Here is a 140906-nt window from a genome sequence, read left to right on the forward strand (position 1 = left end):
CAATAAATGACAAAAAACTTCTGGAAAAGTCTTCTCACTGATGTCAAGTCAGAAGCAATTGAACGCAACCATGACAGGAAACATTTTTTTTATGTCAAAATAAAAGTCTGCTTTCCGTAATTTGTGGAAGAAGCATGTGGGGGGAAAAGTACATCAAATTTATGAATGAATCTGAATTTAATTTAAATAGCGCGTTAGTGAACACAATAACATATAATCAGTTATAAAATATTAATTGAAGACTATCTTGAGCATGTGTGTTACATCTTACAAAAAAGGTATTCTACACAAAAAAAACTCAACATAATTAATTGGCCTGATTTTTATTTTATTTTAGGGCCCTCGTTCATTCTGGGATGTACCACGTTAAAGGTGTAGGAGTCTCATATTGTTATTACTGTTGTATTAGTTTTAATACAAATACATATTATATGAAGGTCTATATATATGTGTGTGTGAAAAGTTTTTGTTATTAATTTTATGTTACAGCCCAAAAATATTATCTTCTTACTAAATGCGTCATTTTAAAAATATCAGTTTGTTTTAATTGTTCTTTTTTGTTATTGTTGCTGTTCAATAATTTATTTATTATTTTGTTCTTTTTTGCCTTTTTTTCTAATCAGCAGAGCAGATGTCAGTGCCAACTATTGAAATGTTGTGCTTTTATATTTTGTAGTGTTGTTACATGATCTTAATCTTCTAGTTTTGGAGGTTTCTAACAGGCACTGTTCAGACTTATTCAGATGATTCAGTTTTTAAAAGAAGGAAACACGTTTGGCAAGTCTATCCATATTTGTTGTTAAAGGTTTACAAGAGGTAAGTAGAATTACTGAACTGCAATTCCTAAACTGGAACTGAGCAATTTGCATGAAAATATTTTCGTTTTGTTTTCTAAAGGTTTATTTTGAAGCGTATTACAGGAAGTTGGTGTTCACATTGCGGTACTTTTGAGAGCTGGATGCGGCGGCAGCAGGATGCTCGGTCAGTGAATCACATGTCTGCACCGTCCCCGTTATCCGCTGGTATAAATAAGAGCAGCAGCGAGCCTGGGGCAGCTTCGGACGAGCTGGAGTCTCAGGAAACAAACAGAGGTGAGTCAGAGGAGCTTTGCTTTTTGCAGGTCGGTGTTTTTGTGTGCAGACTGTGGTGGTTACATTTTTATATAAGCTATAACATATTTAAACAAAACAGAACAGACCTCGTTTGCATTTTTGCAGGTTTTGCAGATAAAACGTCAGACTGTAAAAATCACTTCTAACTTATTAATTAAAACCATGTCGTGTTATACCCTTTCATGCGGTCGTGCTGACTGAAGGTGATTGCTGTTTAAATTGCTTACTCATGGGTGTGACCTCCATCTCTGGATCAAAACAACTGGATTAGGGGGTATGACGTCCCGCTGTGGTTTACTTCAATAACACGCTTCAGCATTTTACGCAGTGCTTGGTGCGTAAATAATAATAAAAACGTGAAACTAAATTATAAATCTGTAATCACATGCATGTTTGCAGGTTTTAAAATGTTAAACTATTAAAGCATTGCTGGATCTTTATCATTATTGTTACATTTTCTGGTTTATAAATAGAAATAGCCCTGACTCCTTCATGCCTATAGGACAGTTAAGTCCTATGGGTGAAGAAGTCCCCAAACACTTTAAATAATGAGGCCAGTGTCCCATTTTTGACAGATTAGTCCATTTTTTTCTTCTTATTTAAGCACCGGGAAAGTCATTAATGGGGGGACAGAAGCAAAAGGAGCAAATCCATCAGGCAAGATATTTTAGAAATACCTGGGTAATTTCACTGTCACTGTAACACTAGTTTAATAAAGAAATAGTAGAATAAAATGAAAGAAATTTAATTAAATCATTGCACAATATTAAACATTATAAGTGAAATGTGCGAATAGTTGTGCAGCAGTATACTGTAGGGCAACAACGTCATAAATACAAAGGTATGGTAGTGTAAGCTATTTTAGAGTATAAAGTGTAATTTGTATGAGATAAATGTTACAATAACAAAATGCAAAAAACAAAATTAGCAAGACATTTTGTATTTTTCTGATTTTATAAACATAAACTACAACATCAGACAAACACATTTGTTGTGTTCCCGATGCTTAAAGTGGCCGAGGTTTGCTTTAAAAATGAACAAAATTACTCTTCAGCAGCCAAGATCTCATTTCTCAGTACTAAATGTCTTTTAATAGTAATCTAAGTGTCAAATAAAATATTTACAATGGTAAATAAATACTTCCAGAAAATAAAGGTGACATGTGGGAGACTGAGCAGATGTTGATGTCATACTGGTAATGCTGAACTTTCTAGAGGAACATCTGGAGAGGAGGAGTGTTGGTATTTCAGTTGTGTAACCAGGATACTTGCAGCTGTTGTTCAGCAAATAACACAACTGGGCCCGTGCATTGTTAATACTTTTCATTTGCCTAACTTTCTCTCCATCTCTCTCTCACACTGTTTTTTCTGTGCTTTTCATGTCAGCATTGCTCATTCTTTCCCCTCACTGAATGTCTGGCCTTACTCATTAGTTTTTTCTCTCATTACAAAAGGCTGGATTGGAAATAGTGTTTACAAACCTTCTAATTCCGGGCATGCTCTAATTAAGCAAGACGTTTAGTATTATGTGGATGATGACCTCACTGTGTTTGCTGTATGTTTAAAAACGCAGAAAGTTCATATAAGCAGCAGAAAGTGGGACATTTTATCTGCTCCCAGGTGGACGTCCAGTCCAGCCCTGCTGGATTTAGAACATCTGATGACATTTTGCAGTTTTTGAAGGACTGAAAAAAATATCCAGGAAGGTTACATCAGTGCTGATTTAAGACTATACTGTGTACTGTAACAAGAACACAGACAATGGACACAAAAAATCTAAATTGAAACTCTTTTAAGATGGCATAAACCTTTTCTGATTAGTAATTATTAATTCGCTGTGGGCATTTAATCATATAGTGCAAGCAGACCCAAAAAGTTTCCAAAGATAGAGAGCTTTCATACTGATTCTGGGGAAGAGTGTGTAAGCTGATCTGCAGGTCATCTTAAATATTCTTATTTGACTGAACCCATGCAGAGTCAGGGGTATGAATGGCCCTCTTTCAGTGGGATGATTGAATACATTCAGTAGGAGAGGGTTGAATAAATAAAGGGAACAGGAAATATAAACATCAACTACCAAACAATGAAAAAGTTCTTGACGGTTTTTGGGATGTTGCAGCAGATTTGTATGCATACTGTACTCTGCTTGTTTCCATAGAAACAGGAGGAGATTGTGGGCGAGCGACTGCAAACAAAAACACACTGTAGAAGATGAGCAAGACGCTCCTAAGACCTGTGCTTTTATACTGGGTGTGCAAACGCTTTGCTTCACCTGAAGTACCTGGTGCTTGCAGTGTGTCTGCATGAAGACACACTCATTAAGAACAGAACTAGAGGGGTAAATGCGTCGTTGGCTGAATCTTAATTCCAGCAGTTTAGAAGAAAGAAAAAGATGTTCATCTTGTCTCAACATGACAGATTTGCCCATTCACAAATCTTGTGGAAGACATTGGCAATCCTCTACATCAGTGATTTTCTTGATTTTTGGAAACCAACGAATCCCTCTTTAAATGTTTTCACTATACTTTCCTATTAAACAATGTCTGCTTTTTATGTGATCAGTTAGCTCTTTAAGCCTGAAAGCATCTGTGTAGCTACCCTTTTGCTCAATCAAAACTCTAAATCAGGGTGAAGAGCTTCATAAGAGTCTTGAAAAATTCTTAGTCGTAATTCTGCCAAATCTGATCCACAGCAAAAGCTACGTCCGGTTTAATCACCATAGAAATGGGCAGCCTTTCCACTGTGTGCGCCAAGTTCTGCAAACAAAACAAAAATAGCCTTTAAAAAAAAGTCTTCTAAGTAGATTTTTTCCTTTCTGTTATGTTTTGTGTCAAGTAAGCATGCGCATTATCTAATGGTGTGTAATTGTGTAAGTGTGTAATTTTGGTTATTATGGATGGTTAAACACTGAGCTAATCCTGATAAAGACTAATCTCCAGAAGGCTCCAGAAAAACAGCAAAATGAATCAGCAAAGTTCAGCTAGACTGCTGCATGTGGCCATGTGTTTTTAGAGAAAATAAGGATTATTGCTGACTGCAGAAATAATCAGCAGAGATTAGACTCCCACATGGGAGAGATTATTTATGCTGCTTGGGGAAAAGCTGCACAGAGAGGAGAGAAGCCTGGTCCAACTGACTGGTGAACTTCTCTGTCTTTGTCCGTCTCATGTCAGCGTGAGTGGGGGGTCATACACCACAGACATCCTCTGCTGAATATGTCATTGTTGGGTGAACGGGCAGCTGACCAAGCACACGTCAGAGAAGAAATGGGTAAATAGAGAAAGAGCCTGCTGTTCTATTATATAATGCCTCTGAAAGGCACTTTGGTCATTGCCGCAGGAGAACGCTGATCTGAACTCAAAACATCCTTTAATGATTGAAACTGGGGACGAATAAGATGTTCATCAGTTTGAATTATTTAGTGTTATTGATTGGTTATTTTTAGCTGTTGCCATGTAAGGGCACAAAACCGCTGAGCAAACGTGATGATTTTTTACTGCGTAGCTCCCCACCTGCTTTTTCTCCAGCTTCCATCGCCCTCTGGTGGAGATAAGGAGTCTGTGCAATGACATTTTTCACAGTCCAGAGTCAGTTTGGACTGAAAGTGTGTTTGATTTACATTCCAGGTCTTTGGCATCATATTCACATCATTACCTGCTGGCCCTGCAAGAGTCAGAGAGGATGCTAATGATGATGATGATGATGAAGAGGAAAGGCTCGAAAGAGTCTTTGACCTTGGTGGCTCTTCTGGTGGCCTCAGCCAGCTGTATCCTTCCTCCGACAAAAGAAGATCTTAACCGTAAGTTTGCAGGGTGTGGAAAAAAGGGTTTAAAGGGCCAGTTCACACAAAAGGATTGATCTGATGACGTTAACAACTTGGTAGTTACGGAAGTAATGTTAGGGTTATCTAGATAAATAGCTTTTAATAGGGCAACAGATTTCTTTTCATGGTATTCCACTAATAGGAATCTTCCATTAGTGCTATAAAACTAAAGGTATTGAAGATGATGTCATTTTTTTCAAGCATATTTGTTAAAGTTGAGTCAAAGAGCAGCATAAAAGATTAAAAAAATAGTTAAAGGAAATATATAAACAAAAAAGGTGTTAACAATAACCAATAAAAGGCCCCTCAATTAGGCCTGGATATTTAGTATTCATGCAGATCTCCTTGTCTGTCAAATTTCTGTGATTTGTGCAATGCCAAGAGCTTGTAATATGCATGCATTACTGTTATGGAGGTCCGTGTTGTGTCTAGACACAGGGTAGTTGATATTCTATCTGCATGAGCACATTTGTGGTCTGTTAGTCTGCCCTTCAAATGTCTTTTGGTTCCTCCAGGGTGATAAAATACTCTGCAGCTGGGACTCTACAGACTCTGGAGTCTGTGGATGACAGACAGGGTGCTGAGGTTAATTTAATGACTAAATTCTAAATTCATTATTAAAAGATAATGCATAAATGTCCAGGTCTGTGTTACATTTGTGCTGTGATTCTACATACCGGACCGCTTAGGATATGTAGAATAAAATAATCGCCTGAGCAGAAGTTGACAGTGAGCAGAACAAACAGAACAGACGTCATGTAATATCAGTAACATTCAAGGCCATTTTATGGAAGTTAACATTTTCTGCGTGTTGTTTGTGGTTTACAGAGATTTCCATTCAGGGAGAAAAGTATCTGGACAGACAAATTGAAAATGCCATCAATGGAGTGAAGGAAATGAAGAGTGTGATGCAGAAATCTTCAGAGGAGCACAAGAGGTTTTTGGATGATCTGGAGAAAACCGAGCAGAAGAAAGAGGTAGCACTAATATTAAGCACTATATGTTTTAACAGTATCTTTGTTGGCGATGCTCTAGGGGAATAAGTGAAGTAAAGATGTCTAGTGATTTGGGTTTTTTGGGCCACAACACACAGAAAAGTAATTTTTTAATGTTCCAGAGGTTTAGACTTTGTTTTTAAATGTTTAACAGCGAGAAAGTGTTCTCTTTTTTTCACTTAAATCTGTCCGTGCTGCAGATAAGAACATATTTCCTGAGAGAATTTACTCTAAACTGACGATTCTCACATTTAACACAAAAGGACGAGATAATTATTACCAAAGATGGGGCCAGAATAAAGTTGGATGTTTTAATGTATAGGAAGCGATGCGTACAGCTCAGGAGATGGAGGCCAAGCTGGAGAAGGAGGAGGAGGTTTGTAACGAGACCATGAAGGCTCTGTGGGAGGAGTGCAAGCCTTGTCTGAAGAACACCTGTGTGAAATACTACTCCCGAACCTGCAGCAGCGGATCTGGACTGGTGGGACGTCAGGTCAGACACTAAAGGAGATACAACACTATGCATATTTCATCCTTTCGCCTTCATCATTCTTCTTCTCTCCCCTGAAATATTAAGCCATGAAAGACATTTTAAGTTTGATTCAAAATGATACCTGCTCCTTCGGTCTGCAGCTGGAGGAGGTTCTGAATAGAACATCTCCTTTCTCCATCTGGATCAATGGAGAGAAGATCGACATCCTGGAGCAAGAAGGACAACGGCAGAACAGAGAGTTCAAGAACCTGGAGGAAAAATACACAGAGATGGCCGACGGCGTGGACAACATATTCACAGATAGCATGAAGGTACAGTTTACCTTTGCTTGTTTATGTGCAGAATAAATCTTTAAGCACCACTTCCTCTTTGAACAAGTATACAGCAAACACACTCACTCACTACATCAGTACCAGCATCAGCTCGGTCTCTGTATTTGTTGTTTTCAGGTGGCCGATTATGTGCACTACAGCCCTCCTGTGATCTATTTGCCTAACTTCCTGTCGCCGTACGCTCGCCACGGCAGAAGCATCCGCTCTCTGTTCCACGATCCTTTCCACGGCTTCCAGAACTTGTTCTCCCCTATGATGGGAATGAGCCGGAACTTCTTCAGTTCCATGGGCTCCATGATGGACATGGACAGTGACACTGTTCCCAATGAGGGTCGGTTTTTCTGTCAGGTTCAATGTTTTTATTCAGAAACTATCTAGAGAGCTATCGGCTGCAGAATCACACATGCTGTAAACTCAAAAACCCCTCGTTTTAATGAAAGTAATGTGTGCTGAGAGCTTTTAAGTCTAACTACAGACTGTCTATAAAATGTGGACGTCGCTTGTGGACCCTTAAGTTGCATTCTTTGTAATGACCAGCAGGGGGGGTTCAACTCATCTGGTTGCAAAAGGTAGTCAGGGTATATAGAAGCCTTTAGTGACTATATATCCACCATTTACTTGATCTTTGATCTCAGTGAACAGGTTCGTGATCAGACTATAGTCTCAAGTAATAGCTTGAGACCATAAACATAAAATTGTATTAATGACATTAGAGTACCGTTTGGTCTGTGATTTTAGCATGTTGTTAGGCGTTTTTTGTCAAAATGATGATATAATTGAAAATGCATAATTAAGGTTTTGTGGCTATAACTTAGATGTAATATATACCTGTGCAGCTGTAAACGGCATTGCTGCATTGGCTGATAAATAACTTACTAGGTAATAATTGGTTTAACTTAAATAAAAAGCAAATCTCCTCTGGTTTCTGTGGAGTCACATGACCAATAGTGACGTTCAGACAAGAAAAATTTAATTCGTGTGCAGAGGCACATCACTGTTGGGTTTTATTTTCACATGAAACGTTCATAACGCGCGTTTGTGTCATTCACACAGATGGTAACGTAAATGAGGACGTGATCATCACCAAACCTTACGGTAACGGCAGGATGACCTGCAGAGAGATCCGTCGCAACTCAGCCGGCTGCTTCAAGTTCCGCGACGAGTGTCAGAAGTGCAAAGAAATCCAGCACATTGGTAAGATGGTGTCTCGTTCATTGACTAAAACCTTTTATTCCCCCTGTTAACATGGATACAGGAGTAAAAATAGTTAAGATGGAGCATATGGGAAATATTACCAAAATAAATTAAAATATCATCCTTCATTATTTAAAAAAAATTATATAAGAAGCCATTTAACAGCTATGAGGGCCTCTTCAAACTGCCTTTCATCCAAATTCGACTGGCAGGAAGCCAGGTTCTGAGACCTGAATAATGATCCAGGGATGTCTTGATTAGAGCAGCACAATTAATATTTATAGAGAGTGTAATTTAATCATGTGATCTCTTCCTTTGTGTCGATGATGCTATTGTTACTCTTCCATTAAACGGCAGGACAGAACTGGGCTCTGACACAAAAGCATCTATTTATAGACTCTTGGAAAATACAAAGAGCTTTGTTTTGTTTTTGCGCTCAGAGGGATCCATCAGCTAGTTGATTTGAACTAGCTATAAATTATAGTTTCAATTTTAAACAATGAAAAGCAGCTGGAACTCTTTGTTTCCCTGTTTTTCATTTTTAAATCAGTGGCATAATATCAAGGCTCTATGTACGGTTGTCCTAACTAAAATACTCCGGTCTGGACAGAAGTAACGGTCTGCAGTGTCTCTTATTCTTGTAATTCAGGTGTTTTTCAGTCCCATTGCTACATTGTATAAAGTAAAACAGTTAGTCATGCAGTCTGTGAATGAACGGCTCATTCTAAAGACCTCATTCAATGGAGTGTGGTGCTATTATTGGATGCCACTACTGCAACAAATCAGTTCGGGAAATGACTTTGCATTATTACCACCTACAGTTGATCATGGGAAATCTGGGGGGAAAGTGGAAGAGTTTAGGAACCAAAGCAACTCAGCCACAAAGTTATAGAACAGGGTCGCTAATTGCTGAGGCAAATAAGGCAGAGCTCCAATCCTCCTCTGGCATCAATATCAGCACATAAACTGTGCACCCGGAGCTTCGTAGCATGAATTTCCATGACCAAGCAGCTCCTTTAGGTGTTTGTCTATGTGGCGTATCTGAGATTGAGACCAACAAAACTTGAATGTACAGATGTAGGATCGCAGAGGATGAATAACCGTGACCTGTTAAGGAGTTTTACCACAACCAGCAGGTTGAACTTTTTGCCTTATGTTGAAATATGGTAGTAACTGTTGCAAAAGTGAGGGTAAGAAACGTCATGTAGCTCAATTGTTTGGACAAAATTAGCTACATGTATTTCAAACATTTAAAAGAATAAAGAATATATGGGCATTCAGCAAAAAAAAAAAAAAAAAAAAAAAATCCGATGCATTATTGTCTGAATATAAGTAACTCAAATTTATGCTCAAAAAGAAGCAGGAAGACATAAACTACCCCTCTTTCCTGTCTAATAAATGATAGCAATATTCATCCAACTTACCAGTGACCTACCACTGGCCCATATGCACATGCAAGTGCATTCATACCTACACATTATGTGCAGTCTTGCATATATATAATAGTCACAGCTGCTAAATATCAGCGGGTCTGCTTGCCTATAGCATAACTGCAGACTATTCTGAAATTGAAACATGTATGTGTGACAACGCTTTGGAGTTAATGCCTTAGAGATGACTCACTCCCCATCTTGTGTGTAGTACTTGTGAGGATAAGTTTGCCTTTCTTCCTCAATTACAGCAAGCACAGAGTAGTATTTTATTTCATTGTTTACTTTACTTTTAAAGGACTTTTTGGAAAGTAGTAGGTAGAAACAGATGTGCCAAACTAGGAGACCGCATTAGTGGTTGAATTTTTTTTTTAAAAAAGAGGGGGTGGGGTCAGCATTTATCTAATTCATTTAAGCCTGATGTAGCAGTTAAGTGATTTTCCAACTTTACTCAAGCTCCACGATGATGTTTTTCCCTCACAGACTGCTCTGGGAAGAAACCTCTGGAGGGCCCCCTGAAGGAGGAGCTGGAGGAGGCTCTGGCCTTGGCCGAGCGTTTCACCCAGCAGTACAACTCCCTCCTGAAGAGGTTCGAAGAGCAGATGCTCAACACCTCCTCCATCTTGGATTTGTTCAACCGTCAGTTTGGCTGGGTGTCTTCTCTCGCGAACAACACCAGCGACAGCATCTTCAGTGTTCAGGCGGTAAGCACTGTTGCTTCATTTGACCTTAATTTAAAATATGCAATATTATGGTTGTAATTTGTTATCTAGATATCGTTATGCTTTTCAACACTTCTATTTTTATCACCTGAAAAACTTGTGTTAGGTGTCTAAGTACCGGTATCTGCCCACAGCTATTACAAGACAAAGAAAAACACCAAATCCTGCAAAATTATCCAACTTCTGAAAGATCCAGAAACGATTTTTCTCTTTATCATCAGTCATTTTAATCATTTGTTTCAGCTGCAACTTACAGAAACCCCCTGAAAAGCTAAAACCCCCACCTCCTTATGCTACAGGTGATGTGCAAGGACTCCGAGAAGAAGGTTGATGGGGAGGAGGAGCCTGGAGAAACCAAAGTGAGCGTGAAGCTCTTCGACTCACCATCCATGAACTTCACCGTGCCGAGCGAAATCCCCTGGAACGACCCCAAGTTCTCTGAGGTGGTAGCTCAGGAAGCTCTGGATCGCTACAAGGAAACCAGTGTGTGAGTGTCAGAGAGGACTGCAGCAGGCTGAAAATCATCAATTAAAGGATTATTTAAAAATGTTAGGAAGAGGACTAGGATTCAAAAAGATTGATTTTATTCATTTCCTTTTTCCTAACCCAGCACTGCTACTTTGACTTGTTGTGACATTGATTTAATGCCCTCCGTGACAGTTAACAGCCTGTGGATAACAGTTCACAGATCAGTGATAGATTCTGATCTCCATCTCTGTTGTTTCTTCTTCCACAGTGTCGTCAAATAAGCTGGATTTACTCCTGAACCTGCATCGTCTTCTGACCACAGAATGTTCTGGATTCATCAAAACACACCTGAAACCCTGACGCTAACCCAATGTTCCTCTTCAAGTCCTGCCTTTGCAAACGACGCAGTTTAACCTCAGAGGTTTATATTGTTACATTAGTCCTGCTGTAAGAGAAGATATTTAGTAGATAACAGCTCCGCTCATGTGTATAGTACTTCCAACAAACGCACTTGTATTACAGGCAACATGGGGGGGGGGGCACTAGGCGACGTTTTTTTGTGCAGTTTTATTTTTGTGGAATTTGAAATGTATTCTTTTTGCATTCAGCCGCAGTCACACGTGATTAAAAAGATGGTACAATCTTTAATGGAAAAACAAAGTTTTGAATGGTTGCAAAGATTTGAAGAAAACTGGAGCACTGAAGTAACTTTAATGGCTTGATCATTACTTTTGCAGAGCTCAGATACTTCCTGTATAGAGTTGATGAAAGCGATTTATTGGCTTTAATTAAAATCGTCGACCAAAGCTGGGAAGTTCAGGATTGCTTTGAGCCGCTCAGTAAAACAACCTAGAAATGAAGCAATATGTAGAAACTGAATAAAACCTGCTCTAACCTATTCCACTTCCCTGTCTACTCTTATTCTGAGTTTGTGTTTTACTTATAAGAAATTGATCAACGGCTCCGGTGGACAGACTACAACAAACTACCTCACAGGTCAAAGTTGAACTAAACCAGATAATTAACAAAAAGTCTGCTTTTATATTTTTTGGAGTAACTGGGGTGGCGTAATGCTTCAGTGCTTAGCATTGTGTTCCTGTGGATGTAAGAGTGTGAATGGTTTCTGCGATAGGTTTGGTGTACCCCTCCTCTCCCTCTGTGACAGCTGGGATGGGCTGCACTCTCCATAACCCTGTTAGATAATCATCCATCTTACAGTCTTGCTGTGATCATACTTTATCGTCGGAAGTTTAAAACAAGTGACGCTGACCAAAATCAAAATTTCTTGTTAGGCAAATATATAAAAACGGCTACACTATGGAACCCATTTTCTTCCCAACACCATTAAACCATGGGGTGATAAATTTCAAGTAAATTAGCGTCTTACTCCACATAGACATGATTTCGTCACATACTCTCGACAGAATTGTCAGATGTACATCCCTGCTGGCTAACTGGGGAAGTCTACCAGCATGGTCATAAAGAGTTTGAGACGACTTGTTTGGTGACTGGGTGCATTTTCTTTTAACAATTTCCAGATAAATTAGTGAGTAAAGAGAGCAGTTTTTAAAATATTGTGCCGTTTTTTTATTTTTGTGTAAAAATCACACAGCTGCTAGTTGAATCTGCAGAGATACAGTACATCCATGCAGTTAAACATCTAGGGTTCCCACAGCCAAGAGAGAAGGAATTAAATAGAATATTCTTTCGCTGTTAGTCAGCAATTAATGCAAATTTACATATGAGTCCAAAAGTGTGTATCATATACAATATACAACACAGATCTGGGAGCGAATAGCATTCAAAATCCCATCAAAGACTTCATTACCGACTGATTGTTTCTGCCTGCCTGTATTGCCTTTTGGGTTAAAGGATGATGAGGGAGCTGTTGTGCTAGCAAAAATAAAATCAATCCCACTTGAAGGTGTCTAACAGGGTTTTAAATGGTACTAGTTCCAGGTCTGGAAACAACATGCGCACGCACGCACGCACGCGCACACACACACACACACACACACACACACACACACACACACACACACACACACACACACACACACACACACACACACACACACACACACACACACATTACATCATCGTCCTCAATAGCAGAAAAAAAAAAAGAAGGCGAGCCTTGATAAAACAAGGAAGAGAGGTCAGTCAGCCGCTGTGGAAACCTGAACGCCGTCGGGGGAAGTAAGGCTTTAGAAGAAGACTGATGCTTCACCAAAAAAAAAAAAAAACCAAACAACAACACAAGGATAAATCATTAATAAAAGAAAAATTCACTGACCAAAAACGGGGCATTTTATGACACTGGCACAAAAAAAACCAAAAAAAAAACAAAACAAAAACATGAGAAATAAAACAAGTGGTTCATCATTTTTTTCATCTTAAAGCATCTTTTTAAATACACGTGAAAGACAACATGCAGATTAAAAGTAAGCAAAGAGAGACAACAAATAAAAGAAATTGTGAGGGAACAAGAGGGGGGGGGGAAGGTGGGGATTCAGTTCAAAGTGCAGTTGGGACATTCAGGTCTCCCACTCTGTTGACTGGTCTCCTGTTAAGCTTCATCTACACCCACAGATTTCAGGTGAAACTGCCCTGATACAACACTGATCTGGAGTTTACTTCCCTCTGGAGCCAGGAGCCCGGGGAAGTTGACTGCTCATCAGTACCACCCCAAAAAAACACAACAAAAAGGCAAAAATACATCACAAACATACAGTAGATGAGGTTCTGGAAGAGCTACGATACAAAAACCAGAGTATACTGTTCACATGGTTGCTACTATCATCGGACAAACACTTAGGTATAGTTGGTCTGTGAGGATGTATCGCTCATTCTTGCATAGTGCTGACTGCCCGATTGGAAAACAGCTGTTTTGTTGTTGTTTTCTCTCTCTCTTTTTTTTTTTAAATCATCAAAAATCACTACCTGCTGCATCAGTTTGGATCTGTGCACATGTTTGCTGAAGAGAAATCACAGGCAAACTTCTCCCCAATCAGCAACAAATGTATTCTTCATAAACGCCGCTTCCTGCAATCAAACAGCTGGAATATCTTCAAACCCTTCATATGAACGTCTGTTCTTGACTCATAAAGGTGAAGTTAAAGTTTGGGAGAGAAAAAAAAAAAAGAAAAAAAAAGGAAACAAAACCCACAGCGTTAGAAAGAAAGCTGAAATGTCAAGCCAGAGCTAGGTTTGAAAGTAAATGAAGAAAACTTCAGGGAAAGAAAAGGTGGTGCATTTTTCTTCAAACACAGCCCGAGCGGAAGTGAAAGAGAAGAGTGAAAGTTCAGTCATTTGGCATAAAGTGAAACCCTTCAGTCACCACGATCCCAAAAAACAAAACACTGTAACACATAGAAAACAAAAAAAAACAAAAAACAGAAGACATGGCACTTTCACTCACTGCATCATGCCATCAACCACGCAAATGTTTACATGTAGACTTGAAGGGGGCGGTAAGAGAGGAAGGGTGGACTGAGTTCATGTCACAGGATGCGTCACCAAAAAAAAAAAAAAAAAAAAAAAAAAAAAAAAAAAAAAAGCCTTCACCGTGTTGGTTTAGTCATTAAGCCCCACACAAACACACAAAAGGTCCTGTCTGGAGATAGCCCAGTATGTTTCACAAATAGAGAGGCGACTACACCAAACTCCATTTAGAAAAAGACAAATTTATCCTTACTTGCTTATTGACCGATGTACCGACGGATGATTTGTGCTGTAGACTTCCTTCGGTCTTCATGTGTCCCATTGCAAGCCCATAAAATCTGTGTTCTTTGGATTATTTCACAATAATGGACAGCCATGGGTGCCACATGTTCAGCAGAACAGACCATTCATGAGGATTCAAAAACAAGAAATGCCTTCAGAGCACTACAGTAGTAGCACGGATCAAAAAGTGAAAAGAGGAAAAATGTAACCTTTTTTTATAAACCAGAAACTTCTAAGTTTTAGCATATAATGCTCACTTAAAGCACAATTTGCCCGTCTTTACTCTTCCATGTCAATTTCGGTGTAATAAACAAGACCCAACCTGTCGAGTTTGTGACATCAGACGATATTAGAAGGTCTAAAATCTTTATAGGTCGTCTCAGTTCACTTACACAAAAGACGAAAAGAAAACTGTCTCGCCCCCTTTTTAAATTTTCTGCAGGAGTTTGGTGCAGCCGAGTCAAGCATACTGGTGCCAGCCACCAGGAACACAAATGCACAAACAGTCACACAAACATGACAAATACACTCCGCGTTTCTCCTTCAGTCATTCAGAGAGTGATTTAATCAAGACACCAGCAGTTTTATCTTCAGAGCGAACTTGGAGCTGGAGCGCTCTGCCTCTCAGTTTGCCGTCATCCTCCTCACCTTCGCCTCTCTTTAGCAAAAAGTGAAAAGTGCCAGTTTCTAAGATCCCCTCCCACTGGTAAGACTGTGCCCTCAGGTCTGTCCGGTTTACGATTGAGCAGTGTGTGATTGAGCGTGACAGTTTTTAACGGAATGCCCTGAGGCAGGTTGAAGCCTCCGGGAAAAGCCGAGATTGATGGAAGGAAAAGGAGAGGAGGAAGGGAGGAGTCACAACGAGGGCCACAGCCTTGATTCAGATGAACTACAGTAGAGTTGCTCTCCATATGTAGGTTAAAGATGGGAAAAGGGTCTGAGCTGCTCCAGCTGGACTTCTAGAGATATCCTTTCTTCAAGCAGATCCTGGGAAAAGAAAACAGGTGTGAGCAAAGCGGGAGTTAAAAGGAGAACAAAGTCTGTTTGCTAAAACTAGAAAACACTACTAATGTCTTCCATACCTTCAGCTGCTGCTGGAGCTCACTGTTAAGTCGTGCCAAAACAGTGTTTGTCTCCTTGTTCCTTCTGATTGAAGCCTGAATCGCCTTTTTATCCTTTCCAACTGACCTGCAAACAGAGAAATATGCTTTTTCTAAAGTGCTGATAAACACAACGCCCTGTAAAGTGTCCCCAACCAAAGCAAGTTTCTCCACCTGGGAATGGAAGGCTGAGTGGCCAGGACGGCGGCTATGACGTTAGATTTCTGTGGACCGTGCTGCTCGTCCTCCGGCCTCAGCTCGTCTTCAGACTTCAACCTTCGACGTACAGGTTTGGGGGGAGGAGCCAGGGGGCCGGAGGAGCCTTTGGCTCCCTGACGGGACAACAAAGAGTTTACCTCACTTTCACACAGTCTAATAAACAAGTGTGCCTATGAATTTCAGATTGCCTCTTGATGTTCCACACAAACACAAAAAGTTTAAAAACCACTGGTCTTATTGAGTTTAAAGTTCAAAGACGTACAGAGTTGACTGTAGCTGAGGGTCTCTCATCAGCTTGGCCGTCACTCTTAACTGTTCTCAAGGGGCCGGCCCCCTCCGAAGGCTTGTCCCCCTGCGGACATAAACAAACAATGCATGTGAAAGTGAAAGTGTTTACTCAAATGTAACACAACAGCCACAGTTAAGAAATTAAAAGATGCAGATTGCAGATGGTTTGCAACAATAATATTTCATAAGAAGTCTAATATTTAATACTAGAAGACAAAAAAAACAAAAACAAAACAAAAAAACGGTAACATGGATGAAATCTGTCAATCAATGTGTGGGTTTAGAACATTATATAACAAAGGGAAGGAAAACTAAAATAAACAACCAATTGGGGATTTTGGGAAAGAGCAAAAGAAATACATTCAAAAATCAAAAGAATCAATACATTAATATCAACATATTATACACAAAGCCAGACTATAAATGCTATCTCTGAGAAGAACTGATGTTGTCTAGAGGAGCATCATTCTATTTCCAAACCCTGACCCTCCAGGATCGACCTACCTGTCCTGGCTCGATGTGTTTGTCCACCTCTGGTAGGCTTGAGGGCTGCTCAGAGGCTGCAAAGGCCTGAAACTGGCTGAAATCTGCAAAGTTGGGCTGCTGGGGAATCTGCTGTGGGGATGTGGTGGTGAGCACCGCCGCGCCTCCTGGTATACTCTCCGCCTCTACGCGATGCCCGGTGAGTGGTACTGATGTCTGGGGAGGGATGAAAGGGTGTCGTGACAGCTTTCGTAGTATCAAAATCACAAATAATGCCAATGACACATAAAATACTTTTCTTACTTGTGTGGGAAGCGGTCGTGGAGGCACAGCAGGAGGGTAAGCTATCGTAGAGGGTTGGGGTTGTCCTGTGGCAGACGTGGCAGCAAAGGTGCGATTCATGTCCAGAGATGAGGAGCGAGAGTGGGAGGGGTGGGGACGGGGTGGAGGGGGAGGCGGGGCTACCACCTTCAAAGCCTCTGGGGACGTACCCGACTGAGACCTGAGCACATTAATGTTTAAAGATTTACACACAGGATACAGTGCTTTATTTACAACACGATTCATCACAGTTCAGGTCTGGAGTTGATCATTGAACAGAGCTGCAACATGACCAACTGAGTAACAATGTGAGGAAGTAGAAAAACCCAAAAGCATCACTTTCAGTAATTGTCAGAAAGGACAGACAGAAAATGAACGAACCTCTGCCTTGTGATTGGCTCCTGGTCTGAGGTGAAAGAGTCTGAACTGCTGTAACCATCACCTTCATGAAAAGAAAAGAAAAAAACCCCACAAGCATACAAATCATGAGAAAATTAACAAAATGGTAGTTTTTTTTTTTTTTTTTTAATTCTTCCACAAAAAATTGGAATCTTAGTCTGGACTATCAGCAGCTGAACTGAGGTTATGAAGGCACCACCAAGGAAAGACAAATGTGAAATGGTACTAAGATAGTGCCTTTCTACCAAATGTAAGTATTTTCTATTGTATTCACCCAGTTACATGCCAATGGATGCATTTGGGGCAACTTGGGGTTCAGTACTTTGACATGTGGTATGGAGGAGCAGGGATTGGTAGACAACTGTCTCTACCACCTGAGCCACAGACACCTTCCAACATATAAGGGAAAAATACTTCCATTTTTATTTTTTTATTTATTTTTAGTCTTGATTTTTGTATGTTACTTTAAAGTATCAAGGGTTTTCTTTTGTCATTAAATCGACTGCTTGCCAGATTTCTATCTGTAATTTTGTTCTTAATGATGTAACCTATGGCTGGGCCATATCATACCGTTCACGGTAATACCAGTATAATGTTGGGCAACGATAAGAAAATGAAATATCGCGATAGAATATGGGTAAAACGCGCATGCGCAGTGCCTTTGTTTTCATACACACATGGCGTAAAAAGCATGGCGACGGCGGAGAATGAGAAGGGCGAAAGTGGATCATTGAATGAAACGGATGAACCAGAATTGGTTTGAAAAAATGCTGCAGCTTCAGTGGTGTGGAACTGGTTTAGCTTTCGTCCGTCAGATACACAACAAAGCACTATTTTTGGTAGAGCATGCTAGCGGGCCGTCGTTATTACCGTGTTTTTTGGAAAATACGGCACACTTAAAATCAATCCTTTGATTTTTCTGAAAATCGACAGTGCCCCTTATAATCCTGCGTGCCTTATGTATGAATTCTGGTTGTGTTTACTGACCTCGAAACGATTTTATGTCGTACACGGCGCTCAGCAATCTGTCAAATGTTTCAGTACGACTTTGCTAAGCTACAAACCCGCACCGATTGATGGATTGTTGAAGCATTACGACTATCGTAGGCAGGAGGCTCGCGTATTGTGTGTGTATAACCTCTTTTTAAGTTTTGTGGATATTATACATGGTTATGCTGAGGATATGTCGGCCAGTTTCCACTGGAAATGCCTTTTGGTTAAACTGTCAGCAAGGAATTTGCATTTGCACTGTTAAAGTTTTCTATAACTTTAATCCACATAAAAAACAGCTGCTTGTTTAAGTGAAAATACATTGCTGGGTTTTTTTGCACTAATAAAGTTGTGGAGTTGTAAAGTATTTTGTCTAGTGTCAATTATATCGTCATCGCAAATTTTCAAATGTATATCGTGATAAATATTTTTGATCATATCGCCCTGCTCTAGTCTGTCCTTAAAATAGAAAGTGGATTAAAATGGCTAAACAAATAAATAACTGCATCATGTGTCGGATGATGTTTTCGGAACACCGTAGTAAAGCTCCCTGCCATAGCAGCTCATCTTTTACTCACCTACAGTGTTGGCAGCTACAAACTTCATGGAGGCGGGTAATTTGGCTTCTTCAGACAGTTCTGGAGGTTTAGCCAGCAGAGGACTGGTAGGATGATTGTGGTCTAAATATTGGAGGAAGGGGGAGATCACAAACAGGGGAAAGTGTTGAAGCAAATGCAGTCAATCAACAGGGAAAATTAAATGTTAGCAATCGGCTGTTAGTTTGGACAAAACGTGCTCAGTTGCAGAAAAACAAAAACATGTATATGAGTAATAAAAGCTCCTGTGAGGCGCTCTTTGAATCATTTCAAATGGTGACCTTTTGGATTTTTATTACTTTCCCAATAGTGCGCACTCTGCAAAGCACAAAGTAAGCTGACTGTATTAGCACAGCTGGATGTTTTCCCACCTGTTACAATATGTTTTTTCTTCAATATATAAAGAACATACTAGCATGCTTTCTAATGCAACTAGGTCATAATTCTGTTTCAGTCATATTAAAGTTCCTTCACGTTGCTGCCCACAAAAACAGATTTAGAGGTCTGCCTGTTGCTGCACATGTGCATCAATATCATTATTATTTATTCAACTGTAAGTCAGGATTTGGACAGTCAGTTTAAGGTCAGAGAGTTTCTCACCACTGCCAGTCCTCTTCAGCTCCATCTCCTGCATGTGAATCTTACTGGGCGTCATCCGGATGGGAACTGGGTGAACGATGGCCGTGTCCTGTGGAAAAGAGACACAGAGAGGGTCAAACCGACAGGAAGAAGATAGGTAATTTTTTTTTTTTTTTTTTTTGCTGCTGGTCCTGTGAGGAGGAAGGGTCAACATGAAAACCTGCGTGGCACTCTTTTAGCTGACATGCTCACTGAGCATCTCATCAAACATGTTTAAATGAGAAGATGTGAAAGACCTGGAAACATATTTTCTAAATAAGCTTTTAAAAAAATAAATAAAAGACGTGCCCATACAATTATTACCCCCCCCCCCCCATCCTAACGACAACTAAAAACAAACAAAAGACTGTTATTGTTTCAAAAATTATTTTCCGCTCCGAGTGTGTTCTTCACAGTTGGACAGCAAAGATCCTATGCACCCATTAAGATTTGGTGCATGGATGGCAGCGGAGAATTTAGCCACAAAAAACAAATTAAAAAAAGAATTTGTGGAGCTGTTTGGGCCTGCTGTCGGTGCAGGATTTTTCCACAGCAGAGAGAGATTTGGGGCTTTTTTTACTCCTACATCAGTGGGGTTACATTTACTTAAATTCTAAATTATTCAAATGGCTAAAAATAACTGTATTAGCCTTACATTCATACACAAACTGACTGCAGAAAATTCAACGGTCAATTAAGACTAACATGGAAAACTTTGATAAATCTAATTTTTGGGAGATTTATAGGTTAAGCTTGATAAGTGTTTTGTTTTTGTTTTTAATCTTGAGTTTCAGCTCAGAATGGGAGTACATAAAAGCAGTCTAAAAACAGATGCACACTCCTGCAATATAAAACCGTATTTGAAGTCAGAGCTATTTTTGGGACAATTATTTGTTTACGGTTTAAAAATTAAAAATACATAAACGTGAAGAACTTTAACTGTTCAAAAGTAAATGCACAACAGAATTGTGCACAACCTTTAGTTCTTAATCATGTGAGGAAAAATGCATCTCTTACAATCTTAAAATGTGATTGGTGGATGTGACTCTAAAGAAAAAAAAAAAAAAAAAAAGGTGATGTCCAATAGAAACTGAGCAAGCCAAATCACAACACACACTTCTATTGCTGATGCACTTAATTGCACTTTGAAAGAACATCATGCAGGCAGTGAGACAGAGAGGACCTGAGAGAGATAGAGAGAAAAAGGAGAGATCTGGAGAGGGTTAATGTCTGTCCATTAATGGTGAAACCATGCATGCTAAGTGATTGACTTACAGGGTCAGCTGGTGCAATGTTAGAGTCAAATTGGGTCAGAGTTTGTGAGCTGGAGGAGCGCTCGCTAAACGTCTCCCACTGCTGCAGGAGACAGACAGACAGTGAGAAAAAACATGTCAGTCAGTCAGCCAGTGCAGTGACATCACACATTTACATCATCAGTCTCAGCCTCTGCCGTGATGCCACACCGACGCGGCATCATCAGCAGGCGTGGAAACAAAACGGACATTGCCGACTTTCATACACAGTCTCAAGAAGTGAGAGAGGAGGTGCTGAATTATCAGAAAATATGTTTGATGATGAATAGGATGACGTGGCACTCGAATTATAATGGATGGATAAAGAGAGAGCAACCTCACTTAATTAACCCTGAGCAATTAAGATGAATCAAACGCAAACGGAGCAAAAGCAAACAGCCTCGAGTTTAGAGGATGTGTAAAAACGACAAATATAGTCATGTGGTGCGTGCACGTTGGAACCTCGTTGCTCTGGTTCATCTCTGGCCAGGCTTGATTGAGCGAAGGCATAGAGGGAGACTTGTTGGGGGTCACCTCTACTGGTGACGCAGAGTATCCAACATCAGCAGTCTGCTCTGGGACTTCTGGAAAAAAAAAAAAATAGACACGAGTTAAATACACATAAATAAACTAAAAAAATCCACACAACATTACTTTTGGTTGGGATTCTTCAAAAAGATGAACTTCAGAGAAGAGCTTGAGATAAAACATTTTTTTCATGCAGTCAAAATGCCAACTACATTTAACCATCAATGGCAAAAATCGTGAAACTTCAAAGTGCAATCGTTTCTGCTTCTGAGTATTGCATAAGCACATAAGAAAGACTATTTCTCTGCTGTTTTCCTGATATGTAAAAAACAAGGTCAACACTGAATTATAACACTTGATAAACATGTTTGTTATGGCTATCAGCAACTGAGTCAATGTCAAGTTAAAAGAGGGCAGGAGAACACAAAACTGTGTCCTGAAAAGTGCAGCTCAGCCCAAAAATCAGTTAACTACTTCCAACATGCGGGTTTTGCACAATAGCGCTGTTACCCTAGGTCTAATGAGGTGTGAGATAAGAAAATGAATAAAGGGTGCAGCAGAGAGAGGAAGAGAGAGGCAAGCCTGAGCACCTGCTGAGTCATCGAGGTCAATCAGCTTTGGCATCAGGCTTTCAGGAAGCTTCTCGGGGAGGTCGTAGCCATTCTTCCTGGCCACAACTAAGTGAAAGGCAGCGCAGAATTCATCCAGGGTCAGCGCTCCATCTTTATCAAAGTCTGACAGCTCCCTTTAAACACACATTAGACAGTAAGAATATCATATCATATACGGCATTACAGCAGACATTGAATCTGATCCGACTTGCCCATTTACATGCCGCGTTTGCTGCTTAGAGCTAGTGATACTAGTCATTATGAATCCTGTCAAAACAAGTTGTGTCAACTGACACTGCACGCTTCTTTGGAAATAATCCCATAAACAGGAACTGACAACTTGTTTTTGATGAGCTCGATTAGCCACAAACATCTTACTCATCAGCAAAATAAAGCCAGGTTGGTTTGGAGTTAACAAAGAACTGGTGAAACACATTTTCTTTGCACCAACTACATATGGTCAAACCTTTTGTCTTTGTTGATGTTTGGCATTTTTTTTTAGTAAAAATTAGTCTTGAAGTTTAACAGTTAACCATATCCAGGTTGCACATGCTGTCCGATCAGTGATGATACATTCTGATAAAGAGCAAAGAAAAGCTTCTTGGTGTTTTTAGGATTAACTGCCACACACTGCACTTGTCTAAAAAGTAAATAAAGCTTTTACTACAGCTTCCTATTAAGTTTTATAAATATGAAATTAGGGATCTTTCAATAGAACAAAGGAGCACTGGTGCAAAGATCAATGCCCATCCTGCTCTAACCTACAGCATATCCGCATGTCAAACTGTTAAATGTGGCCATCAACTCCATTCAGGTGGTGAACGCGTGTTTATGGTGCCCTTAATTTCCCTTAGATACACAAACACACACAAAGGCCATAAATAGCAGAAGAGCAGTGACTCACCAAATATGTGACAATTCTAAAATCGGTAGCTTTGATTTAGTGAAGAACTCTTTTGCTGCTGAACCTGAAACACGCAGAAACCACAGTTTATTAATAACCCATGTTTTATCCTGATAGCACGTGTGTGTGTGTTTTTGTTCCTACCAGGTATGAAGCCAGTGAGGTCAGGCTGAATTGTTTTAAACTGGTTAATGTAATACTGCCTCTGCTCGTCTGTGATCTTCCACGGATCATCGTACGTGCTGGACTGTCGCTGGATCTCATTGGTCGTTGCAGCTGAGGCTACTGTTCGTATTGTTGTGCTTTCCTACGAGAACCCATTTACAGAAACATTTAAGAAAGACGAGCATAATTAAGTATTAAGAATAACACTTTAACCTATGCAAATCCAGCTTCTTCACTGTTAGTATGTACAGTGCGTGTCTCCCTGGCCCCCTACTCATACATACAAACTTGGCACTACAAGAAATCAAACCTTTAAAGAATAATATTCAAAACTGAAACAAAACAATGGTTACAGAACTTTCAGCCTAAAGTAGAACTGACTTTTTGCTTGTTAGCTCAGAACGACAAGAAGAAACTAAAAGAGGGCATGATGTGTACCTATAATTAGACAGTGGGTACAGAGGCCTTTGCCTGAGAAATGTCACAGAAGCTGCTCATGTTTCAGTCAAGCAGCAGCGTTTGCAGATAAAGTACTGATACAAGATGCTGGCTGACATTCAAGGCCCGATTGTGGTTACTGTGATATCTCGTGCTTTATGTTTGCAGTTTCTGATGGCAGACATTTGCATCACATTTTCCAGCTAAAATACTCTGTGTGGTCATCTTGTAACTTGCTGATCTATATTAATGCTCTATTGAACTGTATCACCTTCTCTAGGTCTGTATTGTGAGGGTGTACATGTGTCCTTTAATTTATAGCCTCACTTTGCTGTCTTCTCGTCCCATCTCTGCATAGTGATTGGCTAATGGTGGTAAAGATAGAATAGATCCAAAATATTTCTGAGCATTTCAGTGTTTTTATATTGGCAATGATTGACCTTAATTTTATCTCAGCTCACTTAGTAAGTGCAAAATGTCAAAAACTCCAAAAGTGGTGATTGTTGTTACTAACTGTGGGCTACACACTACCAAATACGCACACAACACAAGAGTGTTGAGTAGTTATGTTTTTAGGGGTTGTTTTTTTTACCCAAATCAAATGTTTGTTTGTTTGTTTTTTATATATATGGCCACGATTCACCTTATAGCTGTTTGGTTTAGTTCAAGGATTTCACTGGTGAAAATGAAAAAACTCATTTCCGTAATCAGAGCCCTTATTTAAAATAGTGGGTGTTCACTGTATTGTGAAAAAGAAGATTTTCACAGGACTATATGCTGTTTTGTGAAATCTGAACAAACGGCAAGACTTCTGGAACAATGACAGATAAAGCTCAGCCTAAACTTGGTCACGCAACAGGACAATGATCCCAAGCAGAGCAGCAAATCTACATTAGAATGGCTGAAAAAGAGAAGAATCATGGCGATGCACTGGCCCAGGCAAAGTCGAGATCTCAACCTGACTGAAATGTTGTGGCGGGGCCTTAGGAGAACCGCCCATAAATGAACTTCAAACTGAAGCAATATTAACAACATTGGGCCAAGTTTCAGCCACAATGATGTGAGAGATTGACAAAAATCATACGGCAACCCATTACTTCACATTATTGCTGCTGAAGTACTGAATCAGTGTAGTGTATCCAACATCCAACTAGCGCCTTGTAATTTAAGATGGAACGCTGATGTGCATCTTTCTAGCTTGCTTGTATAATGAAGCCTGTTGCAATAGGAAGCGAGTCGAACCAACAGTGCTGTACCTGGACTGATGATGGATGCATTGCTGGAAGCGTGCTGGAAGGCGGTGTGTCCGCTGTAAAACTGACCCAACTCTCCTGACCTGGAAGAGGTGGTGAGTGGGACAGCCACATGCCATCGCCAGCCACTGGACCTGAAAGGAGAAGGACAGGAAAGTATGTTTTTGCAAGTAATGTTAATTAAGAAGTTTTGTTTTCATACCATTCTTTGTAATATCTCAACTACTTTTTATGCTGGAAAAAAACAAAAAAAAAGCAGGCACAATTACTTTGGTCCCCTAATGACAAACTGCAGCAAGTGTCTGTGTCAGCAAATATCATTAACAGCATGTAGGCGCTGCAAACAACAGGAAGTGGTACAAACGACAATTTATCACTGGAGTCAAAGCTAAAAGCAACTTTTACCACACTGTCACTTCTGTTTGCCCTTAGAGATGTTATTGTTATCATCTGCTGCTCGTGAGTGCTTGCAAGTGAAACCCCTGTCACATGCATTACCTTTTTTTTTCTTTATTGAGGGCAAAAAAGAAAGAAAAAAAGCCATTTTAACTCAAATTGTTGCCACTTTTCTTTCTCTTTGTCCTTATTTTCATTATCAACAAATTTGCTCATCATCATCTTAAATAATTATTTAGTCTATAAAACATCTGAAAAGATTTGAACATTTTCCAAGATGAGTCCAGAAGCCCCACGTGCCTGGCATTCAGACCTTCTGTTTACGATGGGCACCCAATCAGAAGATGGGTCAAGGGATGATTTGCATCCGTATAAATAATAAGGATTGCTTTGAACTGTGAATGGAAATAAATGCAAATGAAAAGCTACTCAAGCAGAGTCTAAGATTAGAAATATGTTGTTGGAAATAGGCAGAATAGTTCTCCTTTTGAGAAACTATCATTAAGAAGTGGGTCACCTGTTTGTGGTTCTCTGAACTGCGTCCACACGGCTCCAGTTGCTGCCACCACAGGTTGTCGCTCTGCGTTTCCTCCACTGTGTTGCCGCTTGTGCTTCCTCCAGGAATGAGGTGAGGTTGGGGGAGACTGGTGAGGGGAGACCACTGGGGACGTTGGTTCAGGCTGGTGACATATTAAAAAAAAGAAAAAAAAAACAAACCGATGAAATAAACAAGCAGTTAAAAAGACATTTAGTACACATATAAGGAATCAGCAAACTTTAATAAGCATGATTTGAAGGTGGTAGTATTACTGCTTTAAAACAGTTCAGTGTTTTGGGCGTTAACCTTTAGATCACATCTAATACACAACAAGACGTCAATCTTCAACACGCCACATCCAAACCAAGACCAATAACTGCTACATCAATCAGTTCTTATCTGCATCATCACAGATAAGGGATGCTGAAGGAACTAGTGAATGATTATGCAGCACATACAAGTTAAAACTTGCGAAAGAAATCTAAATAACTGACACACGTGTCAACACACTTAAGTCCGCAGCAGAAAACTTCAGAAAGGAATGTATTCAAACGTCAAAGTCCTTCCAGAGGCAAGTCTTCCCACTCTGGACACTTATTTGCAGTTACTTTGAAGCAACATTGACTTTAATTTCAATGAGTCATGGACACATAAAAGCGACAAAGAAATTCACCACTCGAATCTGGTAAAGATCACTTAAAAATTTCATGACTTTTCCCCCAAATGGAGGCTTTGAAAAGAATTTATCATTTCCACCACCACTTTGTTGCTCTGCTATAGATTTCAATTCAAGATGCTTTGAGTGTCCCTTTTAATGTCTCTGTCAAGTATACACAGGAAAAACACAGGAAACACAGCAGCTTATCTCCAAGTAACCACTGGGTTCAGTTGTTCAAAGAAATATTAAGTTTGTATACAATCGTCCCTGCAACATCGATTCTTGCATTTGCTACTACCAACCTGTGATTCTATAGTAGTTGCCAGGGGCTGAATGACCTCGTGGACAGGAAGTGAAGTGGATGAGGGATGTCCTTTCTTGTTCTGGTGACCCCTGCCAGGTGGCCTGGGTATTACTGCAGTACCGGGGGCAGGGTACAATCCCTGACTGTCGGGATCTTGGTACAGTGCAGCATGTCTCGCTTCTGCCTCATTCTTCCCCACCACAAACCTTGGCAACGGTAGATCCTTGACTGTCAAGACACAAATTAAATTCAGTTTCAATATTTGTTCAGCAGCAGCTGAAAACTTCAGTGCACTAGAGTCCAGAAGTTGCTTCTGGCTTTCGAGAGAGAAAAACCGACTACTGACTCCGTAGATTTCCCAGAATCCTTGTGCCTGCTGCAATCAGCTGACGTTTATAGGGTTTGGAAAGAGAGTAACTGCTGTAAAATGGGAAAAACAGTATACCTTTCAGAAAGAGCCGTTTCCTCAAATAGAAAATGAAACACACTGCCACACCGAGTGTATGTTTGCTGTCTCTTAACTCTTAATGCTGAGGACTTAAAACAAAGATCTGTGATAAACAAACACAGGAATACAGTCCGTGCCAGCATGCCTGCTCTAAGACTGAAAATTTCTACCACACTGTAGCTTGCCCATTTTTGTTTTTCTTTTTTTCCCCCTTGGGGAATGTATTTTTTTCTGTTTTCTCTATCTTACAATGCTAAAGACACCTTTGAAAAAATCCTGGATCCAGACCAAATCAAACGTTAATCCCTTCTATGTTGGGTCAACCTCTGCTAAAAAACTAATGCAAATCTGTCTCAGGCAAACCAATCCAATCTCAAGGAGGTAAAGACGAGCGAGGCAGGACTTTCTAAACTCCACAGTTATTTAAAAAAAAAAAAAAAAAAAACTGATTCAAAAATTCAACGTGTGCCACAAAACTATGGTTGAATGAAGCAGGGTTTGTAGTTTTTAGGCAGCCTCATTGGCAGATACTGAACTGATACTGGTACTAATATTGTTAACCCTAACCCTTTCTACTAGTGTTTATGGCTTTCTCAGAGAGTGGGTAAGCAAACAGACCCAAGACCAAGACACCCAAATAAGCTAATCCTGTTGTATATGACCCCACTATGGTTTCAGTGACTCAGCAACAAATTGATTAGCTAGTGGGAAGAAAGTGATCTGGATTTTTTTTGCCATACATTTTTTTCTTCCTCCACCAAAAGTACAAGTCGTTTGCTGCTTCAAGCATTGTGAATATGAGAATCTACTTTTAAGAAAAATAATCAGTTTTAACAAAAGGTTGAAATTTCCTTTAAACCTACTAACAATATCCTCTTATATCTCTAAGTTAAGTCTGGTTAAAAGAATTGTTTCACCACAGGATTATTATGTGCAGCGCTCTGTCTTTTAGTAAGCACACAGAAACCAAACCACCGCCTTTGCTTCTGAACGCCTGTATTATTACCCCAAAAGCCTCCGCTCCAGAAATAACTTTCTATTTAATATTTTGGAACAACTGTGGTGACTTCAAGCTTTCTGAAAGCACTGAGTAAACTAAACATTTTTTCCAAATCCTGTAATTAACTGTCTACTTCTGAGAAAGCACCAACTTTACAAAGAGAGAGTTGAGGGCGAGGTTTACCGAGCTCAAACATCCCTAAATCTTTTGTTAGAAGGAAGTGACTTGTTTGCTTCCTCATATTGTTGTCAAATTATGAAATCGATTTTGCAATATATTCAGGCCAAACTGATCATGTTGCATAGAGGATGAGTGTGACATCGTGCGCCGCGTTTTTCCTTATCTTTTTCCTCGAGAGAACTCAACAGGGACAAATAGAAAAGCGCAATTTTGCAGTCAAACCCACCATGGCTTCATTGTTTACTTAAGATAAATAGGGAAGTCATCGAAACAGCTCATACTATTACAATCATCTGGTGACACAAATAAATGGCCAATACTATTCCAATCAGCAATGTGATGCCATCTGCCCCATCAACTAATCAAGATGAGCCATTTTTCCATTTAAAATGTTCTCTTTTTACAGCTTACTTTTAATGTACCAGTGTTTATTTTCCCAGTTTTAGAAACACAGGGTTATGAGACACCCTATGTATCAAACATCCAGCGTATGAAATAGATTCTCCAAAAGCTAAAAAGTTCCTTTTGGATTCTTCTGGATCAGACAGCAATTGTTTGTTTTCTTTACATAAATACATTCTCTAATTTGATCCATTTTCATTTAATTTCAGAGGGAGGCAGTCGTAATAGTGAAGACGCAAGGAGCAAAGGCAGTCACAGAGTGAATGAGTTTAAATGCCTGGGGTCAAACCTCTAAAGCGACAGACAGCGCACAAGAGAGGTGAAGAACAGAGTCCAGTCAGGGCAGAGCGGGTAGAGACGAGTGTCAGAGGCGATTTGTGACAGAAGGATAGGCCCAAGAGTTAAACTGGAAAGTTTACAGGATGGTAGTGAGACCGGTTATGACGGAGATGAAGGTGGCAGACTTTTTTCCTCATGAGTGACAGGATTAGAAATGAGTACATCAGAGGGACGGCTCAGGTTGAGCAGTCTGGACAAAGTTAGAGCGGTAAGGCTGAGATGGTTTGGACATGTGCAGAGTAGGGATAGTGGATACAGCCGACAAAGGATGTTAACTATGGAGCTGCTAAGCAAGAGGAAAAGACAAAGAGGAGTTTTTTCATGGACGTAGTGAAAGAGGACATGCAGAATTTTGGTGTGACAAAAAAGGACATTAGGAATAGGGTGGGAGCCCTGCAGGGATCAGGCATAAGAAGAAGAATCTGATTTGTGTCTATGAATGTAAAGAGTCCTTCCAAAAGCTCTATTAACCATATCTGGATCTATCCCAAAAGTTACTCGCTTATACAATGGCCCAAGACTCAAATGTGGTAAAAAATAAAAAATAAAAAAGTATTAAATAATCCTGCTAACATACAAAGAAACAGCTTTAAAAAAAACATGAGAACATGCTTGTATGAAAATCTTAAAATACACTGCACCACATGCATGCAGTTCTGAGATAAATACCTTTTTCTTATCAAAAAAACCTTTAAGACTCTAATTGACAAATGATAGCTCTGCCATTAAATGTAATTGATTGGTGATGAAGAGAACAGCTGTTTCTGAAATTCATGAAACTCATTTCTAACCTGAAACATTTTAACTAGCCTGAGAACAACAGTATATCTCTGTATAACCAAAGTCTAAAAGTACTTCAGAGAGGACCTAGACCACAATTGTGTAATGGTATTGTTTAGAAATCAATGCACAACAATGACAATGACTCACTTCGATTTATGGACTCACCCGAGTTGAGGCTCTCCACCCTCAGAGGCAGCCCTGACTGGGCGATGGCGATGAGCTTCAGAGCGATGTAGAACTGGCTCCGACCGAAGTGACCCAGCCGAGTGGCTCCACATAGCTCTGTGATCTAAACCCACGCACACAAGGACAAGGGAGAACAGTTAACAACATTGTATTCATCTGAAAGAGCAGCTTTTTCCTCTAAGCAAACATAGCATCCAAGTAATAAAAAGGAGAATAAACAACAGCTATCGTTTAGTGTCTGTTTAAATTATCCGATGAACTGTTCCCTTAAGAATGGTCTCATCTGCCATGTTCACAAGCAGATGTCCAGTGTGTTCTATGCGTAAAAAGTCTGGTTATCATGTTTTGTAGTCCTTTACAAAACAATGAAACGGCCTTCTACACACAAAAGATAAAGTGGTTAAAAGAAACAACTGAAACCTCAGGATTAGTACTACTGGTAAGATTTTATAACATGAGGATAACTGTTTAAGAGGGTGCCCTTAAGTGCTGCGAGTCACTCAAAAAAAAAAAAAAACTGCCACAGCTGACCAGCGATCCTTTTCTTGCCGATGAGGGACTTTATCCAAGTATGACTGGATACAAAGCAGCAGTGACTTTTCTCAGCCTGTTACAACATGACACTGTAGCAGTATGTGTCTCACGGGCCAACACAGAGCTCAGTGTAGATTCTGGAAGTGGTAGGATTACAACGCTCCTTAATTCTCCCACCACACAGCCCCCCCCCCCCCCTCTTGACCTTGAAAAGGATGCTGACTCACAAACTGCAAATATTGGCCATGCTGAGAGATCTGGAGTCACAAGAATGGGCTGCTGCAGTTTAACTGGCTACTCATGACTCACAGTTGTCAGAGCAGGGACACTCTGCAATCTGACCAAGAAGGCAATCCGTATTTGAGGGTTAATAAACAAAGTCTCCACTTCTGTGGATCACAGGCGTGCAGGCACAGGCATTTCCACCATGTTAGCCAGTAATGAACAAAAAAGGCAGATGTTGATGGAGGGAGAAGACAGGAAAGAGTGGGCAGCAAGAGCAATGAGAAGTATTTAGTGCGTTAGATACACAGTTCAACACATACCCACAGAAAGGTAACTGAAGAGGGCATGCCAGCTTTTATTGCATGTATAATATGTCAGTTAGAGAAAAAAAAACTCAATAAAGAAATAAATTGTGTGAGTTGTCTACCTACTCTGTTTAGCTAAGGCTAACATTAGCCAGAAGAAGGTGTGTCTCTCTTGCTGCGCAGCTCTGCTAAGCACCCGGGCTAAATAACCACAACGACACTGGCTGACAGGACAGCTCCAACAGTCAGCCTGCCAGCCAAGTTTACCAAAAATCCCCCAATGGCCCTTCGTTTCACGCACACCTTCACAGTCTGAATGATAACACGGTTACGCTAGCTTACCTGCAGGACAACTTCGCTGGGTAGCTGGGCCGCCCGGAAAAGGTCAAGAACTCTCCCGTTGGAAGCCACTTTTTTAGTGTTGTCCGTGTCACAGTAAACGAACAAATCCGAGTAATATTTCTGCTCGACATCACTCAGCGTTAGACTTTCCATCGTAGTACCAAATGAGCCTGAAAAGAACACAAGTTGGCTGTTGATTAGCCCTTAGCCAATGGCTGGGGCAGGATCCAAAAAATGGGCGAGACTTCAGGATCCCAACTTAGCTAAGCCGAGCTAACGTTGAGGTTAGCTGTTGTAATGATGTTCCCAACGCGCCTTATCCCAATCTCTGTAAACGTCCCTAATACTGTGTACCAAGCAGGAGCCGATCCCAACTCGAATATTCAAATAAAGGTTGCTTTCACACAGTTAATAACTTGTTGGGCCAGCCAAGCCAAGTAGCCAACAGCTGGCTAGTAGTGCAGCGGGCTAACAGCTACCTTGAATCAAAGTCAGTGGCACTAACGTTAGGCTAACTAGCAAAGTGCGTCTACCTCCCCGACCCGGACATCTACCGCCGTGATCTCACGTTACAGCACTTCTTCTCGCTGTAATCCGTTACAGGAGGGTGTTTCTGCCCTTCACTAGAAACACATTCCTCTGCGGGGCCGTCAGAAGTAAAGTTTCAGGGTCTCTTGGTTCCTTCCTCCAGTGATCATAGCCGCCATTCCTGCCACCAGTGTCAAGTCACGCGGAGTTAAGAGGAGACTTCCGGTCCGAGTCTTCAGATTAAAGAAAAACATAGCGTTCACTCAGAAGCATCTAGTTTTATAGATTGTATACATGTATTATTTTTTATGTTATTTTTTATAAAATATCATTTTGTGCTGGAAGAGTAAACTACATATAACTATACACTTGACAACTTTTGTATTCACTTCGCCTGCAGTTCAACTATTTTAATATTTTCATAGTGATTTAAGTTAAATTATTGTTTTGCCATTAAAGTACCAACATTTTTAGGCCTTTGAAAGAATATAAGAACTGTATTTTGATTTTACAATTTTCACTGTAATTGAACTTTTTTGAAGTCCCCTTTTATTTTCTATTTCTTTATAAACCTGTTACAACCAGTTGATGAGAAAAGGTATTTGCCTCCTTCCTTGTCACACTTAACTTAAATGTTTCACATCAACACACACATTTTGTTAGACAAATATAACAGGAGTAAATATACACTGCAAACTGTAAGTGATGGAATTCTGCTCTTTACCAAAAAATCCTGAAGGAGATTGTCCAACCATCAGTTTGTTCAGTTCTTGGGTTATGCAGCAGGATAATGATCCAAAACAATTGAGCAAGTCTGCTTCTGAATGGATTAAAAAAAATGAGGGTTTTGGTGTGCCCTACTCAAAGCCCAGACTTAAACTTGAGATTGGGATTCTTTGGCATGACCTTAAAAAGGCCATTAATCCTCAAAAACCCTTCAGTGTGGCTGAATTATAACACAAGCACAAAACAGTTGATCAAAATTCCTCCACAGAGGCGTGAAAGCCTCATTGCCAGTTATGACGAACTTTGGATTGCAGTTCTTGCTGCCAAGGGTGGCACAACCAGTTATTAAGTTAAGGGGCAATTACTTTTTGAATGGAAAAAAAATGAAATATTTATGTTAAAACTGCATTTTATTTTTACTCAGGTTATCTTTGTGCGACATTAACAATAGTTTATTAATCTGAAACATGTAAGTGTAACAATTGCAAAAAACTTGGAGATATTTGACCCTAGGTATTTAGAATCAGATAACAAATGTAAAAATATTTATGATTAAAACAAAACATGCAATTTTGTGCAGTTATTTTTGTTTAGGATAAAACCACAAATGGATGACAGAAGTTGTGGCATATTTCTGTGTAAATCTGTGCTCCACATTAAGCCCGAGGCCTCATGTTTGTGGCATCTTTGTATTTATAAAGGAAAACGCCCAATTTAACTTTTACAATCGGTAACAATTAAATTGAGCAGTCTTTCCCTAAGTCTTATCATGTGGGAGCCTTTTAAAGAAAGACAAGAAAAAAATCTGATGTAATGACATCTGTTCAGATTTTCCATTAAATGTTTCAATTTAACTAGTGAATCATAAATGAGATAATTAATTGTCAAGTTCTGTCACTGGTGTCAAACACTCAAAGCATTTTCTAAAAATGGAATAGAAGTTTTCTTTTATAGCGAAGTCACACTCTATACACTTCCGGTCTCAGTTCAGGTTTCTCATGAGATAGCTTGACACTTCGCGACGTCCGAGTTAGCGCGAGCTTGCTTGGGCTCGGGGACCCGGATGAGTAATTTCCAAAATAAAAGCTGCACTCATATCATGGTTTATAATTGATAGAGACGCGACTTGATACTGCAGTGGCTATACAGATGTACATGTCCCCCCCCCCCCCGCAAATAAGTCGCCCATTGTTGTTGTTTTTTTGTGTCTGATATTCTGACATTTAACTCCAATGATTAGTTGTGTGGCCATTTGAAATGTTTTCACACATAAAGTCGTTTCTTGGAACTATGTAACAAAACAATAAATTGTTTTCTATTTATTTCACTCTGGTTCTTGTTGGAACCGTCTTGACGTCTTGGTGACACATTTGCAACAGTCAGCTACTTGGGGGAAAAAAACCCTTTTTAAGATCTGCTTCTCACTAGTTCTGTATAGTGCTCTTTAAACATAAAATAAAATAAAGAACATGTTAATTAAACTGCATTTTGATACATATTTTTAATAAACTTGTTGAATAACTGCAACTTTTTGGGGCCCTCTGAGTTTTTATGCCTTTGCTTGGTTAGTAATCCTTCACATATGTAATATTTTCCATTGTTCTAAACACTATGATGATGGAGTCACTGCTTTGTTATTTGCAGTGCATGCATAAGAGGTATAGGGATGGGGTGGAGAAGAATAGAGTTCAATGTGCAGAACAAAAAGTAACAGCATTTGGAGTCAGCACACTATTCTAACAAGCTCTTTCTGTGTTGCAATGGGACTTGTGTTCGCTGAGCACCTGTGTGTTTCTTGGAGACGCAAGAAATAGTTTGGAGAGGCCGAAACGTAGGACAACACGCGGTCTCCTGCCTCTTCAATACCTTATATGGGCCACAGCCCATCAAACTATCGGCAGCGTGTCACGATGAAGTCAGATGAGCGCTCGTGTTGCCTTCATATGTTGTAGGGAATTTGTCACATCTACTCAAATTAAGCCAGTAAATGAAAACAGTTGCACATTTTCACAGCATTCCACTACGAGTAGGTAATTATTAGTTAATCGCGGAAATGTCTGAAATTTGTGGCTTGTTGGACAAGAGCTTCTGTACTTCTGATTTATGGGGGGAACATTATACACATTGTAAACTGCAGTTTGTGGGGAATAGCATACATTTCGTGACTTTACAGCATACAAGGAGTGTCCTCAAGGGAACTAGCTTTTGAACTAGAGTTAATAATTACCTCATTTAGAATATAAACCATTACTGGATTTGTTTACGACCTAAGTACTAGTGTTGGCTCCCAAAACAAAATATTGGTTGGGCTCTATTGTGAAGGGATTTTTGTTGTTGTTGTTGTCTTGTGTTTTGTTGTAGAATACTTTGATCCTAAGGTAAAGACATCTCAGGACATCGGGTACAGATCTTTAAATTGCTCCCACAGGTCAATTACAGCTGTGTGTACTTAAAAAAACAGGCTTAAAACAGGTGTGACAACTTCTATCTTATGTGTTTGTAAAGTTTTTGTTCTGTTATTTTTATTGCCTGGAGACATTGTAGAGCTTCACACATGTGCTATATAAATAAACACTAACACTGCATTATCTTTACATGCATATTCTTACTAAGATAACTTAGTGATCTCATGCTTCTGTTTAATATTCTTATTTTTTGAATATTAAACACATTCACTCCGTTCGTTTTACACCACTTTGTTGTTCCATTTCTAAAGGGTGGAGTTCTCCGAGCGCACTCTGAACGCAGCATCATTTTCCACCGGTGCCGATTCATCAGAAAGTCGTCCCTCACCTCATTACAAGCAAAAACAAGCCCAAGTAATCAGGTAAAATTCATATCCTTGTGTCGGTGTTATATTCGCTTGTGTTACATCGTTTTCCATCATTTATTCCAACCGTTCATCGGTCTGAATAACTCCTCGCTCCCCTCTCAGCGGAGGATTTGTCGGATGTTAGAAGCTAATCATACCGGCGAGCTCACATCTGCCACTCAGAGGAGTCTTTTCTTTTGCACCTGAAGTCGCGTAAAACATCGCCGAGCTGCTAATATTATTCAGCACTTGAGAATGTCTGCACATCTCTGAAATAAATCAACTGCAAGAAGTATTTATTAGCAGGTTTGGCTAGCCGTGAACGCTAATCCCTTACTTCCGCATTGATGAGTCCGCCCTGCTCGTGTTGGAGCTTGTTGCATTGCTGCAGTCAGTCCTCCTTTTATATGTTGTACTCATACCGAGTGCCTTTATATGTGTCTGATATATATATAATTAAATTGCATTTATTTATGGGTTTACTGGACTTTGAGTTTGTTTTCTTTTAATGAAAGTCCCCCAGCTCCCAAAACACCCTTCACAAAAGGAACAAAATTGAAAAAACGCCTTTCTGATAATCCCAATTTCATGATTAGAATAAATGTTAAGACTTTTGTCTAAAATGTAAAAAAAAAAGAAAGGAAAATTTGGCGCATATTTATTGACGAAATAAAGCTCTTTAACTTTAATTACTGCACTTGCTGTTAAATCTAGCCTTGTTTTTCCAAAGTCAGAAAATTCCTCTACTGGTGGATGATCACTCAATAAATCAGTCAGATTTTGTTCAGATGACACCAGGTATGTCTGTTTACAGTGCTACACGGATGTTTATTAGACAAAAAGTAAGTACCGGTAATGTGTAATGGTAAGACTTTCAACGTGTAAAAAGAAAAAAAAACAGATCTAAAATTACATAAAAAATGGCCTGTAAGTACAATAGAAGACATTAGACAAAATAAAATGCATCACAGTGCATAGACTTCATTGTGCTTTAATGCACAATAATCTATAAGCTCTACTCATTGATTTAAAAATGTAAGGTAGATCAAATGTAACAAATCTACAGATTAGATCAAATGAGGAAAGTGTAAATAGAAATAAATTGTCTGTTTACCATATTCAATCAAAAGCTGGGCTGAAGATGTTTAAAGATTTCAACACTTCAGCTGCTCTCTTTCTCTACAGCAGACTGCTTCGTGACTCAGAGTGTAAAAGTTAAAAAATCTGCCTCCTCAGCTGTGTTGTCGTGCACTTTGGAACTACTCACAGGATGTAGCATCCATACTGCACCCTACGCACTGAGGATGTGAGACATGAATACTGGAGCAAGAAGACCATCAGGGGCTTTTAAAAACAAGTAAATAGATTTTAAAATCGATGTAGGAGCTGACAGGCAGCCAAGTTTTATGTAGTCTGGCCAAACGCCCTGGCAGCAGAGTTATAAATCAACCATAATAATCTAAAGCACTGCAGTAGTAAATAGACAAGTTGGGTCAGAATTGTGCAATACAGGTTTAATTGTTTAGTTTCATGTCTAGTGCACTCAAAACCGTGACGTCAGATTTAAAGCTAATGCAACTATTTGCATTTTGTTTCGCCTGCAGCAACAATGAACGTCTCCCATGAAATTGATTTGCTGGTTCAAGAGATCCAGCGACTCGGCAGTAAAAGTAAGTCAAAACTGTCATTGTATATTGCTGAATGACATGGTTTGCCTTGAAGTACTTTGATATATTATCCCATGAGCTTTAATAAACAACAATCATGCAGTCATCCAGTGTTGATTTGTGGTTCTGACCACTTCTAAAGCAGGAAACAAATAAACTCAGAGTTATGCCATTTGCAGCAGGGGTGTGTCAAGGTTTTTTGGAAACAGGGTGGCACTGCCACGTTTGTGGAGGGTGGCCTCTATAAACACGGCAGTGGATCAAACCACTCTGAGTTAATGCAGGTGTGTCCATTAGTTATTTTACAAATACACATAATAGGCATGAATGTCTGTAATTGTGGGGATCAATTGAAATGATTTGGTACTTTAATTGGAGTAAAAAATTAGGTTGTTTCATTTTATTTTGAAATTGAATTGAGATTGAAATCGCTACAGTCATTTTAATTGACTGCCCGAAGCTGTAACGATCGTTTAAATCTCTTATTTCAGACGCTGACGGTAAATGTAGTGTAAAGTTCGGGGTCTTGTTTAATGACGACCGTTGTGCCAACATCTTCGAAGCGCTGGTGGGCACCCTGAAGGCCGCCAAGAAGAAGAAGGTGATCGATTTCCAGGGGGAGCTGCTTCTGCAGGGCGTCCACGACAACGTTGACGTCATCCTGCTCCAAGAATGAGAAGCCGGTGTTGGGATAGGACAGCCTTCTAGCAGCTGCGGATCTTTCCTTCACAAGGCTCAGTATTTGAACTGAACTGCAATAACCAATCGGATTTGACCTAACAGTACACCGGCAGACTCAGCTGGCATGTCTGCATAGGATTGTTTTGTTTTTTTTGCTTTCTATGTGACAAATTAAGTAGTGATTTTGACCACAGATCAGGAATATAATACTTTGTGCTAATGCATTCACTTGCCTCTCTACAGTTTATTATCATAACCTGAGATGACCCACAGGACAGCATGCTCACTAGATTTAGCTGCTTTAGCAAACTACTGTACACTTTTCATTTGCTCTCTCTAATTGTTTGTGACTGATACCAAGCTGCACTAGGCTAATCCTCCCTTTGGTAGTGGGAGTTACGACCTCATTACTTGGTGCGTGTAACTGCTTTAAAATCTTGTCCAGCTCTGAGACAAAGGGTAGTGTGTGCTCTCCAACTGTGCCACCAAACGGCCATTCCAGTAATTGTTTACACAAGACATGTCTACTACCTCTTATTTGCCCAGGGCTTTTGGAAATTCAAGAACATCTCCGTGATAGAAACTAACTAAATGACAGCTCAAGTGCATTAAAAAAAAACAACAAAAAAACCCACTTTTTTTTTTGTACTGCGATGTGCTAAAGTCGTTTTTATTCCATCTTTTTATACGTAGTCATTAGTGAAATTTCTCTGCTAAACAAACTCCAAAAATTGCCTTTTCATAGAAATAGCTGATGAGCAATGGCGAATGTATTTTTTGTGCAGTTTTTATTAATGTATAATTACAGGGTGATTGGTGCCAAATGCTAAAGGTGACTCAGGACCAAAACAAAGCAACCAAAATCTGTTTAACTATCGTGCTGCGGCTTAAATTAGAGATACAAAAGGTGCATTTGCAGTTTTGTTAGTTTCTTTAATTTTAGCACTGTTTTGTACTGTAGGTCAAACAAAACTTAGCAGACCAGGCATGACCACTCTTATATCAAAATTCAGCAGTTATAGGTGATTTATTCTGTTTTAGCCATTTTTGTTATCAGTTTTTCTGAAATATCATCAACAGCCATTCCTGGCCCACTATGGAGGCCCAAAGCAGTTCAAATTAATAGAAAAAGAAAATTGTGAGTTAAGTAATTTCCTGAATAACTATTGATATGGTTGATTTAAAACAAAAAACAGATGTTTGAAATCAGCATGGAGTATTAATCAAATGGTAATTCCTATTCATTTTGATTTGGAGCAAAGGCAAGACACATCCGGTTGTAAGCTAGCCCGCTTCTTTCTACTAATAAGAGAGTTTATTCTGACTGAAAATTTGGGAAAATATTATTCACAATGTTCTTGTTTTACAACTGCATCACTCTTTCCTGGTGGTGTCAATGGACAGACAAGACACAGCCATGAAAAATTACATTTGCAAATCTTTACAGATAAATTCCTTTGTAAACTAAAATTTAGTTTACAAAGTTTAAACACAATTTATCTTAGTTAAGTCATTTAATGTAAATTAATATCGTTTTGAGCACTTTGGACCTCCATACATTTGGAAAATCTTGAAGCTGTTTGAATGTGTAACATCTTGTAGCTGACACCTCTTTAATAAAGTCATATCCTTTTTTTTCTGTTTTAAAATTAGGCCTCCATCATGTTATCAGTCACATTTTTCTGCTTCTCGTGATGCGAAGCTGGTTATCAGCCTTGTGAAACGACACCTGGTCTGCTAGTTTTTTTTGACCCATGTCACGTTCACTGCTGTTGTGTCAGACTTGCTAAATATTTTACATTCAGGTGTATTTGTTTAAGCTTGACTTGAAATGTGTATTTCTCTCTTTCTCAGTATCAATGGCACAAATGGATCCAGCTCGATTATGAATGAAACTAAACTGTAACCTGATCACAGAAACGTGCTGCTTGCCATCCTGCTGATGCTCAGGCGTGACTTTCGGGTGACTTTCGAAGCACAAATGCAAATTACAAGCGAACGTTTGGCAGGAGGGAGAACGTAATGATCACTGCCGAGCCAATACCTCGAGCCATTTCTGTGAACAAGTGGGACGCCTGTGTGATGTGTTCAAGTGTGTCATTACTGTGTTTTCTATTGGCAATAACACATTCCTACAAGAGGTTTGTGTTACTGTGGAATACATTCCAAGGAATAAAATCTTTACATGCGAAGCCTTGAAACTTCTTTGTTGTTTGTTTCCTTGTGTGTTTTATGACTCTAGATGTTAAACTGAGGAAGATACTCATCTAAGCACTGTAATAAAAGATTGTGTAATGGTTTATGGGCCACTATGGTGTGGTGTGAGAATACTGTGGTAATGGCAAACTTATTAGCATCATTATGAAAATATTTGTTGCTTGGGGTGTTGACTGTAAGCTGAATTATAGCATGATGGCTGCTGTTTCATAAATCATCTTTAGTCAGGTTTTACCAGCTTTGAGCAGTACCCTACAAGCAAGGTCTGTAAATTGTCTGATTTATGAATGGAGTCTGGTTCCTGCTGATAACATATTCTCACTTCATTTCAATCAATCTTTTCATTCATCCCTGTTGTAAATTATCTGATTTAATTACTTATATTGGCATACAGATTCAGCGAGTTACACATTTACTGCACCCTTGAATACTGTTTTGCTGTGAAGCTGCACATTCAGGTATCCTGAATGAGGCAGTGATACTTCCCCACATGTATGTGGTGCTGATTACTTCCCATCCTCTTCTATCGTTCACTTTAGTGCCAACTGAGGCTGCCGCTTCATGTAAATAGTTAACCAGAGGCTGTGTAACGTGTGTGTGTTTTAATGATCACCATTTATGCTTATCTATGGAGATAAGTATACATTTACAATGCTATTGATAGCACTGATAGTTACTATTGTTGTGAACACTTCAATAGCAACTTGGAGAATGAACTTTCCCATAACTGTAATCTCGAATTGGCATAATTATTTTTTTTAAATGAAGCATTAAGTGGGGAAATTTTGAGGATGGGTGATGACGCTGGAACACTGTCATAACAGCACTGTAGACAAATAAAAGTACTTTTATAATGAGGTATAACAAAGGTACTGACAAGTAACAAATTACCGTATTCTCCTAGCTTAGAAATAACATAATTAATTTACTAATGCTATCACAGTCAGTCAAGAATCTGATTAATTTTTAAACTACTCGGCCACATGTGTCAAACTAAAGCATAGTTCTTTGCAAATGTAAATCTGGCCCACCAATTCATTCAAATTCTGAGAAACAGCAGCTAATTTGTAGTTTTTAGGGTTATTTTCTGTGCATGTGGCTTCACACTGGAAAGGTGGGCTGTATGGTACATTTAAACTATTTATTTATTTTACTTATTTTGGTGAAATTCACCATAACCATGAAATGGTCAGATTCAGGCTTTTGCCTTTAAGAAAGATATGAAAAAAAGATTCTTTATTTAGTTTTTAAAAATAAATAATGGCTAAGTAAGCTATGATAGGACAATTAGGGAAAAAATTAAATTAACAATAACAAGTATATAACAAATGGCTTGAGAAAGTGGTAGAGTACATAAGGCAATAGTATATAATGTGACATAAAACTATAGCTTAATGAAATTAAAAAATTTTTAAATTAAAAATAAATACAGTACAGTAAAATAAGTATAGAGAAAGATATTATATAATAATATCATATGGTGTGAAGTTGAAGTAACTTTTAAGGCTTTGTTTTGCTAAGACCTTTCTGTGAACTTTCTATGTATGGGGAATAAATCTGATACCTGACTAAAAACCGAAACATGCCTTTAGAGGCAGCAAATTCCGAGCTTTCCCACGGGACGCAAACGCAGCCTAAATCGCTGACGGTCAACACTAGGGGGCGGGGTCCCGTGACGTCAGGGGGTGGAAGAGAACAGCAGAGCAGGAATCAAAACAAGAGACGGACACGCCTTCGCTCCTAAAGGTTATACCAGCTTATTTCTTAGACCTGCTGCACTAAATTCAACCCGCCGTGCAAGAAGAGGCCCAAAAGCATCACCACAAAGAGAAAAGCCCGCATTAAAAACAAAGCACTGCAAGGGTCCACTGCTGAAATGGAGTCCACAGAAATGTCAGACAGCGCTGACAGGAGCCGTTGATAGAGGTCGAAAATAACACTTGACACTCGAATCCTGTAAAATGCCCAACCAGAAGAGCAGCAAGGGAAAGAAAAGCAAACGCACGAACAGTAGCGGAGATGAGCAGGAAAATGGAGCCTGTGCGGCCGTAACAGGAGGCGCGGCCGCGGCGGCTGCACCCAGGAGCGAGCGCTCAAGTGGTAAGAGAGGAAACGGACGCAGATGTAGTGAAGTTTGGTGATGCTGCCTTCCTGCCAGGGGGGAAGCCCTGTCTGTCTGTCTGCACGACTGTGACATACGTTCACTGCAACGGTGCAAATGTCTCGATCCCCCCCCCATCCACTTGTTCCTTGCAGCTCAAGCCCAAACTTCGTTTAAAATGTGCGGCATTACGGTTCCGTGAATAGTGGCAAACATGGGCCACATTTGTCGAGCACGATTTCAGGCCTTGCATAATTGTAGCTGTTGGAGTAGCTATTGCTCAACTGCGCTTAAATCGTGGTTGGGAAACTGATTTTCTATTATTTTTTAAAGGTCATTCGGGGTTTGTGTGGGCACAGGACGAATGCCGAGCAGGCGGCAAAGCAGTTGAAATATTGCTGAAGTAGTAGGTGTTACTTAATGTGTCGGATTTAAGGCGAACTTGACAGCGGCTGTTGGTGTTTCTTAAGTCGATTGTGGTCGTAGTTTGTTATTGGCTTCAGAGGTGGATGATGGGAGAGATACGAAATCGTGAAATTTATGAATGGAGTTCGGCTCCTCGGAACTCCTCTAGGAATATAAGGGATTATCGCCCGTGAATGTGACGCGCAGCGCCGTCAAAAGTGGCCATAAGAGGTGTTAACGACACAGCGCGACCCTTCTTTTATTTCTTTGTCTGCACGTGCACGTCAGTGATCGCGGGCTCTCTCGCAGGCCTCAGCTGTCTTTTCCTGACGGGCACCTTGTCCACAACAGTTTTTCGGTTGTGGCCTTCCTCCTCCAGGGTAATACTGACAGCTCACCGCTTGTGTGCGCACTCAAGTTCAAATGCAGTCCACACGGACGTGGAGCTGCTGGAGGTGCGTGCATTCATACAAACTGTACAGATTAAACAAAGCTTGAGACTGGAAACCACTTCACAGCAAACCTCATCTTAACTGTCAGGTATTGCTAGTGCAGCATTACACATCCAGTGACAACAGATTGTTCTTATGGTGTTATAAGACTAAGTAAAGCCCTGCTTTAACTTTTTTAAAAGGGAAAGCAAAGCACAAATCGGGATTTTTACCGTGTAACTCATCAGAGAAACTTAACGTATATACTGTACAGGTAGTTAGTAATTACACTTATTTATTTTTTTTAGTTCAGAGTGTAAAGTGCATGTTTGCAAAACCAGAAGGTAGGCGGTTCCAAGAGGGGGTTTGGGCCTTTTAACAAAAAATTACCTTTTTGCTGTCATCTATCTTTTGCAGCAGGTTTCCCCAGATGTGGATTAAGCCTGTTCCTGCACTAAAAAAGAAAATTCATTGAAGACCTTCACTGAAATAAGTTTATAGTCTAGGACTAGGTTTATGGTATGAAAGATGCCTTTAACTGGAAGTTACAAAATCTCTGCAAAGCTCTTGTTCTGCGGATGCTGAAGCCTGAACACACTTGTAGACACCAGAGTGATACACGGTGCTAAAAGTGGATTGTTTTCTGCTGTGTGGTGAGTTAGAAAGTGAAGAAGAAGAAGAAGAAGAAGAAAGCCCTGCAATTGTACCGGAAAAGGAAGGAGGAAACTACCCCCCCCCACACACACACACGCACACACACACACAGTGTATTATCATGAGCTACTCCTCTCATAGAGACCGTGTGGCCACATTTTGTTTGATTCACATCCAGATTTGAGAATTGGCATCCTGTGAATAGAGCTGCTCACAGGATGGCCTACTTGAATTTCATAAATAGATGCAGAAGAGGCAGCAAGGACACCGAAAGCACCCGTTTAACATTTTCACCCCATGTTGTGTCTGTTTGCGATGAAGCTTAGGATGGAGAATCGGAGGGAAAATGTCACCCAAAATGCATTTGTGCTGAAGACATGAATAAATTGTTGCCTTTAGTATTTCAGCTGCACATAATGGTTGATTAAAATAAAATAAAAAATAATAATAAAAATCCCAAAGTGGTGTATTCAGTTTGTGCGAAAGAAAACCCCACAACTCTCTTCAGTTTCTAAAAATTCGAGACACCGAAAAAGCTTTTAAGAAGCTGAAAGCGTCATAAGTGCAGTTTATGAAAGTAAAATTAGCTTCTAGGGTTTGCTGTTGTTTTGTTTACTTAATTTGAAGACTTCTTCTTAGGCTCTTGTGCAGTAAATGAATAGTAAAAGTTACCACTGGATTAAACAATGCTGTAGTTTAATGGTTAACTTGTAATTAGAATTTTCTCTGGAGGACAAAAGGTGCCAAACTAAAACAATTGAATTATTTGAAAAATTAAATGGAAAACCGAATAAGCTGGAGAGTCAAAGTGAAGGTAAATAAGGAGGAAATTAAAAGAGCAAAAATACTATGTCACATTCTATAATATAAATAATGCCTACACATATATTAATTCAGTAAATAGCAAATCAGAATGTTTATTAATACTTTTATTCATTTATCTTTAACTTTAGCTATTTCCAATCTTCATATTTTAGTTTTATTTTATGTATTTTACATTAACAGATTTATTGTTTGCAGTACTTGAGGTTTATTAGAAGAGTTAAAGAAATAAAATAGGCTGTAGACTGAAAAGAGCAAAGTCACCCTAATTTTGATTGGCTAGGTTACATTTGTTGTCAAATATCTGATAGGCGTAGATCAATGTCGTCATATATCAATCTTCAAAATAACATTTGAAGATTGGCTTGAGAGGCGAGCCTGAGATGGTTTGCAGAAGAGGGATAGTGAGCATACTGGACAAAGGATGTTGAATGTGGAGCTGCCAGGTAGGAGAAAAATAGGAGGATTAATTGATGTAGCGAAGGAGGACATGCAGAAGGTTGGTGTGATAGAAGAAGATGCTTGAGAAAAGGGGAGCTGGAGGAAGATGATCCGGTGCGGTGACCCTCAAAATGAGCAAAAAAAGATGTTCACATTTGGCTTCTTTCTTTGCAAAATAGAGGTTAAACCTGCATTTGTGGATGGCATGATGAACTGTATCCCTGAATAATGATTTCTGGGGTAGTTCCTGAGCCAATGCAGAAACATGGTTGTTTTTAGCAAAGATTACGGTCATCAAATATTGATTTTCAGCCTCGTCTCTTCCACACACAGATTTCTACAAATTCTCTGTATCTTTTGAAAATACTCAGTACTGTACATTATGAGATGTTCACACTTGTCACAGTTTTATGTTGAGGAACATTCTGAAATTGTTCCAGACACAGTAGACACACTTATTTGCAGAGTGGTGAACATCTGTCCATCTTTTACTTCTGAGAAACTCTCAAAGATGCTCTTTTTATACCCAGTCTTGTTACTGTCCTGTTGTGTTCCTCCAGGGGTTTCTCTTTGGTACTTTCCCCACCTTTTGTTGTCTCAATTTAAACCTTCAATATGTTTTGTATGCTTTGTTGTGAATAAGATATGGGTTTATGAGATTTACAAATCATTGCGGTCTGGTTTCATCTACATTGTACACAGCTTTTAAACTTTTTATGAATTTGAGTTATAAATAAATTCTTTTCCCTCCTCTCTTCTCTCTGTTCATTCAGAGGCCCAGTGTGCAACCCCTCTCGGCTGCAGCCTGAGCCGTGCCATTGATCTGGAGAAGGACGACTGCCAGAGGGTTGTTTGCAACAGCGAGCTCTGCCCTTATGGCAACTGGATGCATCTACAGTGTTTCTACGAGTGGGAGAGCTCCATCCTTGTCCAGTTCAACTGCATCGGCCGTGCGCGGTCCTGGAATGAGAAGCAATGCCGACAAAACATGTGGACCAAGAAAGGCTACGACCTAGCCTTCAGGTTCTGCTCCTGCCGCTGTGGCCAGGGTCACCTGAAGAAGGACACCGACTGGTACCAGGTGAAACGCATGCAGGATGAGCGTAAGAAGAAATCGTCGGAAAGGAGCTCAGGCAGGACTGGAGCCAGCGGAGGGGCTTCAGGGTCCGGGGATGGGTTTTTTGAAGAGCCCAAGAAAAGCAAACCACTTGGAGGGGCTGTAGGAGGAGCCAAACTAGCTAATAGGGCCTCTAGTCAGGAGATGCCTCGTAGACAATCAGTTGATCGACAGAACTCCACAGAGAGAGGTGGAGCAGCAGGAGGAGGGGGATATGCAATAGGAGGGCCTTTACCTTTTGGGCCTCCTCAGAAATCTCCATGTGACTCCCCGGGACAGTCTCCTCCTACTGGCTTCACCTTCTCCCCCACTGCTGCTCTCGGATCGGGAGGTGGGGGAACAGGTATGCGGGGTTCCCGTCAGCTGGGAGAGTTCTTCAAATCAGCCGTCCACATGGACGCACAGAGGAAACACCTGTTGGTTGGGGGATCTCTCGGTCGGAGCGGAGGCTGCTCCCTGGGAGCCTCTGGCGGTGCAGCTGGTGCTCCTCACTTAGATGCAGGGTCTGTCCTGCCGCTACAGCTATCCTTTACCCTCCCGCTTCATCACCGGCTCACCTCTGGCAGTGTGGGTGATGGTAGCCACCCTCACCCGGTGCAGTTCCTGAGGAGGCTGGACCTCTCGGAACTCCTCACCCACATCCCGCGCCACAAGCTCAACACCTACCACGTCCGCATGGAAGATGATGCCCAGGCAGGCCAGGGAGAGGAGCTGCGCAGGTAGGGCTTTTGGGAAATAATATAACAAATCTATTTCTTGCAACATTTCTTGAACACTAAACTTGCGACACAGTGAACACATGGTGAAAGTGATCAATCTGAAATGTTTATTTTGCATGCAAATCTTGAAACTTTAAACATATTTTTTAATCAAAATGCTAAATAAAACTCAGAACTTTTAAACCTACCAGATGTGCCCATGCAATGCACGTGATTCACTGTCAGACAGGCCAGGTCCTATATTCATGTGCTTAGTACAGGTAAAGAACGAGCAGGCTGCACACAGAGCAGGTCGTCACATTCACAGCTGCTTGTGGCACATGTGGTTTTAATATATTGTAACTGCAGCATTTTGCAGTTATAACATCATATAACCACACAGCGGTTAAAGTTGCAATATAATTACAGCATTTGCACAGCACTCATTCATGTATACATTTACATGCAGTACTGTGCAAAAGTCTTAAACCACCTCTTATCCTTAGATAAGACCTAATCTTTTTCAGAGAAAGGCTTTTGTTTGTTTGTTCATTAAGCTTAATACTGAACTATGACTTGTTCAAATTTAAAATAGGCATCTAGCCCAGTGACCCAGTTGTGTCTACACACAATAGACGATTTAAGAAACACAAAATTTTTAAATTATATCTTTGTTACTAGCAGACTGTCACAAAAATGCATGATTTGTTCCAATTTATTTATTTGAATCTATAAAAAAATTCTAAGATAGCGCAGCTTGATAGGCATAAAGTATTACTTTTGTACAACAAACAGCTATTAGCTGAAAACCTGGCATATCACAGCATGGTGTGAAGTGTGTGCCTAAAAATATTGAGGAAAATGGACAAGATGAGGTCAAAAAAAGAAGTGACAGGCCTAAAAACGTGGATATCTGAAATGATCTCAAAGGAATGGTGGCTGTCAAGAAGCCATTCTTAGGGAAGGAAAACACAGAGAAGGCTGAGGTACTTCACAAGAGTGATGAATACAAATTTGAATTTGTATGCACTGAAGACGTCAGGACGAAGGTGAAACACTGTGTCTACAGCCATCTGGAAAAACCAAGTGGTGGTGAGGATCTTGTTAAAAGCGATGGAAATATAAATGCTGAATAGTTGTATCAGATTTTGATCTACCATCTGGATCCATCATCCTGAAAGTGTCTGATTGGCGACAGCTTGATAGAATTGTACAAACTGTTGAAATACATATTTATGTTTGCACATCTTTCACTAAATCACTGTGTGTATTTCCAATCTTCCTAACAAAATATAAAGAAACGAGCGGTGGCCAGAGACTTTTGCACAGTTCATCGTTCATATTCAGAAAAAAAAGCTTCTTAAAATGGATCTATGATATGGTTTTCTTTCCTCATACATGCTTCCTCTATTATAATTCTGTACCTCCTGTAAACAGAGTGGCTTATCACTGTTTTTAGCAGAATTTTGACTGCATGCACTGATTAAAACAAAGAAATGATTGTTGATTTAGGTCACGAGATGCAGTGCCACAATCATTTCTGCTGATATCCTACATAGAAGAACTGCCTGAACTTTCAGTGCAAGTGATTTGATGATGGTTCTTCTTACTGTGTCGCCACCCTGTAGGTTCATCCTGTCAGCTCTCAGTGCGAGCCAGAGAAACGTGGTCAACTGTGCACTGTGCCACCGGGCGCTGCCTGTATTTGAGCAGTTTCCTTTGGTGGATGGGACGCTGTTCCTCAGCCCTTCACGCCATGATGAGATTGAGTACGATGTGCCGTGCCACCTTCAAGGTCAGACATGGTTTTAACTGCATGGAATGAGGCCTGTGCTTAATTTGTGGAGGTAAATATTCATGCATGTAAGAGTCTGAGATGTATTATTTGAGTTTTCTGAAATTTCGCTCAGCATTGAGCGGTCTGATTTTGAACAGCAATCTGTCAGAACTTCTGCTTTTTCAGTGGTCGTCACGGTTGCTAACCATCAATTAATCAAGTGTATTTACAATGCCTGGCTAGAAGATAGACAGAAGATTAAAATAGCGGAAGTAGAGGACCTCGCAAGATTTGTTTCATCAGCTTATTTTGCCTTTAATGTATAGCGCCAGGAGAGTTGAGAAAGGGGGGAATGACATCAGATTTGGTGAGGATATACAGCCTGTGTATTGTACATGGGGCAGGGAGAATAGGGAAAAATGTATAACAGAGGCTTCTAACCTCACCCATTTTCTATCAGATTTTTATTTAGTGGTGCAAATTGAATGAAACCTTTAAGTTTACACAGACCTTATTGTGATTAAGCTTCTGACTTGGGCAGTCAAACTCAAAAGTGAGCAAACAAATGTAATAAAGTCGTAATACATCACGCAATCAGACTATTTAGAGTAAAAAAAGATCTTTAAACCTTTAAAGGAAATGAAACTGATCTGTGAATCATCTTGTTGTGTACTACGTTTTCAAACTCATGAGAATAAGTTCTTCATTTGTTTTTGTGTATTTGCATGTTTTCCTAATTGGCAGCGCACTGAGAGCTCAGGGTCACCGCCTTGTTAAGACTACCGCAGAGTACGACAACAGGACTGCCGCTAATCATGAAAAATGTATATTCTCAGTGGTTATAAATAAATTATTAGTGCATCATGATGCTCAATTATACATTCCTGCTCCTTTAAAGTGTTTTCAAACTGTGTTTTCCTTATATAAAGAGAAATTGATCCATCAGTAAGCCCAATATTCACTGTGTGAATACACATGAAAGGTTTTCTGCTGGCTTCTGCACAGTCCTACATGAATGTAAATCAGCGTGAAGCTTCTTTGATGTGCTGGCCTCCAAGCTTTGATATGTATGTCCTTGATATGCATCAGTATGAAAGGCTTATTTATTCCATTTTTGCTGCTTTTTGTCAGGCAGAATTTAAATGTTGGTGAAGGAATAGCTTAATTTCTGTCCAACAGATGTGGAAAAAAAAAGAGTTCAGTTAAATTATACTAGCCATGATACTTTTCTATATTTGAGCTAAAACAGAAGAAGTAAGTAAGAACCCCCCAGAAAACATAATCATAACTCAGGCTTGAACTGTGTGGCAAAAACATGAAGAAGAAGCACTCAGAGAGTTCAAGCCTCCGCTAAGACAGCTCACTCTCTGGGCTGTATTTACCTTTAAGGGAATAGTGCAGTAAAAATGACATAAGGGCAGAGTGACAGGTGTTTACTTTGAGTACGCAAACATTATGTAGGAGTAGGTAATGGATATTGATTTGTAAATGTTAAGCGAATAACTTGAGCTCAATATATAATATTATATTTCTACATTATGTTTCTAACTTACTGACTTTAAGATGCAACAATTTTTGGGGTCATTTTAAGAGGAAGGAAGATGTCAAACATAAAAGTCAGGTCAGAGGTCAAATGTGACATGACATTTGGATGAAAACTATAATGTGATATTTAAAATCTATGCCAGTATGATTTTCTAAATGTTTGCCATTACAAGTATAGTCTTGTATAGATACAAGACATTTTATGAAGTCCAAAATAACACAATAATTAGAATCCCCATATATCATCCCCTACAGTATATGCCTTTATATCGTCAGTACAAACAATAAAAGTAAAAAATTGTTTTAAATAGCTTTGTGCAGCATTATTATTCCTTTGGCCTTCAGAACAATCCACTGACCTTGAAGAAGAGGTCAGAGGTCAAATGTAACATTATATTAGAACTCTTTTTATGGTACTTTTTTATATGTTGACAATACACTTCTGATTTTTTGACAAATTTTCACCAATAAATCATTAAGTTAACCCTGAAGACCTCAGTGGATGGAAGTAAAATTTGAATGTATTGTTAACATGACCCCACTCTACACCAGTCCAAAGGTTTTTTTTTTTAATTAATTGAAAACTTTTTGAGCTATCATCATATCACAAATGCTGCAAAAAAAAAAAAAGCCTCCTTGGCGGCGGTAATAAAATGACTCTGTATAATGCAGTGGAGTGGAAAAACACCAGAGCAAGAAAAAGAATAATATTCATGAAGCAACGTAAAGGTCTGTATATACTGCAGGGATGTGACAGTGGACTTTTGAGGAGGCTTATTGTTTTATTTTATTTTTTTATGTATGATTAATTATTCCTTTTGGTTCTTTCAACAGGCCGGCTGATGCACCTCTACGCCATCTGTGTGGACTGTCTAGAGGGCGTCCACAAGATTGTCTGCATCAAGTGCAAGTCACGCTGGGATGGGAGCTGGCACCAGCTGGGCACCATGTATACCTACGACATACTGGCTGCTTCACCGTGTTGCCAGGTAGAAACACTGAGGGGCATAGAAGAGCATGCTACTGAAATAAATAGAAAAGAAGAAGAAGAGTAATATGACAGACAAAAGCGATAAGAGCAAAAACCAAAGACCTTCCCCGTATTAGTAATTTCTGACAACAAATAGGTACAGTGACATGATGCTTTATCTCTGCTGGGTGTGTAAGCAGGTGTTTGCTAAAGTTATCAATTTATGAGGTGATAGCAATTCAGTGTTGTGTTTACAGCTTTCTCCTCTGCCACTTTGAGCCAAAAAGTTAATTAAAAAAGCTCTAAACCAAATCTAGAGATTAAACAGCTGCAGCTCCTACAAAGCTGTGACCATGTTACTTGCAGATGCCAACATTTGCTCATGGACACCAAAATAACTGTTAGCACCGATCTGACAAAAGTTAAATGATTCAATACCAATTTAAAAAGTCAGACAACGTATAACTCATTTTCTGAACTACTGACTCCACGTTGTTAATATAAAGTTTTGTTTGTCTGACTTGAAATTGGATTATTAAATCTTCCTTTCTGGGGTTAAATAATCTCAATAGAAGCTCCGCTTACCTGCTTTTTAGTGGAAATGGATTGTTTTTGGCTTTGCAAATTCAAATTTTATTGAACATACCTCCCAATGATAACCATGTTTTTGCAGAAATAAAACAAACCTTAAAAAACACTGTTCTAAACTATTATGCACAATAGAGTTTCAAAAAATTTTATTGGTTGTAAAGAACTGAAAATGGTCATTTGTTGAATTTGCAGTATTAGGAGGTCACATTTACTAAAAACCAAAAGCTATTTCTATCAAAAACAAAAGTCCTTTTTTGATATAACCTTCACAAGTCCTGCATCCATTGAACTTGTGAGTTTTTGGAGAGTTCTTGCTTGAATTTCTTTGCAAGATGTCAGAATAGCCTCCCACAGCTGCTGTTTTGATGTGAACTACCTCCCACCCTCATAGATCTTTTGCTTGAGGATGGTCCAGAGGTTCTCAATAGGGTTGAGGTCAGGGGAGGATGGGGGCCACAGCATGAATTTCTCTCCTTTTATGCCCAGAGCAGCCAGTGCCACAGAGGTATTCGTTGCAGGATGAGATGGTGCATTGTCATGCATGAAGATAGGAAGAAACTCTACATACCAGTATTTTGCAGAGGTCATTTTCACACCTTTGGGCATCCTAAAGGGGGCTACCAGCTCTCTCCCCATGATTCCTAACCTTAACCCAGGGTTGCACGACATCCATTAGTTTGGAAGACTGTTTGAAAATGAATCTTGATGTATTTCTGCTTGTGGGAGATGGCATTTTAACAGCTGCTCTCTTAATCTGATGAATTTCTCTGGCAGAAACCTTCCTCATTAACCCGTCTGTGCTGTGAATCAGCCACAAAGTTTTTCACAGTACAATAATCGCTTAAGTTTTTGTGTCGTATTGAATGTATTCATACCTTGTCCAAGGCATTCTACTATTTGAAACTTTTCTGCAGCAGAGAAATCCTTTTTTCCCATGTTGCATGGAACCTGTGGTATGCTTAATAATTTGGAACATCTTTTTTAGCTAGTTTTCCTTTAATTGAGCTTGCCTGGCAACCTAATTATGAAAGCTGTCTGAGATTCATATCAGTGATCCAAAGAGCCCTGAGACACAATACCATCCACAAGTTTAACTGAAAACGACAAACTGGATGTTTGCATAATTTGGAATATGGCGTATAATATTTTTATTGCATTACCTGCATCTACAAAGTATCTACCAAATAGCAAAAAAACCACAGCATTTGTTTGCTAATTGTAGCGCTTAATTTGTTACTTAATTTGTTACCAATTCATAGCAACAGCTATCCCAAGGCTCTAGAAATGTTAAGGCAATTTTAAACCCCAAAAGTTGGACGATCTCCTACAACCAAGAACTTGGCAACATAGGAAACGAAAAACTCCCTTTTTAACAGAAAGAACCCTGCCGCAGAACCAAGATCAGAGAGCTACAGCCATCCGCTGCAAACTATTGGAGCATGAGGCGAAATAAAAGGGTGAAAAACAGGAGCGTAGAGAGACCGTGAATGACAAAATACAAAACACAAACTACAGGAGAGAGTAGACTGACGTTAATGTCATGAAATAGTGGCATGTAAACACATGGGGAAGAGAAATGCTCATTGCATCATGGAAAGTCCCCTAGCAGCCGGTTTGAGCCTGTCCTAACTATAAGCTTTATCAAAAAGGTGTTTGTCTCCTGAATCCACTGGAAGCTGGTTCCATGGAAGAAGAGCCTAATAGCTAGATAACCTACGCTAGTCTAAAAATAGTGATTGTATTATAGTAGTAAAAGTGCATCCAGTCTGTTATCTAGTTTCACCGTCACTTTTTGCATCTAAAGACCCATTTAAAGCTGCTTGGACCCTTGAATTAACATGATTTTGTCACACTTAGATCCCAGGGAGTCACGAGTGAACCTCCATGCTGATATCTTGCCTCTTTCCAGCCTCTTGTTTGCTGACCTGTGTCCTGTATGTCCTCAGGCCCGTCTCAACTGTAAGCACTGCGGGAAACCGGTGGTGGACGTTCGAGTCGGGATGCAGTATTTCTCCGAGTACAGCAACGTCCAGCAGTGCCCCCACTGCGGCAACCTGGACTATCACTTTGTTAAACCTTTCTCCTCCTACAAAGTTCTTGAGGCTTATTGACAAATGTTGCTCTTGCATGCTAGTTGAGCTGCTTTTTGTTTGTTTGTTTTTTTCTAACACAATCTAGGAAAGATTTTATTTTTTTGGGGCCTTAAGGAGGCTTTTAAGTTCTCTCTTTTGATTTCACGATTTCAGTTTTTTTTTTAATGTATAGGAAATGTATGATTCTAGTTAGAGAAAAGTTCCATGGCAGTATCTCTGCGGTTAGAGATAAGTGTTGATGAAAGTGTTGCACTGACATTTCAGTCAAGCAAACACATTTATCCGTGACGAGTGAATGTATCTGTATGCCAAATTTACTTTTATTTTTTACCAAAAACAATCTTGAATAAAGCTGAGAGAGATAGACACTGGTGCTGGTTTGGTGTGCTCCTCTTTGTTAAAGCAGCTTTTGATAAGAATATGTTCTATCTTGATTAAAAACGTCATAAATAAAATGTACACCTTTTACTCTATGACAGATTCATCAGTTTATAAGTCTGGTATTACCATGTAGTATGTTCCTATCTGAGCTGTGAACATCTTAGAAAACTTTTACACTACATCCTGAGAGACCAACCTGATGTACACTGTGTCAACGATTTCCACATATTTTTTTCTCCCTTTTAAAAGGATTATGTTCTTCATGACTTTACTGAAGACTTGTAGGATGTCTGACAGGGAGCAGCCATGATGGAGGTCTTTGTTTTATATATATATATATATATATATATATATAATCCCATTTTTTAACACTATTCTCGTCTGACAACAAACACTGTCTGCACGCTGCCATCTCTCAAACATAAAATAACCATTTCTTGGTTAAACAAAAGCAACGTTGACTTACTGCACTACCGTGTGGTAGAAACAGGTACAACTGGACCTCAGTTTGATTTCAGCTGATCTCACTTCAATATAGATTTTGGACATGAAGTCATTTCTTCACGTCGTGTTGATGGTTTTAGTGAGTTTTTGCGAATTTAAAATGACTTTTAAACTCAGACATTTACAAAAAGTAATTTCAAGTTCCCGTCATAGCTTCACAATAAGAAAACATTGAAGACATGTTGATTTGCTCAAGAAGATCTTATAAATGAATCCAGATGCAGATTCATCCCGTATCTGGAACGCTGCAGTGTACACATAACTTTAAGTCAAAACCTGCACGTTTCAGCCTCTCAAAAATGCCCTTAATCCATTTATTCATAATTATAAAACAACAGCCTTCCCCCTCACATGGAGGCCAACAAATAAGATGTATAATTGTTTTTTACTGTTGCATTTCTGCATTTCTCACTGCTTTTATCTGTCTATGTTTGTTTCGCCCTCTGTTCATATTGCTTAATCTTGCTTTTATTGCAAGTGTTTCTTGCTGTATTAGGTCTTTCATTTTTATTGTTTAATTCATACACATTTTCTCCTATTTTAAGTCTTGTGTTTACCTTGTTGTTACCTTGTGTTTAAAGCTATGTTTTATCTGTTTTGAATCGTTTTGTGTCTCTTTTTGATGTCTTTTTTGTCACTTTTGTGTTTATTTTACATGTGCTTCTAGTCATTTTGCCTTTTGGTGGCTGCCTACATGAAATATTTTGTGTATGTCTACATTTTGTGCGTTTGTATCTCATTATGTTTCACTGTTATTTTGTTGTTTGCAGTTTTCTGTACAGTCATTTTGTGGCTCTGTTAAGCAATTTTGCGTTTGTGTCTACTTGGCCAAAGGTTACATGACAGCCTGGTCTTGTATCCCGTGGGACCTCCATGCCCTGGGTTATAAACTTTTAAACTACAAAGTCTGATTGACGAAACAAGTTGTGGCACTAGGCACAGACTCCAACTTGCTTTTGTGAAAAAGTTTTATTTCTGTCACATCAGTGCTGTGTGGACCCTTGTGTTGTGTCCGTGCTGCCAACAGGAGACGTTTCACTCTGAGCGGCCTCTGAAGTGGAGTTGGCAGGCTGTGCTTCTGCAGCCTTGTTCTTTCCTTTTTGTGACAGTTCCTTTGCTGAAGGCGGTCGGAGGATGCACACGGCTGCTTGGCCATCACGTATCACTTTTGGCCTTGAGACAAATCCCACCATTACTTCCATTTGTTCCACGATTTGCTCCAGAGTGGCATCCTGTGGAAAGAAAACACAAAGATGTTTCTGCATAAAAAGCTTTTAAGGAAGAAAAAAAAAACAACCTAAATGCGAAAGTAATTTTTACTGAAATATGAGCAATACTGAGTTTTTACTGAGGATTTTACTTACTCATATTTTACTTTAATTTTTTTTGCTATAAACAGCCCTAAATTGCTGTGCAAAGTTTTGTTTAAGTAATTAAGCAAGACCTACATCTAAATATTTCTGAACCAATAACAGGGATTTAAAAAAAATACATTAGCTTATTGCTAAATAAGCTCCTTACTGTATTTGAAACGACACAGGGGACTTCTCTGAGAAGCCAGAAATTAATCAAGCAAAACAATTAATCTCTAAAACTAATTTTTTTGTTAATCAATACAATTGAATAATTGTAATTTGGCATCTTAATCAAAATAATAGCGTGCTTTGCCCATTTCTCTGCTTTTTTGTGAAATAATGAATTTGAAAATTGACATAGTGGTGGATTAACCACTGCAACCATATATGTATATACATTTGTTATGTTATATTAGTCACAACTCAGACCCTTACTGAATAAAAGAATAATCAAGGAATTCGCTCAGGTTTATAGGCGTTCTTCCTCACCAGGTTAACTGCAGATTCACGACGCACTGCCCGCAGAGTGATCTTCACATGGTGTTTCTTTTCCAGCCAGCTCTCCACCTGCTTCAGCTTTGTGGTGAGGTCATGAGACGCTATGCCACCTGAAAAGCTGAGCTCCTTCACCTGCACAGGAACTGGAGCAAAAAAACAACTATTTTTGGACTTACAGCTGCTTGTCAACCTGTCACCCCAAAAGTGCTTTTCTAAAGTCTATGACAATTTCAAGCAAAGAGCATGACTTTGGTGTAATGTAACTCTTTATTTCTTGAACCGTCCTTAAACTGACCTAGGTAATGCCTCTTTTCTCATTTCTCAGTTTGTACATCCCCAGTTCCTTTCCTCACATCCTCTCCTGGAGCCTTATTTCCCCAGCGAGGACAAAGAAGGAATGCAAGTAGAGAGAACTGGCTGTGTGCCATGCCTCGTTAATATGTTCAAGGTGAAAACACTTCTGCAAAGGATACACCTGAGCATCCTCAATTATAGCTCCTCTGCCTTACCTCCCCTGTCCTCTGTCCTTCATATACAGTTTAGGAACTGAGATATCCTTCAACATAATGTCTGGGTTGAAGGCAGTAGGATAGAGAGGAATGAGAAAAGCATCTGGTAACCATCTACCTGCTTTCGCTTTCTTCTTCTCCCGCATTTTTAGTTGCTCCTCGTGGATCTGTTTGCCGCTCATCAACTGGTAGACTGGTGGGTCTTTGTGCTCACTGAGTAGCACTAACTTGAGACCCTCCTCATCCATCATTCTGATGACATCTGCACGGTGCATGACGCCCAGGTTCTCACCAGCTGCACTTATCACCTGTATCTGACGCTCAGGGATCTTACGGCCGATGCTGCTGATCGAGGCATTTGCTCGGGGATCTTGCTTTTTCTTCTTTGGCGTGGCTGGAGTTTGTTCTGTATTGTGTACTTCAGTGGAGAAAGCAGACTGTCTCCAAGAGGCAGCGATGATATTACATCTTTTGCTGCATATTGTAAATCTTAAGGCTGGTGGCGTATACAAGGGACTCCCACCACACACCGTTCTCACTGCATGGCTTAGCACCCATCTTACACAGCCTGCAGACATATCCTAAACCTTAAGAAAAAAATGATGAGATTATTCGACAGTGCATTCACAATTTAAGAACTAATATCACAAAGCTCAACATCAAACACAATTTAAACATCAATAATTGTCTTTCAAGCGAAAAAAACAGTTTAATTATCCAGTTTTCATAATCGAGCCAGCCTCCATTCGAAAATAGTCGAATTTAATTTTCTTTGCTTGTTTTACTTTTACTTGTTACTGAACAAACCACACAAGTTACGAGTAAAAACACTTTCGGGGTCCCATCTGTCATTCGGGACACATCAGCTTTGTTTCATCGCTTGACTTTGGGCATTTTACACTGGGACAATGGATAGTCTGGCAAACTGGAATGCGATGGTAGCTAGAAAACCTTGATTATTTGCGAAGTATATAAGAGTGAATGTCTTTTAATGAGTGTGAAATTAGCACATAAGTGTCTGGTGTGTTACAGTTCACAGAGAAAAGGAATGCACTTCGGGTTGGTTGTCATCATTAAGTGTCCTAGACAGAGCAGTTTGTCTGTGGAGCCAGCGGGTTACAAACATCAATGCATGCATTAATTAGAGAAGCGCAAGAATCCAGACAGAAACTAAACCTCCCCGTTTTATCTCCTGCAGTGCGTTTTTGCTACTCACTCGTGTCAGTGCCGTTTATTATTGCTCTCCGCATCAGGGTGACTACTGTAACTCCTTCCGCCATGCACTTCTTCGTTTACTTTGTTTCAAATAACCCCTATACTGCCCTCATGAGGAAAACCTAGGACACTACACTCACTGGACAAATCCTTGCTAACGCCGATGTTTCTATTTCTTTTGTTTTTGTAATGTCTAATAGCTTTGCTTATGTTGGTAAATGCACTGTAGTGAACTGGATTTATGAGGCTGTTGCACCTTCTCCCTTTTTGACAGATTACAGGGGGAAAAGTCACAACATTAACAACAGTTTAAATTCCTACAATCACCTTTTGGCAAATACTTTTTTGGCAGCTGATCATTTTCCATGATGTGACTCTCCCGTTCCACTGCATCCTAAAGGTGCTCTATTGGAATGAAATCTGGTGGTTATGGAGGCCATCTGAGTACAGTGAACCCTCAGTCATGTTCAAGAAACCATTGTGAGAATACTGAAACCTTGCAATATGCTGGATGCAGTCATTAGAAGATGGTTACAGTGTGGTCACAAAGAGATGGACATGGTTAGCAACAATACCCAAGGTCGGCTGTGGTGTTTAAAGAATGCTTGATTGGTACTAAGGGCCCTTTAGTGTGCCAAGAAAATGTTCCCCACACACTACACGACCGGCTGCTGTAGCCTGTCTGTTTTTGGTGTGAGATTTTTAGATTATGAGGAAATGATTAAGACGTAAATCTAAGAGGGTAGGGCTAAATAAGTATATACTTCTGCCTACAACTTTTCAACTACAACTGCATGGAATTATATTATGAAATGTTGGTGAACGTATATGTTTGAAATAAAAATGAACTGAACTGAGCTCTGTTAGAAATCCTAGCAGATCAACAGTTTCTGGAATAATCTGACCAGCCTGTCTGGGACCAACAGCCATGCCATGTTTGAAGTCACTTAAATCACCTTTGTTTCCCAATCTGATGCTCAGTTCGATTCAGTGTTAGACTTTCTGCCACCATCTACTAGAGGCTGACTAAAGTGTGCAACCAGTCTAAGGAGTGTGATTATAGTTTTTGTGAATTTATATGTGACTTGGCAGTAACAGATGTATGCCTGTGTGATGCACTCATGCAGTCTATGGATGCAGTTTGCTAATAAAGCTTGCCAGTTTTAGAACTCAAACATGGACCACATTTAAAAAAAATTGCCCTTGCTTTCAGGTAAAATCAATCCAAATTTACTTAAAACTGCTTTAAAAAAAAAAAAAATTGCCAACAGGGGACGAGTCCTGTGGTTATAAAAGACTAAAGAGAAAATGGCCTTTGGCTCATTTGCTTTGTGATAAGAGTAAACACCTTTGCTGATAAGCTTATAGGCTCAAATACTAGTGTCAAGTTTTACTGATTAAAACATGGTATTCATTTTATTATTGGTCCTCATTATTGATAGAGAGGCGGTTACAAATACAAATTTTTATTTGTCACTTACACAGTACAACATATAGCGAAATGCTTCTGTCCTGAACTGCAGGCAGGCTGCGCCTCTCCAGGGCTCGTTTTTAGCATGGTGGGAATTGAACAGGCGTGTATCTTACCACTACACTGTCCAGCTGCTATAAAGTAAGTGGTTCCACTGGGGGTTGAACCCAGGACCTTCTGCGTGTAAAGCAGACATGATAACCGCTACACTATGGAACCAGAAGAATACATCTTCCCTTCGTCGCTCATCCGCATTCTACTGTGCATGCATGGAATAATATGTCTTTTATTTAGTGTAATAACATTTTCATATCTGTCCATGTGAGTGTTTGCAAGAGTCTTCTAGCTTATATTTGCTCTTTTCAGTCATTTTGATGTTTATCTATTAATGCAAGAAAAAGCGTTGCTTTGTAGCTGCTGATAAACGCTCCTCTGTGTGTGGCATAGAGGGGGATTTGGCTAAACATTGACTACATGTGTGCTGTTTTGTGCTGGACAGGAAGTGTTCGGTGTGCTTCCAAGAGCTTATGTGCTCAACAGGTACATACTTTGCCTGTTATTTGTTTATGTGTCACTGTTGGTATACGAAGAGTTGCGTGCCACACTATTTCTTGACTGGAAAAAGTCACTCCGTGGACTGTTAATACCAGGTTACACTAACCTGACTGGAGACAGTGCACAGATAATGTGAGGTTTTCATCATCCAGACTAATACTGAGACCCTGAGGCTTTTAGTGAGCGTGGGAACTGAAACATAAACTCATAAATCTAAAAGTTAACATGTTTATTTCAGACAGCACAGGCAACTGGTAAGCAAAGAAAATGCAAACTAATTCCAGCTCAACCACTCCACTTAACCACAACAGCATGCAAATATTGTTACCAAGAAAAAACAAAATACAAAATGTAAATGATTTTGTGTATATAAGATAGTACTATAAATACATCAGCAGCAAGAGCTTATCAGCAAGCAGCCCCTATGGGCCCCTTTTTTAGAAGAAAGCAGAAATGGAAATAACTGGCATGCATGTGGGAATTGCCAGACAGTCAAATTCCCAGTCACACTGACTACAATAACAGCAGTAACTTCAAATGTTGAGAAAGAGCGTTTCAAAATTTAATTCAATGGAATACCTTCAGGTTATTTGTGCAAATATGAAATGTCTGCCTTTTTTGGAAAGCCAACAAAATTCCAACAATGTTTTTCCAAGAAATTCTTTCATTCTCAGGATGCTTTAAATACTGTTTGGCAGATGTGTGCCTTACAAGAGTCATCTTCTAACTTCTAAGGCTGTATAACATGAGTGTTGGGCTCTTAGTCACATCACTGAGGGTCGTTATTGCTCCATCCACTGCCGGTTCAGATAGAGGGGGAGGAGGTGGAGGTGGTCAACAAGTACAAGTACCTCGGGCTGTGGGTGGACAATGAACTGGACTGGTCATGCAACACAGAGCACCTGTATAAAAAAGCCCAAAGCCGACTGTACTTCCTCAGGAGGCTGAGGTCTTTTAACATCTGCAGGAAGCTCCTGAGGATGTTTTACCAGTCAGTGGTTGCTGGAGTACTTTTCTATGCTGTGGTGTGCTGGGGGAGCAGCACAGCAAAGAAGGACTCATCCAGGCTGGAGAAACTGATCAGGAAGGCTAGCTCTGTGGTCGGCATGAAGCTGGACACTCTGGTGACAGTGGCAGAGAAAAGGACACTAAAAAAGCTGCTGGACATTATGAACAATGCTGGGCATCCTCTGTACACGGCCATTAACAACCAGAAGAGTCTGTTCAGTGACAGGTTGCTTCTCCCCAAGACAAGAACTAACAGACTTAAAAACTCCTTTGTCCCACACGCCATCAAACTGTTTAACTCCTCTCTGGAGGGGAGAGGGAGGGGAGACAGGAGGACAAAGGAGGGGGGAACAACTAAGCTGTAGTGCCTCTTCACCTCACTGTGCAATACCTTTTGTGCAATACTTTTTGTTAATAGTCAACAGTGCAATAGACCTCAATACTTGAAATGTGCAATTCACTTGTATTTTTATTTTTTATTCCTATTTATTCTATTTATCCCCTTCATATACTTTATTTATATATGTCTCTGTATTTATATATATATATATGTGTGTGTGTATATATACAGTATATATAATATTCTGTAACTCTGTAACTTTTGTTGGTGCTGTGCTTTTGGAAACCGAATTTCCGAGAGGAACCCACCCGAGGGATTAATAAAGTTTTATCTTATCTTATCTTATCTTATCTTATCTTATCTTATCTTATCTTATCTTATCTTATCTTATCTTATCTTATCTTATCTTATCTTATCTTATTAACAGCACAGATTTCTTCTATCTTCCACTGATGCTGTTGAAGTGGTTTTCTACCCTCCCCCGATCTATACCTCCATCACAGTTTCATCATGGAAGTCTACAGAGTGAAATCTTATATACACTGTGACTTTATAACTGATGGGTAGTTGATTAATGATGTCACATTAGGAAGCTGTTACATTTCAAGACAAGTTGCAGCCAACCCCAATTTGAGGTGCCACAGCAAACGATCTCCACACTTTGTTAAAGAATATAGTTGATCTTCTGATTTTTAAATGGCACGGCCAATAAAATGCTACAAATCTGAGCACATTTTCCCTTGGTCATTATGAGATAGCCGTCACAATTCATCCAGCTGTTTCTGTCAGTAGTCACATCATCATCATTATGCCCGTACCGTAACATTACGGCAAAATTTATATGCACCACAAATGAAGATGATGCAATACATACATACATGTATACATATACAGGTGCAGTATATTTTGGATCATGGACTATTACTTTCCTGCTGTATACTTTTCTTATCATCCTAGGGCGAGTTAATCTTCGTTTTCTTTTCAAAACTAGACAGATGATTTCTAATCAGTGATTTGTACCTCACTGTAAAATCACAGTATGTACATTCATGAAGGTGTCTGCAGATTATAGTTAGCTATAGATTATAGATTATAGTTTATAGATTATAGATTATAGTTTATCGTCATAGTTAGAGTAATTATAATCCTGAAATTTTGACTTTCTCTCTGATAGGTTTGTTGTGGTTTTTCAGCCTAATGATGGTCTTTAAAAAAAAAGTTTAATAGTTAAAAATTAGCTCCAGATATTTTAACTGCTTCATTTGTAATGAAATGACAAGGAAACTGAGCTCGCGTGGCCATAAAACCACTTATTACTTTTGAGCCGCACTGAAAATAAGAGGAAATATATAAAAATGGCTGTAATTCATTAACAGTTAATGAAATACTTTTGTCAGACCTTTATAATTACGGGCAAAAATCAGGGCTTTGATCACATCCTAAATGTTCTCTGTGGTGGTGTCCAGAGGCCAAATATTTAGCCCAAAGAATTTGGACTACATATTGCAATATTCATATAGTTGTGTCAATAAATGTGGTTTACTGAGCAAAACAGGTCAAATCTTTCATTTTCCACCCACTGTGATACTGATTTTAATGTCACACCTTTGAAAACGTGGGAGGTTGTTTGTGACGCAGACTTGTTTCCAAAAATATAGATTGACACTGAAACTGATAACCTCCACTTTGTTGTTAAAGGCCATAGTCGGGTCTTTACTCCGAGTTTTAATTTAGCTCATTGTAGTTTTTTGTGAATAACATTATTTATGTTTCCATTAAACTTGGCAACACAGATAGCATCTGAGCTGTTAAATAATATGAACATATTTCATCTGCTTGAAATGATGAGAAATGATCACTTATGAGAGTTTTAGGAAACAAATCCTCCTGAAAGGTTACGCTTTTAACACGTCTTCAATGGAAAAATGATGCTGTATGCACAACATGATAACAGCCAGTGTGCAGCTCACAAAATTAGACCTGGGTCCTCATCAAAGGACATCACAGTTCCTATGCCTGCTTTGCATAGCACACTCAAGTCTGATGACATATTCAGAAACTGAATTTGCAAGACAAAATTTGTGCAGTGGGTATCTACCCAAAGTTTGACAACAAGTGCACATTGCCAGAGGTTCAGTTCCTCTCCAGGTGCTCTGCTGACTAATGATTTGACTTCAGCCAGAGAAAGGTAAAAAATGAAATGCTTGGGGCATCTTTGGCTGAAAGTTCCTTTTTAAAAATGGCTTTTGAACAATACTTGGTATATGTTAACTGCAGGACTGAATGAGTCACACATCCTGACTCACATCACATCCCATCCAAACATGACTCGGCTCAGTTGGACTGCTTTGGTTTTGTTAATGAGCATTTTGCAGGGTCCAGGTGAGTACATGAATTCTGCTGAATCTTTACAGGACATTTGTTATCTTAGCTAAACGTTCAGCAAGTGCTAGTGTATCACAATTCATTTTTCTTTAAATGAATTATACTTTTGAAACAAGATGACCAAAAATTTTGAATATCACAAGTTCAACTATGGTAGCTATAATGTCAGTGTTAACTAAATCGATAAAAATATTTGTCAATTTTTATTTCAGGGTCATCCAATTCTGGACATGACCGTTCAAGAAATGGAAATTCCAATAAAAATAATTTCATGGATATCAGAAACTGTTTCAAGCAGAAAAAAAGTTCTGTTGTTGTCGATAGTTTCTATGGCAATATCAATGCAACAAACTACTGGGGACAGAGTAAGTCAAATACACGTTTCAGTTACAACTGCTTCTCATTTTTCACAAGTTGCGATGAAATGAGATTCTCTGTTTTTGCAATCACCGTCCAACAAAGAGGAAGTTAAACAAAAGCCAAAGATTTGACCTGTTGAAATTAATTGGACTGGGATTGAGATTTCTGGGAACTTTGATTGGAAATGCAACATATAACGAACATTTCGGTTTGACATTTTAATATGAGACCTGGTTCGACAAGACTTTATGGAGATTAATTCATTTAAAGGAGCCTTTTGATGTGTTATAATCAGGTAACTTGAACAGGTTACTTAAGCATGTTGGGACAAACTCCAAGTTTAGATAAACATGAAGTGCAACACATTTACATGGATGTTTTGTCCTGTGTGAGATGCCTCATCCCTGTAAATGCACTTTATTTAGACCTTGTTAAAATGTCAATCCAATAAAATTCTGAAAATGTTTTTTTTTCTAGATATTGATTTATAGTTGTTAAGGCATGTAAAAGATTTAAATGTATTAAAAACACACACTGTTCTTTGCCTTTACAGCAAAAGTGAATTGCATAGTATTTGTAGAGACAAACGGAACTGAATTGGGTGAGTCCAGCTTAGTTTCATATTGTTTTAGTTGCCAATATTTGACTTTCTAATCAGCATTTTAGCAAATAAAAATGTATCTGTATGTTGTTTTTTAATACCAGAAAATTATACCAGAAAAATTCAGGACACTTGGCCAAAAATTAAAAACAATAGCAACATTTTGAAACTTCACATTTCAAAATGGCATATAGATCAACGTGTGCATATGTACGTTCTGTATGGGACATTCTGCAACACCACACAATTGAACTTTCCAGGTAAAACAACTCTTCAGTATTTTATATTTTTGAACTTCTTGTTTTTTCAGCATTGTTAGCAAATTAAAATAAAAAAGATTAAAAAATGATAAAATATGATAAATGATAAAATAAAAAAATATCTAATTAACCAAACATTTTTGTCATCCAGATCGAGGTAAAAACTGTAGCTTCAATACCACAGACACAGGTAAATTCATATCAATGAAAAGATAAAATGCAGAGCTAATAGGAAACATTTAAAAGTTGAAACCTTGAAAATAAGGATTAGAATGCAATGTTAATTTTTTTTCTCCTGCCTTTCTTTCTCTGATTGTGGTGGTAAAATCTGACAAAATAATGCTGAAGAGTTATGTCACATCAGATGTATCAATACAAACACGGTGTGTAAAAACTCTGCCTATGGTAAAGAAGAATGCAGTACCATGGGTAAGTTTAGATAAGTGCAGGCAAGTATCACACTTTCATAATAGTCATTTTTCCTGATGAGTGCACAATGAATCGGACAAATCTTGCCTAACAGAGTATTTGCATTATGCCATAATTTGATTAAATAAAATTCATATAAGTAAAATGCTGAGAGTAAAATAACACCTTTCTTTATATTTTGTTAAATGTTGAGTTCTTAAGTTTAAACCTAAATTCTCCACCTTCCAGCTCCAAATCTCCAGAATGAATACATAATCGACATAAACTCAACAACCACCAACTGTATAAACTGTAACAATCCAGTGAAAAAGCCTGAGGAGAAAAAAGTACTTAATACAACACTTTCTGAAAAGGGAGGAGAAATTATTCCTGCAAATGCCGCGTAAGACACACTCACTTACCAAATGATATACTGCATGTATTCGTCATTTATTTTCTATTGAGTTATTTAAGAAGATCTATATCTAGAAGATCTAAATCTGAGTTTTCCACTCGGTTTTTCTCATTTTCCACTCACTGTCTAGTTTTGCTTTCACTTGCTACTTAGATTTAGGCACTACTACCTACTGGGCTCAGGATCAGTAAACCTTACTATTGAACTGAAGAGTTGAAAGTGATCTCCATATCTCACTAATACAATTAAACTGTGCGTCACACATTGCTGCCAAAAAACAACTTACGTGTAAGACATTCTAGCAGCTTTGAAAAACTCCTACATTATTTTCCCCAGAAGGAAAATGCTGAAAAGTTTAATTTGGTTTTTGACATTTAACCCCCCCCCCCCCCCCCCCCCCCACTGTAAAACATGTTTTTTTAAAAACTGGTTTTACGTACAGCATCTTACATTTATAGTATAATATAGAAATGTTCTCACATCTGTCTGCAGTAAACTAATGAATGACATGAGCAACTTGGCCGCCAACATAAATGGATCTTCAGCTGAAATATCTGTAGGAGAAGGAGTCAAAGGAGTTTTGGTGAAAGAAACACATAAAGACGAAGTAGAAGAAGTATTATTTGCTTATCAGTCTCCAAATGACAGCATAAATGTAGGTGGAATTAAATTTATTTTGACTTTTACACGTTCTATTGTTCTGTCCTAGCATTTCCTCCACTAAAATCCCAGCAGTAGCGGGTTCCCAAAATGTCATTGCTTCGATTTAAGATTTACCTAGAAATCATGACACCTACAAACTGGAAGGGGCCTTTGTCCATAATTGCATGTACAATCCTACAACTTCCTTTTTATTATAGATTTTTTTGTGCAATTGAAACAGTTACAGCAACTAAAAACAACAGTTAAGATTATTATGTAGTTATTACAGTATGTTCAAGTTACCGCTTACTTGGGCATCACATTGCAGATTTTTGTGGTATTTTGAGTAAGATCCAGGTAAATATGCACTGAGCCTGACTCTTTCTGTGTTCTTTCCTGCAGATTATAGACAACACAGAAACTTTGAAAACATTTTCAAGAGCCGTTATGCTGCCAAAAGAAGCTTTTGATAAAGCTATCGCTCAAAACGTCAGTATCCCATTTGCAGCTCTTTTCCGATTTATTAATATGGCTAAGGTAAGGGGCTACAGGCTAATTCAAATGTAAAATTTCATGTTCAGTGATGGATTGACCATAAGTTGATTTTTCAGGATGAGAAGAACAGTACTGTTTTAGGGAATGAAGTTTTAGCCATTGAAATGGGAGCTGCTATCGCCAACCTCACAGACAAAATAAACATTGTTTTTACGAATATGACATATGTAAGTGAAAAGTTTGGGTCTTTTGGGTCTTTTTCTCTATTTTGTTTTCCATTTTAAGAGCATAAATTCATTAATTTTCTGTTGATTTGTTTGCAGAGAGGGATACCGTCTTGTCATTCATGGAATGGTCAAGGTAGCTTCTCTGCTTCATTTGCACATTGACATAAGGCATTTACAGTTTTGTGTGTTACATATTATTTATGTATTGCTGAGAAAAGCTGAGCAAAAAGTTTCTTCTCTACATTATTTAAGAGAGAAGTGTTACAGTCTTAAGTGATCAGCTCAATGATGACGCCAGTGAATTCTGAGCCCACTCTCTGTAAAAGTCCAAAATATGTACAGAAAAACACTGTATTTGCTTGTATTGGTAGACACATATTTTCAGGACAATCAACACAATTTTGTAACTCTCGTATTTCAGTAGGAAGCATACACTCATCAGCCATGTCATTAGTTACGCTTTGTCTTGATAATACTGGCTTTGAGCAGTCTTATTTCTTCATGGCATAGATTCCACGAGTCGCTCGACACATTCTCCTGAGATTTTGGTTCGCACTGGCGTCACACAATTGCTACCGATTTTTTGGCTGTTCATCCATGATGTGAATCTCACATCTCATCTCACCACATCCCAAAGGTGCCCTATGGGACTGGGATTTGGTGACTATGGAGTCCATTTGAGTAAAGTGAATTTATTGTCAGAGCCGATCTTCTGCATATATACTCTGACCGGCCTACGTGACATCAACAACAATGCCACATTCAAAGTCACTTAAATGACCTTTCTTCCACATTCTCATGCTCGGTTTCAGGTCATCTCTCTATGCTTAAATGCACTAGATGCCTGCCATGGGACTAGATATTTGCATAAACAAGAATAAAAGGGCATGATTTTTTTTCTATCCCTAACCGAGTAGTTTTTATATCCTAAAGCTAATCAAGTTAGCATTTAATGCTAATTAACAATGTATTATTAATTAATCGTATGGAAAAATATGAAACAACTCCAACCTTTAGTTTTTAAATGTGGAAAATATTAATTGAATGACAATGAACAAAAATCAGTACTGGATGAGACCGAACTAATAAAAAACATGTTTAGGGACATCAAAATAAGGTTGGGAAAGAAGAAGAAGAACACTTTAAGTACAGAAACACAACTTAATAGACTGGAGGTTGTGTCTTCTTTTTTCCAAACTTCTCTGAGACTGGATTTGGTGTTAGATGGTTATAAAAACACAAAACTAACCACATTGCCATGACTTGTCATGACTAAATAAACTCAACATTTCTTTGGTTTTACTGGAATCAGTATCGGACCAGTTTAGCCTGCATTCACAATAATACATGCTGTGGTGAACTTTAAAAAAAAAAAAAAGCTCATGCAAATGTTTTAACATGGAAAACACTGCGAGAGATAATGAAAACAGAAACCCAGTTTCTGGTGAGTGCCACATCATAGCATGAATAACTAACAAAGTAAAAATCAACAACAGGGTCATGGTTTCCACTGCAAAGGCCACGTATCTGATGGCCAATTTAAAGATTCAGCTGTATCATGGTATCAAGTAAAAATCAGAAAATGGACATAAACTGATCACATTACTTTTATGGTTTTGAAAGTGTGTTTCCTCACAGATGCATGCTAAAAGTTTTTGGTGTGAGTTTTATGGTGCTTTCAATGTGTGGAATTATTTATCAGGAAACAGAAGTTGAAGTTTTATTTTAAACCAGTCTTGAAACCATTTCTCATCAGCAGTACAAATGACACAAGCAGATAAATTCTGACACTTGAGCAAACTGAACTTATGGATGGTTAGGCCGTCATTGTGTTCCTTGTTTTATTTCTCTTAGGAAGTCAACCAAACTGGACGAGTGATGGCTGTGTGACAAATGTAACTAAACATGGCATTACGTGTCAGTGTTCACATTTGACATTCTTCGCTATCTTGATGGTATGTTTTTCTTCTTCTGTAATGATGTACAACCCCACTTCCAAAAAATGGGATGCTGTGTAAACCGTAAATAAAACCAGAATGACGTGATTTATAAATCATTAGTAAACCCACATTTTATTAACAATGTATCACAGAAAACATAAGAAATCTTTAAACTGTTTTGAAATACGAGCTCATTTTGAATTTGACTCTTTAGGCGATAATCAAATTGGTCACAATTTTATGTTGAGGAATATTATTCAGACATTTTCCACAGTTTGTGGACTTAATTTTTTGCCCATTTATCTAATTAGCTACTATTACTGGGGCTGTATTTTCTGTTCGAGGCACTGTTTTCATATGAGATGTGCTTTGCTGTGCTTTTTGCAGACTCCTCTTAATGAAACCATTTCAGATTCTGATTTTAAAAACCTCACAATCATCACCCAAGTTGGCTGTGGACTCTCCATGTTCTTCCTCGCCATAGTCCTCTTCATGCACTTCCTTTCAAGGTAGTAAGTTGGGCTTTTTTTTCCCAATATTGAAGCATTTTAACTATATAATAGTCAGAAAAGAAAAAGTGTGCATTAATACAGATGACAACAGAAGAACAGAATAAGCTTTACAGAGAAAATCTATTGAAAATTAGCTGATATAATAAGTACTGCGCTGTATAGGTCTCTAATACTTATCCCAGGAAGAAGATATAAAATCACTCTAAAAATCTCTGTAAAGAGAGAGACTCAGTAAAGAGAAACTGTAAAATTCATCATCAGAGGTCAAAATCCTTAATTGTGAATAGAAATATTGTTTAGGTTTTAAATAATTTGGACCTTAATATGTAATGTTTATTGCACAAAGGGGTATAAGAGCAAAGTCTTGCTGTTTAAGGGTAAGCAACTAAGTCTTTACCAGATTAATTCACAGCTCTCACTATAACTAGGTGATATATTCCTGAAAAAAACAAAACATGATTGGGATCTTTATGAATAAAATAGAGCAAAATTGTTATTGATGCAATAGCCTCAAACACTGTACAGAATTTTTTTTAAAATCTTGTTTAGAAAGACGTGCTTTTCTGGCAGCTGGTGTGATGAAGCTTCATGTAAATAAGGCTGCTTTCCAGGACAGTGGAACACTGTGATGAGGTGTTATAATGTTTACCACAGGGAAATGAGATTCATCAACAGGGGCCTGATGTTATGTAATGGAAATATCAGCAGTATGTATCAGTGTACATCTTATGCAAATATAATACTTTCCTTACCTGCCATGTTTCCTGGGGTATTTCTAAGTCCTCAGCACACAACCCTCTATGAATGAGCATTGTTTAAAGAAAAGCAGGTGCATGTTACCTGCATCTCTGTAGATGTATGACACACATCGGCTAGCCTACACGGGCACCACCTGCGTTTTTTGCCAGTTGCATAGCATCCCCTCCACCATGACTAATATGTGACATTTTGCGTCATTCTGATACAAGTTAATATTGGTTTCGTGTGGCCGAAGATTTTTTTTTCCCCAGTAAATTCCAGATATAACACTGTTTAGCTGACCATGGCGCAACACACATGCATACACAGAGTTCTCAGTTGCACTTTTAGGTGACGTTTATTTACACACTGTCCAGAGCTGACCGCTCAGTTCTGCTCTGGAGCTCTCTCCTGCTCAGCCCAGCTCTGCTCCGCAGTCCGTTCTCAGTCCATGCTGCTTCTCCCCAGGCCCCAGCAGCTACTGCAAGAGGTTAAACAGATGATAAAAATCAGCTGTGTTGGCCAATCTCCCCTGGCACTGTCCCCTGAACCCTGCTCGTGCAGCTAACCACATCCCACCACACCAGGTTCTTGGGGATCTTTCTGGAAAAGCTGACCAGGCCTTCTTGTTCTTGAATGTAACCAGTGGTTTGCATCTTGTTGTGCTGTGTAGATTCTTGTCTCCATTTCCATTCATGAAGATGTCTCTGGATTGTAGATCTTGACAGTGATCCACGCACCTTCTCAAGAGTGGTCTTTACTTGGTTAGATTTTGTGAAGTGTTCCTCTGCGGTCTTTTGATGTTCCTGAGCTGGGCAGAGTATTGCATCTATTTAAGAAAGCACCAGATTTTAGATTTGCAAACTCCTAACTTTTTTTGCTATCTCCCACATAGGTCTATTGTGTTTTTTCAGCTAAAAAATGGCACGTCTCTCTTATGCTAACATCTCTTTGGCCCTCCTATACAAAATGTTAACATTTAAAAGCTATAAAGTCCAAGGGTTTGAATCAACTTCAGGTATTATGTGTGCTTTACTTGTCATGAAATAACAAGGGAACGGGTTTTATTGGGCAGTGAAACTGATTGTCAGTCAATTTTCAATCTAAAATTTGAGCTTCTGAAAACTTGGGACTTTGTATTAAAATGGCTTAAAAAGGGAAGTTCAACTGTAACTTGAAATGATCGTCTATACTTTTTGTTTGAGGCTATATCACTTTTATCATAATTTCCCTTTAAAACAGTTATTTGTATGTAACATCTCTCCTACTTTTACTGTCTATAACCATGTTTATTTTACTGTATTTGCAATATGGAAATTTGACCTTTTGTGGTTGCTGATATTCAAAACCAAGTTTCTCTCAGAAGCAACTTGCCCTTCACATTTCTTTGACTGAATTTAACAGTTTGTAAAAGACTAAGCAGGCTTTAGTCTTTTACAAACTGTTAAATTCAGCGAATCTCCACATGTGAGAATATTGAATTTGTCAGTTTTTCCCAATTTATATTAATTAAAAATGAAATAATTACCAAAATCAACAAATACCTTGATTGCTAATTATTTAGACCCACAGGGCATTATTATTTCACGCTTTGTTTCCTCTCTGTTAATCATCTCCCCATACAGGCGGATCAAGGCCACTAATGCCACAAAGATCCTCATCAACCTTGTGTGTGCCTTGTTCCTGCTTAACCTCACTTTCCTGGTCAATAACTATGTGGCGAACCTGAACAACAGTGTGGGCTGTAAGATCATGGCGGCTCTAATGCACTATTTTATGCTGGCCACTTTCACCTGGTTTGCTGCGCAGGCCTTCCACCTGTGTCTGAGCCTGTATACAGGAGGGAAAATCGCAATCCATCGCTACATACTGAAAATCGCCATTACCAGCTGGAGTAAGTTTATGTTATAATTAAAAATTGAACATCTATAGACTTCTTGAAAGTTTCACTCTTTCCTTCTTGCTGTTTCACCTGATTTTTTTCCCCATTTATTTTTCCAGTACTGCCTTCAGTTATTGGGATTGTCCTGCTCTGCATTGGGAAATATGGTGAACAAGTCATCAGCTACCAAAACACTGGAAACGCTGCAGATAGAGTGATGATGTGAGCCTGCTACACTATCACGTACCATTACTATTCCATTACATTTCATATTAAATTTCAGAAAAGCTGACTTGTCTTTTCCTTCTAAGGTGTTGGATAACAGACAACAGTGTCCACTTAATCATCAACATAGGCTACTATGCTTTGGTCTTCCTCTTCACTTTTACCACCTTCATCATCATGATGTCCTGGCTCTGTTGTCTCAGGAATGTCAAAGGAGCCAAAGCAAAAGGGGAGCAAAGTAGCATAAACATCTTAAGCGTCATGGGCCTGTGTTTCATGCTGGGCATTACATGGGGCTTTGCTTTCTTTGCCTATGGTGTCTTCCAGGTCCCCGCGCTCTACCTTTTCACCATCCTCAATTCTTTCCAAGGTACTGACAACCAGCAAGCACCTTTCAATCATTCTAAGTCAACCGTGTTGCATAATAACACTCACAGGATAACACTTGATGTTTTTATTGATTAAATTCAGTTTTTAATATTAAAAACTGTGCATATTTATTTGAAAGAACAAAAATATTTCATATTCTTCATGCAAATTGCCTTTTCTCTATACACTACTGACCATGTCTCTCTGCTTGCCAGGTTTTTTCCTGTTCGTCTACTACTACAAAACCTCCCGCATGTTACCTCCAGCCTCTGATGAGAAGTCAAGCAGCGTCAGTAACATCACTGATAAAACCAGTCTAAGCAGCTTTACAAACCCCTACTCGACCTGGCTGAGCTGAAGAAACAGACACACTGAGACTGAAGACCCGTACCGTTAAGTGTAAACTGCTGTAAAACACTCTAATAGTTAATAACACACAGAGTCCCAGTTAGGTTTGTTGATATTGTAAATACATGTTAGAAAATGGCTTTACTGTTAAAGGTCTTAATTTGTCTTGGAAGCAATGAACTTTGATAGTTTGAGAAAAATCAATAGAATATAATAAACTTTTGTCCTTCTTTTAGCCATTTTAAACTGTTAATAGTTTTATAGCTCTAGTCAAGTACTAAAGACTATAATAGCCATGACTACTAACTGGCCATATCTCCTGGCAAAGGATGTACCTCAGGTTGCACTTGGTAGCAGGTGAGTGCCTTGAACTGCTGCTTCTGATGTGTGAACGGGTGAATAAGAGACACACTGCCTCTATACAAGTGCCAGTCCCTCTTAAAAAACAAAACAAAAACACAAATTGGGTGACATTAAATTTTGTACACTGACATAAGAAGGAATGTGGAACGTGTGGAAATGGTTCTTTATTCAGTTTCACTCACACTGCCATAGAAATACATATCTGCAAATATATATACACGTTTACTCTTTAAAATGGACACAATTTAAATTAAGAAATCAATGAAAATGTTCAGAGTAGAAGAGCTTCCGCTTCTTTGAGAGCTCTTTCCAGTTCAGCTGCTTCAGAGGAAAAGTTCTCCCTTTCTTGAACCATTTGTTCTCGTGCCTCCTTGAGGCCTCTCATCGTTTCCTGGATTTCCTAAAGGTTGTAAAAATAATTAAAAATAATAAATAAAACGTAACTTTTAGTGACCTGTTACTTTCACTGAGCAGAGTTTTACTCACCTCTAGTCGAGCACGTTGCTGTGACGCAATATCACCAAAGGCCTTTATTTCATTCAGCAGGTCTGCAGAGATGCTCTGAAATACAAGGAGTAAATATTTTAACCTGGTGTTTCTGTAAATGATTATATAAATCCTGTGGGTGTCTACAATACATGTATATTGGGTGCATTTATAATATTTGTTCTTTATTTGCACATTTATTTTTGCATGAAACAAACTAATAAGTGCATGCTTCTGGTGTTCCTTTATATTCCAGCTTGCGGTTATTTGCGTGAATATGATTTAAAGTTTGCTTAAATGTTTAACGAATAAAACCCAAGTGTAAACATATCATAATGTAAAGTGAAATCAAATAAACATACCATAACCTCTTTCCTCTGACTTTCATTCTGCCGTGCAGTGTCTCCAACTCTTTCGCCCAATACTAAGAATGAAAGATGTATTTCTGTTAAGTCTCTTACAGAAACCACTGAAGAAACTGAAACTGATAAATATATTTTTGTATTTTTTCTACCTGGGTCTATTTTGGCAGTAATCAGAAGAGCATGGCAGTCTTTCAGGTTTTTCTGAACCTCTGCATTCTCTTTTTGAAGGTCACAGCACTGCAGCTCCAGCTTAGCTACTCTTTGCTGTAATAGGAAAATGAATTCAGAATTAAATAGAATATGGTAAAAAGATAACACAGAAGGGCTGTTCAGCTGTGGCTGATACCAAACATGGCATTTATTCCGCTTGGGTTTTTGGTGTCTTTTGTGTCAGATCCATCCATGAAGTAGCCCTTTTGCATTTTCTCCTATAAACTTGTACCAGATAATGTTAAAGAGGACAGATGCATAAAGAAAAGAATAGGAATTAAGAGAGTAAGTAGCAGCCAGGTGCTGCTAATAAATGCACTTAACCGAGCACCAGTTTTAGTGCTCAGTTAAGTGCCAAAAACAAAACCTAATCAAAACAAGGGCTACACCTTAGATTCTGTAGGCCTGAAATAATCATATTTTAAACGATAAAGCTCATGACAGCACAATTTTGAAGAAAAGAAAAAAAAGAAGCATAAACTGGTTCATACAACAGGACAACAATCCAAAGCATAGCAGTATCTACAGCATCTACAACAGAATGGCTAAAAAAGAAAAGATTGTTCAAAGCAGTCAAAAGTTCAACTTCAACCTGATTTGAATGGTATGGTGGAACCTTAAGAGAGCTGTGCATAAACCAAAAGCCCACAAACATCAGTGGGCAGTCATGTGTGGTAGCAATTACTTTCTATACCTGTGTGTCTGTGAGGTTTTTCGCCAGCTCCTCATTGGCAGCAATCAAACATTGATTTTGCTCTTTGAGCTCTGCTTGTTGTCCATATCTAGTGAAGACTCTATGAAAATGTGCATCAAAGTTGTTAGGAAAAAAAGCAAAAACCAACAGGCTTAAACAATACCCATGTTAATGATTATGAAAGACTCACGCCTTCTGAACTTTAGGAGCAACATTTTTCCTAAAAGACAAAAAAGTGAAACAAAATTAGAATTCAGCAGATCTAAAGTCTGGCATGTACTAAGAGAATATACACATTTAGGCTTACTAGCAAACGTTTGATAGTCTTTACACTACATGATGCTGAATAGGTAAGCCAGGAAATTATCAGGCACAGTTTTGTTACCACAGTTGACTCCTAACATCACTAGGGAAACATTGAGATGCATGCACTTGGTAACCTTTATTGTTCTCATACAACTGTGACCATTCTACCTGGTCATAATTTGTTACCTTGGTGCATTTTCTTTATGTGGTTTAAGGACACCATCTGGTCTCTGGGCAGCAGTGCTTGTTGTGGGTGCAGTTGCTGTGTCTTTGGATTCTTGTTTATGACTGTTTTTCTTTGTTTCTGTAGATGGGTGTATACCTGGAAGAATGACAGTTGTTAACAAAATTAAAGTAATCCATTGAAATAACTAGAAAAGTTCAAATTCACCTCACCTCTTGGAATTTTTGAAGACATGACTGTTCCTAAAAAGTATAATGTCAGCAATAATAAAAGGCACCTGCATGGGAAAAACAACACAAGACAGTAAGACCGTATTTGTATCCTGGGTGTTTTCATTTCTTTTTTTCACTAAGATGTTGTATAACAGTAAAATAAAATTAACTGCTGTAAGAGGTTGTTGTTGGGTTTGTTTCGCATTCAGGCTACTCTAAAATCTTGCGACTGAGGTATGTAACAATAAACTTTCAATGAATGTAGACCAGGAGTGGGGAACTCCAGGTCTCAAGGACCAGTGTCCTGCAGGTTTTTGATATCACCCTGGGTCAACACACCTGAATCAGTTTCAGTTTTATTTGTCATATGCAAGTTAGCACAGGATCAACATTGCAATGAAATGTGTTTTATGAGCAGCAGTCACTCAGCAGCATGATACAGTGGGAGAAAATATAATAAAATAAAATAAAATAGAAAAATAGTAAGGAGCAAAATATTAGAGAGACATGGTAAAAGAGAAAAAAAAATTTCCCACGTGTGGGACTAATAAAGGTTATCTTATCTTATCTTATCTTAATATATATGCATCTATAAATATATGTACACTAGTGATTAAATAAGAAAATCTTGAAAAGAAATATGACGGGAGGAATGAGCAGCAGAAAATTACAGTGTTGCACTTTTAAATATAAATATCAATAACAATAAAGTGGAGTGACCAGTGCAGATTAACAGAGTACTTGTGAAGCTGCAGGGTAGCTTCTGAGTGCTGTGTTGTGTGTGTTTAAGTGTTGTGGTTGAGGTGTCGTATGGCTTGGTGGTAAAAAACTGTTTTTAAGTCTTGTAGTCCGAGCAGACAGGCTCCTGTAACGTCTGCCAGATGGTAACAAGGAGAACAGCTGATGTGCTGGGTGGCTGTGGTCCTTGATGCTGCTGTGTGCTTTACGGAGGCATCGCTGGAGATAAATGTCCTGAATGGCAGGAAGCCTCATGCCAGTGATCTGCTCTGCTGCCTTCACCACCCTCTGTAGTGATTTACGGCTGCTGGCAGAGCAGCTTCCGTACCAAACTGAATCAAATGATTACTTCATTACCAGGCCTCTGGAAAACTTCAAGTCATATTGAGGAGGTAATTTAGCTATTTGAATCAGATGTATTGGATCAAGGACACATCCAAAACCTGCAGGACACCGGTCCTTGAGGCCTGGAGTTCCCCAATCCCTGATGGAGACAGCAAAGACTATATAAAACTCTAAACTATCTGGATATCAGTCATGTTAAACTACTTAAATCAGAAGTCTGACAAACTGACCAGATAATTCAAAAATCGATGCGTTTTATTTAAGTTTATTTATTTCTTCACCGCAGCCTCACTGAGATCCCTCTAGGGGAGCTTGACACATAAAACTCTGTTAAAACGACCGACCTCTATGGAAAAATAGATATCGGTCGTAGTTTCTTCAATACTCAACAAATCAAAAAAGCAGTACTTAAATAATAGTCGCTTACTGAATGTGATCTAGGTAATTAGCACAATATCAATGCTTACCTTTAAGGACACTAAGTATGCAAGCTGAATTCTCAACAGACAAATACCAGTTGACAATTTTTAAAAACGTCCCGCCCTCTGCGACCATTTCCGGTTTTAACGTTATTTCCTGTGTAAATAAAATAAATTTTCAGTAATTGTGTTCCTCAAAAGATTTTTTTTAATTAAACTGAGTTATCAGTTTTAACATTTTAATTGACAGGCTGTTGTTAACTACACTCCAGTTATCTAAATAAAAATTAAGCTACAGACGGACCTCAGTGCGCACGCGTGAAGGCGGCTAAATTCAAAACTCAAGACGTTAGCATCGAGACTTGTTCACATTAGCTTCAAAATTGTTACGTATCGTATGCAATGTGGTTGAAGATAAACGACTTGAAAATGGTTTCAAGTTAGTTAAGAAGTAATAATAAAAAACGTATTTGTCTTAGAACGCCGCAACATCACAATCAACAATAGCAAGGTAAGCGCCGTAATGCTTCTTTGGTGTTCGGTTGTTTTCTTGTTTGATTACGTGAATGGGAAGCTAATAGTAACGTCAGAGTTAGTGGTTATCGGTTTGTCTATTTAAAATATGATTTTTACAAGGGGAAATGCAGAACGCTGCCTAGCTTTGTTTATTATTTCAAATAAGTTACGTTAGCAGTATTTATCGAGCTGCATTTGTTCATAAGGTCTTGGTAAATTGAATGACAGTGTAGTGGTGGTTTCCCATTTCATGGCTGCTGGAGAACAGTGGCGTTACTTTTGCACACCTGACAGGTGTGGCGTAGTAACTTTAAGTTTTCAAAATTTTTTTAAATCAAGGTTGTAACTTACGGTCATGTGAAAAAGAAAGTTTGCACAGGACTCTGTGCAACTACACACCGAGATTCAGGAGCTTCCAGAACCACCTTAGCAGCAATAACTGTTTGTTGGCATTTGTTCATGTACAGCTCATAAGGTCTTACCCCAGCATTTCATTCTGCTTAATAAAGTCTTTTAAACTTTGTTAAACAGTGGTGAATTTATTGTAATTATTGTCAAATAAAACCATTGCCACTACTTTAGAAACAATTGTTTTTGTGTCCAAAGATAATGCTTCATTTTTACACTTATCATGTCTGCTAATCCCAAATACCCAGGACAAATTAAAAATGCTTCTTAAGCAACATTTTGGGTTTCAGGAAGACACTGCAGAAACAATGATTTCTATATAAAGCATTATTTTATATTCGTACAGTTGACGATGGAGCCTCTGGATCCTCCAAAAAATAAGTGAGTGCGAAATTACTGTATTAAATAAAAAGGACATTGATATCGAGGCATTCCTACTTTACACCTTATGTTAACAAATGTATTGTGATATTTATGTAATAGTTTTATTGTTCATGCTTTGTGTTACAGTGAAGGCAGTGGATTTTCAAGGCGCCGCCTTTCCTCGGTAAGTATCTTAATCAGAGGTGTGATTTTATTTATTTCTGTACAAATGAACTAAACTGTTTGCACCTTGTAATTTTCAGATTTTAAAAGCACCACGGAAATCAGCCAGGTTCCCTGACCAAGATCAGCAAGAAAATGTGGTAAACAGAGAGTCTGATATAAGATTTCCAACTGCCTGTGGCAGTAGACACCCTTAAGGTTTAAAAATTAAAAAGTGGTGATATAATTTAGCCTTTTTCCTCTTAGGTGGAACGTGTCAAACCAGTGGAAAAGAGGAATTCAAGACGAGTCAGTTTTGCCCCTGCTAATGACGTCCTTCTGTTTTCTAAGTGAGACACGAAGAAATGCTCCTTTTACAAAAAGTACCTAACCACAAGTTGACCTAATCAGCGCTTCTCTCTTTATAGGGATGTCAAAAATGCCTCCCCTGTCCGAAGCCCTTTGCAAGAAATAATAACAGCAAGTATGTAATGTAGTATTATGTATAAGAATGTAATTTTTAAAACTTTTTGTAATTTTTATAATTATATTGTATGTTATTCTACAGCAGGAGCAACAACCACACAAAATAGGTAAGGTGAAATGAGCTATTAAGGTCCAGCCTGTCATGTGAATTTCAAGTCTTATCACAAAGAGTCAAATAAATCTCTCACATAAATGCTTTGGATTTTTTTGTACAAGGGTGCAAGAGGGAGTCACTGAAGATGGGAGTGAAATAATTGGTAGGATCATTGTTTTCAATGTACTGTCCACATTATCTGTTAGATAGTTATAGAGATTGCTGTTACTAAATTCAGGTCTCCAAATGTAGGTATGGAAACTCTTTTGAATGCTCCTCTACATGTTTCCCAACAAAAGGATAAGGTAAATTTGAAGTCGATATTTGCATTTATTACATTATTATAATGCTTAATAATAGCAGAAGTATTTTAACTTAACATTTGTTGTTCCCATTAACTGACCAAAGGTTGTTTACCTTTATTAGGCCACTGGAGATGACTTTGGGGAAAAAACAATGATGTTTTCCACAGAAGATGCAGCCATGGACATGACCCAAAGCCACACTATAAATATTGCTGCAGACATACCTGAAGATATACCCCTTCACAAGTATGACATTTTCCCAGTTCTTGGAGAAAATCGCTTGATAAATGATAAAGCCACAGTCCCACCACTATCCACAGGCAGAAATGTCGATGTAAGCACATCATTGTCATGTTTGGATCCTGGATTTGAAAACTTCCTTGCAAGTCTGTCTAAACCAAGTGGCCAGAGCACTAATGCTGTAAACATAACGATGACTCTTCCTGCTGAAGCATCCTCTGAAGAAACAAAAGGCTCCCTGGTCCAGATTAAAACACAAAGGCCTAATTTGGATAAAGAAAATCAAGTTCCAGTGTCCGTTTCTGCTGTGATGGAGAAGACACCACATAACACCAGGAAAACTGGAGAATCCTCCTACAGGAGTGCACTCTGTCCAGAAGATGATGTGAGCATGGATATGACTGAAGCCCAGACAGGTCGCATCCTGGGAGTCTGTGATGATGACGATAATCCTTTCCAGTGTCTTTTTCCTACTCAAGACATGTACACCCACTCACAGATGAAACGGCAGCAGAGCAGTAAAGCATCAGGATTAACCAACCCAAAAGGTATCACATTTATGTCTGTCACTCAAATTAAAGGACAACTCTTCAGCATTTATAAGTGATAAGAAGAAAATATGGGATGCCAAGCAGAGACGACAAATTTGTGTTCTGCCACGGTTCCTTTAATGTAGACCATTTTTCATAAATATCTTGTCGTCTAGGCTCACAACTTTATGAAAGTCTAATACTAGAGCAAGGAAATTATCCCTGTATGCATTGTATGAATTTTATGCTTCATCAGTTTTAATGCTAATTGAATGGAATTTCAAATGGCCTTAATTTCATTTCACTTTTAATTATCAGATAAAGTGTCCTTGATAAATCCTCTCGTACCTGCTCCTCATCAAAGACATAAGGTAAGTTTGGCATTTCTTTTTTTTAAACTTTGCTTTTAGATGAAATAGAACATATAAGCAAGTCATGCATGGGAGGTTTTGTCTTTAGTTGCTCGTAACATAGTATAGATTTAAAATGTTGTCTTTGAATGCTAATAATTGTTATTTCAAAGTAAAGTTTTGGTTGGCATGTAGTAATTGTTTGTGTTCTGTTCTTCAGGTGAGCTCTGATGCGAAAAACGAATGCAGAGAGAAGACAGTAGTGTTTGCTGCAGATGACGAGTTTATGGACATGACTGGGTGTCACACAGTAAACATCGCCTGTGGTCCCTTGGTTCCAGAGGAAAAATCAGCAGATATTGATAAAGAAAACTTGCCACTAAATACCACTCAAAATGTTAGAGAGCCTTTTAAAGCCGTTATCATCTGTCCTGAACTAAGCATGGATATGACAGAAGCTCAAACTGGCCACGTTTTGGAAGGTGTGCAGGACGATCCTTTTCAGTTTCTTTTTCCACCACAAGACATGTACACCCACTGTCTCAAGAAAGCAGATGGTACTTCAGGACAGCGGATAAGTGAAGCACTCAAATCATCTAACCATAAAGGTAAGGTGCTGTTCGAACCCTGTTGTTTCTGAGAGGGGGGAAAAGGGTAATCTAAAGTGAGGAGGAGCTTAAACACAATTTCAGACAGTAGATGAATTTAATTGCTGAACCAAGACCTATTGTAAGAGAGGGGGGGAAAGCAAAACTGAACTGTAATCCATACAAAGTTACTCTACCAGAGCTTAAGAATAAAAAAAAGGAAATGACAGAAACTTTAAATCTTCGTTTCAGGTCATGTGAATGCTTTTGTATTTAATTTCCTGAAATTTATTTTCCAAAACAGATTCTCCTTTATTTATTTATTTATTTATTTATTTATTTATTTATTTTCAACCAGTTAATTAATGATTTCACTAGTTTTGCAGTGTTCTGGTTTCTTTAGCTAATCTATTTATTTATTACCCATTTCCACATTTAGGCATTGAAGCTTCATCTTCAAAGGCACTAAAAAATCAGGTGAGATTAAATATTTTCCCCTTTTATTTTTCAACGCAATACTTGTTCTAGCTGGTCTGGAAGATAGAACATATTGCCAAATCAAGGTTGATATTTTGCTGTATACTCAAAGTATTTCCTTTCCCATCCACAGAACAAACCTGACATTGAGAACAACTACAGCGAGAAAACAGTGAGATTTTCTGCAGATGATGCCTGTATGGATGTGACACGAAGTCACACTGTAAATATCCACCAGTTGCAAGTACAGTCTGACCAAAATTTTGACTTTTTACCTGCTAAAGAGAAAACTTTAAGATTCACTCCAGATGACGGTATTATGGATAAGAATTATGGCCTCACTACCAACACTGCCAGTAATTCAGCATCCAATTCAGTAAATTCTGAGAAGAAACAAGACCGTCAAATATGTGATCTGCCTAGGAACACATCTTTGTCAGCACATAGTTTGGATCCAGGGTCAAAAAACCTTACAGCTTCCTCCAGCATTAATCCTATGATTACTAAAATGAATTCTAATGGAAATGCAGTATGTCCCAAAGCAGACATAAGCATGGACATGACTGAAGCTCAAACTGGCTACATTTTGGAAGGGGATGCAGGCACAGCTACAGATGCCCGTCTTCAGGATCATTTTCCCACGCAAAGCATACACGCCCAAAGTGGTAATGTCAGAAAAGCTGACTGGCAGAACAGTAAAGCAACTGGATTATCAAGCTGTAAAGGTATGAAAACGGCAAAGTTATTGGGCTTTTTTGTTTGTTTTGTTTTTTTTACATAGAAAATGTACAGAGTGCCTCAGTTAAGTTTTAATAATTATTATATATTGAAGTTATGGTCAGGTAGCTGTTTCTCACTCAGTTTTACCATGTCCACCTTAAGGTAAAGAAAACTTCCTGAAGACTTCTGGAAACACAAAGGTGCAAAGACAGCAGGTGAGCATAAACATGTCTTGATCTTTTTGTGGTTAGTTTTATTCAGGTATCTGCACCAAATAATGCCTTTGTTTTAACAAAGGATCAAATAAATTTAAAGAGACAGGGTCATTTTGGTCAATATTTGCTTTACATTAAAGGCATTTGTTTTATTTTTATCAAGTTTATATGGTTTCAGTAAGACATTTTAATTTTACTACAAACCTGAGATGTCATAAAAAGTCAATCAAATAGTGAGGCCTCTGGTCTGTGTGGAAACATATCTTCATGAACACATGTGCTCTGCTATACTGTCTTTCTCAGGTTAAGCTTGATGTGGACAATGACTGCAAAGAGAAGACAGTGGTTCCTGTTAATGATGCCCTTATGGAAGTTACACAAAGTCTCACAATGAACATTGTCAGTGATTTAGAACTGCAGTCTCACCAAGACACAGGCCTCTTACCTGCTAATGGAGAAAAGACAGTGAGGTTCAGTATACATGATGCTGCCATGGAGGTGACACGAAGTCACACGGTGAACATTGCCACCAACCTAAACCTGCAGTCAGATCACAATTCAGACCTTTTACCTCCTCTTGGAGAAAAAACTGTGAGGTTTGGTACAGATGATGCTGCCATGGAGGTGACACGAAGTCACACGGTGAACATTGCCACCAACCTAAACCTGCAGTCAGATCACAATTCAGACCTTTTACCTCCTCTTGGAGAAAAAACTGTGAGGTTCGGTACAGATGATGCTGCCATGGATGTGACACGAAGTCACACGGTGAACATTGCCACCAACCTAAACCTGCAGTCAGATCACAATTCAGACCTTTTACCTCCTCTTGGAGAAAAAACTGTGAGGTTTGGTACAGATGATGCTGCCATGGAGGTGACACGAAGTCACACGGTGAACATTGCCACCAACCTAAACCTGCAGTCAGATCACAATTCAGACCTTTTACCTCCTCTTGGAGAAAAAACTGTGAGGTTCGGTACAGATGATGCTGCCATGGATGTGACACGAAGTCACACGGTGAACATTGCCACCAACCTTAACCTGCAGTCAGATCACAATTCAGACCTTTTACCTCCTCTTGGAGAAAAAACTGTGAGGTTCGGTACAGATGATGCTGCCATGGAGATGACACAAAGTCACATGGTGAACATTGCCACCGATGTAAAGTTGCTGTCAGATCACAGTTTACCTCTCAATGTAGAAAAAACTGTGAGGTTCAGTACAGATGATGCAGCGATGGATATGACACGAAGTCACACTGTAAAGATTGCCACTGATTTTGACAAGAAGTTACATCAAAATGTGGATTTTCCACCTACCTCCGAAGAAAAAACGGGGAGGTTCAATGCAAATGATGGAGCAATGGATATGACAGAGTGCCTCACTGAAAGTATTCCAAGTGTTTCTGCACCATACCTGGTTCTACCATTGCAAAAGGTTCTGCCCATCCAGGAAATCCAGGGTTTTTCTTTTAAAGTAGAGAAATCAAATAGTGAAGCCTGTGGTCTGCATGGAAACATATCTTCATCAGCACATGATTTATATCAAGAATTTAAAAACTTGTCAAACACAAGTGACCCATGGACTGATATTAAATCACAGGACAATGATATACCATCCCCTCAAAAAGCTACTGACCCAAGGGACATACTGATACAGCTTAAAACACAGAAACCTGCTATGAATACTGAAAGTGAAGCTCCAGGTTTGGTTTCATCTTTCATAAAGAAGCCAGTAAGTACAACCATGATGGACTGTACAGAAATCAATTTGAGCATGGATATGACTGAAGCTCAAACAGGATGCATTTTGGGTCAGACGTGCACAGATGACCCCCTTCAGCGCCTGTCCTCCACACAAGATCCCAATTCAGACCATTTGCGGCAAACTGGGATTGCATCACAGAGGAGTGGTGATTTGGGGTTATCCAATCCTGATGACCAGGAAATTATGAATGTGCCAGATTCTCTGAACTCAAATGAAAGGGAGAACACAGAAGAACCTGAACCAAGAACTACAGCTTGTCTGATATCACAGGATATGGAAAGTTCACCCAAGGTTCCTGGAAAGGATGTGGATGCATTGTGCTCACGAAAGTCTAGACGAATCAGTTTAGCTGATATTCAGTCAAAAGTAAGGCGTTTGAGTCACATGATAAGTGCAGCTCCCAGTGCAGTCGTAACTGATAACTGCACTGCACCTTTGCATCATTTGGAACAAGACCTGGGGAAAAACTCAAAAGATAAAACGTTACCTGTCACTATGGCAGAACCAGAAGCTGAAATGGAATTGGTAAACACTGAAGACAATGCACGAGCTCAGTGTTTTATAGAAGCAGAGCATCCCAGTGATGCTATTACTACAACTCCTTTCAGCTCAAAGACCAAACAGCTTATGTCAAGAATCTCACTGGGAGGCTTTAAGCCGAAACTGCCCCAAAAATGCAAACCTGATGAGTCAAAGAGAGTGAAATCTTCAGGAGACCATACAAAGACGATCACCGTCAACGTTGCCAAGGAGCTGAACAACTTTGATGATGATGTTAGTGATATTTATGATGAAGAGCTGGGTAGTTATGAAGATATGTCAGAAGCACTGGACACTAGGAGTCCTCAGAAAAGTCAAGAGTTCAACATGGTCGAGCCTTTAGAGAACACTGTGTTTGAAGAAGATGTCATTAGCCCTGTTCATGGACAAAAGAGACTTCTGCCAGAAGATAAAACTAATGTGGAGGATCAAAAGAGAATGAAAACATCCTGTGTGACTGTTGAAGTGGTAGGTCAGCTTTCTCTGTTTTACGTAATTTACCTTTAATATGGTTTCTTTTATCCCATGTGTTTTGTTTCTTCTTGTGCATTGCAGTCAGAGGTCATAGAGTGTGACAGTAATATTACTACAGCTCGTACGACTACACAGACAATAGATTCCTCCAGCAATCACACAGCCAGCATCAAATGTGAAACTGCATCTGAGTCAAGTAAGTTCTTATCTTTGACGTTGATGGGCATCATTAAGATCTTGTATTCCTGATTGAAATAATGTTTCCTTTTACACTATTATTATTAAATATCTTTGTTTTCTTTTGGTTTTGTTTTTTAGCTTTTAAACACAGCTTGTTTGAATCTCAGCTTGAAGACAGTGCTGTTGATGTGCAGATGGTAAGAAGTTTTATTTTTAAAAATTGATTTATTTGAAATCTGAAAATGTGCACTAGCCTCATATTTGACTGCATTCGATGCCTTGATTACAGAAACTCAAAGATGGCACCATAACGGTCTTGGAGTTCTTTAAACTCTTCGGCATTGACTTTGTCATCCATAATCCTCGGGAGAGTGTCCTTCCTGGCAGAGTAGGTCAATCTTCTGTGCTAAAAATTACTTCCCCATTATATATACACAAAAAAAATATTATGTTATAGTGACTTCTTTTTGTTGTTTTTTCAGTTTTTGTCAGACACAGAGGCCTCACCAATGGATTTACTGAAAGACCAACATATCAGTCGTCCTAAACAGATGGTTTATGAGACGGATGTCTTTAACCTCAACGAAAAGGTTGAAGGGTATGTGCACTTCAAGTTTTATAACATATACTGTACACATGATTAAATCTACAGAAATATGCTGAAAACATTAAGTAGTTAAATACATTTATTCATCTAAACTTGTGGTTTAGATCAGCGGTCCCCAACCTTTTTTGCACCATGTTTGACAATATTTTCACGGACCGGCCTTTAAGGTGTCCTGGATAAATACAACAAAATAAAACCAGTACCGGTACCAAAAAAAGAAAATTTATTCATAACACACGGGGTAAGACCCAGAGAAACTGAGTGTAACCATAAAAACAATTTAAAAATTAACGTTAAAAACCCTGAAAACCATAAAATTCACACCTGAGTCTCAACACTCACAGCCCGGTACTAAACGACTCACGGACTGGTACCGGTCCGTGGCCCGGGGGTTGGGGACCACTGGTTTAGATGAATTGCGCTGTATCGCTGTAAACTGACAAAATCACAAGGAAAAACTGGGTGTAGCTTACAAACACAATTATAACTCATTAGAAATTGTACAATTCTTTTTATGTTTAATCTCATACGTTACAATTGAAGTTTAAAAACATGTCTGTTTTGTTCTTTCTAGGCTGAAGGTGCGAATGCAGGATCTAAACAAACCTCTTAATACTGTCAATAGATCTTTGTGGGAGGACATGAGATATGCTTCAGATAAAGAGGTATTAGTCAAAGTTTTTTTTTTTTATGTGATATGTTTACATTTATTTGGGCAGGATGAACATTAAGTAATTTACAGTGTATATTTTTTTAATTGCAATGCATTTTATTTAACTTTATTTAGCTATTGGCCTTTGCTGTGCGCTTGTGTGTGACATGAATTTGGCATCTGTTCCCACAATTCACCCAATGCGGCGTTTGTTTGAATCAACAGCTGAAATCTTTCGGTGCTAAACTAAAGGAGAGAAATAACTTCTTCAGAAAAACAAGCAAAGTTCAGTCACATGAACTGAAGGAGGTTCTGTACTCAAATCTTTTGCAGGCGAATCTGGTAAGAACTTCCACACATTTAGAAAAAAACACTAAAATGCAAAATTGGGGACTTCTTTGAATGCAAAATGAAATTGACATTGTTTTGTTTTGGGGTTTGTTTTTTGTTTTGGTTTTGTTTCCAGGAGGAGCAGCAGAAGTTAAGAGGAAGAATTCAGGAAGCAGATGAGATGATAAAAACTCTGGATGACTGTATTTGTGAATTAGAAACAGGTATAGCTACTTTGAAAACATGACTTTCCTGTTTGTGATATACCACAGAGTTTGCTCGTTTTGTAGATATTAACTAATGTTTCAGTCACTAACATATGTATTTCTCTATCGTTTGGCTGTTGCTAGATGAAATCGATCGCAAAGATGGTGCTGCACCGCAAATCTCTATGTGATTGCTTTTGTTGCTGGCACATTTCCAAAGTTGTCAGTAGTTTTGATGGAAGATGATGACCTGTTAGCAAACCTTTCTCTGGGGGCACAAGTAGGTTGGATGTGTTGCTCTAGCCTAACATATTCTCCTTCATTTAGAATTTGCTGCAGTTGAAGAAAAAGGGTTTGAAGACAAACCAAGTCTGAAGTCGCTGCAGGAAGGTAACTTAATACAGTTTCATCTATTTGTTTTTTATTTTACGTCAGTTTAATTGAATAAGTCCTAAGTGCCTTTACTGGTTCATTTTGTTTAACAGAAATGAAGAGAGTCACTGAGACGACGGCTGATAATGAGAGGTCGGTTAAAATTAACTATCCTTTTTTCTTCTTCTTCGTTGAATTATGCAGTGAATGTTGAGAATTACCAGTTTTGAGCGGTCTCGTTTATTTCTTCTTTGTTTTCTTTGTTCCTGCTAAAGACAAATACCTGAACTAGAGATGCAGAAGAAGCAGAATTCAAGTAAAGTCAAAAGGCTTCGAGCTGAAACGAGGAACCTGGAGATTCATATGGGCCTTCTGAATATGTCAGTACCAGGAACATTTTTTACAGCTTTAGACCAGTCCTGTAAATAAATATGATAACGCAAAACTGGTTTTGTACATTGTTTACATCAGGATGAATGAATGGAAGCTCAGAGAAATGAGGGACAACTGCAGAGTCTTCACTTTCCTCCATGAGACCATGCATCTGCAGCTGGTGTTTGAAAAGGCCAATGGTATTTCTTTTTTTCATGTTTTCTCATACAGTTTAAAGCAGTTTCTAACAGTTGTGAATATCTTGTACTCATGGTTGCACCTCAGTCAGTAGTGTTTGCGCAAACCTTGAACAATATTAAAATTTAGATTTTGCTTAATTCTGTTGGTTTGGGGTTTTTTTTTTTTTTAAGGCACACTCTAATAACTTTGTTTTTCTGCTTTTGAAGGTAATGATGCCGACACTGAGCAGAAAATAACACACATCACTTTTAAACTGGAACTCGATGGTAAGAAAATAAGTACAAGAAGCATTCTGTGATGGATGGTTATTAGATGGTTATTCTTTTCATCCTACCTGCCATGCTAAATTAATGGCCTTTGGCTACCTTTAATTGCACTTACTATGAAGAATATGTACTGAAAGCAATTATGTTTCCTACCAGATGAGAAGTCGCAGTGCCATGCACGCCTTGTTCACAAATTGGTCTCCGAGTACATTGAAGGTGAAAGTTGCTGGGTAAAGAAATACCCAACAAGAAGACAAGTACCAAAGGTAAGTGTAAATAAACACCAGATGCATACAAAGGACAGAAACAGGCTCATGTAAAATAGGTCAGATACTTAACCCCGAGTTGCTCCCAATGTGAATGCGTGTGATAAAGCACTAGAGAAAAGTGCCTGTGTTTAATTAGATCAGGCCTGTGGGCTGTTTCTCGCATACTTTTGTTGCATCTGCAGTGATCGCCCCCTGGTGGCCATTAAAACAAATGCCAGTTTAAATTACTCTGTTTTAGCTTAAGTGATGAGACCCAGAAGATGTATGTTTATTGTTTATACAGTCTGTGGTAACGTATTTTGCCTGCTGTTGTTCCCAGCTGCTCCATGATGTCAGCCTGGTGGTGAGTCGCTGTCGTCTTCTGGGAGAGGAACTGCGTCTCCTGAAACTGTGGGGAGGGCTACGGCTGGATATACTCGACATCAGCTGCATGGACACCAAGTAAGAACTACAGTGCTTCACAGAAATAACAAATATTCCACTTTTTGATCCAAAAAAATCATTCACATCTGCATGCAGTTTTGCATTTTGCAATACTGAGGTGTATAACATTCAATTATTCTTCCAGAGTGCGCATTGTCTTCAGCACTCTGAAGAAATTTTCCAAATTTGAGGTAGTCTTTGGCATCTCTCTCATCAACCACTTCTGTGTCCTGCAAGTAGAGAGCTTTAAAAACTTAATTGGAAGCACAACGTAAGTAAAATTTTAATATAAATCAAGAAATTTAGATTTAAAAAACCTATTGTTTATTTAATGAATACTGACAGAAATTACGTTGTTTTACGGAGCATATTACTATTGAAGGTAACCGTGTCAAAGGAATAATATATTATCTTCAAGTATAACATTAAATTTTTACATTTTTGTGTATTGCTAGGATTCAACAGATTGAAGACATTGTGGCTTCGTTCACTCCCGCCAAGAACCTGCTGACAAAGACTGTCAGAGAGATTCATGAAGTGTTATTATGTTGAGACCAGGAATGAGTCCAGGATCACATTTTGATTCTAGTTGTTTGTAATTAAACTCTGTTGTACAGTATAGAGGGGAAAAACTAAAAACTTAAATTCTTTTACAAATCAAAGTCTGTTTCTTCTGGTGTTTGAAAGATGTGCTGTTTTGCTTTTTGCTGTACACACAAACAGTTCTCACTGTACAAATCTGTTCTGTTTCTGCAGACTTTAATGTCCCAATATGGGCAAAAAAATAAAAAGATGAATTGGCTCAAATGAAAGCTATGTTGGGAGGCAAAAGGATTTGCAAACATTGAAATCCCAACTCTTTAAAAAAAACAAAAAAACAACAACAACCCAGCATTACTGACTGCACGATTATGGTCACTGTAGTTTAAAGCATAAAACCCTATTATTGGTGTGGTGCAGTTCCCAGAGTTGCCTCTAGATGGTGGACATTACCCATCACCTGTTGGAAGTTTTTGCTGAACCTCCCACATGTAAATATCAGTATCGCTTCATTTTGTTTATACTGAAATGATTATAAGCACATACTCTCTTTCCAGGCCTTTTTATTAGACAGCAGTAACTGTAAAATAAACATGCTTTGCATTATAATGGCTGTGTGAGTATTTTGTGCCACATTTTCACCCAATTTTCTTTGTTTGAAAATGGATCACAGTAAAGAATAAAACAGGGTGTCTGTTAAATTGGCTGAAACATGTGACACGTGCTATGATCAATAATACAAATTAAAATGTGAAATTAGATTGCAGGTGAGTAGACACCACTGAGAATAATCCATCTTCATTAAGCTTAATTTAAAATTTCCATGACCTCAAATGATTCAATAAGTCTTTGAAATGGTCAGTATTTCTAATTCTTAAACATATTTCTCAAGCATTGCAAAGGACATAGGGTAAAAACTGACTTTTGCAAAACAGCTGAACTGCAAGCTTAAATGTGCTAAAGAAAGCTCTACAAATAAGGCATCAAAATGCATCTTCCTCTGCAACTGCTGTACTTTGGTTAGACTTCGGAGGTCACTATGGGTCTGAAATATATGGTGCTCTGGTAGCTGTTGCCTTTGTTCAGTAAAAAAAATCAAGATATTTAGAAAGTTTTGTCCCACATTTCAAATGATAGTGTTTATCCTGAAATAAAAGAAACCTTTAAGATGTTATATGTAGTTTGTAGGTAGATAGAGTATGCAGGTTATGGACCTATATTATATACTGTGTCCCTATACTTTAAGGCAGCGGTCCCCAACCCCCAGGCCTCGGACCGGTACCGGTCCGTGAGTCGTTTGGTACCGGGCCGCGAGAGTTGAGGCTCAGGTGTGAAATGTATGGTTTTCAGGGTTTTTATTGGTTTTCAGCGTTATTTTTGTTATCGTTTTTATCGTTAACTCTGTTTTCCTGGGTCTTTTCAGGTGTGTTATGAATAAATCTTCTTTTTTTCGGTACCGATACTAGTTTTATTTTGTTGTATTTATCCGTGACACCTTAAGGCCGGTCCGTGAAAATAATGTCGGGCATAAACCGGTCCGTGGCGCAAAAAAGGTTGGGGACCGCTGCTTTAAGGCATGTTTGAAGGAGAAAAAAAAATCATACTATACTCTATCTTACCAAAATTTGACTACATTTTTTTTTTTAATGAAGCATCCAGTTTAGGCTAAAGGCTGCTAAAAAGTGGAACAGAGCCAGGATCTTGCCTGATCCTGGCTCTGTTCTCAGCCAAGACATGACTGACATGGACAGTGTCCGGAGTTCATCTGAAAGGTCAAACAGCCAGAGACGAGCCTCTAAGAAGACGGATGGGGGTGGGCAATGACAGTCTACTCCCCGAGCCCCGACATCAAGGGTCAAAGTGGATGTTTCCAAACCGTCACCCTCGAGTGAGCCACAAGGGGAGATGAAGTCCTCCCTTCCTCCCCCAGGAACAACGGCTGCTGTCAAACCAAATAGAGGACAGCAACATTTGGGTCTCCTGACCTCCTGAGGGTCAACTCAATTTGATTTTAATCGATCAACCGAAGGATTTTTCATTATGTGTGAGCGATTCATTCGGTCATTAGATTATCATACAACACTGAGAACAGGAGCAAAGTTTTTCCTCAAGGTCACTCTTGTTATATTACGTGATTGAATTTCACTTGGTTTTCTTTTTGTTTTGCAAATACCTGAGAAGAAATGTGGCTCAGTCATTGCTTCCTTTCCTGCTTGAAAAGATTTCCTTTCTAACGTATTTACCAGTTTATTGCAGTTATGTGACCTTCTGTGCAATTAAGTCGTTAAAAACAGATTCCAGACTTAATGTATTATTTGACTATATGATTATGTAATTTGCTTTAAATCCTGTGACAGACTGGCAAGCTGTTCACGGTGTACCCTACCGCTCACCCTGTGCCAGTCAGGATATGCCCCCATGTGACTGACAACTGATTAAGAAAATGGATGGACTGATTGATGTTTTAAATCTTATTAGCATGGCCTTTCTTCACTGTCCATAATTATGTGTTGGATATTCCTGAAAAGTGCCTAATAATCCACTTTGCACAATTATTTACATGGGTATTCATCACTGTAATTTCAGTGTTACCCCAAAATGAAATAATGGTTACGGACAAATTCGGGTGAAAAGCAACTGAACATTTATTAAACCACCTGAAAGGTAAATAATTCAGATCAGTGGGCTTTCCTTTGTACTTAAACACATTAGAAGACTAGAGTCAACAGATCAACCAGCAGCATACAATTGATATGATGCTGCTGCTGTAATGCTCACCAGTTACCAAGCCATCAACTTTGCCACTAAATACTAACCTGATGTTTGTTTAAAGAGTAAGGCATAACCAATGTAATTCACAAACCTATGTGCTCCTCAAGAAGAAGAAACCAAAAATTAACTGGATTCAATATCTCAATACTATGAAAGTCTTAGAGCTACAGTACAGTGCTTTTTAAAACAAGAAGTCAGTCACAAAGTGCTTTACAGAGCTTTTTTTTGTTTTTTAATCAACACGTAAGAACACGTAAGCATGAGTACAATAACACAAAAACATTATCCAAATGTCTGAATAGATGAGTTTTAAGCTAGTTTTTCAAAAATACCACAAAGTTCCAAAAAGAGTTTTACAGTGTTTCACAATTTTGGCGCTAAGGTTTGGAATGTACAGTCCCACTTAGTTTTTAGACAGATACGTAGAATAACAAAAAGGTCTACGGACTAAGGATCCAGCTTGAAGAAAAGTGGTGGGGTAGATCAAGAATATAAATGAGAGCCATTAAAAGTAAAAAACACAATTTTAAATTGATACCTAAAGCTGACCGGAAGCCAGTGCAGGCACTTTAAAACTGATGTGATATGAGAGAATTTATGAGAGTAAGTTAAAAGCCTCGGAGTGATGTTTTGGACAGATTGGAGGTGATTAATTAGTAATTACCACATGAAGGTGAGAACTAGAAGGGCATTTAGACACTTGGCAAATCCTCCACCAAGGATGATGCTGCTTTTTAAGTGATGCCCCTTCTTAGAGTTTTCTAGAACGTGATCGCGATCTATACCAAAATTTAAAGGGTTCGTTTTTTTGCTGAAGCACAGACATAAAAACAACACTTCGCACAAAAGTTTACTGATTTATAAAGAATTCATTAGAAAATAAAATTGTGCTTGATTGGAGATGGTCCAAGTGAACCTAAGCATACATGTTTCACATCTTTGTATGAGATACACGGTATATGAGATTAAACACTTTTTCTTTCTGGGAGACAAATATAAAGTCACATTGTGATTTTGGATGAAATTAGGTGGTAGCATGTTGTCACTGCACCAAAGGCCTAATTCTCTAAAGTGGAACATTTGGCCTCATGTGGCCTCATTCAAATCTATTTATCCTCTGATCTAGGAGCAGTATTTCACCTTAGTAACCCTATCAGTGTCCTTCACTGACATCAGAAAGACAGAAGGTTTGAGGTAATACAATTGGTTTTGGATGATGGAAAAGTTCATTGAGCGTTTATTTGTATTTAGATCTAAATGCAGCCATCTGTCAGACACACTGGAGAACTAGTCCAGAAATAAAACATGCATGAAAATGAAGAACATAAGCACTTTATTTAGGTCTGTTTTCCAAATTTCCGTAACAAGAATAGGATTGTATGTAACTTTTGTATATCCAGTTGACGGGAATGAACAAAAGGGTTAAAGGTGTTTTTGCAACAGGGGATATGTGCAGGCTTTCTGCTGCGATAGTGTGTTGATGGTAGGGAGCTGTGTCACTACACAGTTTACTACTAAGCATTGTTGTTATCACCATCAGCCTCTCCCCACTTCCCACTCACAGCCTTCCTGCGCTACTGCAAAGCTGAGGTTGGGGGCATTGCTGTTAGGGGGCATTAGAGGGCGTTCTAATTGATCCTTCCAGGCAGGTAATTAGCTCTGATGGCATGTGCACCCATGGTGATGAGAATGACAGAGACATAGCCACGTCCTGCCCCTCACCCCAATCATCAACACTCAAATAAAGACTATGTGACCCATGGAGTTGCCACATTCTCTGGTCATTCTTAGGAAAAGACAATAGGTCTGGCTTGTTAAAATAGGCTCCCTCTCAGCGGGGGAACACAGGAGCCACAGCAGCTGTCCCATAGTATAAAGCTTCAATAGTCTGAGCAACCACAGAACCTCCAGTACAAAGATTTGCTTTTTTTATACTTCTGTGAGGACATACAACATCTCATTAGGAATGAAATATTAAAAGTATTAACATAAACCTTCCCTAGATCTCCGCTGCTATGTGAGAATGTTAGAAAGGTTATTGTTCATAAAAATGTGAAAATTAAAAGTCTGTTTTTATTTAACGGTAATTTTACAATAGGGGTAAAATGTACAAAAAAAGGGATATTTGCAATCCAGGATGTGGCATGTGATAGGACTAGAGTGAGTCATCCAATGTTAGACCACAGCCTTTATATAATATAGACTGTATATAAAAGATGAAAGAATGATGACGTCATCCACTAGCTAGACAAGTCCTGTCTTGGAGCCACAAGCTGAGCATTTTGTTGTTTTGTCAGAATCTTAAGGTTTTGAATGGCCATAATGAGTAGAGGTGGGCGTGACTAAGACACTGAGGGACACGAGATATTCATATTGTTACGATTGGTTAATCTGAGAGTGGCTCCACTCTAAAGCATTTCCTGTTTTATTCCTCCTATTTGACTCCAACTGGAGCCAGAATTTGTAGAACATACATTGTTTTCTTTCTAAAAAAAAAAAAAAAAAGACTTAAAACAGAGACAAACAACTCAGCAAATGTTTACTGAGGTCATAGCCCAAAGAAGGAAAAGGATCATTTTTCCAATGGCTTCTAATGAACGAGCACTTCTTTTTGCTACCACAGGTGTCGCCCCCTGCTGGTCCCTGGAAAAAATGCAGGGTTAAGGCACTTCTGCATTGACTTGCAAAGAATGTAACATTCAACAGAAAAAGGCAAAAACTTTAGTCACGAAAAGTTGAAATTTTATGTCAGAAAAAAACATTTGTAATAAGGTGATAATAAAACATTGAGAATTTATGTGTAATGTGCAGAAAAATTAAATAAAACACTAAAATATGCTGTATGTTAAGATACAGAAGTTCATGTGATTAAAGTAATTATTTTGTGCTGGGGTCGGCCTTGGGAGATTCCAAGGATATATGAATGGAAAGGAATCCTAACTCATCTATCAGATAACTTCCAGCTGAGTTCAACTAAATCTGTATGTTTCATCCAACTGCCATTTCAGGTCTGTTTGTATTCACGGAAGAAAAACAAGTATCAGGAGCCCCAACAACTGAGAGCATTGTTGTGGGTGAGATGCTTATTCTCTGGTAGAACGATGACATAGAAGGAATCTTGATCTTGTACAGGGAAACACATCCTGGGGCACACGGGCAACAAAGCAACACGACAATGAGAGCTTCTTCTAAAAATATAAGAGCCTGATTGATGAAGCTTGCCATTACAATGGAATCAGTTCTTGCAGAGGGGATTTCTTTATGCAACCTACTAGGTTAGTGCTCATGGGATCAGCTATGGTCAGAGTGACTGCCAATACACTGTCAGTCAAGGCAATTTGTTACAGTTTGTTTTCACATTAATGGATTAAATTAATACTGCCAGTGCAAAAAGTCTGGAAAGAATACAGACATTCTTTAATAAAAGTACAGATACAGTGGATTTACCCAACTGCAAGCAGTTGTAAGAGTTGTCCTGGATAATTTCCACCCTCTACACTGACGGTCTACTGTTCACACTGTCTTTATACAAGACAGTATACAGTTGGTATGTAGGTGGAATTCTGTGAATAAATCTAAGCGTCATCAATTTAATTTCAAATCCATCTCTATTACACTTAATGTAACCTAACCCTGACCACAAGCACCACAGCCACTTTGCACCAGTCCAACAAACTGTTCTTTGCTTTAAATCCCTCACAGTACAGCAGACTAACCTGTTTATGCTGCACTAAACTGCAGAGTATTTGCATGGAACACAAAGTCAGTCAATACACACCTCAGATCCAAGATATGATTTAACAAAAGAGGGCTTACATCTAAACTTTAAATTTTCAGTTTATTAAATACCACTGAGCAGTACTGTCTTTTTTTTTTTTTTTTTTTACATCTTTCTCCATCTCTGAGTGAAGTTATCTCACATTCACTTCTCTCCTTGTGAAATACAGCAGCTGGAGTTTTAGCTAGCAACACATTGTGGGACAAACTGCACACAGTGTTTGCTGATATTTGTTGAGCTGATAGAAACATTGCATTTTAAATGACTTGACTTAAAAAGTGTTGCTCCCCTTTATGTTTGCTCCTCTTCTGTAGAGCTGGCTGGATGCTGAAATACCACAACTACAGCTTATGGACATTTGTGCATAAAAAACGATGCCCACTTTAATCCCTGACTGTTGGGTTATAAATTATGCATAAATTGTATGGATTTTATCTCTTTCATCTCTTTGTATGCAATAACCCTGGTGATTGATACACCATTAGGATTGCCTTTCATGTTTCGTGTACTGTTCAGGCTCAAATTGGTTTGATGCTTGAAGGCCCACAATAGCTTGAAAGAATAACTTCTCTCATATGTCTTAACCCAAATGTTTTGAAAATGTATGGAGTAGAAAGTACAAATATTTCTGTAAAAATGTAAGGCTTAAAAGTATAACGTTGTCAAAAAGATACCTGATAATTCTGCTTAAGTACAGTAACCAAGTATTTGTACTTTATACAAATACTTTTTCCCAGTCACACTCACAGGTTTTCTGAAATACAGTCTCAAAATCCCTTATTAAATTTACCATCCAAATCCAGTGAGAATTAAACTGAATTGTGATCAGTTTGGAATGCTTGCTTTAATGTAGATGAATTGATGATGTAACTATTTTGGCTTATTATTTAGCATTATTTCATGTTTTCATAAGAAATAATCAATACTTTTTTTATTTTACAATTTTAACATTAAGTGGTGTTAAAGCTTTTCCAAGATGTAATAGCATGTTTATAAATCCTGCAGGTATGAAATCAATATTCATTCTGCCTTTCTCCCTCAGCCTTATTTTGCTATCTGAACTTGCTTCATGAAACAACTACCTGCTGCAGCTAGAAACACAATGATAGTGATAAACCAAAACAACAAATTCGTGGGGTCTAAAAGCCCACTGCTTAAATCTGACATTTAAGTCTCAAGAAAAAGTTTAATGTGTCTCAGTGTGAAAACTCCAGTTCTGTCACTCTTTCCATCCTCGCCATTTCATCAACTTCCCACACACCTCTGTTACACAGAGTTCACATTTCTGTGCCGCGTTATCGAGTGCCCTTTTGACACATGGGGCTATTTTGAAATCCAGGCTTGTGTGGGAGGATTTAGGAGCCTCTCCTGAACAAGGCCGGCAGTGGTTGATTGTCCAGACTGCTTGGTGGACGGATACTGGTCATCTTGACCCACACCCTGAGCCCACTAACATCGACGCAGCAGCCACCTTTGCTAAGTGCATTCCCAAAGGCCCCAGCCCAAATCCCTGCTTGACCCTGACTGATAAACTACGCTATGGATAGACCAAAGGAGAGCTTTTACCTTTGAAATAAAGGTTAGTGGAAAGTTTTTACAACAACAAACTGGACTATTGTGACTCAAAATATGGGCCCCAAAAGATTTTCGTTCTACTCTTAACATTGAATAACGCAATTTTATTAATAATTAAACGCTTTCACAAAGTCGTGTTGATTTTTTTGGTTTATTTTTTCTACATATTATTGGGTGTGAATCATATCTACATAAATTTAACAAACTTTTATTTTCAATCAATATGCCATAAAATAAAAATATACTAAGTAGGATGAGCTACATGGACAGACAGAAGGACCAGGTTTGATGACTTCAACAGGCTCCAGGTTTGGAGTTGTACATAGTCCAAGGAGATCTGGCCTGCATCATCCGCATGCAGACAATAATTGGTCATGACTGAGAGGCTCCTGTACCCACATGTTCTTGGAAGAATGGAATTAACACGTTATGGATGCCCCGGGTTCTGGCTGAGGAGCTGATAAGACTTTTGGAGGCCTCTTGTGCAGGTTATGTTCAAATGAGGCCTCAGAGAGGAAGTAGTATCGTTGGGTGATGGCATTAAAGTTCACCTTTTAGGAAGAAACAATAGTAAATATAAAGAAATATAAAACAATTTAAAAAACGAAGAAAAAAAATCAAAACATGAGAGAAGATTTAGTTATCCAGCAACATTAGCAATAAAAATTAGGATAAGATTTTGGGTCATTTATAATCTAACAATATTACATATTTTTACAGCTAAACAGGACTTTTCTTTGTAAATGTATGGACTTTTTACACTGTTGTATTGTTAGTTCACATGAAGTGAAATAGTCTTTTCTATTGACCATTTATCTTGAAAGTATCAGTATAAGCATGTGAAGTGGTACTTATTAACTGAAACATGTAACGACCCTCTTAAAACAGCGTATTGTCAAACTTCAGTTTTCTTTCCTTCCCTTATTTCCACTTCCTAGAAGGAAATATACTTAAGAAAGGGGGGGAGTCTTTTGTTCATATGGCACTGATAAATATCTTTTTAAGTAGTTCTGTATATGTCAACTGAAAAAAAAAACCATTGAATTTTTTGATAAACTTTCTACTTGTTGTATTTAACGTTTTAGGTTCCCATGAAAGTTGCAGGAATTACAGAGAATATCTTAAACATATAAAAATTGGAATTTCTAACCAGCTCACACCACCAGCAGCCTGAATCAATCATACAAGGCTGTGCTTTTACATTACAGCAGAAATTGACACTTGTCAGACCAGCAACATATTTTCCAGTTTTAGTTACCCTGCCAGAGAACTGAATATTTTTATTGTGGACCTTTCTCTATAAACCCAAGAGCTGATCATGTGGGAACAGCCAAGTAGTTCTGCAGTTCCAGACATACTCTGATATTTTGCCACCAACAATCACGCCGCTGTAAGATTTTAAAGGATAATATTAGGGAATTATGTAATGTTTAAAATTTAAGTCCTCCGTAAGAGCAGGTGAAGAGATGATGAGCTTGGTGAGAAATCAGTTCACACATTGATGGTTTTAGTCTTTTCACTATTTTCATGCTGACAATGATAACTAGAATTAGGCACATACACAACACCTAAACCTGGCTTTTGTCCACCTAAGTATTATTACTTCAGAGTTCCCGTGGATGTTCAGGTACTCCAAGAATATACCTTTCAGTGAGACAGATGTATCATACAAACAGGTGAAGGAACGACCTGAAAATACAACGCCTGCTACAACAGTGTTCTCCAGCATGGAGGCATAAAAATATGGATTATTTCCAATGTTGCCCTGCAAGTGTATAACATTGTGTTTCTATGGTCACTTTGCAATCTCCCTTGAAACCTCTACAACTGTTGAGTACTGGCTGCACTTACTCTTGGTTGTTGACTTTTGTGCTTTTTACTTTTTTTAGACTTCACTCTCATTTTATCCCCTTTGTCATTTGCTATAGTCCCTTTGTGTTCACTTTTCTAAGTGTGGCAGCAAACCAGAGGCGGTGACTCCTGTACAATGCTTTAATTCAGCAGTCCCTCCCGTCTTATCGTGCCCTGCAGCTTGGCCGGATTGGGCAATATAAATTGAACTTGCCCAGCAGAGAGACGCCGGTTTCTCTTTTGGGTCCGCACATTGTTTCGTCTAGGCCTGTATTTATTTAGATGTAAATCAGTTTGCAAAAGTGTTACGTCCTGCCCTTGTGTAGTGGGCGGAGGACTGGTGCTCATTTGTTGGAGGAAGTCAGCCCCATCGAGATTGGAGCTGTGCAGATTGTTTTCCATTATAAGGCTGTTATTGATGTGAGAGGGTGACATCATGCTGCCTCGCCCTCACAGGCAGCGTTGGTGAGAAAGAGCCTATCTCTTATTCATTACTCAGCACAGCGAGGAGGATGGACTTGTCTTCATGTTTCATCCAAAAATAAGTTGAGTGGAGGTTTTAAGAGTCCCCCCATCCCGCAAAAGGGTCACTCCAATAGCTAAGCTCAAAGCAGAAGGCTGGAGCATGGAAATTGACTAGCAAGTACCTAAATGTGCTGTAAAAGCAATAGTTTAACATTCTGGTGAATCAAGCAGTCAAAGCTATAGCCAGGCCCAGAGAACGGACAAATTTTGGCTGAATCTGGGTTACTTTCTGGCACTAATGACTCACTTACTGCACTTGCTAATGCTGAGGGGGGCCAGATGTGGTCCAGATGTTGTAAAGAAGGCTTGTCATGGGTCAATGCAAGTATTGTGGTTCAGATGTAGCCCAAATGCCACAGCATACCTGGCCTCTGGTTCACACAAAATGGACCTGTGGCTGTTGTTATATAACAGAATGACTTTAAGAAGGATGAATAAGACTTCAAAGTTCCTATGACTTTCAAAAAGCACTTTATGCACCAGTCTGAGCAACAGAAACCCATAAAATACCAAACCTTTCTTTTATGTTTCAAATCTAAAGTGTAAATTTTCTCACTTTTTCAGGGCATTGCGGTTACATTTCAAAGGCTTATATTTACCAATGAAGACAGTGAAGACTATTTAATAGCAGTTTGAAAATCAACCTTGCACTTTTTACAGTATGTGTTAATCAGTGGCGTAATCTTGCATAAAGAGAATATGCAATGCCATTTTTAGTACATGAAATATATTTAAGGCCATATTTGTCTGTCTCTCTATGTTAGTCCAGGAACAGATTTGCAACCATTCCAGGTTGTGCACCGCCTCTTGCCCCATGATAGCTAGGATAGGCTCAGCCCGCCTGCCACCGTGCATTGGATAAAGAGAAGAAGATAGATGGATGAACGGACCATGTATAAAAATATGAAGGTACAGGAACCCTCTTTCATTAGATAGATTAAAATAGTGAACTACTTTCAGCTTCCTCTGGCAAAAAATGCCAGACAATAACATAAGTCATGCTGCGGCCTGTGAATAATGCAGTACTAATTTGAGACTGTTGGTAATAGCTATGCCACCTTTATGTGACCCATGACTGCAGACTGACACACAGCATAACCCTTCTTCTGTTTAATTCTTAGCTTAATCTTTGTAGATATATAGGTACAATCCAAATATTTTTTCCTGCATACTTTGCCTTTTTTCCCTTTTTTTAGAAAGTCTTTCCCTCGTGAAGACATCTAATAGGCAGGCAAAGGGGAACGAATTAACGGAATGCCAGCTTTATAATAAAGGCAGAGTACCACCATGTCCTGGCTTGCATGGCCGCTCATAGCTGGTAGAAAGCTACAGCTATGGGTCCAATCAGCAGCTGGTTACCCTATTTGAAGCCTGTTAGTACTGATCAGGGTTTTATGACAAGCTCAAACCTGTTCAAGTAAAATTGTAGAAGACTTATAATAACATAGCCTATCTTCATGTCTTATGGGTTTAATTCAAGTGCTCACATTTTACTCACATGTCAAAAGTTGCCAGCAGGTTTATTTACAGCAATAAATTGGTGTCTGTGTTACGATAATAGCACTCGGTCTCTTGTGATCTTTCACAGGATAAAGTAACTTTTATTTGTATGGCCCAATATCACAAGGCACAAGGCCTCAAGAGACTTTACAGAAATCTTTGCAGCATAAAATACCCTCTGTGTTCACAGTCTTGATTTAGATAAGGAAAAATCCCCCAAGTAGCAAAAGAAAGAGAAAGGAAAAAAGGGTGTACAGGTGATGGACAGACATAAACAGTACTGTAATAGTTTGTCTTCCAGACACATATCAGCTACAGCTGCCTGTCTTAGAACATCTGCCAATCAAAGTGGGCTCAAATCCATGACTGAGTAATGAAAAAAGGAAAATTCACCCAGCACAGAGGAAAACTATCCACACAGATCAAAAGGCAGTTAACTTAACGCTGTTAACCTTGGGTTCTGTGCTGAACTGACCCAAGTGGTATTATTAGGTGGGATAAATGAACAGTCAATATAGGGTAGAACCTCATGTGGTTTTGACTGACTGGATTTAACATCCTGGATATGGTTGTCAGCGGTGATGTATGCATGGAGTTACAGAATGTACAAGTCAGGGTTAGGAGAACGGAAGAGCTTTTTGAGGTTTTTGTTACAGTAGCCTTTTTTGCAACGCAGTCACCTTATGAGAGCCAACCAGTCAGAGAATACAGATTTTTCCCTAGCAATCAGATGCTGTCAGAACAGTCTCTAGGCCTGCGTGAGTGAAGCCTTAGATGGTTTGACTGCTGTAGCTGGCTTTGAAAAGCTGACAACTGCAGGCTGTTGCATTTTCATTGGTTTCAGTCATCAGCCACCACGTTTCCCTTTGCACAAAGTACATTGTCTTGCCATCTAACAGGTATCAGAAGATAGCTACATCCTTTATCCTAGTATTATGGGCAGCACTGGTGAGTGACATAGAATGTATAGTGTGCAATATTGCATTGTCCTTGGCTCTTTAGGTTAATCTAGACTAATCATTTAAAGATAACTGGGGCTAAGATGATGCAACAATAAAACATTGTTCTTTTCTTCTTTATTTCACATATATTTATATTGTTATATAAATTTAACGCCATTCATTTCACTCCCCCCTTTGTTGTTCCCTTACTGCCAAGTCTCATGTCCTTTCCCGGCTTCCGTAGGCATTCCTTCACTGTCAGTTAGTGTGCGGGTGACAGACAACAGCGGTGAGCCTCCAAATCTAAGCTCCAAGTGTAAACTATGGAAGAGATTAACAACATTGAAGTGGTTCCGTGCACAGAGTCTGACTATCTAAAGCCGTTCAGGGTGCACTATAGCCAGGTGAGTTATTATTGAGTAATAACGGCTAGTAGATGCTGTTGGATGATGTAGGCTAACCCAACCCCCCCCACCCCCATTCATTTTTTTAGCATAACATGAAGGCTAAGCCGACCTTAAACACAATCACTGACAGCAAAAATTGGCATTACATGCACCACGACGACCTAAAGAGGTCTGTATTTGGTCTGGTTTGAAACGCAGTTACCTCTGTGTTTTACGAGACAGCTAAGCTAACAGGGAGCTATGAGCTACCATGCTAACGGTAGCCTGCTGCTACTGCAGAGGGTTTTTTTCATGGTTTAACAGAGGCACATGCTTTATATTAGAGCGAGGAGATGTAGATGGCTCGAGTTGGTCTTTTTAACGTGAAAAGAGAGGGGTTTTTTTTCGCGCTATTTGCACTGTAAAGACAGGCGAGACTTGTTGATCTCAGCTGTCAAAGTGACCCAGTCTGGTGGGTCTAGTAAGGTCGAAGGTTTTGAAAGTTCAGATGTGTAGAGAGCTAAGTTGCCCAGGCTTGTGTTTGAGCGACACTGAGTAGTTTTTCCTTTTCATATCCTTTCGGGATTTAAAGTGTTATGCGTGTGTTTGTGTTTTATTGACCTGCAAAAATGTGCAGATCATGGACAGAACATTGTGCAGAGAAACATGCTCCTACCTCAGATCAGCATCACTCTTTTGCATTAAGTTTCAATTAAGAAAATATAACTATAAGTCTTTTTGTTAGTATCAACGTCATGCTCCTGTCTTAAATATAAACCATAGTAGATGTGCCTTTATATTCAAACGCTTTAGTTTAATAAGGCTTACCCAGTTATTTTGAGTACCTAAATTTGGTTTTTCAGTTATCAAGCAATTTGAGTCAGCATTATTAAGAGATGCAGAGAGGAAAGGTTGAGATTGTTTGGAGGTGTGCAGAGGAGGGATAGTGAGTATATATTGAACAAAGGATGTTGAATATAGAGCTACCAGGTAAGAGGAAAAGAGGAAGACTGTAATCAGTAAGATTGGACTGTTACTGACCATGCCCAATAAGTTTCCTTAGTGAGGATGAATAGAAAATAAGTCAGTATATTTTTTGCTAATGTGATTACTAATTCTGCTTGTAGGTATTTTTACGGACTCTCTTAGTGGCTCATCATCAATTTTAGGTGTGGAAAAAAATAAGCCTACTTAACTTTTTTAGAAGCACTGCAGTTGTTACTTTCACTGCACCTGAACACATGGGAAAAAACAGGAGAAAAAAAGTATTTGCAAAAGGAAAGCTACTCCTCTGAGTTTGATTGTTTTGAGAGATGTAGCGTACACTGATGAAATGAACTGATAAGCTTGTGAACTGGTTTTGATTCCCATCCCCAATAAAATTTGGTTTCTTTGTCAGTGCCATAATGATATTCACTGTTTCTTCCTATCAGTTACAAATTATTCATTCAGTCATTCATTTAGTCACGCTGTGACTCAGATCATAGTGCCACAGTTATCTCACATTTTTCTGAATATGAATGCAATGCAGTTCAGTGAGGTTGAAATAGCAAGTGCTAATCTCCAAGTCACCTAAAAGAGGGGAAAAATGTTTATGCTCATGTTGATGGGATTCATTTTTTCTAACTAGACTTTGTTATTCCTAGTTAGCATTCAGGTGTAAATATGACTTAATCGTTTCAAACACGTCCTTGCTTTTGCAGCGCTTCTTGTGCAGAGTCAATTGTCTTGTAGGTCGATAATATTTATTATCCAAGGACATAGGTGTCTCAGGGGCTTGCGGGTGCAGTTTTAGTCACTATTCATCCATCCATGCCAGCATCTATCTATGATCTATCCACCTTTAGCTTCTTATCCAGGTGGTGGTAAAATAATTTAGGCAGTGCTGATTATCTCTGACCAAAATCTGATATTCATTTTCATCGTTTACCTCACTGCACTGCTTTATATATGCATCTTAAATATGAGAAGGTCTGGGCTTCCGAAAGTGTCCCCGCCAATGAACTTTGATTGACTTTTTTTAGGTTAGCCATTAATAATTTACTATAAAAATTGTCCTCCCACTAAAAGCAAAGTGTGATGACTGTGTCCCGATGGTCTCCTTGCAAAGTGAGAAGTGCTTCCTTACCCAAACACGGGCGGCAGTCCAGGATGAATTTATTTTTAGGTTTCAAAATATTTGTGCAGTTTCTCTGTTGCTGGGCTATGGATATGGTTGTGTAAAACCTGGATAGTGACTGTGGTGCTGAACTCATTCTTAAAACTTAGGAGCTGCTGCGTTACTTACACAGTAGATTATAAGAGCACGTTAATGACATCTGTTTCATGTAATTAGTACATGCCAAAAAAGACTCTTTTGTATATTTTGTTTTGGAAACAAATGAGAAAAAAGGGCTTTTAATTGGTACTTGCAGTGACAAATTGTGGTTTACATGTATGGAAGCTTCTTTTTTGTATTGTTGTTTTCAGTGTAATCCAAAAACTCAAGTACCATGGTACTCTTTTTGGGAGTTTGTCCCATTTGGGGTACACACCTGTGACAGCAGAGGGGGAAGGTTAAGCCTGTCAAGAGGATGGTGGAACGGCTAAAGACAGCAGATGGACAACAAAAGAGATGACGGGTGGACCCTCTGTGTTTCTCTCTCTGTCCTGCCTTCTCTTTCATTCTCATCATTTCTGCCTTGCACGTCAGGAGGGGCTGTTCAGAGACTCCCCACAAAGGCTTTTCAGTCATGCCGAGGGAGCATCTCTCCCACAATCCTTTTATGTTCATCTGTACATCTTCAGCTTTTGCTATTGGCCATTAACAGAAATCTACTCACACTCACAGCAACACACTCCAAAAGTACATAATGTCATGCATAAGAGACTCTCTGCATCATTAGTGTTTATTGGTGCTTTCTCCAAAGCAGGTGATTGTGCTCTGTTGACTCTGGGAAACCCCTCTTATGTTTGTCGCCTCGTGCTGACAGCGAATCACGAGTTGGTGCTTAGAGCGAGATAATTACCTTCTATTTATTCATTATAATGATTTGAATTATTCATCTAGAATTATGTACCTTGTGCGTCTTTCAGCCAGTGAATGAATATGAGATCTTTATGATCTTGAAGCGCACATTTTCTTACGTGAATGGTTATTTATCTGCTCGTGCTTGAATCACAGCAGTTAACTGATTGCCATAGTGATTATCTGCTTATAAATAAGGGCACAGTTCCAGGAGGATATAATTATTAAAATTATTTGTTCACAACACAATAACAACACGGGTTATCACAGTTTAAACAGTCTAGATTTAATGAATAACGGTTCCATCAATTGTAATTATTTCAAAATTTGATTTTACAGGTTTGCCATGAGATAAATGCGTTAAAGTATTTGATTTCTTCGATACTCTACGGAACTTTTCTTTCACTGAAAACACTATGTCCTTAACATAAGCACTATGTTATGTTCATTTAGACTCAATTTAGGCTAATGATGACAGAAGATAGAACGTTGGTGCACTATGGTCAGTTTAGTTGATCCAGAGAGAGCATCTAGTTTTTGTTCCCCTGTGAATAAGTTCCAGAAACTAACTAAAATCCACCAGAGTTGTCAAAAAAAAAATACATCAATACTGAAATATTAATCAGTTCTAAAAATGTTACTATTGGATACTCAGTTGCAACAGTATTGATACCAACAGTGCTGTCTTGCCTCCTGCAGTTGGCATACAACTTCAAACAGTAGTGCTGGAGACAGATTGGCAGACAACCCTTCCTTCAGTAGCAGCTGAAGTAGTTGACATTCACAACACTTTATAAGGAATTTTGAGAGGTCAGTAAAGCTCCTGTTTCAAGAAGAATGACGTATTGTGCTTGCTTTATGGTACTACTTTTGTGTCTGGTGAGGCTTAGAGTTAGGAACACGGCGGTTGTGACTGCTTTAGCCTCTTGTCTGCTAATTCGTATCACTGACTTGGACTACTCAACCTTGTTCGTGGTGTTTGTACCTTTTGGAACATTTTTAATGGAAGTATCTAAATAAAATAATATGGCTCAGTGTGTGTATGGTACAGACCAGGCAGGAGGTTTGAAGTTCAGTTTGGTGATGGCACTGATGTATACTGGCCTTGATTTGAGGTTTATATACTCTCTGTGGATTTCACTGGAGGACACAGTCAGTTTGTACTTGGAAACTGCGTCCTTGAGAAGAAACTGCACATGCTGGTTTCCCCCCCCCCCCTGCACGTGTAGATGCTTTTTGTTACTTTTAAAACACGTTGACCGTTGTAATGATAGTCCTGCTGCCTTTGTCGAGACAGCAGGGTCAAACAGAGAGACTATAAATGAAACCAGGAAAAAAACTGGAGCGCGCATGATGAGACTCAAAGGGAGCTATTGTATTTGAGGATGGTAGTTAATTTTTTTTATTCTTGCTGCAGCTGTCTGCTTTATAGTCAGCATAGAAGGTGTGTGTGTGTGATGGTTATTAGACTTTAAGCACCTAAAAGATCAAGACCATACATCCCTCCCTACAACAGCCATTCACGTACGAGCCTGTCATTTCGGATGGCCAAAGCCAGAGGGACCACATTAATTTCAAGGTCCTGTGTAGCCTGCTTCTGCTTGCCTTGCTCTCTCTCTTTCTTTCTCTGCCTGTGTCTCTCTCTTTCCCCCCGTGGGCTAATCTCTCTGTCGTAATCTGTGTCGGCCATGATTCTCCATCTCCCCTGGGCCATTCAAGCTGTCCCCGCCTCCCCTCTCTCAGCAAGTGGCCTGAGTAATGAGGGGAACCCCGCCATCTGTGAGTGGTGACAGGAGACTAAAGAGGGAATGTGTGTGCGCTGACACATTCATGCGGTGCAGTTTTACCTTATGTAGTAGGTCACTGCTGGAAGATAAATGTGTTGTATCTACAGTGTTTTTAACAGTAATCATGGCCAATTAATGGTGATGTACTGTAAACAAACCCTATTCGAGGTGTTTGCTAGTCTCTTTGTGGTGCTGTCTGAAATTGCTGACAACATTAAGGTATTTCTTTAATCTTGAAATCCAGATGACTTTTGTTCTTTTTTGCTTTTTTAAATAGAAAGACCTTCTTGGATGTTATTTTTATCCTCACTGTTTCATAACCTTGAGTTTGTGTTGTTACCAGAAATGTCTGTATAGTAGTTGCAGCTTACTCTGAACTGATGGTGCACCTTTCCTGCACATTTCTTCTGCACTGAGCAAATTCAGAAGCCTTTAGATGCATTATTGACCACCTAAGCATTTTTGACTCCTTTTAGCATTTGTTCCAAGAGATCTGAAGGTTTTCTTCTGAAGGTTCAGTCTCTGTCTTAAAATCTTGCTCAGATTCTTCTTGTTTTGTGTTTCTGTACCGGGAGGTTGACCAGGTTGTTCTGGGGGTTCTCGAGATTATTCAGCTGCCTTCACACAGAGGCTCTGGTCCTGTGATAGATCTTGTTTTTGTACTTGGCTGTAGGGCCACTTTAACCATAACCTGCCATAGCTGGAGGACTGGATTATAAAATGCCATTTTATCTCAAAGTATAGCTCTATTGTATATTTTAATGTGTCTGCTGTACAGCAATGCAATGTATAGCCTCAGTTTGACAAAGGCTCAGTTCTGAACAACATGGATGGGTTTAGGGGCCCTAGTGCATGCATTTGTAACCATTTACTTATGCAAATACCCTGCAATTTCCATGTAATACGTTCAGTGATGGCAAAAATACTCCGCCTCAGCAGAGCATTTTCCAGAGCCAAGCATTTTTATAAAGCAACAAGCTACGAGACGTGCATCCCTACCTCAGTCATGACAAAATGATTTATCACACACTCCATCACCATACCAGCTTTGCTTTCATAAGGAGAAGTGAAAGGGCTTGGTTTCATATGATGGCATGTAAAACACATATACCAATTTCTGACATGGAAGGATTTAGTGAGTAATTACACCCGCAGCATGTCTGCAGTGTTTTAATCACATAATATCAGGCCTTTAATAATGGCTGAACATGAGATTATGTATGACTCTCATTGTTCTATCTTTTTTTTCTTTTTTTAGTCACTGCAATTGGAGTAAAAATGTATTTTTATTTACAGCATTTCTGAGTGACTTCATTGCAGTGACTTTTTCACTCTTTCATGATCTTTTGACAGGAATTCCTCTCTTATTTGACACAGAAAATGCCTTCAGTTAATCACTGAGTGTTGCTATCTCAGCTTTAAAATAAAAGTATGCAGTAAAATTGCATATGTAAGTGGGCAGTCTTTTACTTGTGGAGCCAAATAAATGAACATAAATGTTTTATGCTTCCATTTCACACCAAATCAGGACAGTTAATGGTGCATGAACAGAATTATCCTGGCTTGGCTTCATGCTAAGGTCATGTGACTATGACCTCTTACATCATGCGCTGGATGCCGTGTTCTTGCAGTAGCTTGCATTTTGTTGATGTGCATTTTAGTTCCTTTGCTTAGACGCAGATTTACAGAGGGGATAGTAATGTAGTAACACAGCTATTGTACAGCGCAAATTATGATATTCACTTGTCTTCAAAATATTTATCAAGCAAAAGTAATCAACATAAGACAGAACTGTCTCCTAAAATGTGAGTTTTTTTTGGTCTTGTAAATATCATAGTTTTGAGTCGTATTGCTATTTTGTTTGTTTGTTTGTTTGTTTGTTTTTTGGTGAAATCCGTATACCTCTTTATGATTAATTATACCTGGTTAGTTCCAGCAGTCACTTGCCATTTGGTGAAGGAATATACATTTTATCTCAAGGGATTTGTAGTTCCCAGAGAGTCACTGACCAGTTTGTAGGATGGAGAGACTGGGATCTAAGGCATTGTTTTCATTCAGTCATCCATCTTTTTTCTTCCGCTTTATCCCATTTAGGGTCACAAGGAACACCCGGACAGGTCGCCATTTTATCACAGGGCTAACACAGACAGAGAACCACATGTGCTCACATTCATACCTATGGGCAATTTGGAATAACCAGTTAACCTAACCTCACTAACTGCATCTATTTGGAATATGGGAGGAAACCAGAGCACCCACAGAACATGAAAATTCTATACAGAAAGGCCCCAGCCATTTAGTTACTACGCTACAGATGAAACCCTGAATGAATGAATGAACTTTTTAAAAAAAAAAGAAATGAGTAACTGATAATATGGGTGCTAAATAAAGCCTCTTCCTTCCTTCCAAGCTTGCCGTTCTCATTTCTTTCTTCTTTTTTTTTTTTGGGCTGATTTTGTTTGTGGAACATGCTTTGAAAGGAAATTAACTTCCACACAATCAAGTAGTTGTGATTAAACTTTTCCCTTTCAGATAGAAATCTTTAAATTCCATATTGCAGCTTTAACCACAAATCATGTTGCTACAACAGCAGTTATGTTGTCTGATTGAATCAGTGAAATTAGCCGTACCACCTCCCTTTTTCTTGGGTGGTACTGAAAACAGCTCACTAACACACCGTGTGTTGTAGCTGGGATAAGCCTGTTCTAGTAAAATTGTCATCCCTGCGTTTGAAAGAGCTCGTAGGTGGAGAGGAGGTGCAGCCTAAATTTGAATCAAGGCCATATTTCTTCAGGCATAGAAAATGTAGGCCAACTTTACCATATTTAAACAGCACTGGATGCAGAGATAGGAATATGCTAGGTTAATGTGGTTATTTCACACAGGGAGAGCTTGTTGATGGTACATGAACCAATTATTTAAATGACAAGTAAGAAGTCAACCTTTGGCAGCAATGATGGCCTCAGGTCTTCTTGGTAATGATCCTATAAGCTTGGCACACCTTTTCTTTGGAAGTTACTCCTGCTTTTTCAGCTGTTTTCGGAAAACAGACGAAAAAACGCTGTTTTCCATTACTCATGTAATTATAGCTTTGATGAATGTTGTTTTCATCTGCCCGACTTATTCTTCAGTGCCACTGTATTGGCTGAGTAAATGCTGGAAATAGACAAACATTTTGGTATTATTTCACCTTGAGTATTGTAGCATTAGGTCATGCTAGCTTTACACTGGCCTTGCTGTATGTAGAAAGCAGGTTGACCTTGAGCCTTATCCTGACATTTTGACCCATGTAGCTAAATGTAGCTTTAGGAATTCAGTTGATTGAAGCAATGACATGTATTGGCCAATACATGCTAAAAGAAGTGGATATGCCAGTTTTTATATTTTCAAAAAGCAGCAAAGCTTAGAGCATGTAGCTTTCCATTGAACAAATTTGGCTTTATACATTTCGGAACAAACTCCTAAAATCTTTTCCAGCCATTTTTAATGAAAATAATGTAAAAGAAAGGAAACCAAACTTTCAGGATGTTAGCTCATCATTTTACAGATGAGAGTCACATGCCAGACAATGCATGTGTCACAAGCTATAAATTGAAGCCCTGTGATTTCTGGAATATTTTTGTCTGTCTTTTGTGTGGGTAACACACCTCCTTTGCAGCTTGATCATAATTATACAGATGGAAATTTACTGAAAGAGTGAAGCTGCCTGTTATGCCAATGTGCTGATGTGTCCACAGGGCTTTCAAACACAACAACTTCTGTCACTTAAGGGTTTTATTGTTTAGTTATCGGGAATCTCTCTCTGCAATTGTGAGGCAATTGCAAGGCATAAAAAGAAAACACGTTTTTCGTGGTGCTTTTCTTTTGCTTTGCATCTGCAGATGTTTTTATTGGGTGCACTTTTTTCAATAAGACAACATTAATTGTGCAGCAAATATTCTTGTTAACCAAATGAGAGGGGATTTGATATCTTGTCATGCAAGTCATATGAAATAAAACAGGTTATAATACACTGATTGCAAACTGTAGGCACTCTTTATCTTTTTAAACACTTTGATTGATGCAGCTGGAACCCAGCAGTGTTTGAGAATTACTATGAGATCATACTTTTTTTTAATTTATGGTGTTTTATTGTCATCTTATTTCTACGCAGAATGGTACAAAGAAATCGTGGGACTTCATGCGGACCCATGACAGGTAAAAAACACTTTCAATTTACTTTTACTGCTCCTGTCCTTTACTTGCATGTATATTTACTCAATACATCTTATTGGCAAACTAAATGGCTAATAAATAATACCAGACTACACAGAAGAGGTAAGAAAACATTAATGTAGCCTGAAATGAGACCTTGACACACAGCATTGTTATTGTTGAGAAATTGTATAACATACATGTTTATGTCAGGAGAGGTTATTCAATCTCGAGAGCTTGTTTTAAACATAAAGCCGTGCTCAGAAGTTTTCTCATTATTGGCAGTTTTTTTCCATTTGTCGATAATGGCTCTCACTGTGGTTTGCCTGAGTCCCAAAGCCTTAAAAATAGCTTTGTAATCCTTTCCAGACTGATAGATGTCAATGACTTTGGTTCTTACTGGTTCTCAGGTTTCTTTAGATCATGACAAGATTTGTTGCTTTATAAGAATTCATAATTTCACAAGTCGGAGCAATAACATTTTTAACGTCACTGGGATAGACTCAGTTTTGGGATTCCATTTCCGAAGTTTAATGTTAGATTGCTTTATTCATTCCAAAACCTGTTTTGATGTGTGTTTAGCATCATTCCAGTTGTGTGCAAGTTTCAGTTGTCTAACTGTTGAGTAAAGCTTTAAGAATTTGGAGGTAGTTCTCGTTTTTGATTATTACATCCACTTATGCAGTGTATCAGTACTACAGGCAGTAAAACAACCTCAGAGCAAGATGCTACCACCACCATGCTTGGCAGTCGGTCCAGTGTACTTAAGTTTAAAAGCCTTTAGTCTTCCACACATACCTCTTGTCATTCTGGCTATGTAAAACGGCAGTTTCCAGACCATGGTAGGCTTAAGCCTTATTGGTTCCTAGATTGCTCCTGAACATCCAAACCAATTTCCTCTCATCTGACTTCTCTGGTATTTTTACACCACAATGATCTGGTTTCTCTTAAAAATGCATTGTATTTGGAGGATCGTCAACCTTAACACACCTTGTTTTGAAGAAAGCAGTGCCATGCAATTATACAGGGAAAGTGGCAATAAATGTCTGAACTTTAGTGGGGCTCTGTAAGAGAAATATCACACATTTGCGTCAAAGCCGTAATTCCAACTCGCAGTCTGCCATAATGCCCTGAGGTAAGTCTCGGGTTATTTCAGCCCCATTTTGTTCTCCTAATGACCCCAAAGAGAAGTTCTTCTGAAAAATAGTGCCACAGAGGGAAGAAGCAGTAAACCCAAACCTGCATTTCTCTACCCCATGTGGATATTGCGAAACGGGTTATTCCCCGTGGGGCATATATCAAATAGACCCTGGATTGTTTTGCATTTTTGTGCAAGTGTGCATAGCATTTTCTTCTCAGCAGGATGTTGTCTTTCAGAAGAACTAGATAAGATTTGAAAGACAGATTTTTTTTTTATCAAAGGCAACATTAGACTAGAAGAGACTGTAGTCAGAATGCTATGAGATGCGTTATTGAATACATTTTTTTCAGCTTGTTTCTAAAATTCTTATGAAGATGAGTTTGTGGCGACGTGCACAGTTATTCATCTGCTTCATAAGCATGCACATTTACCAAGATTTGCGGTTATTTGATAAGTGGCCTCCTGGGGAAATTACAGTAGTTAATAGAAATTTCATTTACCAAGATTATTAAAAGGTCTTGACAGTACTGCATAAATAAATACAATTAAACTGTAAGGTTAACTGATAACCTGGGTTTTCATGATATTTCATGATGTTTCAGGGTGTATCTGGTTCACAGTCTTTGCTTTTAGCTTCTTCTGAAGGATCCCAAGGGTTTTCCCTCACTATGTGGATTATCCACCTATTCACATGTATTCCACATGTTATGGATTCATCTTCTTGTTGGACAGGCCTCACCTCTTAAGGCCTGTCAATATTTAAATATTGTGACAATTGGTTGCTACTGGACATTCCAGGCTCTATTTGCCTTGTTAAGCCTTTAATGCATTTGCCACCCATGTGTTTTTCAATCGACTGCTGCATATCCTTTGCTCTCATTGGTAGTCACTTCGATTGCTCTAAGATGGGAAAAATTTACCTCTGTACCTGTCCATATCGTTTTGCCCGGGGGTTATTTCTCCCGTTGTCACTTGAAATTGCTCAATGTAATTGATATTCTATGGGCTCTGATTGCCACACAACTGCTAATAGCTCCGTGTGTGGATATTGCCTTAGATATAGTACTTAACTCTGCACAAGGGGAACAATTTACTCTCAGTGTAAATACGACAGTTGACTGTAAAATGTTCAGTGGCTTTTGACTTAGAGGTGCAGATCGTCAATGCAGGAGCCAAAGATTCTGGAAGTACATGCTTCATTAGCTGCCACTTATCTAGAGCAAGTGCTTACTTTGTTTGCACAAGCAGGGTTTGACCTGAAAACTACAAAAACACATGAAACTGAATTGCTCTTCCATGGGACACATTCAGACACAACAGCACAAATTACTTTATAGGTGAGTCATGGATGACAACAAACTCTGCAACATTTTTAACAGAATTAGTATCTGAAGAGTATATAGTTTTACCTCTTTAACTTATTTAAGAAACTGCTATTTCTATAGAGCTTGGAGAGCGTTAAAACTTTACAAAGCTAACTGAAGTTTGCATATTGCCTTCTGAGAAAAGCTACCTGACTGTAAAATCACACTTGACTGCGTGGAAATGGTTTTCCAAACAAGACAAACATAAAAACTACACTCTAAACTATAATTTAGATCATTCATACTTATGGGACATCAGCTTCATGTCCTTCTTTGCCTGTTTTTATATATGTGTATTAAGATGCTTGCTGATAAACCTTTGGAAATAGGTTTCTCATTGCACAGGTGCCATTCTTATTGGTTTGTAGTCCTTATTTATAACAGAAAGCTTCACATAATGAATCTGAGAATAAAAGACGCCCAGAGGCAACAGAAAGGCAAGGATAAAAATAAAATGATTACTGTGTTAAACCCTTGTTTGTTTGTTTGTTCTAATGCATTTTAGCTTGCTGTAAGTTTTATTAGTTCGTAATGTGGCTCTGTTTATATCAATAAAGAATTTGCATCTTATAATTCATTTAAAAAAACATTTAAAAAATGTAATATTACGACACTTGACTCATTTAAACCAAAGCTGGTAAATGAAAGAAGGGATGTGGTTATGTCCTTGGCTCCGATCTGACAGCAGAAGATGGATTGTGTAGCCTTTAACCCATTTTTTTTTTCTAGTGGGACTTGGGCCAAATAATAATATCCTTAAACCATAAGCTTTCTACCAGTAGTCACCTTAGTCCTGCGTCTCATACGTCTGCCTTAACCCAGATTTCCCGCTGTTCAGCCAGATGCCCCAGAGAGAAAGCTTAACCGTGCATGAAAAGTCCTGAGTGTCTGTTTAGCCTGCTTCTTGGTTTAACTGTTAGAGCTCCTTTTTTTCACCAGGAAGCAGTAGAAGAGCAGTAATGGTGTGTAACAGCACTATAAGACCATGACTTGCCACAAGGGACAGCTCCAATGCCTCAGGCCTGTGACCCACTTTTTGTCTACATCCTCCTCACTTGTGTCTTGTGAGGTGATATTGCCCTACAGCGCAGTCTTCTCGTGTATATCTGCAATCAGCTTCAGCAATATCAGTGTGAAAAAGAAGCTCTAGAAAGATGCAAGGGAGGAGGTGAAAATGGCTGTTCTGTGTTCTCAAGGTGAGAGCAAACAATGGAGTATGGCGAAAGGAGCTGAATAGATAAGTCGCAGAGTTTGCTCACTGGATCCAGATATGAATCAAAGGCTTTTTAATCAGTAATAGAAAGATGGTTGACCTTTTTCTGAAGCTGTTTTCAGGGCCATGAGATGGTATATTTTATGCAAATTTATAAGGATTTATAAGTTAACCCCACAGTTAATTCCAGCTTTGATTTTAACTTGTTATTGCTGGAAGTGCAAGTTCAATTCTGCAATTTTGAACACAAAAGTGTTTTGAAAAAGGACCCAACAAAGCAGCAAGCATGTTTGAATTTGTAAAAATGGCAGTTAATGGCTGTCATAGTTTACAGGCCTGCTTGCTGCTACATTTATTACCTGGTGTAGTCTCCTTTACCTTTTTTATTAACTTTAAGTATGCACAGTAGAGGTGTTTTTAATGACTTTTTAATCGGTGTGTGCTATGATCTGTGTTTGTACCAATAAAAGTGAGGTCTGTAGTTACTTTTCCTTTGATTTAATGCACACTGTAGGGACTAGACATTTGTTTTCACTGAAGGTTAAATGAGGTAGTGGATTCAATAAAATAAACTAAAAAGGGAATGATCCCGTTTTTAAGAAGGATTAACCAGTCAGCTGACATTACACATGTTTGAAAAGGCAAAACTGAAAATCTAAAACGCAAACAGACATTAACCAAGTATCAGCCCAGGAGCTGCAGCTAGGTGTTGTACCAGCAAACTCTTGGTTCCTTCTTTCCATGGGAAAGACAGGGCAGGGCTTCCTGCTGCCTCAGACGCATCCGCTTTCCCAACACAAACCCCAGGCCTCAAGTCGCCACAAACAGCAACAGTCAGACTCTCACACACATACACACAAACACACTCGAGCGGTGACCCACCTGTGCCTATAGAGCTCTTTGGGTGCCAGTGGCGAAGCATATCATGCTGACCTTCCTTCTATTTTATCTCCATATCCTGCTTGTTAAGAGTCATTGTGAATATCAGCAGTGAAGCAAGACTCTTATTTTAGAAAACTGTTCATTTTGGCAGACCATTTTATTTTTAGTGGCATGTTATTTTTAGGTCTTTGTAACAGGAAATGTCTAATACAAAGGTTAAGTCAGGGGTATGATCGTTCCGTTTGTTTGTAGGTTATGATTTTTGTTAAACACTGAGATGTGTGTCTCCCTGAATGACACAGAACTACATAACATTTTGTATATTTCAGTTTCTTTTCCCCAACTTTCTTTTTAATGTTAGTAAGGGTGGATTTTCTTAACATGGGCGTCTCAGGCAGATGGCTTTTTTTTTTTTGCACAGAAGCCCCACACACCTGCTTTTCACATCTTCCATTTGTGAAGGGTAACCAATTGGACGAAGGTTTATTTAAATGGAGAGTCTCTGAAACAACTCGTTTCAGACAGAGGATGAACTGAAGGACTAAGACCCAGTAGACGATTAACCAGGATTAATTATAAACTGCAGAATCAAGTAAAACTACTTTCAAGTGGATGAACATTGTAACGGAAACCAGACACAATGAAACACAGGTATGATTGTTTAGCCTCAGTCACACAGACATAGCGACGAGAAGCCCCCCCCTCACCAAGTAGCATCTTGCATTAAGTTTAAAGTCATGACATTGCTTGTGTCGTGCAACAGCTGTGATGTCACTATTTATGGTAGCTTTATACTGGTTTTTGAGAATGTGCCAGGTAAAGAAATTTGGTAGAGTAGTAGTTTTTACCAGGCGGTCTTTTGTTTTCAGGAAGTCTAAGTATTGGTTGTCAACTGGCAAAAACCAGCGTTTGGACCCGACGCTTGACCACCTTTATACATGAATCCAGGGTTCTTTGACTTGTGCATGTTTTAGACTGGTGATTCCATCACAAGGGATTTAAAAAATGGTTCACCACTGACTTATTGCTCTCTTGAACTTGACGTCACTGCACCAGTGATGTGTCATTTTGGCAGGTAGAAAACATGTCCTTTGAGAATAACATTTGTTTAACTCTGCCTTTCTCCCACACCCCAATGTCTGCAGTGTATCTGTGCTGATCTTCAACACCACCTCACACTGTTTTGTCCTCGTCAAACAGTTCCGTCCAGGTAAGTTTTCTTTTTCTGTGTTCACAAAGTGGCACACCAAAAACACTGCAGTACAGTTTATTCAATTTCATTATGTTCACCAATCTAGATTAAGTTTGGTATACATCCTATGGACATCCTGTGCATACTTTTTATTCAAATGAATGGAAGTAACAATACAGACTCATAAATAGACTGCAGGAGGTCCCATTACGATGCAACCTAGCCTCCTTTGTTAGTAGTCACCAGACTTTTCCACATTGGCGTTTATTAAATTCAAGGACACCTGGGCACTGATTTATTTGTTTTGTCCGTTTGTTTTGCCATTTTTTTTAAGTATTTATCTGCAGTGCAAAATGGGACTTTATTTTAAACCTTGAGCTCACGATAGAATTTATCAGACAATAAATGTTTAAAGATTGAAAAGTAGCCATTGCAGTTAAAATGAGCTTTTTTTACCCGAGTGTATTGGCATTTTCTTCCATTTCTCCCACCATCAGCTGTATACATGTGTGAATGGGAAAAAGCCAAGACGCAGCCACCAAAGTCTGCTGAAAAAACCGAGGAGGGTGCTGCAGAAGCCGCGACGGAGTCTCAGGAGGGCCAGTCAGCCTCAGAAGGGGAGAGCTCTTCTCAGTGGCTGCCTGCCTCTGCGGGGGTCACCTATGAGCTCTGCGCTGGCCTGGTGGACAAACCTAACCTCTCTCTGGAGGAGATCGCCCGCCAGGAGGTGCTGGAAGAATGTGGCTACGATGTGCCAGCTTCCAAGCTGAAGAAGATTACTTCTTACAGGTTAGTTTTTTGGGTTTATTGCGCATAATTCAAAAATAATTTACAGCTGATGGTTTGTGTTAGGAGCACTCGGTCAAGGTCAAGGTCTTTTGTCAAGTATCAACTCAAATCACAGGAAAGTCTCAGTGCAATGTTTTTCATTATCTTGTGTATCTTATCTACTTTAGTCACTCCCACTGGATTTCTTGTCCCTTAACAATTAATTTCCTATTGTCCTATTTTGTTATAATTTCCTTTAATTATACATTCTGAACTTCCTTGTGCAGCATTTACTAGGAAATAACCTACATTTGCAGTGTTTCAAACTTTTAAATGATATATACTGTAGATTATTGGAGCACACACACAAAAACTCCTGTCTGTTGGAAAGGCTTGGGAAAGCTTTATGGATGGATTTTAAAAGGTGCCAGACTGAAAGTGTTAGTCAAATCATGTGTGCAATTTTCCTGTGTGATGATCTGCCAGTGAATAGCAAAACCAGTGCTCCCCTTATCCTGAGCACTGGGAGTAAAGTGAGTTCTCAAAATTCACTTGGAAAATAAAGTAAGAAGACTTTTTTTTAAAGACTTAAATAACCAGGCAAATATTATAACTGTTTGCCATTTTACTCTTTCAGCTAATAGGTACAGCCATTGAAAATGAGCTTAGTCTATAAAAGCTGTCACTGTTGGATTGGTATATGATTGTTTATTAACCTCATCTAAATGAACATTTTTCCACTTATTTTTTCACTAGCTGCGTGAACATGATAGGTTAGATTATATCCCAGCTGATATGTAGACAGGGCTAATATATCAGCCAATATTAGCTGACATATCTGTATCTGCTTTAACGGACAATAAATAAAAATGTAAAAACATAAAGACGAGAAAGGAGGAACACCCTTCACAGCCATGCTAGTGGTGTTGATGTTACATAGATTATCCACCAGAGGGCACTCTACAACATTCCTGTTGGCAATACTTGTTTGGAAACGCAACAACTCTCTCATCCGAGAGTTGGGCAGAGCGTAAACGATTAGTCCATCACTAGTTATGACACTAAAACAAGATTATTTTTAAACTGCATTATCATAATATTTTAGACTCATAAATACACATAACCAATCCATTTATGCTTCATGTGTTAAGGCTATATCGTATTTTTTTTCAAATCACTAAATATCGGTATCGATATGGGTCTTAAAATCATATATCAGTCTGGCTTTAGGTCGGATCATTCTTTGCTCTATATATGAATGTTTCTTGCTGTGATTTGGTGCTCTTTCACTAGTTTAGTCTGTAAAAATGAAAAAAGTGCCTGACAATTACCCTTACAGTGGTTTAATAGTGCATTAACACTGTTTGGCAGTAGCTCAGAAGAGCACCTACTGATCAGAAGGTTGGTGGTTTGATCCCTGATTGCTCCAGTCTGCATGCCCAAATATCTTTGGGCAGGATACCAACCCCAAGTTGCTCTCCAATTGATTCACAATCCAGTGGATGCACAATCTGATGCTTCCATTGGATTGTGAATGTTAGAAAGGCATAGAAAAATTGCTCTTATGAATGGGTGAATGATGCATGTTGAATAAAGCGCTTTGAGTGGTCAAGTAGAGAGATTTATAAGAACATTACTTAACAGTCTTTGTGACAGTGCAGGGTTTTTTGTATGGTTTGTTTTTTTGGGGGGGGCGCGGGGGTTGGAGGAAGTTCTGAAATTATAAACTAAAAGTGCACAATTTATATAAGTGACCTGGAAATAAGCATTAGGCAAGTCATCCATCTTTGTCCATGTATTATTAGCTGAGTAGAGCTTGAAGCGGCAGTGAAAAGACCCAGGAGACGAACAGTCCCACATTAGACAGCAGCAGCTGGACAGCTTTGAGTGATGACTCTCATAAGGACGCTTTTGATATAGCTTACACACCACCTCCAGCTCTGTTGGTGTTGTCTACGACCATTGTTGTGTGTAGGCTGCTTCCATTATACAGACGGGGATCACCTTAACCCTCATAACAACTATGAGGGTGTTTCTGACAGAAGTACTCAGTATACTGAAGCGCTCTGCTAATAGCAGGCAACCTGAGGGCACTGTCGCCTGCGGCAGAGATTTAATATTTTATTGAAATGCTAAAGAATTTATTGTTTTTACACCATATGGGGTTTTTTTTATTATAAAGAGTGAAAGACAGATTTACAGAATTCATATGTGACTTTGTTGAGTTCTTTGTTTTGGTCTCTAAGAGTGTTGTGTTGATACTGAAGCACCAGCACAAGACACTCAGCCCTGTTTAAAAATGAAAGAAGATGTCCTTTTAGATTTTTTATTTTTTGTCTCTCCTCCAGGTCGGGTGTCGGTGTAACCGGTGCCAAGCAGACCATGTTTTACGCTGAGGTGTCCGATGACAACTGCGTCAGCCCAGGTGGAGGTGAGCCAAAGGAGGGAGAGCTTATCGAGGTGGTCAAAGTCCCGCTGCACGAGGCCATGACGTTTGCCTACGACGAGCGTATACCCAAAACCATGGGCGTCATTTTTAGTTTCATCTGGTTCCATAATAACATGTCTCCTAAGTACAAGATCTCCACCAATGTGTAACTAGTATTAAAATAAGCCCTCTTTCTACAATTTATTCCAGATTAAATCAAACACTGGCCCAGCACACTCACTCCTCCCCTTAAGGCTCTTCATCCTGTATTGCCTTTTTGCTTATTGGTACATGATGAAGGGTGGGCCCCTTGTCTTGTTGCCAGCTGGTATCTTTAAGGTTTGTCCTATTAGCTTTTTTAAAAAGACAATTGTTTTATGTGGTCCTAGTGTTTTTCCTAAATACAAATATGCCATAGCTGGTTGTCACTGGCACTTTTTCTCTTCTTTTTATACGTAAATCATTCATTTACTGTGCCATTTGTTATCAGTGGCTGCATATCACAGATTTCATTTGCCTGCCCTTAATTAAAGGAATGCTCCACTGTTTTTTTTAATTTTATTTTAATGTAGATATTAAATATTATCTACATGTTAGTGTTTTTAAAATCAAAATTTGGTTGAGAAAAAGGCCTTTAAAGTTCTTTAAACTTTTTCTCCATTGCTAGTTGCTTTAGTAAAGAGAATTTAAAGCTCCAGTATATATGATTTTATAATACTGTAACAATATTGTATTTTCTATTATTATGTGGAAATGCCTCAAAACCAGATTGGAGGCCACTGAAAACCACTGTTCGACTAAATTAAACCCAGTTTCAAAATTATTTGTGGTCAATGCACTGTATTTCCGTTTTCACACATTTTCGCACATGATGAGAAGGCTTGCAAGTGAAAATATTCCTCTTTCTCACCTCTGCTACATTAAACACGGCTGTCAGTATTCATGATTAACCTCTAATGTGCCGCTGGTTACCTTCAGTTTGCCAGCATTTCCACTGAAATCTTGAAAGCATTTTTGCTTTCCTGAAAAAGTCTGACTGTGACAATGCAAAGCACATATACAGTAGCTACTTTTTGCACTGTTTATAATGTAAAGATAGATAGATGAGGTTACAAAAAAACAGTGGAGTATTCCTTTAATCCATGATCCAGTAATGCAAAAACTATACTAGTCAATCATGGGGCCTTGTAATGATTGGGGTATTCAGGGATGCCCCATTTAAGTTCTGAATCATAGCCTTCAAGCAATACTTACCTAAGTACTCCAGGCTGAACAATCGTAGTATCATTGAAATCAGCCCTTATCCTTTTCATCAAATTCTTCGTGAAGTCAAACCAGTTAACATTAGCAAACACTTACCTCTGCGCAGAGGGCCTCAGTTTAATTAACTCAATTGCGCTGAAGCACGATCGTGATTAAAAGCAGCCTATTTGTAGTTGGAGACACTTAAATCCACTTCTGGTGACATCTTCACACTGCCGTGTTACAGGCGTTTTCAAGCCTGTAGCACATCAGTGGAGTCTCAGACAAACAACAGTTTGTTTCGTTTTTTATTTTGTATGTTTGTTTTTTAGAGTTTTGGAGGAACTCAAATGTATACTGTTGCGGACATGATGTCTTAAGGCAGTAGCCTCTATTTTTCTGATTTTTAGATTGTTTATTTTTTGCACACAACATCAAAGTTACATTATGAACCCATAAATCACATCAATATTAATTAGAAAAATGTTCAGAAAATGTAACCCATGTGAAAGTCTGATTTTTATAATAATTCATTTGCAAAACTCACATGCTGAAAACCATTAATGCACAAACCTGCTCTGTCTCTTATTGTATGCTTCTGTACACTACATGCAATTCACACTTAAGTACCTGCTGTAAACATAACATTTATTAAAAGTTGATTGGAGAATGCTTTTCAGTTGTCACTTATAGGCCTAGAGACTAGTCACCGAACTGTGTATTCCCTGACCAGTTGGTGAGTGATTCCTCGATGTTGTTGCCTTTTTTGTGATTGCTTTCATCGCTAGCAAATTGTTGCAGTCGCCCTTAGTTTTCATGGAAGACACGGAGATGAAAACACTAATTGACCACCAAGAATCTGAGAAAGAAAAAGTGGACTACATCCTGGACACTGGGAGTGGTCCCCTTCAAAGTAAAAGTTGTGCCTTACCGTTTACACCAACATCTTCCAAAAACCACAACTTTTACTCTGAAGACCAAGACTATCCATTTGTGTTTACATTGGACTCTTCACAGTTTCAGTACCACTTTTCGAACAGTTTTCAGGTGTTGGCAATATGTTACACACTGTACTGTATACCTCTCTGTAGCCGATTTCACCTCACAACTAGCAACAGCCTCTAGCAACCACTCGCCTACTGATTAAGAAATACCCATTTTTCCCTAGTGACCAATTATTACCAACAAGCCACTGACTGGTCTCTTGTCAGCAGCCTATAGAAACCTTAACAATCAATGGTTGCTGGAGTGACCAGTGGTTGCCAGGCTCCTGCCAACCAGTCTCTTGACTTGTATGACTGGACCCTTAATGGTTGAAGTGGAAAGGGAGGAGCCGGTGAACAATTTTCCACCAGTAGGAGCAGGCTAAATAGTCGCTGCGCACTATTTAGCAAAAAGCAACCTGTTTTTTTTAGGCAGTGGATCTGCATTCGTAGCTTGGGTTGTTTTAGTGTAGGCAAAACTAGTTTTAGGTCAGTGATTTGTAACTTGTAATGCTGCAAGTATTGCGACAGTTCGAGCTACCTGCTACTATAGTAGTTCTCTGAGTGAACAGCTTGCCATGTTCAAGTTGAAATGACAGTACCCTGTCAAATGTCACACCCTACACAAGTAGGTACTTGGTTTACTACATCAAAATTAATATTCATAAGTATCAGAAAATGAGACGCACCTCTGAACTCACAAAGTGATTCTCAACAGCAGCTTCTTAAAATCTCAGGTCCAAATAGTCCAATCTTTGATTATATTCAGAGTGGATCTCTGAATGTGATGATGACCAGCATGTCTGTTACTATATTTTCACATTTCAAAATCACTTGCAGCTTCACTAACTAGGCAAGAAAGTTATCACTAATACTATAAAATGTTAGTGTTTTTCTTCACTCAAAAAGGGCTGGTACATCATTCATTATTTAATATGTGAGGAAGAGAACCACCCACCTTGTAGTTTTGTTAACAAAAAGTACATATATAGATGTACAAAAACCGAAGCAAAGCCAATACTGTCTTAAAAAATTCACCTTCAAAGACACATTTCATTATATTAACATTAGTACAGTAATAATAATAAGAGAACTACATTTGAAACAACCATTAATAGAGCTGAAATCCTTATGGTGCACCTGCAGAAATGTTTTTTTTTAACTTCAGAAATGCAATGACTGAGTACAGATAGTGACAACAAGCTTAAAGTAATGCAGTGTAATATAACAGTAAATCCTATATTATATACAGCCACATTTCTGTACTTATCTCTGTAGTTTGGGGGGAGAAAATAATATTACTACTAGCATTACAGACAACATTGTCCAAAATCAGCACCTCTCTGAAAGAAGAGCACTTTCAGCTTTAGCAGCCAGGTGCGCATATGAATAAATACTCTAGGTTAATATGAACAATCAGTCTAGCATTTTTTTAAATGCTTTTCAAGCACCAAGAACAGCTGACAATCAAAAGTTCAACATTAATTTTTCTTTAAACCTTATGCTTCTTATTCACTTGGTTTATGTCTATGTTTGTGAGGCTCTTCTCCTCTACATACTAAGAAATCAAGCAGAGAGAAGAGCATAACTTTTGGGCATATCCCTATAAGTGTGTCATGGAGCCACCTGAAATTCCGTCACCCGCGCAGATTAAAAAAATCAAAGGTTGTATTTTATTCCACACACTGACGCAAACATTTGGGGAGTAACTTCCACCCAAATAGCTTAGAAAAATATGCATAATCCTAAAGCCATAAATATAATTTGTTGAGCTTCTTTGTCCTTCGTCAACCATGGATTGTTCCTCGATGTGCGATTGTAGAGTTTGCTCAGACTGCTTGAAACATTTGCTCAATAGGTTCATATTTTCTCTCTCAAATGCATTTACTTTTGTGAGCGTGATATCGGGACACTTTGGAAAAATGTGGAAAGCACCTTTGGAAAACCATGAGATTACTTATTAGTGTTACACATTGTACCCCTAACAAGACTGCTGTATGCTGCCTGACCAAGACAAATTTCAGTATTTTGCATTGATGACAACGTGCACTTGCCGTGGGCTTGTTTCTGTAAGGTTAGGGAATACCCCAGCATTTATTTCCATCCAGAGTTCTATTAGGATTTTCCAAAGGTTTCATCATTGATGATGGGAGAGTCAGACTGCTGTATAAAACCTTCTTCAGCAAAGATTCTCAGTGTGGATAAAGCGCTCTCCAGTCTGCCGTACCCCTCGAACTTCCCATTCCCATTATTGGGAAAAACCTAGTAATTCAGCGCCTCACCCATGCTCGAGGTTTCTTCCTGTTAAATAAAATGAGTTTTTCCTTCCAAGTGGCCAAGTGCTTGCCCTCTGTATTATTTTAGGCTCTTTACCTTACCTTACCTCAAGCAACTCGAGGCCACCAATGTTGTGATTTCGCAATATATAAATAAAATGGAAGTTAATTGACTTCAGTAGCTTCAGGTTGTCAGCTGACCTTTTTCTTGGGGCACGTAATGTTCTCGAACCTAAACCTGACCAACTGAAGCAACTTCAGGTCATAACGCTGATCCCACAGGATGTTGTGTGGTAGGCATTTCACCTGCCTGTTCTTCCCCAAATATTCCCATCAATCTGATGACCTTTTTCCATTGCTCCAGAGTCTGATCTTCATGCTCCCTAGCAAATATAAACCTCATTTAAGCCACGTTTTCTTAAAGCAACGTAGCTTCCATTGAGCTCTCAGTGTGCACTTAGAAATATTTACCTTCACTGTTAAACATATCCTTGATTTCTGCTGTTGATCTGTTTTAGTAGTTTCACCATGTAGGCCAATAATTTGACCGTTCTGAAATGGACTAATGGCTTTTCCACAACCGCAGAATATCTTCAAACATGGTTGCTTGAGAACTGCATTGGTTAGTGTTGGATAATCTGTTAGCAAAAACATATTCATTACTGCAGTAATAGACTTTTATGTGTTTCCTTAGTTACATTCAGATGTGACTTGTTTTGGCCAGACAGTGTATTATATGTTGTAACATCATAAATTGCTGTTAGCTTTCAGAAGTTACTCAACACTTCTGCAGTCCCATTTCTCTCATATGACAATCGTACAGCCCTTTGTTTGTTTTTTTAAGGTCAAAGTGGATCTCAGCACTTGTTGTTTGGATTTCCAATGGTGCTCACAGTTTTCCATTGTCTTGTTCTCATCTAGTATGGTGGCGTATAATAGAAGTATCACACTTGTGTCTAGAAATAACTCATGAAATGTGTTAGCCATGAGGATTCAAGGCTGGAAGAAAAAAATATTTTTAGAAATGTGTTTTACCAGTGTTTGCTTCTGATTTGGCTCAACACAAAAGCCATTTTAACTTTAAGGCCAGTCTGTAACTTTTAACGTGCCTGTCAAAAGTGAAGAGCTGCACAGTGACTTCTCTTTAGGCTGAAATAGATTTGTTTGTTTGTTTGTTTGTTTCAGGCAAGTATTATCAGGTGATTATTTCCTAACACTTTCCCTTCTAGTTGTTAAGAGTATTTGGTGAACATTGCTGAGGATTTGCAGCAGCATTATGACTCACTGACTGAAAATAAAAGTACCGTCCATGCGGGTGAATAGCAGCTGCAAAGTGGGAAGGATCGTGTCAGATGTCTGCTAATGTGATTGATTGGTGCAGAGAATTCGGTTGCCAAAAGAAGCACAAACAGAGTGGTAGCACTTCAGGTTCAGCTGGTTCGGCCAGCTTCAGCCTGTATTTGAGTTATTTTAGTTTTGTTTAGCCTGTGGAGTCAAAACGTATTACGTATTCTGTGTTATCAGGCCTGCTGTTAATTTTGTACTTAGGATTTTTTTTCCCCATTGATTTTTTTTTTTAATCAGCTTTTGTGTAATCTTATTTAGTTAGAAACAGCTGTGTGTTTCTGTGTTAAACACACATCTTTTGAGTGTAAAGGCAATCTCTGAGGTCTTTTTTTACTAATTCAACACTGGTGACTAACATTATTCTTGGAGACTTATAGGAAAAGTTTCACAGTTTTGGAGGAATGTGGTTATTAGCCCTTTTTTTGGCGGAAATTAATTGCAGACTGATGACCTGTCTGGGCAGTTACAGGGATAAGGACTAGAAACAGAGGAAAACCCTGACACAATGCTCCCAATAGTCCAGGCCTGGGACCACCACACACACACACACAGATCTTTTTTTGCATTTAATGCAAAATATAGTAATCACTATACTACGGAGCAGCGAACACGAGACGTCAGAATATGAGAACAGATTCTCTTCTAAACTGTGAAATGTTTTCTTCACACTTCTGTGTAACGAACAGGATATCGTGTCCAGACTTGAGTTGAGTTTTGCTGTTTTCACAAAAAAACATTTCAGCCATCTTTTTTTTTTACTTGTCACATCTGAGAGAACATTATGCATTTACGTTATTCAAGTCGTTTTTGCTCAGTTTTTAACTACAGTCATTATGTCTTTGGCTCCAGCACCTTCAAACCGTGTACCTGCACAATGCAACCAGTACATCTACTAGATGTACTGGTTGCATTGTGCTCTCTGTGTAGACACTCAGTTAGCTTTGGCTTGCTGATAATTGCTGGCTGCAGCTCAACTTCATTGTGTCGGCGCCACAGTGTCAAAAAAGCAAATAAGCACGTTTCGTCCGTTAACTGTCCCTTTAGGTCTACCAGTGCAACAAGCCTAACCTGCCCCTCTGCGACAAATCTAAACACATTTTTGACAGTTTAGAGTGAGCTTGCAGACTGTGCTACAGGTAAGCCATATGCTACTTGTATTTAATATACAGGAAAACTCATATTTATGGTAAGCAAATGACTGAGTATTTCATTCTTGCCTATGCTGGATTTTCAACCATTTGCCCAGCATTTCTACCTCCATCACTCAGGCACACAACAAAGGTGTTTTGTGTCCGTTTGCTTGACCCTAAGGTGTTGAAATTCTCAAAAACAGATCAATAACGTGGGAACCCAGTGGTTCCCTGTCACAAAACACTTCATTCATCAGTACTTTTATAGCTGTACCCTGCCCCCATGGCTATGCTGTAATTGCTTCTTCAACTGTGATTGTTTTTTTGTTTTCTTTTGTTAAGGGTTCGTGCACTGTTTGACAGTCTCTTACTGTATTTTTTGATGATCTGAACAGCAGAAAATACATTTAAAGGTGCTATGTGTAGTATTGAGTTATTGAAGAAGGTGTAGTACTGTTGATGATTTTGTATTAAGTCCAAGACTAAGTCACTTTTGCTTCTTAATTAGCAGACTGGTAGCTGAATATTCGGAAGCAACAGAGGCAGTGAAGGAGCTCAGTGACTGTATGTTGTAGCACATGTTATTCTATTAGGCAGTGAAAATCCTACACATACTACCTTTAAGTGAGCAAAGTACTCTTTTTCTTATGGTAAAGACATAAAGAAATTTGTCCAGTTGTGATTTTTTTTCTTCCCTTTTTGGTGTCTTAAACTGAATTTGTGTTTTTAAGAAAATATTTTCAGAAAAAGGTACAGGTATGAACATTGCATATTTATGAATTTATCATGTATTTTATGCTTTATTAAAATGTGTATACTCATTGTGGGCAGTGTTTTTAGTAATGTTTCGATTTTGTTAATTTATTACCTAAATGTTAAAATATTTAACTTTCAAAACATGACACTTGGTACAAACATACAGGATATTTAAATATGATACTTTGCATGTGCACTGTGTTCGATTAAACTGCATTAAATTCAAATAAAAATGGGTTTGATGCCCAAAGTGTCTGTTTATGCTCTGAGTATTTACTTACTTTTCTTTCTTTGCGTAGAATAAGGATCTGTGCATATTTTATGTCATTTCTTTTACTGATGTTTATTTGTATCTCAATAGACAAAGAACAGCTAAGTGGTTGAAAAAATAAGGTTTTCAGAGGAAAGGTGTATAATGCTACTGATGACTGTGCTTGACATTTCATTAGGTACACTTTGCCAGTACCCTCTTTTGCCTTCAGAACCGCCCAAATTCTTTCACGTTATAGATTTAAGAAGCTGCTGGAAACATTCCTCAGAGATTTTGCATCCCAAGAATGCTGTATTGGATTGAGATTTGGTGACTGTTTAGGCTATTTGACTACAGTGAACTCATTTCCATGTTGAAATGATTTGAGCTTTATGAGAATAGTACTCAGTGGTCATAAACAGATGGACATGGTTAGCAGCAATAATCAGGTAGGCTGTGGTGTTTAGATGATGCTCATTTTGTATTAAGGGGTCCAAAGTGTGCCAAGGAAATATCCTCTACATCGTTACATCACCAGCAGGAGCCTGAGCCGTTGATACAAGACAGAGTGGATCCATGCTAGGGGTGGGGGAAAAAATCGATACTGTGTAGTATCGTGATATTTTGTTTGCTAATAATGTATCGATACAGGGACAGCAGAAATCGATATTTTGTTACAAAAAAAGTTTTTGTGGACTGGAACATGACTGACTTCAGAGCATGTTGATCCTTTTTCTGAGCAAGAATCCTGACATTCCTTCGCTGTCCAAATGTGTTTTACTTTTTTTTGGCAGAAATAAACATGACAGTTTACTTATTTTAATTTAAGACATGTTTTATTTTAATTAAGTTTTTTAATTAAGTTTAAAACTTTTTTATTTAATGTAAAATTATATTTTGTTTTAATTTACTTTCAAATTCTTCAGTTACTGAAGGGGCTGCATAGTTTTCATAAATTGCATAGTTCAGAATAGCTATAATTGTACCAGATGGTTGCATTCAGTTAAGTTGGACTAGACTGTAATACAAACCGTTCAGTTTGTCAACAATAAAACTGACTGAAATGAGAGAAAGACTGAGTGTGAGACTTTGATATTAGATAAAATGAATATTGATAAAGTTTACCTTTATGTACAGAATCTGAATATCGCAAAATATTTTTAAAAAATTGCAATAATATCGTATCGTGCGTTAAGTATTGTGATAATATCGTATCGTGGGATGTATGGTGATTCCCACCTCTAATCCGTGCTTTCATGTTTTGTTTTTTTTAATCTTCTATTGGCACCTTTTGGTGAACTTTAGCCTCAGTTTCCTGTTCTTGGTCGATGGGGTTGTCTGCTGCTGCAGCCCAACAACTTCACGGTCAGACGTGTTGTGCATTTAGAGATTTTCGTCTGCATACCATGGCTGTAACAAGACATAATATATTTGAGTTACTGTTGCCTTCCTATCAACTTTAAGCAGTCTGACCATTCTCCTCTGACCTTTGGCATCAACAAGAGATTTTCACTCAGAAAACTCACCAAGTAGTTTTCTCTGTAAAAACCTAGAATTGGGAATGTCCTGGTAAATTGTGGGAATATCCTGGTAAATTAGATCAGCCCGTTTGGCACCAACAACCGTGTCACATTCAAAGTCTCAAATGTGTTGTCATTAAATTTTGTTGATGCAACTGCTTATGAATGTCATTGAGGGTATAATCTGTTACCCAAAATGTATTGTTTGCATCAGACAGTTCCATTCACTTCATAGTAAAGCAAAAGATCTGCTTTTTCTGTGGTTACCATAAAATCTACATCAGTTCTCCATGCCTGCTTATATAAACCTGTCAGTGGCCTTTATGGGGCCCTGTGATATGAATCATCCCTCTTGAAAAAAAAAAGGCATCCCGATAAGACACAACTAGATGTGAATCAGGAAATGAGACAACACATTTATGCAAAGAATCCACCTGTAAAGATAAGCCTGAGCAAGTGTAAATTCATCATGATTTCTTTTTTTTTCTCCCAGAAATGAAAACGGGCTCTTTTTTTTCTCATTTTACCCGTGGTGATTTTATCTGAGGTGGCTCAGCAGAGGTGTGTAAGGAAACAGGAAGAACATTGTCTTTCTTATGGAAGCATTGTTACAAAGACAAAAATGACTTTCCATCACAGTCAAAAGTTCATCAGTCAAAGGTGTTATCCAATCACAACTCTCTATCACTTTCATTTGGAGTATTATTTTCTTTTCTCTGGCTTTCTTCAATGCATGTTGCCTGGAGACAAAATCGCAACAAGTCATACTCCCTCCCATTTTAGCATCAAAACTTGCTTCTCTGGTAACGCAACTCCTGCAGAAAGCACGCACAGACACACAACAGAGTTAGTGGCAAGAATTTCTTTGACCTTTTAAACACAGACAAAATGAGATGTTTCATCTGTTTGCAGGATTGGTAGGCAGTTTTCTACAGATTACAAAAGAGTGGTTTACATATCCTTCAGTAATGTATTAAACTATATTAAAAACTACTTCGAGTAGAGGGACATAGATGTTTCACTTCTTGGCAGGGAAAGTAGGTTGTTTTTATTATTTTTTATTATTTTCTTTCACCTACTGTATCCAAGGAATTGGGTGGGCCAGCCTATGCCAGCTTTCATAGGGTGATAGGTTTGTATATTTGGATGACACGGGGAGCATGTGACAGTCTATTTAACAGAGTTTGCATTCATTTAGAGTCCAGCAGACAAATGTAACCCCAATGTGCAAAAACACTCTGTTTGTCATGCTGTTTGGTTTTGGACATGCGGTTGATGAGTGAGTTGAAAGACAGTTAAATCAAAGACACTAAAATATACCTTAAGATACTGTTATCTATGTATTTTTAAGTTGTGTTCACCATCCTTAGATCACTAGAGAAGCTGAATCTGATATTTGAGTCAGCTGAGTGGCTCCCCAATGAAGCCTCTATTCTTACAGACACTGCGCACATGATCAGCAATAGTATCCTCAACACCATCTTAGGCGAGGGTGGAGAGGATGGGTGGATGCATCAGTCCTTATGTTGTGTCCCTGCTGCTTTCATGTTGTAACTGGATGCATGGGATGTCTCTGTTCTCCAGAGGCCATCTGGATGTGTGTGTGTGTGTGTGTGTGTGTGTGTGTGTGTGTGTGTGTGTGTGTGTGTGTGTGTGTGTGTGTGTGTGTGTGTGTGTGTGTGTTTCCACAGCAGATGGATTACCACTCCTCTTTTTCTGAATACAGTCCATTCACAGGTGGGATCTAAAACAAGCCCTTTGAAAGAAAGTCCAGATCCAATAACTACCACTGCAGGTAGAGGATACACTGAGATGCACCAAGCCAGAATTCTGACACACTCTCCATCTGTATGCTGATAAGATCTTCAACCTTATATCAATCAACACAAATCTTCAGTATGCCTTTGTGCACAGCAAACTAACCTGTAGATTTTTGTATTCTGTGTTTTTTTTTTTAAACTGAAGGGCTAAATTCTGTACTTAAAGGGTAGAATTACAATCATATTCCCAGCTGATAAGATACACTGGTTAAACTGCCTCATCTGCGACATTTTCTAAGAGCCTAGTGGGAAAATTTGGACTGTCATAAGTACACATGTTCAGACTTCTTCAGCTGAGGACAGTCTTGGCTGGAGAAGTCACTTTGACAAGCAACGAAATGTTTGCCCCACTGAAAACGCTACATCCAGATGAACAGAATCAACTTTTTGGAATTATGTGTACTCTACATTTTCTGGAGGTTTCATATTGCTCCTGTTAAATAATTTTAAAAAATGTAAAAGAGTTTGTTTCTGTTCTCATTGTCATCCTATTAAAATTCTGAAAGCTCTTTATATTTACCCTGAAAACATCAGTGAATTTTCTGATTGGATCAAGGGGTCTATGATATATCGGGTACAAATGAAATCACTTCAAGATGTCCTGCCCTTCTGCCCTTAGCTCCTAAACAGTTAGGTCATAACCCTGGATTAACATGTCATTGTGCTTTGAGGAACAGCAGAAGAGAAACTGCATGGTCCAAATTGATAAACAGACTTCCATAGGGACCAGGTGAATACCCATAACCTGTTTCAACTTTAGAGAGATAATATCAAGCAGGCCATAAATGATTAACTGCTCTTTTTTGCAGTCTGTTGAGTTCTTGTGCACGTGTACTGGCCTTATCAGTGAGGTAAATTTACAAGGCTCTGGGATTTCCCAGCTAGGATGGGTTAAAGCGAGCCTCTGCTTCTAGTACCTCCATACCTGGAAGGAGACAAATAGGAAAATGTTATCTGCTATGTTAACACTGACAATAAGGAATCTGAACAACATACCATATTTCACTTTAGCCTTTTAACCAGCAGTATTTAGATAATCTGAGCATCATATCTTATCTCACAGTACAGGGGAAGTAAAAGAGACAATAATTTAGGTTCAGAGGGATTAAGGACTAAACCCCTGCAGCTTTTTCTTTTCAAAATCTCACTCATTGTTGACGGTGGTTACCTTGCTGAAAAAACACTAAATAAAAAGGATCTTCGATCTGTTTTAGACTTGCCAAATGTTTTAATAACTAAAAGATTAAATTAAGTTTCTTGGAAGCAGCTAAGAAGTGTGTCAAGGTTAAGTTGCTTGTTCATGTTGCCAAACATGACCAAGCAAATCGAGGCATACATTATGCAATGAGATTAACTTGACCAACTGGTTAACATCATGAACACAGGCGTTTCCTTTGTAAACCATTCACAAAAGTGTGTGCGTGCTCATATCTTAGCTGGTGTGGACCGTTTCCCTGTTCGTCCGGTGTTACTGTAGTCCAAGTACGCTTTTCCAGTTAGTTTGGAAATGTCTGTCACTTTTCCAATTCTTTAAACAGTAAATATGTCAAACAAGCCAGCATGGGCTTGGAAATGTGAGCTCTCTGTAAGAGAGCACAGAAATGCATGCGGTACTGTCGCTGGAGCAGAACATAAGGGTGTGAAAGAGGTAGAGGTACGCCTGGGTTTCAGCGGTGGCTAAAAATGCGCCTTTATCGCAGCGGAAATGCACCCTTTCCACACACTTGCTGGCTTACTCAGCCATGGGGAATTACGGGACAAAAACTGGGAACTTAAGGTCACTGAGGCACAAAGCTTCTTTGACCTCTTACTGATTCACGCTTCAGAAATTACACAAAGATTTAATCTGGTAGCCATGTATGAAAAATGTATACTAAGTTTGGATTTCTTAAGTCACGATATGGAAAATGTCATATTTCAAATAGCTGCACAAAGCTTTCTAGTCCCGGACTGTCTGTTGCAAATTAAGAAATTATTTTCACTGAAGTGAAGTTGAAGTGAGCTAAAATTAATATATCGGTTGGTTTAAGTGTACTATAAAAAACTGCCTCAAGGTTGCAGAGCTTATTTTGTCTGCTAACTTGTCAGTCAGGCTCTGGAGAGTTCCCTTTGGCAAACATGCTTGGCGTTGTCCTCACTTCTGCTTGTTGAGGAAAGGTTACTGCAGTGTCTTCAGACGCTTTCTCCTGGCAATGCTTATCTCAGCTCTGCAACATCAAAAAAAAAAAAAGCAACAACCGTCAAGAGCCATAATTTCCTCCATTTGCCATACGATATCTTTGGTCAGTAGGTGTTACATATTGTTAACATGTAAAGGTGGATAGTTTAAAGTTAGCCTCAGGATAGGGTGGCAGACTTTTTGGGATATTAAATATCATTCAAGTAGACATATAAATCCCAACTCATTAAAGATTTACTAGCCTTTTTAAAATGAATAGCTCATCCTTGCTAATGCCAGGTTCAGCCCACTTTTTCCTTTCGACCTACCTTACTTGAACCTCTCCTTGAGAAGGAAACATCCTCAGGGATTTAGGTCTGCACTGACATGTGAGCATCACACAGTTTCTTCAGTTTCTATTTGTCAGCTGCACATCCACGATGTAAATCTCCTGTTCCACCACATCCCAAAGGGGCTCTACTGGGTTAGGTAACTGCAGAGGCCGTTTGAGTACAGCGCACTCATCGTCATGTTCAAGACACCAATTCGAGATGATCTGAGCTTTGTGAAAAGATGTGTTATGCTGCTGGAAGCAGATAAGAGAGGATGGGTACGCTGTACTATCCCCCACACCATTTCACCACCAGCACCAGCGTGTACCATTGATATAAGACGGGATGGATCCATCCTTTCATGCTGTTCATGCCAAATTCAGACCCTACCATTCAAATGTTGCAGCAGAAACTGAGACTCATCAGACCAGGCAATGTCTTTCCAACCTCTCATTATGCAAGTTTAGAGAGCCCATTTGAACTGTAGCTTTAGTTTCCTGTTTTTAGCTGGCATCCAGTCTAGTCTTTTGCTGCTGTAGTAGATCTGCTTCAAGGCTTAACATGTTGTGTGTTCAGAGATGCTCTTCTGCATACTCTGAATGAAAAGAGTAGTTATTTGAGTTTCCTATCAGCTGAAAGTAGCCTGGTCAGTCTCCTCTAACGTCACCTGTTGAACTGCCACTCATTGATTATTTTTGCTTTTTTAGACAACTCCATAGCGTAGTGGTTTATATATTTGTCTGAGACGTAAAAGGACTCCACTTAGAGGCTGAGAAGATAGACAGTTCCCTCAGAGATTACATCAGGAGGATCATTAACTACAAAAATCTGCAAAATGAAATACGCTACCCTGTGACAACCCCTTGAGAGCAGCTGAAAGTTACTTATTCTCTGTAAACCCTAGAGATGGATGTGCGGGGGGAATCCCAGTCGATCACCATCAACCACGGCACCTTCAGAGTCACTTCAATCACCATTCTTGCTCATTCCAGTGTACAGTTTAAACTTGATCAGACCTGTGTGCTTAGTTTTTAATTACAATTTGCTGATTTTCTTATAGATAATGAAAATCTAGGTCACAAACTAGGATGGTCGTATTTATTTGTATTCTTAGAACATTATTGAGTTTTATGTTGTCGTGACACAGCTCATACTATACGTGATCACTTATACTGGTACTATGTAAGTCTGAGTGCTGATAACGTTGTACATGTCAAGATAGTTTATTTTCAAGGCTGAACTCACAAGCATTTGGCAATATGTTCTTTGAACACAAGTGTGCTGGACAAGCTGGATTTCTCAGCTAGCTTTGGCACAGCGGATACGGTAGTTTCCCCATTCCTATCTTGAAAGTTTAAAGTACGGGTGAGATGTTCTTTCAGCTGATATAAGCAGATAAACTGTACCTAAAACACTTTATTTTCATTTAGGTGCTGTGGGAAGGTATGATAACATTACTTCTGTAAGCGAATGAGTTCTTTTATCTCCACTGACAAATGCTACCTTCTTAAAATGACCTCTTAAAAGTGCAGATAATTCAGATAATGCCCTCACTTGAATTCAACCATTAATTATGCTTGTGCTACTGCACACACCGATCAGCTACAACACTATAACCAGTGATGGGCAAAATGAATAACACTGATCTTACTGATACAGTATGGTCTGTATGATAAACTTCCCCTGCATTCATATGACACGTAATAAGCCTATTTGGTTCAAAGCACTATGCATATGTAGAAAGAAAGGAGCATATGGTTCTTGGAGCACAACCATCGGTTTTAAAACAAGCAATCGATATGTTATTGTTAATTCAAGGGCTTTTACATCAACTTACAGCCATTTTTACACACAATCCTCCATTTTCAGATGCTCAGACTCATATTGGACATATTGGCTGACAAGTACATTCATGGCCAGGTGAGGCTTGTTCCTCTTATTTCATGACAAATGAAGCAGACTTAATATCTAAAGTTAATCCAAGGTGTTGAATTTCACTGAAGGTTATCATTAAGATGAAAAGCTAAATAAAGTAGCCATCAAAAACCTTTGGAGTGGCAAAATCAACAACCTGGTACTTTCTTTAAAAGACTAAATGCACTGACCAACTCTGCAACACTAGAAGGCCTAAAAGACCTTTTAGTACCCTGATTATAACACTTAGACCTGAAAGTGAATGGCAGTGAATCCATGGTTAAGGAAAAACAGTCTCACAACATCTAATTAAATGAAGTACACCTTTGAGGAGGTAGTCTAAAGAGACGCCTTCATGAATGGAAATGCAGAGGCTTTGACTACAAGGTGTAAACCGCTGTTTCCGCTGAAGAACAAAAAGACCAGAGTAGATTTTGACAGAAGAGCCAGCACAGTTCTGGAAAAAAGTCTTTGGGCTGATGAAAACAAGATTATGTAGTACCACAGCGATAGGAAGAGAAATAAGTCATGAGTGCAGATGAAACTGAAGGCAGAATGACTCATAGCCAAGCAGCAACTGAAGGTGGCCACATTAAAGGCCACTTCAGAGATACTGAAATCGAGAAACCTGACTTATGCTGACTACAAAAATATACACTATATGGCTGGCGAAATGTCTTTTACCAGGTCAGGTTAGTTTGCTTTGGAGCAGCTACAATTCTTCAGCCTTTTCTGACATGCATGTAGTGGTATAAAGCATAGATTCGATCAAAAAGAAGTAATTATTTCACAGATAATAATGAAACTATCAAAACTACAGTAGATAAAACAACAATAAAAAAACAAAAGACCTTGAAAACCAGAAAGGACAAAGCCATCAAGGTGATCGTTACGTTCTGAACCTAAACTGCCTCTCTAAATAGGAATATTGCAGTTATTGATGCCAGTTAAGTAGGTCAAGGGGGAAAGGTTGTGGCCACGAAACAAGTTTGGTCAGTGAAGGCTGAACTCTAGAGGTCGCAAACGGAGGTCTTTAATCATTCAAAGTCCCTTTTAAAGACATGAGTTTGAATAAATCCACAAGAGAAATAAACTGCTATTAAATAGTAGTGTTTATGGTCCATGTGGACCGGCCTCTGTAATATTCCTCTGAGATGCAGCCATCTGCACTGTAGAAATCACAGACCTCACTAAGTATTTGGAATTCACTCTCCTCCGACCAAGGTAATGAAGCTACCCACCTCTATTAAAAATCCAAAGACATCAGCAAATGATCATCATCTTCGTAGCCATTAGAGCTTGATGAAAAACAGCACGCCTCAACCTTGACCCAAGCCACCTCCACCACCCCCGCCAAACACCACCACCGCACACACACACACACACACACACAGAGTTGCCGAAAGATGCTTAAAGATAAAAGAGAATCGACCCGTCAGCCGTATGTACAGAGACTGGAGATCTGAAAGGAGAAAAGCCATGAAAAATGGATGAGAGAAGAAATCCACTTCACCTCCCCCCTGGAGGCTGGCAAACCCCCCACAGCGCTCCCACTCATAATCCTTTCTCCTCCTGCACACACACTCCTCTCCCTGCGCCTCAAACACATGCATGTGGTGTATGCAAACAGGAAGACACGGTAGGCACACACACCGCCTCAGGTCCTCGGTAGGTGTTAGAATTCATCAGTTTGGTGCTAATATTAGTCTTTTATAACATTATAGATGTTATCCGTGACTGATGTGATAAAGCGAGGCTCCATGAATCTTAAATCTATTGATTGATTTTCTCTTGTTGGGATTCAATTCAGAATGCGGGTTTTTTCCCCCCCTTTGATCAATTTTATAAAAAAAAAAAACGAATGTATTAAGAATCCTTGAGCTTAAAGATATGCTGAACAAATTGCATTAGTCACACATTTAAAGGAGAGACTCATATTAGTGAATCATAAACGTCTAAATGCTTTCACAGATGCGTTTCTACTGTGACATGAAAACAGGCCTGGCTATTGAAGTGCTGAATATGGGAATAAAAGCATTTTTAATATATGCTTTTAATGCAAGAGATTGGTTATGAATAACCTTCATATATAGAGGACTTTAACAGGTAAATCTAAAGCCACATCTATCTCTTAGGCTTTACTCTAGGGCTCTCTGCTAAACATTAACACCAGCATCCTAATAGCAATGCAAACATGCTGGTCACTGCCTTAGTTTAGCAACACCAAAAACCAATAAGACCAGTAGCAACAGTCCTTTCATCCATCCATCTTCCTCTGCTTACCTAGGGTCATGGGGCTGACTTGAACCTATGCCAGCTGTCAGACAATGAGAGCACGGTGCATCCCGGGCAGGTCGTTAGCTCCAGTATTCAGTAAAAAAGAAAATTATTGGCTGTAGTTTGAAAATTTATGGATCCCAGAGGGGAACATTTGTGTTTGCAACATTGGCAAAATATCCCAAAGCCACAAATACCACTCTCATGATTCCTTTTAAACAGTGCAGACATTGGGTCAGTAGGTTTAGGGTAGCGCACAAGAATTTTTAAGCAACCAAAAATTTAAATACTGTATTTTGAGCCTGCATCACGTTTTTTTGGGCTGACCACAAGCTGAACCATTATCTCCCAGCATGGAACATGCACACTCTTACACATTGTTCCTTTGCCACCCAAGACTATTTACTTATCCAACTTAAGGCACTAACATGTACTTGTGACAGCGTGTGAAATGTTCCAGTCAAAGCGACTGCGGTGGCTTAGGATATCGGCAGCCTCCTTCAAGGCCTATCTGACAGGTTGGCAGGCGCCTGATGAGGAGGAGACAGTGACATGAAAGGAGGCTGAAGGCTGCTGTCACGTACATTTTGAGTGGCAGTTTATCCTGGTAGCGTGGTAAATGTCTACCTGAGCCTGTAGAATTGTTGTCATAGTTTTTGGCCAGTTTATCTGGGTACTTGTTTAACGGAGCAATGTTAGGCTTGAAACTGAGTGTTAGTTTTCTTTAAATACCTCCCATCTATGACCCATGCAGTTAATGTTGCAGTCAAAAACATCCAGTCCTGTTAATATGAGTGCACATCTTACTTAAAACCTTACATGATTATAGTATTTAGCAAAATAACAAATAAAGGGCTGCTAAACTACTGGATATCGGGAGCTTTAACCTACAAATCACGCTCATGCTATGGTGTGGCTCATAGTACTGAAGAAATACAATTTGTGGACACTCTGGCTCAATCGGGTCGAAGATGAGGAAGTTGTAAAAGTGTAAATTAGATTAAAGGAGAATTCATTCTTAGTTGTGGGTGAATAACTGGAATGGTTAAAGTGGGAGCCTTTTCACAGCAGCCTTTTTCACAGCAGGTGCTTTAGGTTTCGGAGTGAGCAGCCGCTAGTTGCAGCTTGCCTATTAGAAGTGACCTTAATTCACTTCTTCAATGCAGGAAGAAAGAAATATCAAAAGAGCTTGAACATGCTTTGAGAAATGAGTATTGCTGTGCTTATAATGGGCTTAAAAAGCATGGAAAAACACTGGTAAGGACTGACCATCTGTCAGGGAGGACCAGATCACCTGAGTGCGCTGTCAGGTGATGCAGGTATCCCAAACATCTGTTTCTGTGAGCATGTATTTCTCTGTGTACAATCTGAGAGAAGAGGAGTCATTTTATATGACCAAACGCGCTTGCTGCTGTCGTTGCGTTCTTCGAGAGGGGGTCACCTCCACTCCTCGTGGAGTATAAAGGCAGCGGAATGAGCTGAGGACAAGGAAGCTCATTAAGTCAATAAGGGAGAGGTTTTATTGTGGATTTGTGTGGTCAAATAAAATAGCAATGAGATGC

At 38.9% G+C, this 140906-nt stretch overlaps 9 protein-coding genes and 1 non-coding gene across 16 annotated transcripts; 6 read left to right on the forward strand and 4 right to left on the reverse strand.

The window, feature by feature from the left end:
• The first annotated feature begins 942 nt into the window (after positions 1 to 942).
• On the forward strand, positions 943 to 11471 carry clu (clusterin). Of its 2 annotated transcripts, XM_086264763.1 has the most exons (10): positions 944 to 1091; positions 4738 to 4910; positions 5763 to 5911; positions 6252 to 6422; positions 6563 to 6733; positions 6872 to 7085; positions 7808 to 7948; positions 9862 to 10082; positions 10400 to 10587; positions 10837 to 11471. In XM_086264763.1, exons 2-10 carry the CDS (start codon positions 4793 to 4795, stop codon positions 10847 to 10849), a joined length of 1386 nt encoding a protein of 461 aa, XP_086120889.1. In that variant the 5' UTR covers positions 944 to 1091; positions 4738 to 4792; the 3' UTR covers positions 10850 to 11471. The 2 variants fall into 2 exon arrangements, with proteins under 2 accessions (XP_086120890.1, XP_086120889.1); XM_086264764.1 differs by lacking the exon at positions 10837 to 11471 and having other exon boundaries at positions 943 to 1091; positions 10400 to 10591.
• Positions 11472 to 12855: 1384 nt separating this feature from the next.
• On the reverse strand, positions 12856 to 31887 carry reps1 (RALBP1 associated Eps domain containing 1). Of its 6 annotated transcripts, none has more exons than XM_086264761.1 (20): positions 31708 to 31886; positions 31140 to 31309; positions 29713 to 29836; positions 26394 to 26623; positions 25413 to 25575; positions 24503 to 24633; positions 22788 to 22950; positions 22644 to 22707; positions 21719 to 21873; positions 21063 to 21184; positions 20584 to 20664; positions 19291 to 19378; positions 18673 to 18774; positions 17087 to 17147; positions 16688 to 16886; positions 16406 to 16600; positions 15876 to 15965; positions 15569 to 15726; positions 15377 to 15482; positions 12856 to 15281 (listed from the first exon to the last, which is right to left on the reverse strand). In XM_086264761.1, the coding sequence occupies exons 2-20, from the start codon at positions 31290 to 31292 to the stop codon at positions 15213 to 15215; spliced, it is 2454 nt and encodes an 817-aa protein (XP_086120887.1). In that variant the 5' UTR covers positions 31293 to 31309; positions 31708 to 31886; the 3' UTR covers positions 12856 to 15212. The 6 variants fall into 6 exon arrangements, with proteins under 6 accessions (XP_086120887.1, XP_086120886.1, XP_086120885.1 ...); XM_086264760.1 differs by having other exon boundaries at positions 31694 to 31886; XM_086264759.1 differs by having other exon boundaries at positions 31645 to 31886.
• A 3211-nt stretch (positions 31888 to 35098) lies between these two features.
• abracl (ABRA C-terminal like) lies at positions 35099 to 39745 on the forward strand. Its single transcript, XM_086264765.1, has 3 exons — positions 35099 to 35220; positions 36810 to 36875; positions 37364 to 39745. Exons 2-3 carry the CDS (start codon positions 36815 to 36817, stop codon positions 37546 to 37548), a joined length of 246 nt encoding a protein of 81 aa, XP_086120891.1. The 5' UTR covers positions 35099 to 35220; positions 36810 to 36814; the 3' UTR covers positions 37549 to 39745.
• Positions 39746 to 41455: 1710 nt separating this feature from the next.
• Positions 41456 to 53786, forward strand: heca (HECA ribonucleoprotein granule regulator). The gene is made up of 5 exons (XM_086264767.1): positions 41456 to 41870; positions 45398 to 46460; positions 48068 to 48234; positions 50596 to 50750; positions 53269 to 53786. Exons 1-5 carry the CDS (start codon positions 41732 to 41734, stop codon positions 53431 to 53433), a joined length of 1689 nt encoding a protein of 562 aa, XP_086120893.1. The 5' UTR covers positions 41456 to 41731; the 3' UTR covers positions 53434 to 53786.
• A 733-nt stretch (positions 53787 to 54519) lies between these two features.
• Positions 54520 to 57977, reverse strand: mtif3 (mitochondrial translational initiation factor 3). Its single transcript, XM_086264780.1, has 4 exons — positions 57879 to 57977; positions 56781 to 57249; positions 56145 to 56296; positions 54520 to 55532 (listed from the first exon to the last, which is right to left on the reverse strand). Exons 2-4 carry the CDS (start codon positions 57238 to 57240, stop codon positions 55284 to 55286), a joined length of 861 nt encoding a protein of 286 aa, XP_086120906.1. The 5' UTR covers positions 57241 to 57249; positions 57879 to 57977; the 3' UTR covers positions 54520 to 55283.
• A 1517-nt stretch (positions 57978 to 59494) lies between these two features.
• On the reverse strand, positions 59495 to 59567 carry trnav-uac (transfer RNA valine (anticodon UAC)). The gene has a single exon. It is a non-coding gene; the product is annotated as a tRNA-Val (tRNA).
• Positions 59568 to 63515: 3948 nt separating this feature from the next.
• Positions 63516 to 74273, forward strand: LOC147312899 (adhesion G protein-coupled receptor G2-like). Its single transcript, XM_086264772.1, has 17 exons — positions 63516 to 63633; positions 63849 to 64001; positions 64550 to 64597; positions 64702 to 64857; positions 65009 to 65047; positions 65206 to 65286; positions 65515 to 65668; positions 66173 to 66335; positions 66725 to 66859; positions 66934 to 67044; positions 67141 to 67177; positions 68899 to 68999; positions 69372 to 69493; positions 71860 to 72128; positions 72236 to 72338; positions 72428 to 72711; positions 72926 to 74273. The coding sequence occupies exons 1-17, from the start codon at positions 63516 to 63518 to the stop codon at positions 73066 to 73068; spliced, it is 2217 nt and encodes a 738-aa protein (XP_086120898.1). The 3' UTR covers positions 73069 to 74273.
• knstrn (kinetochore localized astrin (SPAG5) binding protein) lies at positions 73564 to 77655 on the reverse strand. Its single transcript, XM_086264771.1, has 9 exons — positions 77429 to 77655; positions 75879 to 75943; positions 75669 to 75804; positions 75367 to 75396; positions 75177 to 75276; positions 74422 to 74536; positions 74270 to 74331; positions 73908 to 73982; positions 73564 to 73821 (listed from the first exon to the last, which is right to left on the reverse strand). The coding sequence occupies exons 2-9, from the start codon at positions 75898 to 75900 to the stop codon at positions 73693 to 73695; spliced, it is 669 nt and encodes a 222-aa protein (XP_086120897.1). The 5' UTR covers positions 75901 to 75943; positions 77429 to 77655; the 3' UTR covers positions 73564 to 73692.
• knl1 (kinetochore scaffold 1) lies at positions 77641 to 90638 on the forward strand. The gene is made up of 32 exons (XM_086264770.1): positions 77641 to 77891; positions 78651 to 78685; positions 78815 to 78851; positions 78931 to 78990; positions 79097 to 79179; positions 79258 to 79313; positions 79398 to 79422; positions 79532 to 79572; positions 79662 to 79714; positions 79836 to 80502; positions 80803 to 80855; positions 81055 to 81442; positions 81861 to 81898; positions 82032 to 82623; positions 82781 to 82833; positions 83137 to 85611; positions 85699 to 85813; positions 85936 to 85994; positions 86087 to 86185; positions 86280 to 86395; positions 86979 to 87069; positions 87282 to 87398; positions 87523 to 87610; positions 87920 to 87982; positions 88078 to 88117; positions 88240 to 88344; positions 88436 to 88536; positions 88744 to 88803; positions 88960 to 89069; positions 89392 to 89513; positions 89641 to 89766; positions 89951 to 90638. The coding sequence occupies exons 2-32, from the start codon at positions 78657 to 78659 to the stop codon at positions 90045 to 90047; spliced, it is 6159 nt and encodes a 2052-aa protein (XP_086120896.1). The 5' UTR covers positions 77641 to 77891; positions 78651 to 78656; the 3' UTR covers positions 90048 to 90638.
• Positions 90639 to 103205: 12567 nt separating this feature from the next.
• Positions 103206 to 128209, forward strand: nudt14 (nudix (nucleoside diphosphate linked moiety X)-type motif 14). Its single transcript, XM_086264773.1, has 5 exons — positions 103206 to 103381; positions 112311 to 112354; positions 118097 to 118161; positions 118641 to 118932; positions 121260 to 128209. The coding sequence occupies exons 1-5, from the start codon at positions 103301 to 103303 to the stop codon at positions 121507 to 121509; spliced, it is 732 nt and encodes a 243-aa protein (XP_086120899.1). The 5' UTR covers positions 103206 to 103300; the 3' UTR covers positions 121510 to 128209.
• The last annotated feature ends 12697 nt before the right edge of the window (positions 128210 to 140906 follow it).

Source organism: Aulonocara sp. 'chitande type north' Nkhata Bay, linkage group LG15, assembly GCF_057382095.1.
Source record: "Aulonocara sp. 'chitande type north' Nkhata Bay isolate Kocher_YH1m ecotype deep benthic linkage group LG15, A_spYH_male_GT1.1, whole genome shotgun sequence".
Lineage (NCBI taxonomy): Eukaryota > Metazoa > Chordata > Actinopteri > Cichliformes > Cichlidae > Aulonocara > Aulonocara sp. 'chitande type north' Nkhata Bay.

Coding starts and splice junctions, on each gene's coding strand:
- clu (XM_086264763.1), top strand. CDS start 4,793: ATGCTAATGATGATGATGATGATGAAGAGGAAAGGCTCGAAAGAGTCT. Junction 6,734..6,871: donor TATTCACAGATAGCATGAAG/GTACAGTTTACC, acceptor TGTTGTTTTCAG/GTGGCCGATTATGTGCACTA. Junction 7,086..7,807: donor TGACACTGTTCCCAATGAGG/GTCGGTTTTTCT, acceptor TCATTCACACAG/ATGGTAACGTAAATGAGGAC.
- reps1 (XM_086264761.1), bottom strand. CDS start 31,292: ATGGAAAGTCTAACGCTGAGTGATGTCGAGCAGAAATATTACTCGGAT. Junction 29,837..31,139: donor CCAGCGAAGTTGTCCTGCAG/GTAAGCTAGCGT, acceptor GCGTGGGTTTAG/ATCACAGAGCTATGTGGAGC. Junction 24,634..25,412: donor GTTCAGAGAACCACAAACAG/GTGACCCACTTC, acceptor TTCTCCTTTCAG/GTCCAGTGGCTGGCGATGGC.
- abracl (XM_086264765.1), top strand. CDS start 36,815: ATGAACGTCTCCCATGAAATTGATTTGCTGGTTCAAGAGATCCAGCGA. Junction 36,876..37,363: donor CCAGCGACTCGGCAGTAAAA/GTAAGTCAAAAC, acceptor CTCTTATTTCAG/ACGCTGACGGTAAATGTAGT.
- heca (XM_086264767.1), top strand. CDS start 41,732: ATGCCCAACCAGAAGAGCAGCAAGGGAAAGAAAAGCAAACGCACGAAC. Junction 46,461..48,067: donor CAGGGAGAGGAGCTGCGCAG/GTAGGGCTTTTG, acceptor GCCACCCTGTAG/GTTCATCCTGTCAGCTCTCA. Junction 50,751..53,268: donor CTGCTTCACCGTGTTGCCAG/GTAGAAACACTG, acceptor GTATGTCCTCAG/GCCCGTCTCAACTGTAAGCA.
- mtif3 (XM_086264780.1), bottom strand. CDS start 57,240: ATGTCTGCAGGCTGTGTAAGATGGGTGCTAAGCCATGCAGTGAGAACG. Junction 56,297..56,780: donor GAAGAAGAAAGCGAAAGCAG/GTAGATGGTTAC, acceptor TTTTTGCTCCAG/TTCCTGTGCAGGTGAAGGAG. Junction 55,533..56,144: donor GTGAATCTGCAGTTAACCTG/GTGAGGAAGAAC, acceptor TTCTTTCCACAG/GATGCCACTCTGGAGCAAAT.
- LOC147312899 (XM_086264772.1), top strand. CDS start 63,516: ATGTTAACTGCAGGACTGAATGAGTCACACATCCTGACTCACATCACA. Junction 64,858..65,008: donor CACACAATTGAACTTTCCAG/GTAAAACAACTC, acceptor TTTGTCATCCAG/ATCGAGGTAAAAACTGTAGC. Junction 67,045..67,140: donor TTTTTACGAATATGACATAT/GTAAGTGAAAAG, acceptor ATTTGTTTGCAG/AGAGGGATACCGTCTTGTCA.
- knstrn (XM_086264771.1), bottom strand. CDS start 75,900: ATGTCTTCAAAAATTCCAAGAG. Junction 75,805..75,878: donor GTCTTCAAAAATTCCAAGAG/GTGAGGTGAATT, acceptor TCATTCTTCCAG/GTATACACCCATCTACAGAA. Junction 73,822..73,907: donor AGCAACGTGCTCGACTAGAG/GTGAGTAAAACT, acceptor TACAACCTTTAG/GAAATCCAGGAAACGATGAG.
- knl1 (XM_086264770.1), top strand. CDS start 78,657: ATGGAGCCTCTGGATCCTCCAAAAAATAA. Junction 78,686..78,814: donor CTGGATCCTCCAAAAAATAA/GTGAGTGCGAAA, acceptor TTTGTGTTACAG/TGAAGGCAGTGGATTTTCAA. Junction 85,814..85,935: donor TGAAACTGCATCTGAGTCAA/GTAAGTTCTTAT, acceptor TTTGTTTTTTAG/CTTTTAAACACAGCTTGTTT.
- nudt14 (XM_086264773.1), top strand. CDS start 103,301: ATGGAAGAGATTAACAACATTGAAGTGGTTCCGTGCACAGAGTCTGAC. Junction 103,382..112,310: donor TCAGGGTGCACTATAGCCAG/GTGAGTTATTAT, acceptor ATTTCTACGCAG/AATGGTACAAAGAAATCGTG. Junction 112,355..118,096: donor TTCATGCGGACCCATGACAG/GTAAAAAACACT, acceptor CAATGTCTGCAG/TGTATCTGTGCTGATCTTCA.